Genomic DNA, 144,179 nt, shown 5'->3' with positions numbered 1-144,179 from the left:
TTTCAATTATGTAATCCAGAATGTCTGCTGCTTAAGTTTTCCCAAGTCTTTCTGCCTTGGGGGGATTCAGTATGCTCATAATTAAATTAAAAGAATTAAGACTCTAATCCACATAATAAGGAAGTCCAGAATGCCCACAAGAAGGTTTTCAGACTCTCATGGACAGTGGAATGCTCCTTATCACCTCTCATTCTGAACTTAACATTCTCATTTTTTTCTGTGGCAATAATCTTCCCTTCAATAAAAATTTTAAGTGTAATAGAAAAGCATTACAGACAGGGGTAGACCCAAGAATCATTTAATATTGAACTTGAGTATTCCTTTGCTTACAAGTTCCATGGTTGGCCTTATGACAAAGTTAATTTCTTGATAACCACCTCTTGTTGCCTCAAACCTTGCTTGTTATAAGCCTGACATATCTGGATGGCTCCTTCTGTTCCACATGGGAAAATACAAATCTCTGTTTCCTGCCATATGATGCCACCAAGGGAAGAAAGTGAATTTGCTTCTACTCACTTGAGAGCCCTCCCAATTTGGAAGCTTTCTGTTTTACTTTCTTTCCTAAAATAAATCTGGCTTAACTTAAAAAAATAAAAATAAATAAATAAATAAATAAATAAATAAATAAATAAATAAATAAAAATAAAGAAGATATATGGTCATGTTCTGCTTCCATACAGGCAAGCCAATAAGTATAATAGGGTATCACTTTTTACCTGTGTACTGAATGTCCTTGACTTATGATATGAAGCAGGAGAAAGATAAGAACTGTATCTCCTGTTCCTGGCACTGTAACCCAACTGAAGAGACCTGATATTTTCAGTGGCATTCCAGCAAGCACGACAGTGGGTGTGAGCTCTATCCTGGTGATACCCCTTCCTTCCCAGGTATTGGAAGGCTCCTACTTTGCAGATGTGTTTCTTCCCATTCTCTTTCCTCAGAAGTCCTTTCAGGAAGTGGCAAACTTTCCCTTTGTTCTACACCCATAAGGTAGTCTTGAGCTGCCATCCTGGGCTCTAAAATAAATTTCTACTTTCCATATGTTGTTCCTAAACACTAGAAGCTAATGAGAGCAGATAGTCAGTACTTGATTCCAACTAAGTTTGACTGTATATTTACCAAAAAGTCCACATGTTGTTAATCAATATGTGGAATGCTCATGCTTAAGATGCTTCTGGGAGTGTAGGAGGTGCATGGGTATGGGTATGGGCCGGGTACACTGGTATCAAGTTTGCATGGCACAACATGCATTCACAGTTCTTATATTTGCTTGATTATTGCCTGAATTACGGTTTTAAGGTAATAAAAAGCCCTCTAGGTGAGCCACTGTACTATGTGTTTGCAGATAGGTTGCATATTGGACATGCATGACTAGCCCATTAGATACCTTCCTACAGAGACAGACCAGTGACTTAAGCCACCTGACTTTCTAGATAGGCTACCAAATTCAAATTCCAGACAAACCACCTGTGCTTTTCAAAGACCTCAATTTTCTTGTGCTTTAAATATGACATAATAGGGCCTATCTGAGATGGATAATGTAAAATTTAAACATGCTAATAAATGGACAGGATTGAGACATACCTCAGGTATAGTAAATCTTTGTTGTAGTAAATCAAAATGTTTAGTTATCATACAGTGGATTCTTTATTTATATTTAAAGCACTTGTATTACATGACACAAAACTCTGTTATCAAGAAAAAAAAAATTCTTTTATCTTTCTTAACCTTCATTCTTTCATTTCACAGATATATATTGATTGTGAATATATCATGAGCCAAAGAAATGTAAGGGAAATGATACCAAACAAGACAAGCTCTCATGAGCCTTAATTCTAGAGAAAAAGAAAATAAAAACATAAATAAACAAATGATGAGAATAATATCAAGTTATAATAGAGCTATGCAAAAAATAAAATGAGAGCTTTAATAAGAAGGTATTTCAGAAGGAAGAAACATAATGGAGGAAATATATACAGAAGTGAAAAAGTCCAAGCTGAGCGACTATTAGCTGAGAGAGGAGTCAGGGTTCCAGTTGCAGAAAACAGTAAGTCTGTGGTGACCAGAAGCCAAGCATTCCAGATGAGCTCAGGGGCACAGAGAAGAACCAGGAAATTTACATCCTTGTATCTAACATGCTTAGTCAAGATCAGACTTTATCTGAAATGAGATGGGAAGCTTTTGGAAAGTTAGAGTAAGGAAGCATATCATCTAATTTCTCCTTCTAGATGGTCAGCTCAGTGGCCAGTCAGAGCAGATAATAGGAGAGGAGGATTGTAAAGCAGAAAGCTAACAGGCACCTGTAGTCAGTTGAAAGATAGACAGTAGAAATGGGCAAGTTCTGAGAGAACTGGGACTGGGTATGTGTCAGGAAACAGGGGGAGGGGTGTGTGTGAGAGAGAGAGAGAGAGTGTGTGTGTGTGTGTGTGTGTGTGAGAGAGAGAATATGAAATTACTAAATAGATAGTAATTTACTGAATTCAGAAATCATAGAGAGACATAAATTTGTAGAAGAAAACCCAACACTCTACAGCTCTTTTAAATTTGCCAACTGCATGGAAGGAAAAACATATACTTTTCTAAGTTATAAATTATAAATAAATTAAATAATAAATAAATTTTAAAAATACACCTCATTTCAGACTTCTGAAATTTTAACATAGATGAGACTAATCCCAACTGACCAGTTTTCTTTCCCTTTATCCACTTATTTTTTACTCCGTTTACATATGCATTAACACCTATAGATATTTTCTGGACAAAATTTTTCCAAATTTTATTATGACTAAATCTTCAGATGACAATTCAATTAAACATAGACAGGATAAACAAAGTAATACCATATAAAATCAGCCACACTATCTTATTTACAAATAGGCACATATCTATTTTTAAAAAAACACATTACAACAAAGGCAAGATTTACAAAAAATAAGGACAATACTTAAGGCTGGAGAGAAGGACAAAAAACTTTAAATGCATTCATAAATCCTCTTATTCAAATGATTTAAGGGTTTAAACAATATTTATTATATTGAACTTGCATGTGATAGATATCACAATAAATAGAAAATTAATCATGCTCATATGTTCTTCTGTTACTAATGGTAACAAAAGTGATTGCTAATAGCAGCCCTCTTTCATTAGATGAGGACCTCTACAAGGACAAGAGACTGTTTTAACCACTATTGTCCACCTTGGTTTCTCTCCATATTCCCTCCAAGTAACCAATCACACTGTTCCTCTTGCATCACAGTAAACACTCTGGACTGCTGCCCCCTACAGACTTGTGTTTGAGGCCAGTGATGCAAAAGATGTAAGTCTAATAACTTGAAGAATGACTTTTGTTTACTTTCCTCCATATCTTTCCCCTGAGCATGTTAGGAAACATGCACTCAAGATAAGAACTTACCAGGACCTGGACCCTGCGGGGAGGCTCATGTGTGACAGGGAGGTGCCAGTAACCTTGGCTGAGAAGGTAGCAGCATCCTAGGACAAACAAAATCTATCAAGACAAGAAAAGATAGCTGACCCCTTATCATGAGAGGAGCCACTCCCTATATATCAGCTAGGGTCCAAGTGAAACCACAGAGGAATGTGTCAGATGAGCAAGCCTCACAGCCTGCAACAGGATGATGGTAATGGACATTGAGGATACTTAAAACGCATCAAAGCAGAAATCCAGAAGTTGTTGAAAGCTCAACACAAAGGTAAACTTTCAATACATTCACCATGGTCAGGGGATTTTGCAGAAAGATTGTAAGAGCCTCAGGGTGAAAAGGATTATCCAGAGGCATTGTGGCTCCTCTCCACATTGACTGAATGCTGCTCTCACAGCACATAGTTCACAGCCCCATGGGGAACACCAATAACCCCACTAAGGAGGGCCCTCAGTGGAGTGGGGTCAGGGAGAAGGGAAATGATGGTACCCACACATGATGTATCCATGCAAAGTTTCTACTCCATAAAAAAAAACTTACCAGATTAATTTATGTCAAACTAAGCACAGAGTCTCATTTAAAGTGATATGGAATAAATGAATTTCATTGTGTTGACAGTGGCAGCAGCCAAAATAGGAGCCAAACAGAAGCTAACAGGCCTAGCCCAGGTTGTGTATAATAGTTTCACATTCTTAAATATTAAATAGTTTTCATTACAAATGAATAGTTTTCCCTTATTTCAGATTTTTGACAGAGTATAATAAGTTCTACTCTTTCTCTTGCCTGGAAAATGTGAATATGTTCCTGTACAATGGACATAGGAGGGAATAATTTGAGTACAATGCAAATTTCTTATTTGCTTATGCACCATCTCTTCCATGAAGTGTACGGGATAAATGTCACAAATGCAAATGGCTGCAGCTCAGTTGCTTGTACCCCACAGAAGGACACATGCGCCTCAAACATCTGCCAGCTACCTCTGTTCACCAACCAGAGCTATGAGCCATGCCCACCTACAACTGGTATTGGAACTTTCCATCTAATTTCAGATGACCACCACCCACCACTCCACAAGGGCTCATCAGCTGCAGTCCTTCTAATGTCCACTCACATTACCTAACTAAGGGAAGTCTCATGTTTATTATAGTATTTATATATTTTACAATCATCATTAAATGTATGCAAAATAGTACTGCAATTTCCATTAGATTTCAATTTTTGTGTCACTGATAAAGCATGAAGTGTTGTGTGCTATGGCCCTCATACCAAAGCTCTACCATACATATGGCACAGTACAAGAATATTGACTATTCATATTTAAAAAGAAAATTCACCAGTCTTTCTAGGTTTCTAAAACCAAGCAATTATCTGAGTCAATAGGAAATATCTCTTTAAAGTTCTTCAAAATGATACATGTCATTAACTATGATGATTACAACGGGAAGGATTTTGTGAACAAGAAAAGCACAAATTTGTGGTGATATTCTATTCACAAATGTTGTCATTGCTTAGTTATTTTCCTATTTTATACATCACAATTGTAAAATATACATCCAATAGCAAAAGAGAAGTTCTGCTCAGTTTTAAAAGAAATAGCTAATTTTGTGAAGTGTGTATTTTTTAATTTGGGAAAGAGTTACAAGCACAACCTAAATTCATCCTAAAAAGACAGTACAAATATTACCTAAAAGTTGGATATATAATTAAAGAGAAAAGAGAATGACAGTAGAGATATTTCATCCATTAAAAAATCAATAAAAGTCACTGCATGAAAAACAGAGTGTAGAGAAGTCTTAATATTCATTAAAATAGTCTAGCTTTTATAAGCCAGGCATGCAATTCAGTCAGATTTTTGTGCAAAATTAAGAAGAAAAAAATATTGCCATCAAGTCTTAAATGAGATGGCTTCAAAAGTGGGATCTCTGTAGCCGTGCCTGGCTAGCAAGCTTAGTGTGTGGGCATGTACCAGAAACTGCTGTCCACTAGGGGCTAGACTTTCACCAATAAGCTGATTTTAACTATAACAGATAACTGGCCTACAGACGAAAAACTATTTCTATTAATTTCCTGAAATGTAATTTTTATCATGAAAGATCATTTTTAAATAAGCAGCTCAGTTTAATAGTTCAAACTGAACTGACTCAAAGACATTAAGTACATTCTCACAATCTACTGTTGGAGGCTTTTATTGTGACAGTAAAGTAGTTTGTCATAGAAACATTTTCTTTTATCCATAACTTGACTTCCAGCTTTGTGAGGGCAAGAGCTTGAATTTCCATGCACTAATTATGTTTCACCATCATCACACTCCAGTTATACAAACATAATTGCAGCAATATAAGATTGTAGATGTTTTTGTTTTTTTGAAATTCAATCATTTATCAAACATATAAAGTGAAAGTAAACTTTGGGAGTGGCATATTCTTTTCACATGTCTATTTTTCTACAACAAGGAGGTATTGTCTTCATAATTATAAAGAAGATGACTTTTTTAGATTTAAAATTCATTTCTTTGGGATGGGAAGATGGCTTAGCAGTTCAGGCACTTGCCTGCAAAGCCAAAGGATCTCGGTTCCATTCCCCTGGACCCATGCAAGCCAAAGTCACAAGGTGGTGCATGCGTCTGCTGTTCATTTGCACTGGCTGGAGCACTTGCTCTTGCTCTCACTCTCTGTCTGCCTCTCTCTGTCTCTCTCAAATAATAAACAAATATAAAAAATAGTTTTTTTTTTCTTTTTAAAAAGTTTTTAGGGCTGGAGAGATGGCTTAGCAGTTAAGCACTTGCCTGTGCAGCCTAAGGACCACGGTTCAAGGCTCGATTCCCCAGGACCCACATTAGCCAGGTGCACAAGGAATTGCACACATCTGGAGTTAGTTTGCAGTGGCTGAAGGCCGTGGCGTGCCCATTCTCTCTCTCTCTCTCTGCCTCTTTCTCTCTCTGTCTGTCGCTCTCAAATAAATAACAATAAACAAAAAAAAATTTTTAAGTTTTTAAAAATAATTTCTAGCCACACAATGAGGAACAAACCAGGAGCCCCAGCTCAATCAAGTCAGCCTCCTTAAAACAAGAGACAAACAAGACAAGGCCCCCCACTGACTGTCCCTATAGAATATGTAAAGGGCTATGTTAGTGTATAACACAGCCAAGAATATAACATTTAAAGAAATGTCTTTGGAAAGAGCAATGATCTAGATCATGGCTCTTTTGTAATATTCTCTGCATATTTTTAGTACTCTGCCTCCATTTCCTATAGGTGAATTTGGGGTGGGTATTCCTCCCTCACAGGACTGAGTGAAAAAGTGCACGTGAAGCTCTTACTACAGTGCCTGACAACACTAAGTACTTATAACAAAACCTCAGGAAAGCATGCAACAGTAGTGAGAACTGCAGTCATGAATGCATGATGGACACAGTCACTGGCTCTTCATCACCCAAGTCACCTGCCATAGATGTTGCACTACAGTTGATTGTTACCATGAGGTGGACAGTTAGTCATGCATTCATACTTTTGAAGTCAGCATTGATTCTGAAACCCTAAAGCCAATAAAACTCTCTCAGGAGCAATGAGGAGTTAGACAAGTTCTGCCCAAGGAAGTTCTCACAAGAGGGCATTGTAAAATATTTGTATTCCTCAGAACTTAACTTGAAAAATGTTCCCACTAAAGCCCAATGGGAGTTTTATGGGAGTAAAGGATAGAATTAGGTCTTGTGTATTTTTAAAGGGTCATTCAAAGAGGCAAAGTCTAAATTTTTTACAGATGGCAGAGTAAGGACTGATGCAGTTGGCCAAAACTGAACTTTTATATTTTCCAAAAGCAACTGTTTACTGAAAGAGACTCTACTATACTACCAATGGAAAAGAAAAATCCTGGATGCTTACATTGGACAACCCATGACACAGCCACTGCCAAACACATTTATAAAAATCAATAGGAATATTTTCCATGGTACCTGTTTTCAACCTTTCCCAAGATTTTGCCCTGTACTTGCTTTTTCTTAAAGACAAATATGCTTCTGAGCAAAAATAACATTTTAGATGAGAATAGACTTTTGGACACATATGCATTTTAGGAATTTTACTGTTACCTTCACAGCCCATCCCTGCCACAGGCAAAGACTAGCATGAGAGATTTTGCCAAGTCTTGTGAATTCAAAACTGAGGTTAACTTCTTCCAGAATGGATCTCCTTTTCAATTTCTTTTGGGCAAGGAAAATGATGCCAGGAATTTCTATGTTGTTTTGAACAAACTTTTTTAAAAATCCAGAAGTTGATGAGTTCAGAAAGAGAAAAGAAGTATAAAATCCACCAAACATGAGTGAGAAAAGCTAAAGGAGCTTACAAAAATATGTAATAGACTTGAACTTTAAAATTCCAGGGGGAACAATGGGTTCAAATTTTCAGTAGGATTCAATCATGCTCATAGTACCTACAGTTTAGAACTTTCTTATCTTCTCATTTACTTGGTGAATACAGTTGCCCTTTTGATAATAGATTTAAAAAAAAAATGATGTTCTACAACTTATCTCCAGGAAACTAGAACTATTCCACTTTTGCTGCTGAGGAGAAAATAAACATAATAGTTACTTATAGAACATTTAACTAGCTGTTATATATGGAATGAATGTAGTATCTAATAGATATTCTGAACTAAAGACTGTAGAATGTGTCCTTTAAAAAAACTATTAATAAATGGACAATGTGATATATAAAATAGCACAGTCTGTTTGGAAAACAAATAATGTATTGTAATGAAAGTAAGGAACATTTATTATTTAATGTGCAAATTGTACCCCAACATATTTATCAAAACCTTTAAGAAATCAAACACACACATACACACACACACTAATACTAGAATGTTCCTAATAGTCATATAATAGTCATCAATAGGAAGAAAAAAAAAAACCTGAAAACTCAGTGCAAAGTGAAATTTTAGTGAAATTTAGCAGCAAAATCATATACTCCTGGGTCTTTGTTTGGAAATTTTTTTACTAGTTCAATGTCATAATTTGTTGTTACCCTTTATTGGTTTTCTATATTCCCATGGTCCAAATTTGCAGGTCATATGTATCTATATACATAGCCATGTCCTCTAGACATGTCTGTGGCCACATGAAGGCTGGGCTACATAGCGGGCTGGAGCAGGGTACTGGTCAGTGTCTGACAGCCGAGGGCCACCCATTAGAGTGCTGTCTCTCTACCTTCTCTTTGGGCTAGTGGTAATTAAATAGGATAGAGCTTTTAAATCTCAGAGCCCCTGTGGTTGACCCTTCCAGGTATGACTTGCTCTGCTACTTACTGGATCCACAGAAGGGTGACCAGAGCCATTTGTTTGGTTCCTGGAGGCTCTAATGGACATTTCACCTAGGAAAGCTCGGCTACTTGCTGGAGCTGTGGGGAGAAGAACAAGGGTGTGCATCTGTTTCTCAGGGCCTCTGAGGGACATACTGCTCTAGATAATCTACCTGACCATTTCCAGCGTTGGTGGTGGTCAAGCAGGACTATGTGGTTGCTTCCTCTGAGCCTCACATGGCTGAGCTACTCAGGCACAGAGGCCTGATGCTTCCGGAGCCTGAGTGTCTGTAGGAATACATTTTTTAAAACTTTGAGTATACTCTACAGACAAATCAAAGGGAGCATGGCTCTTCTACTTGCCTTGGTGGGTTTTTTAACTTAGCTGGTTCTAACACCTCAACAAGCATACTTGATTCTGCAACTATGAATCATTTTTCTCACTGGTCTATTTTCCAGAAGGCAGGAGCTTGCCTTTCTTTTTTTTTTCAAATTTAAATTGTTTGTAATACAGCACATAAATTGCCATTAAACATGGCAATGCAATGAGAACCTCTAGAAGGAACAGGTGGGACCACTTCCCATTTTTTTCTTGACTTTGAGAATAAATCTCCCCCAAATGACACCTTTCTCCTTCACACACTTCAGTTGTATATTTTATAACTTTTACATATGTCATTTTTACATGACAGTCACAGCTCCCACCTGGAGTTTTGCAACACTGTCCGCATGTTACTTTTTTTTTAGAATATGCATGTTTTATTCTGAATAATTTTGCATAATAAAAAAGAAAGAACAAAATAATTAAGACAAAATAGTTTAACAAGCTGAAATAAATTTTGAGGGGAAAAGAGGCAAAAATGTAATCTGTAGCAGTCTGTCATATTAAAAAAAGTTCAAAACAGCCGGGCATGGTGAATAATGCCTTTAAATCCAGCCCTCAGGAGGATGATCACTGTGAGTGCAAGGCCACCCTCAGACAACGCAGTGAATTCCAGGTCAGCCTAACTATAATGAAACCCTACCTCAAGAATAAAAGCAAAATCAAAAATGGAGTTCAAAACATCCTTCCATTATCTCTAAGGGAGAGAATTAAAGACCAATATCTAAATCTTAACAAGTCTTCAAGAATATACTGTACCCTAAATAGATAATTTATATTGATGTTAAGAATAGTCAGATTCAACAAGTAAAATTTTATAAATGTGACTGAAGAAGTTAAGAAAAACTTCAAGAATCTTGAGATCCCTTGTAAATATTTCACAATAAGATTATAATATTTCCTTACTTCTTGTTTATTTATTCATTGGTAAGTTTGTTAATTCTATCAGCAAGCGGTTTTGTTTTTATTTTTTTGGATATCAGTTCAAGACGAAAATGTTCTAAGAGCTTTAAATTAATATCTGAAAGTCACAACTTTCAAGGTGAGACAGATTGTTTCATATATATACATATATATATATATGCACACATACATGCGTACATATATATGTTCATGCGTATATATACACATATATATATGTATGCATTATTCAGCTGAAAAAGTAGAGAAAAGAATATGATATAAGTGGTAGAAATTATAGCTTTTAATTAGGTGAAAGATAGCCTGGAATCCCTGCTGTCTAGTTTTCATAGTGCTCGAAGCTGCTATACAGGCAGCGGGAGGGGCTCTGCAAGCTACGTAACTGACCAGGCAAGATGTGCCCACTGGTTCAACAGTGGAACAACTATCATGAGGGTAACCAGCTGCTCTCTGATTGAATTTGAGCCCCACTCCATGGGAGGGAATTCATTCCTGGTACTGAAAACCTAGTGAAAAGCCTATGACTGGGAAGGTCATAGACCCTTAGAGGGAAGCTACTCTTATTCTTCGGCAAAATGGGTATGTGTACGTCAAACTGCCCGCTCAATATTATGTCTGCACCCACAGACTAGTGCTGCTCTCACCTTGAGTCAGAGAAGCTTCTTTTTGCAGTTGAGGTGACTAATAGGGAGACTGAAAACTCGTCAAAGTGCTGAAAATAAGTGAATGTTGGGTGTCCAAGCCTTCACTGAGACACATGCTGTCTAAGGCTGAGGAAATACTGTACTGCAGAAGAGGACACGTAAAGAACCAAAGAGCTGCTGTCCAGATGGGGTCCACCTAACCAGGGCTCACCTCACCTGGAAGGAAAGGCAAGATCTCTGTGGTTATTTGGGGTTTGGGGGGGGTTGCAGATCCTCCAGCGGGGGGGTCTGGAGGAGTAAAGGAGGGAATCTGCTGATTCCCACGCTCTAGGGTAGCCCCCAAGCCCCTCAAGCAGCTGCCCCAGCCAGTCCCAGCCTCTGCACCGCCAGGTTCCTCCTGCTCACTGCCTGCAGGCTAAGGTCAGCAGGCTACCGTTCCCCTTCCCTCCCTCCCTCCATATTTCTGCCTCTGGGGACCTCTTCCCGCAACCTCGGTGGCTGCCTTGCCAAGGACCAGGTCCTCTTGCCCTTCCTGACTGCCTGCAGGCTACTTGGACCCACACCAGCAGGCTGCCCTTCCCCATCCCTCCTTTGGTTTTCCCTGTCAATGAGGTCCTCCTGGAGACTACCAGCCCAGCCACTCCCACTGGGCGCTGACCAGGTCCTCCTGCAATTCCTGCAGGCTACTCAGACCCAGGCCAGCAAGCTAACCCATTCCCTCCCTCCTTGGGGTTTCCCCGCCACCGAGACCACTGCCCCACCCACCAGCCCACAGTGTACCTCCAGGTCCTCCTGCACTTCCTACAGGCTACTCAGACCCAGGCCAGTAAGCTATTGTCCACATGTCCCTCTCCTTTGTCTCTCTCCCTTTCCACCACTGGGACCGCCGCCCATCCCCCATGCACTTCACCTGACCCACAGCAGTCCCGTACCCAGTAGTGCCATCCACTCTCTCCCGCACAGTCCCAACAGACCTCGCCATCCCATCCCCCCACCCCTCAGCATTGCAAAACCTCCTAACCTCTGCCGCCCCACTGCAACACCACTTTGCTTTGTCCCATTCCCCCTGCCTCCTGTCCCCTCAGGCCACCTGACCACGCAGTCCCATACCCTGAACTACTGACCAACAAACCCCAGGTCCTCTGGCCCCCACCAGAGCCTTGCAGGCTGCTTCTCTCTGAGCAGACAGGCCACATCACCACCAGAAGCCTAATGGAAGCAAACTTAAAAGTGAATTATCACTGAAGACACTTCAAGGGTAGACTACAGCTTCCTCCTAAATTAAATAAGATTCCTACACTAAGATGGGCAGACCACAGTGCAAAAGGAATAATATGGAAAATCAAATGCAAGTAAATCCAACAAGGTTGCCCAGTCCCACAATGTATGTCTCTAATCAAAACATAGAAGAGACAATAGGATCAGAATCTGTACATGAAGATACAAGCTATGCAACCCTGGCCAAGCAAACAGAACTTGCAGAAAATCAACAAAGGTCCAATAATTGTATGAATGCTGTCCTCACTAGATATGCCTAATAGAAAAGAACCAGGAAGGGTTCCAAAAATAGTTAATGATCTGAAGGAGGGCAAAAACAAAGAACCTCATTAATCAGCTGGCTAAGCTCAATGAAGACAAATAAATGCAAAGATGAATTCCAAGAAGCATTAAGAAAATCAGAAAATTATGTGAAAAAAGAATTCAACAGAGGGATGTAAACTGTACAAAAAAAAAAAAAAAAAAACAAAGGCAGTAGAAAATACAAACCAAATTAAACAACCCCAAACTCTATAGAAGCTCTCAGGAATAGAGTCAGCCATGTGGAGGAGAGAAACTCAGAACCGGAAGACAAAACAGAAGAAACAGTTCATGATTCCAAAAGTTTTAATCAGTGCAAAAATTTTTGTGAGCTGAACATACTGGAACTGTGGGATACCCTTATGCATCCCAGCATGCAGATCATGAGAATATTAAAAGGGGAAAAAATTCAGACCAAAAGCATGGAGAACTTATTAAACAAAATTATTGAAGAAAACTTTCCCACCTCCTCAAAAGAAAGTCTCATCCAGCTACAAGAAGCTAACAGAACTCCAAACAGACTGGACCAAAGGAGAAATTCTCCAAGACATATTATCATTAAGACTCTAAACATCGATAACAAAGAGAAAGTCCTAAAAGCAACTAGGGAGAAACAACACATTACATTACATATAAAGGTAACCCCATCATAATCACTTTAGACTTCTCAACGGAAACCCTGAAAGCTAGAAGGGCCTGAAATGCAACACTGCAAAGTCTAAGAACTTATGGCTTCCAACCCAAACTACTCTACCAGCAAATGTATCCCTCACAAAGATGGTGAAAGAAAAACTTTCCACAATAAAAGTTAACTTAACAACTATATGAAATCAAAGCCAAACCTGCAGAAAGTACTTCAGGAAATTCTCCACACAGAAGAATCAAATAACCAACCTCAAGTGCCTACAAGAAGCAGATCACAATAGCCAAACTCAGAGAAGGCACCAAAAACTACAAAGTCCAAGAAAACACCAAAACACATAAACCACCACAATATGGCAGGGATTAAATCAAACCTCACAGTTATTACCCTAAATATTAATGGCCTTAATTTACCCATCAAGAGACATAAGGTAGCAGGGTAGATCAGAAAATTAGACCCTCAATCTTCTGTTTTCCAGAAACCCACCTCACCACTAAAGACAGTCACCCCCTCAGGGTGAAAGGATGGAAAATGATATTCCAAGCAAATGGAAATAAGAAACAAACAGGCATAGCTATACTAATACCAGATAAAATAGACTTCAAACCAAAAGTGATCAAAAAGACAAAGAAGACCACTTTTTACTTATGAAGGGAATGATCCAACAAGAGGATATCACAAGCTAGGTGTGGTGGCACACACCTTTAATCTCAGCACTCGGGAGGCAGAGGTAGGAGGATTGCCATGAGTTCGAGCCCACCCTGAGACTCCATAGTGAATTCTAGGTCATCCTGGGCTAGAGTAAGACCTTACCTCGAAAAAATAAATAAATAAATAAAGAGGATATCACAATCACAAATCTTTATACACCAAACACATGTGCACCATAATTCATAAAACAAAACCTACCTGAAAACAAAAAAGAAATGACTACCCACACCATCATAGTTGGGAATTTTAATATGCTACTATCAGCAATAGATACAATATCCAAAGAGAAAACTAACAAGGAACTGAGAGAACTCAACAAAACCATAGATCAATTAGACCTAACAGACATCTACAGAACATTCTACTCACAATCCATAGAATACACATTCTTCTCAGCAGCCATGGGACCTTCTCTAAAATAGGTCATATGCTGGGTCATAAAGCCAGCCTCCATATATTTAGGAAGATTAGCACAATTTCCTGCATGATATCAGATCACATTGCTGTATTGCTAGAAATTAACAACAAAAGATGTGCCATGAATCCCACCAGCTCCTGGAAACTGAACAACACACTTTTAACAATAAATGGGTAGTGGACAAAATAAAAAATGAGGGATGGAGGGATGGCTTAGCAGTTAAGTGCTTGCCTGTGAAGCCTAAGGACCCCAGTTCAAGGCTCCATTCCCCAGGACCCATGTTAGCCAGATGCACAAGGGGAAGCACATGTCTGGAGTGTGTTTGTAGTGGCTGGAAGCCCTGGTGCTTCTCTCTCTCTCTCTCTCTCTCTCTCTCTCTCTCTCTCTCTCTCTCTCTCTCTCCCTCTCTATCTCTATCTCTCTCTCCCTCTTTCTCTCTCTGTTGCTCTCAAATAAATAAAAATAAACAAAAAATTAAAAAATGAAATTGCAAAATGCCTAGAAATGAATGACAATGAAGAAACATTGTACCAAAATTTATGGGACACAATGAAGGCAGTCCTTAGGGGAAAATTCATAGCATTAAATGCCTTCATAACAAAGACTTAGAGATCCCAAATCAATAACCTAACCATCCTAACCATCCACCTGAAGGCACTGGAAAAACAAGAAGAATCCAACCCAAAAAGCTACAGATGGAAAGAAATAATTAAGATCAGAGCAGAAATTAATGAATTGGAAACTAAGAAAACAATCAAGAAAATTGATGGAACAAAGATATGGTTCTTGAAAAAATAAACATGATTGATAAACCCATGGCCAATTTGATCAAGCACACAAAAAAAGAGATGCTTCAGATTAATAAAATTAGAAATGAAAAAGGAGAGATCACAACAGCTATAAGTGAAATTGGGAGACTCATCATGACTTATTTCAAAAACCTCTACTCCACAAAACTAGACAATCTGAAGGAAATGGATAAATTCCTGGATACATACCACTCACCAAAGCTAAACTCAGTGCAGATTACTCTCCAAAACAAACCTATCACACCCATGGAGATTGAAAAAGTAATCAAAACCCTCCTCAAAAGAAGAGTCCAGGACCAAATGACTTCTCAGCTGAGTTTTATCAAACTTTCATGAAAGAACTGAAGTGGATTTTTCTCAAACTTTGCCACATAGTCACAGAACAGGGAAAGCTCCCCAACTCCTTTTATGAAGCTAGTATCACCCTAATAGCAAAACCAGGCAGAGATGCCACAAGAAAAGAAAATTATAGACCTATTTCCCTAATGAACTTAGAAATAAAGATACTGAACAAAATCCTCACAACCCAAATTCAATAATAAATCAAAAGCATTATCCACCTTGATCAAGTAGGCTTTATCCCAGGAATGCAGGAGTGGTTCAACATATAGAAATCTGTCAATGCAAAATCCAATATCCCTTCATGATAAAAGTCCTACAGAGACTGGGAATAGAAGGAACATATCTCAATATAATAAGGGCTATTTATGACAAGCCTATAGCCAACATATTACTAAATGGGGGAAAACAGGAAGCTTTTCCACTAAAATCAGGAACAAGACAAGGGTGTCCACTGTCCCCAATTTTATTTAATATAGTTTTGGAATGCTTAGCCATAGCAATAAGGCAAGAGACACACATAAAAGGGATACAAATTGGAAAGAAAGAGATCAAGTTATCATTATTTGCAGATGACATGACCCTATACATAAAGGACCTTAAAGACTCTACCAGCAAACTGTTAGAGCTTATCAAAACCTACAACCATGTAGCAGGATACAAAATAAATACACAGAAACCAGTAGCCTTCATATATGCTAACAACAAACACACAGAGGATGAAATCAGAGAATCACTCCCATTCACAATTGCATCAAAAATAAATAAATAAAAAAAGTACCTTGGAATAAACCTAACTAAGGAATTAAAGGATCTCTACAACGAGAACTTTAAAACACTCAAGCAAGAAATTGCAGAAGACACTAGAAAGTGGAGAAACATCCCTTGTTCCTGGATTGGAAGAATCAATATTGTGAAAATGGCAATCTTACCTAAAGCAATCTACACATTTAATGCAATTTCAAAGGCATTCTTCATGGAAATAGAAAAAACCAACCCAAAAATTCATTTGGAATCACAAAAAACCTTGAATATCTAAAATAATACTGAGCAACAAAAAGAAGGCTGGTGGTATCACCATACCTGATTTTAACCTATACTACAGAGCCATAGTGATAAAAACAGTGTGGTACTGGCACAAAAACAGACATGTAGATCAGTGGAATAGAATAGAGGACCCAGATATAAGCCTAAGTAGCTATAGCCACCTGATATTCGATAAAAATGCCCAAAATACTCATTGGAGAAAAGAAAGCCTCTTCAGCAAATGGTGTTGGGAAAACTGGATATATATCTGCAGAAGGATGAAAATAGATTCTTCTCTCTCGCCATGCACAAGAATTAAGTCCAAATGAATTAAAGAACTTAACATCAGACCTGAAACTCTGAAACTGCTAGAGGAAAAAGTAGGGGAAACCCTTCAACATATTGGTCTTGGCAAAGATTTTTGGAATACAACCCCAATTGCTCAGGCAATAAAACCACAGATTAATCACTGGGACCTCATGAAATTACAAAAATTTTGCACTGCAAAGGACACAGTGAGAAAAGCAAAGAGGCAACCTACAGACTGGGCAAAAATCTTTACCAGCTATATATCTGATAGAGGATTAATATCTAGGATATACAAAGAATTCAAAAAGTTAAATAATAAGGAATCAAACAAGCCAATCAAAAAATGGGCTATGGGGCTAAATAGAGCATTCTCAAAGGAAGAAATACGAATGGCATATAAGCATCTAAAAAAAGGTTCTACGTCACTAGTCATCAGGGAAATGCAGATTAAAACTACATTGAGATTCCATCTCACTTCTGTCAGATTGGCCACCATCATGAAAACAAATGATCATAAATGTTGGTGGGGATGTGGACAAAGAGGAACCCTTCTACACTGTTAGTGGGAATGCAATCTGGTCTAGCCATTGTGGAAATCAGTGTGGAGGCTCCTAAAACAGCTAAAGATTGATCTACCATATGACCCAGATATAACACTCCTAGGCATATGCCCGAAGGACTCATCTCATTTCCTTAGAAATATGTGCTCAACCATGTTTATTGCTGCTCAATTTATAATAGCTGGGAAATGGAACCAGCCTAGATGTTCCTCAACTGATGAGTGGATAATGAAGATGTGGCACATTTATACAATGGAGTTCTACTCAGCAGTAAAGAAAAATTAAGTTATGAAATTTGCAGAAAAATGGATGGACCTGGAAAGGAATATAGTAAGTGAGGTAACCCAGGCCGAGAAAGCTAAGCACCACATGTTCTCCCTCATATGTGGATACTAGCTACAGATGACTGGGCTTCTGTGTGAGAAGGAAAATATTTTGTAGCAGAGGCCAGTAAGTTAAAAAGGAGATATAAAGGGAAGAGGAAGGAAGGGAGAAGGGTACTTAATAGGTTGATATTGTATATATGTAAGTACAATGATTGAGATGGGGAGGTAATATGATGGAAAATGGAATTTCACAGGGGAAAGTGTCGGGGGGGAGGGAGGGAATTACCATCGGATATTTTTTTATAATCATGGAAAAGGTTAATAAAAATTAAAAAATTAAAAAAAGAAATCTGTCAATCCAATACACCACATAAATAAGCTTAAACAAACACACACACACATGATCACTTCCATAGATGCAAAAAAGGCCTCTGACAAAGTGCTACATTGTTTTATGATCAAAACATTGTAAAGAATGGGTATGGATAGTTTATATCTCAACATAAGAAAGCTCCTAAAGCCCAAATAATACCTAATGTAGATAGACTGAAGGAATTCCCATTGAGATCAGGAACAATACAGGGGTGTCCACTCTCACCTCTGCTGTTAACATAGGAAGTCTTAGCTCAAGCAATAAGACAGGAGAAAGAAATAAAAGGGATACACATTGGAAATGAATAAGTTAAGTTAGCCCTATTCACAGATGACATGATTCTATACATAACTGACCTCTGTCTCAAAACTCTTAAAGGTAGGATCTAGGCAAGCTGGTGCACACCTTTAATCCCAGCATTCCATTCAGGAGACAGAGGTAGGAGGATGTCCATGAGTTTGAGGCCACCCTGAGACTATAGGTTAGCTTGAGCCAGAGTAAGACCCTACCTCAAAAACCAGAAAACAAAAACAACAATAACAAAAAAATCTCTTAAAGGTAATTAACTCCTTCAGCAAAGTAGCAGGATACAAAATCAATGCACAAAAATTGGTAGCCTTTCTATGTAAAATACAAAGATACAGAGAAAGGAATAAGCAACATTGACCCATTTTCAATAGAAACAACAACAAAAAATACCTTGGAATAACATTAAGAAAGGATGTGAAAGACCTATATGTTGAAAACATAAAAACATTCAAGAAAGATATTGAGGAGGACTTGAGAAAATGGAAAGGCCACCCATACTCCTGTATAGGCAGAATTAACATTGTGAAAAGGGCAATCTTATCAATGGCAATATACAGACTTAATGCAATGCCAATAAAAACCCCAACAGTTTTCTGCACAGAGGTAGAAAAACAATCTCAAAATTCATGCCTCAGATATCCAAGCATATCCTCGACAAAAGAAACACCTCTGGAAGCATTGTCATACCTGATCTAAAGCTATATATCAAAGCTATAGCAAGAAAAACAACGTGGTACTGGCATGAAAACAGGATTATAGACCAATGAAACAGGATTGAGGAGCTCCCAGAATTTAGGTCAAATAACTAAAGCTATTTATATTGATATTCAACAAAGGCCCTAACAATATAGGCTGGAAAAAAGACAGCATCTTCAACAAATGGTGCTGGATAAACTGGATATCTATATGCAGGAAACCATACACACATCTCACCATGCATAAAAATCCAGTCAAAATGGATCAAAGACCTCAATTTAAGACCTGAAACTCAGCTACTACAGAAAGAAAAAATAGGAGGAACTTTCCATAATATAGGATGGGAAAAGTCTTCCTGAACAAAACCCCAGTAGCTCAGGAACTCAATCACTCAACTATTGGGATCTTGTGAAACTGAAAAGTTTTTTCACAGACAAATATACAATAAGCAGATCCAACAGATTACCCACAGAATGGAAGAAAACTTTTGCTGGCTATACAATTGATGGAAGCCTAATTTGTAGAATCTACAAAGAACAAAAAAAAAAAAAAAAAAAAAAAAAAAACCTAAGCAATAAAGCATCAAAGAACCTCCTCACAAAATGGGGCAAAGAACTGTACAGGGAGTTCTCAGAGGAAGAAATACAAATGGCAAACACACACTTCGGAAAATGTTCATCATCCTTAATCATCAGGGAAATGCAAATTAAAACAACTACAGGATTCTAACTTACCCCAGTAAGGACAGCGAACATTAAAAAATCAAATGAAAACAAATGCTGTCAAGGATGGGAAATAGGAACCCTTATTCACTGGCAGTGGTAATATAACATGGTACAACCTTTATGGAAAGCAATATGGAGACTCCTCAAAAGGTTGACCATAGAGTTACCAACAGACCCAGTTATTCCCTTACTGGGCATTTACCCTAAAAGGTCCATGTCTCAGTTCAGAGAGATTTGCTCAACCATGTTTACAGCTGCTCAATTTATAATAGCTAAGAACTGGAATCAACCCAGATGTTCATCATTAGATGAATGGATAAACAAGATGTGGTATATCTACATGATGGAATTCAACACAGCAGTAAGAAAAAATGAAACAATGAAATTCAAAGAAAAATGGTTGAATTTAGAACAGATCATCCTCAGCAAACTCACCCAATCACAAAAAGATAATCATCACACGGTCTCACTCATCTGTGGCTCCTAACTTGAATCTGCATGAGATGCTGATGTACCTAATAGGCATCTCAAGCACTGGACTATTGGGAGGATGAAGCAGGAGACGATGTAAGGGTAAGGGTGGGGGACACAAACGGGACCCAAACGGAACTGGTACCATAAATTCCTGTATCCTGAAGGACAGACTAAGTGGTTGAACCTTCATCAGTTCCTTAGAGGGAACACCTGAATCAAAGGGCCCTGGAGGGCTGGAGAGATGGTTTAGTGGTTAACTGCTTGCCTGTGAAGCCTAAGGACCCCAGTTCGAGGCTCGGTTCCCCAGGTCCCACGTTAGCCAGATGCACAAGGGGGCACATGCATCTGGAGTTCATTTGCAGAGGCTGGAAGCCCTGGCACGCTCATTCTCTCTCTCTCCCTCTATCTGTCTTTCTCTCTGTGTCTGTCACTCTCAAATAAATAAATAAATAAATAAATAAATAAATAAATAAATAAATAAATAAATATTTTTTTAAAAAAAAAGGGCCCTGGAGAGGGTATGATGAAGACTAACTTTAATTTTTTCCTATCCCCCTCCCTCTCTCTCTCTCATTTTATGTTACCTATTTATCTCTTCTTTTCCCTTGACACTGGCCTAGTACCAGGATGCAGTTAATATCCACAATGAGCTGTTGATCAGAGATACCTACAAATTTTCCCAAAGGAAAACAGATTTCTGTCAGAGCAGTTGATTACCCATCAAAGGTTAATGGTAAGACCCTACTGCCAAAGACACCATATGCTGTTGGTACAGTACATAGAGAGACTTGGCTGGAATCTGGAAGAGAGTCAGTCCCCAGACAGTTAGCTTGTCTAGTGCCAGAAGTTGCTACATGAGTGACTGGGAAAAAATGGCTAACATCTGTCCAAGCAACTCATGGTCTGTGCTACTCAGCAACAAACAACCTGATGTGATGCTCACCAAAGTGCAATAGTAGCACACAGCCATGGTGGGTAACCGACTGCACTTGAATTAGCTAATGGATCTACTCAGTGGGATGGAACCCATAGCTGGAACTGGGAAATAAGTCAGAACCATATCCAAAGAAAGAATTTGTTCACTATCAAGCTCCCACCAATCTTGGGCTTCAAGAGGGCCTATACCTATTAAATTCTCTCTAAAATAATAATGGTTATCTGATTTATCTGGTGCTGACTTCACTGTCTGATGGGGAATCTACTTCTCTTTTTCAGATGGATGCCGAACCTGAGGACAGAATCAGCCCATTGCACCTCAGCAGAGTCCCAGCTGGAACCAGAGAGTAATTGGGAAATGAGCAAGATTGCTGCTTTCTTGGTGAACCTGGCATCAGCACAATGGTGAAGGAGATAGATACAGAGAACACTCAACTCCTACCAAACCAGATATACAGAGACACAGAGGCTCCCAAGACCTCATCACTGAAGTAGACCTAAAATGAGCCCAACATGGCTCAGGGAAATTCATGGAAGAGGGGGCAGAGAGATTGTTAGAACCACAAGTTGGGAGGTTATGCACAGAGACATTTCCTCTTCCCCACAATTGATGGCTACCCCCACAGTGCACAACCCACAATACCCAACAGAGGGTCCCTTCTGAGGGAGGAAGACAGGGAGGAGGCTAACGATGATACCAGCATGGCTGTTTACACACTGAGTACCTACATAACTAATAAAAAAAAAATTAAGTTGGCCATGTGGGAGTTTTTTCTTATCATTGCTTAAAGTAGCTCATTACATTTTACTAGTAATCCTACTTCATCATTACATGTATACTACTGAGCTGTTTACACACTGAGTATGTACATAACTAATAAAGAAAAAGGATAGGGAGGGAGGAGTGTTTGGAATGTTGTCTTCCATTCTGAGGTAGCTGTGCATTCATGCCCTCGCAGAGACTATAGTTACCTGCACAAAATGTGTCCAGTATTGGACTCATCAACACTCTTATGGGTGGGGGAGGGGTGTATAAAAATAAGAGGCATCAAAGTATAAGAGGGGTTAACTAGAAAGAAGAAGGAATTCAGTGGAAGGAGGGGGGGCATGTGAGAAGGCAAGGGGATTGTGATCAAAATATATTATATTTAAGTATGAAAATTGTCAATTTAAAAAGCTTGTAAAAAATAGAATACACAAGCCTCACTTGAAAGGTGGATATTTAACAAGGAACTAAAACTTTAAAAAGAGATTTTTCAGTAGGTACCAAGATGAAAAGGAGTTGTTCTTCCTCTAAAGGGTAAAAGGGATTGATGGTAGTGCTGCGGATTTATGAGAGTTCCTTAGTAAGTCAGGATGCCTCACATATAGCCAGGCTGCGTACTGAAGACTGCTTATTTCCCTTCCCCTGTCTTCTGCAGTGGGGGTGTGGGAAGCTGATATATAACAAAATCCCATCGAAGGGTTCTGAAAACAGTTCACTCTCTTACATAGTAATACCAGTAACCCAGAGTGGGTATGGAGTGCTCCCCAGCTCAGATAACAGGAAACCTCAGAACAGACATAGGGTAGAGGCTACAGAGACCATCATCTACTCTTGAATCTGCTGAGACATACATCCCTAAATATAATCTACAGGAAAGATCACAAGGGTTTGCTTTTAGAAGCTGAAATGGCAACACTGTAAAAGAAAAAAATTGTATAGTAAAAAGAAACTTTATGGCTGGAGAGATGGCTTAGTGGTTACAATGCTTGCCTATGAAGCCTAAGGACCCAGGTTTCATTCCCCAGAACCCACATAAGCCAGATGTACGTGGTGGCAAACACATCTGGAGTTTGTTTGCAGTGGCTAGAGGCCTTGGCAAGCCCATTCTCACTCCTACAAATTAATTAATTAATTTTAAAAAGACACTTTAATACAGGCATGGCAATTTGACATATAATTGGAAGTACGTGACAGTAACAGGTAATCTTGTGACAATTTCTAATTCATCAGGCAGAGTTTGAGGTAAGAAATGTAATTCATTACTGCTAAAGAGAAAGGAATAGGTCTGCAGAATGTGGTAGCTTGCTTATCTAGCACACTCAAGGCCCTGTGTTCATTAGCCAGATGTGATGGCACGTGACAATAATCCCACCATTTAGAGGCTGAGGCAGAAGTACTGTCATGAGTTTAAGGCATGGCTGGTCTACATAACAAATTTGAGTAAGATGGTCTGAATAAACAACAAAATCAAAATCACAATAAAAAGGAACCTCATCTTTTGCCACAAAATAGATATAAGGGCCAAGGAAAGAATCTGCAAATTTGATATGTTCATCACTCACTTAATATAACACTTAAAAAGTACAATCTGATTTGATAGTAGGAATCCAGGCATGTTTCATTTAAGGAAATACAGAGGCTGAAGGACTAAGCTAGGGTGGTGGATCCAGTCATCCTAAGTCCAGGCTCTCAGCCTTTCCACACTAAAATCTTTGAGTTTACCTTATGGTACAAGAGGATTGGCGGAGCTCTAGTTATTTAGATACACACTTCAGAAAACAGAAGAAAAATATTCATGGACACAAGAATTTTCACAGATAATTGTCCTGACAAGTTCTACTAACCCTCCTTGATCACTCCTTTTAGGAGGTCAGAATGACAGTCACTTCCCAAATTCTAAAGATTAGTAATGAGGGCTGGAGGTATGGCTCAGCAGTTAAAGGTACTTGCTTTCAAAGCTTGACAGCCCAGGTTCAACTACCCAGTACCTATGTATATGTAAAGCCAGATGTACAAAGGGGCACATGTGCCTGGAGTTCATTTGTAGTGGTAGGAAGCCCTGAAAGACTGTATCTCTTTCTCTCTCTCTCTCTCTTTCTCTCTCTCTCTTTCTCTCTCTCTCTCTCTCTCTCTCTCTATATATATATATATATATATATATATATATAGAGAGAGAGAGAGAGAGAGAGAGAGAGATACATATATATATCCCTTCCTCCCTCTGTCTTTTTTTCCTCTCTCTCTGCTTGCAAATAAAAATGTATTTTTAAAAGTGCTAAATCTTCTTCTTATTATTATTATTATTATTAACAATATATTGTATATGGATAAATCTTGTGTTGGTACCCTCTTTTCCTTGGTCCCTGCCTCTATTCCATTGGGCACCCTCCTCAGTGGAGTCGCAGGTATTCCCTATGGCGTTGTGGCTTATACATTATAGAAGCAGCAGTAAGTTATTGGGGGTGGGGGATATGCCTCTGGTCATGATGTCTCAACCTAAGCTTAAATGAAATTTCTTTTTTTGTCTCTGGCCTGTAACTCCCAGTACCACAAATTGGTTGCTACCCACATAGAGCTGTTGATGGGAGAGATCTCTATGTCCCCAAATCAAGACAGTTTTCTGTCAAAGCTCTTGATTACCCACCTGAGGCAAAAGGTAAGACCCTATTGCTAAAGACAACATATGTTGCTAACACAGAGCATGGCTGGAATCTGGAAGAAAGCCAGTCCCCAGACAGCCAGTCTAGTGCTGGAAAGCACTATGTGAGCTACTGGGGGAAAGCAACAGTTTGAGCAACCAGAGGTCTAAGCTACTCAGAAGCAAACACTCTGACAGGATTTACACACCAGTGTAATAGTGGCACACAGCCTTGGAGGGTAATCAATAGCTGTCAGATTGGCTAGGAGATCCACTCAGTGTAAAGGAACCCATATCTGGAGTTAGGAACAAGATCAGAATCCTATGGAGACAAAGATTATGCTCTCCAGTGTCAAGCTCTCACTAATCTTTGGCTAAAAGAGGGGTTACATACATCAAATTCTCCCTAAGTTAATAATGTTTATCTGACTTAAACTATGCTGACTTCACTCTCTGTTGGAGAATCTGTTCTTTTTCAGAAGGCAGTGAGACCTGAGGAGATAAACCACCCCTTGCACTTCAGCCAAGCCACAGCTGAAACCACAGAGGAACTTGGGAGATGAGCAAGAGTGCTGCTTCCATGCTGAACCTGATAACCAGAGACAGAGAGTAGGAAACAGACCCTGAGGAGACTCAATACCTACCTAAGAAGAGGTCCAGAGGATCCTATGAGCTAAGCACTGAAGTAGAATTAAGAGTTTTTTTGTTTTGTTTTGGTTTGGTTTGGTTTTTTCAAGATAGGGTCTCCCTCCATACCAGGATGACCTGGAATTCACTATGTAGTCTCAGGCCGGCCTCGAATTGACAGTGACCCTCCTACCTTTGCCTCCTGAGTGTTGACATTAAAGACATGTGCTACCAAGCTAGCTAAACTTTTTTTTTTTAATGATTAAATGATTAGTAATGAAAATAGAAGGATAAACATTGAGTAGTCCATTTTATAATACCAGTGTTGGATGAAAATATTAATTGTAATTTTTGCCTAATAGAATATAAAACTATAACTGTAGCTTTTTGTTATCTCAAGCCATGATAACAACAATTAACAATCAAGTATTAACACAATAACAGTCAACATTCCAATTACTTAACAAATTTGAATTTATGTGCTCTCATAACCTTAGAAATAGATTTTATCTGTAGACAAGAAACTAAAGTACAGAAATTTTAAGAAACTAGCTTCAGAGACAGAACTGGCAAATGTCAGAGCCAGGATTTTGAGACAAGCATTTTACATGATTCTATAGAATACAGGGCTATATTATAAAAGAAATATCCCAAACAAAAAAAAATGGCTCAAAAAGGAAGAACTATGCTGAAAATTATAGCATTTTGTTAATGTTAGCCATATTTTTTTTTCTGATTGTCAACCATCTGCTACTTTCTTTAAACTTTTCAGAATGCTTCAAATTCCCCATAATACATGGGTATGCTTTTGTAACGAGAAAGAAAATGTTTGACCAAATGAGGGTGTCACTGAGATAAAAAGGGAAAGGCATTTTTCTGGTAAGCCTGGCAATGATATGAAGAGATGGAGGGAAAAGAGTACCCAAGGGAGCCCGGATGCTGACACTGATACATGCACAAGCGTGTCACTTGCTGCTCTGAAACAGAATGCTCTCTACAGGCAAACACCCTGGATTCCATTTTCTGTAAATAGTTATCAGGTTAAATGCTGGGTGTTTAAACATGCACATTAAATTCATCTCAAGTGTATACAAATTCTAATAACCATGTCTATTGGAAACAACACATTGTGATTCAACAATGCTTAAAGAATAATCCAATCATGCTGACAATGAATAATTGATAAAAAAAAAAAAGGACCAAAAGGTATAAGGGAAATGTCTATGGTCAAAATGACTAAATTTTGCTTAATGACCAACTTTATCACTTTGAATGTGATAAAAACAAAGTCTTTGTGCTAATGGAAAAGAAAAAAAAAAGTCCTGGTAACTACCAAAAGGGCGGCTGACTAAGCATTGTACAAAAATACACTTTGTTTTATAGGTCTTTTATGTACAGCTATTACAATAGAAGCAATGACAGTCGAACATTATTGAACCTAAATCTGGGTTTTGGGTCTTTTATATCATCAACAAAACAGGACCAATAAACTAAGTCATTAAAAAAAAAACTTTTTTAAAAATTGATTGTATTGCAAGACCTACTCAATTATAGAACTCCCTTAAAAGCTGAATATGATCTTAGGAACAAAACAACAACAGCAAATCTGTTCTGTCGCACTCCCATGTAATAGACCCGTGAACAAAGGGTTCTCAACCACTGAAGAAATGAATAGAAAACATTTTTACACTGGTGGGATATCAGAAGAAGACAGAGTCCTGTTATGTTAGACAGATGTAACTAGCTGAATGGTAAGACTTGAATCAAAGAAGTCTTCTAGATAATAAACAAGCCATTCTCCTCTCCCAGAAAAGCACACCAGAAAGGGATGCAAGGAGTTAAGAATGTGTAAATCTCAGAAGGCCCAGAATGCCAGTCCAGCACACCTAAGATAAAACAAAAGCCCAGATGCTTATCTGGACCTTCTGTAAACCACCTGAGTTTGCAAACTGAGCACATCCACCTGCCCACAATGTTAGCCTGGGGAGAATGTTGGACTCTACCTCTTAGCTAGGTGGGGACTATTCAAATATGAGCTCACCATGTGCCTTCTCTGGAATCCCCTCCCAGTTCATATAACTGATATCCATTTCAGTATTTTTCACTCCAAGTGATACTTACATAGCATTTTCCTTAAATTACAAAGTTTTGAATAAAATGGAGTTTATTGTATTTCACTCATGCTTGTGAAAAAAAAGAAAACAATATTCTCTTTTATTTTGTCAGATATTCTTAATAAATGTCATTGTACTGTACTTCTTGGAGAAACACTTATTTGCATCTGAAATAAATGCCATGAAATATTCTTAACTGATTATATGTGGTTTCTATGCTCTTTCCATGTTTTCTTTATGAAGAGACATAATGGAGAACTACAAATGTCTTTTCCTCACTTGTTCTCAACAAAGCCTTCATTGCTATATATATGCTTCACTTTTTGAATACCTTGAGGAGTGATTTTGATATCTTTTGATGACTGAAGACTTGCGGGCAAAAGTTGTCACATAGGAGACACAAAGAGCTATCTCTCCCAGTTGTGAAAGAATTGAGCTGAGTCTATGAATTGAGACATCATCATCATTTCATCTTTGAATTTTCAAGAATGCTTCAATTTATTCATCTTTATTTGAAGAGGAGATTGATTTGTTTTTCAGTGCTGGAGATATAACCTTGCTACACCCTCAGGCCCAAGAAAATGATTCTAACTCCTGTACATGCACATCTAAGAAGGAGAACATTATAAGTGACTTGCAAAGTTCAATATCTAGCCCTTTACTAGTGGGGAGGTTAGCAGAGGTTAGTTGTCTCTAAATATTTCTTCCTTCTCCCGCAGTAACTGGAGACTTAGTTATGCAGATGTCGTATCAAAAAGGAAGAAGACATGGCCTAGTCTCTCTTATAAAGCAAACAGTGGGCAGGGTACAAAGTTTGGCCATTGCACAATAGTAGACATTTGCTTTAACAACCTCTTGTGAACTCTGAGTAAAATAAAATTCAGGGCCTTACTCTTTTCAATTCTTCCTCTGAGCCTGAATACTAAAGTATGGTGAGGACCATCTTAGACCCCAAGAACAATAGCCCTTTTCCAGGATGATGCTGGTTCCCTGTGCATTTTATGAGGCCGATTTGCCTGCAAAATTTTTAGACTTTTGTATGGAGATAACTCTTTCCATCATCCTCCATAATATTGCCTGAACATGATAAGCATCGTAAACATCAGGCCTTCTACACTTGTCTTCTCCTGTACTGGACTTACTTCCCCTAGGATATTCTTGTTCCTTGGTCTTTTATTCATATGTCGGTTAGGTTCCTTCTCAAATGGAGTCCTTGCTTGCTCCATTTAAATCATAATCCTACCTCCATTTTTTTCTTCTCATCCTTCCTGTTTTATTTCCTTTTTAGAATTTAACACTTAATTCACCAAATGTTTTCCTGTTGATCTATTTTCTGTTTCTTCTATGAAAATGTGAAGGATATATGTGTATGTGTGTAGAGATATTACAAATATATATAGATATAGATATAGATATAGATATAGATATAGATATAGATATAGATATAGATATAGATATAGATATATGTAAGTAGTATGTAAACTAATGGCTCACATTAAATAGTTATCAAATAATTGAAATCAAAATTAATGTAAGGAAGGGGCTGGAGAGATGGCTTATCAGTTGAGGAGCTTGCCTGTGAAGCCCAAGGACCCATGTTCAGTCTCTCTCTCCAGATCCCACATAAGTCAGACACACAAAGGTGAGGCAAGTGCAAAGTTGCACATGCCCGCTAGGTGGTGCAAGCATCTGGGGATTGATTTCAGGGCTGAGGCCCTGGCATGCCAATTCTGCTCTCTCTCTCTCTATCTCTCGCTCTCACTCTTGCTTTCACTCTATCTAAAAATTTAAAAAAAGTAAAGATGAAAATCAATCATAATAAGGTGAAGTTAACTAAAAGAGATTTTCCTGGTTCATTCTGTGCCCATGTCTTTGAGCCCTTAATTTTGCCTAACATATTGTCCTTATTTGTAACATCTTACACGATCTCACAGAATCCCAACAAGAGCCTGCTTCAGTAGTCATTGATACTCAATTCTTATAGATGAGAATCTTGAAGTGCAAAAGAACATTTTGAGAAAGTTACTAATGCAAGCGAGACAAGAATTTCAGAGTCTGATGTCTGGTGATATCCATTCCACAGAAAGGAATGATACAGGTGAACTAAAAAGAGAGACAATTCACCAAGTGTCTGAAATTCAAAGCAGTCATTAAAACCAAGGCCTTGGAAGCAGCCTCTTCCTCCCTTAGTACATGGGCTAACACGTAATCAGATTGAAGGAAATTCCCATAAGCACATTTGCATGAAAATCTTAGGAAAGCAATAGCTTAGCTACTAATAAAATACACAAGGATTTTCCTTAGTAGCATGTACAGACCAGACTTCAAATCACACCAATACCACAGCTATTCTCTCCAAATCTGCACTGGTTACCAATCTGCTGAATACTATCTCCTGAGTAAAAGTAACACAAATATGAAAAAAAAAAAACAAGCAAATAAGGAAACTTTCAAATTATTTTCATATCATCACTTAGGATAACAACAGTGATGGTTAATCTTGTTAAACTTGATTGTAATGAAAGGTACCTAGGAGATTAGTAAAGTACACCACTGTGGAGGTCTTTTGGAGTATACCAGACATGATTACATCATGAGAGCTCTGACCAGATATAACTGCCTAAATTATTCCTCCAGATTGTCCCCAATTCTAAAGCTTCTGACACCGCTCACCATCATGCCATAGTGACCAATCAAGCATTGATTACATGAGACTGTGGAAGACAATTCATATTCAAAACAAAACAATAGGGCCATACAACCGAAGAATTTTTTTGGGCTCTGGTTCCTTATTATCACACGTTGCTTCTCTGCTACCATGAGATGAGCAGTTCTGTTCTACTCCAACTTTTTTTTTCTGTAATATTTTGCCTCATCCTAGGCTGGGGGAAGGAGGTATGTCTGTGACATCAGAAACTGAGCCGAAATAAGTCAATACTCCCTTAAATTATCTCTCTTTGGTATTTGTTATGTCCACACACACAAAAAAAAATGTAACAACATTACAACTAAATAAATTTATTTTATTTTAACTAAAAATTCCTGAACAGGTAGGCATATGATAGAAATTGGTTTTCTCTGTTGTGCCCTTAAATATATTCTTTGTAGATACATGTTTTAGCAGACCACCTCAGGTAGCTGGGATGAACTTCCAAACTAGACACAGTTTATGGGAGGAATGGCATTTATTTGAAGCTTACAGATCCAGGGAAAGTTCCATAATGGCAAAAGAAGTTGGCCCCCTTTCACAGGCCCACGCAGAGAGAAAAGCCAAAAGCCAATACCAGCACACACAAGAACACTTCAGAAACTCCAGGCCTAGCTCAAGGACTTTGCATTTCTTTGGACTGGAATTCTGGGTCTGCCCTCAGTGACACCTCTTCCAGCCACATGGCTGGAGATCCAAATTACAAGCTTTAATAAGCTCCTGAATTAGCTGGGGGATAGCTATTCAAACCACCACACATGTGAATAAAAATATAGAACAGTCTAGGAAGATACATGCACACACACACACACACACACACACACACACACACACACACACATACATAGATGATAGATAACAGATGTATAGATAAATAGAAAGAATAAAATACCTGCCCTGTCACTTAAATCCCTCTCCAGTCAGAGTGCTCATATTAATTTTATTCCAAAACTCTACCATTGTTTTTGCATAGAAGCAGTGATTTGGTTTGATTCAGGTGGTGTCCCCCATAAATTTAGGTGCTCTGAATGCTAGGTTCCCAGCTGATGGAGATTTGGGAATTAATGCCTCCTGGAGGCAGTGTGTTGTTGGGGGTGGGCTTGTGAATGTTATAGTCAGTTTCCACTTGCCAGTGTTTAGCACACTCTCCTGATCTTGTTGTCTACTCTATGTGGGCCATGGGGTGATGTTCACCCTCTGCTCATGCCATCATTTTCCCTGCCATTCACAGAGCTTCCCCTTGAGGCTGTAAACCAAAATAAACCTCTTTTTCCCACAATCTGCTCTTGGTTGGGTAATTTCTACCAGTAGTGAGAACTGGACTGCAATAGTAAAGTAGTACTGAGGAGTGGAATTGCTGCTAGACACCTGACTGTGTGGCTTTGGCTTTTTGGAACTGATTTGCAAGAGGAATGTGGAAGGATTTGAAACTCTGGCCTAAGAGACACCTTGTCATGCTGTAAGTACAGCTTGATGGACTGTTCTGGTCAGAATAAAAAGACCTGAATGCAGTAAGAACTATGGACTGTGAAGTTGGGCTTATGAGGGTGAGAAAGAGCTTTGCTTGGACTGGGCTAGCAGCTTGTGTGAGAAGCTTGCTGTTATCCCTGTGTCCTGAGAAGTTGTACAGGGTTGCTTTGCATAGAAATGAACTGGTGTGAACAGAGGGATATGGCACAGAAAAAAAAAAAAAATCTTTGGATGAGCTGTTGCCTATTCAGCTGTAATTGAGAGATTATATAACCTTTGAGACAGGGCCAGCTGACCTGCACTGGGGCAACAGGAAGAATATAGACTCTTTTGAAGGGAGTGAATGCTCAAGGAATGTCCGGTTCTTCAAAACCTGGTTTATCTCCCCTGAATTAACAAATTGGCAATACCTGGTATTGAGGAGTATAAGAAATGTAGGAAAGAGAGGGTAATTGAGTTTGCAACACCGTCTTGTATTTTGGAAATGGCTATGGGTGGTATGAAGCTGGATTGCCTGCATGGAAATCCGATGAAGTCTTGAGAATGAACCACGTATTACAGTGGAGATGTCAGGACCACGAGATGGCTACTAAAGAAAGCTGCCTGCCCAGATGAAGTTTTATAGGACTGTGAGTAGCCTAGCTGGAGGGGCAGAATTGAAACTCCAGAGACTATTTGCTGGTTCAAATTATTGGACTTGGGACTTGTCATCAGCTAAAGTTGCTGAACTTGGAGCTAGAGAGTTTGATGTGCGCCCTGTTTAAATCTTGCATTGGTTAAATATTTCTTTGCTATGCCCAATGCCATCTTTTGCAGTGTGAGTGGTTATTCTGTGCCATTATGGGTTTTGGGGGGATTTTTTTGGTATTGTGGCTCAGTTAAAAGACTTTGAACTATGGGCATATTTGAACATCATTGGGATTGATAAAAACCATGGGGACTTTTAAGTTGGACTGAATGCATTGCATTTTACATCATGTATGGATATCAGTTTATAGGGGCCTGGGGTTGGATGTGATGGTTTGATTCCGGTTTCCCCCATAAACTTAGGTGTTCTGGATGATAGGTTCCTCAGCTGACGGCAACTGGAAATTAAAGCCTCCTGGTGGTGGTGTTGGGGGAGGGCTTAGGGATGTTATAGCTAGTTTCTCCTTGGCAGTGTTTGGCCAACTTTCCTCTTCCTGTTGTCCACTTTATGCAGGCCAGGGGGTAATATCCACCCTCTGTTCATACCATAGTTTTCCCTGACACCCTGGAGCTTCCCCTTGAGCCTATAAACCAAAATAATCCTTTTTTTGCACAAGTTGCTCTTGGTTGGGTGATTTCTACCAGCAAGGTGAACCTGACTGCAACAACCAGACTATGCAAAAGGACATCAGATGGTCGAAGAGAAGTGGAATCAAATATATAATACCAATTCTACTAGTGACATACTATGAAGAAATTATCAAACACTTTTAATCACTATCAATAATTCCCTACCAGCAATATGAGACAAATTTACATTGCAATGACTGCTAGCTACCAGGAATAGAAATAAAATCTATGTGAAATGGTTGCAGAGGGGTGTTTAACAATCCTAATAATTAGTATGATCATTCTAAAAATTAAGTGATTGGGCTGGAGAGATGGTTTAATGGCCAAAGGACCCAGATTTGATTCCCTGGGATCTACGTAAGAAAGATGTATAAGGTGGCACATGCATCTGGAGTTCGTTTGCAGTGGCTAAAGGTCCTGATGTGCCCATTTTCTCTTTCTCTCTCTCTCTTTCTTTTTCTCTCTGCCTCTTTCTCTCTCTCGCTCAAATTTATAAATAAATCATATTTAAAAGTTAAGCCATTTTACTTCTCTTCTTTCCTAGGAGGTATAATTATATTCCCTCCTCTGAAAAACCTTAAGAAAATAGAAAGAAAGCAACATAATAAATGTTTTATTATTTAGATAACATGTTCTTAGAATTGAGTCTCCTAGGGCTGGAGAGATGGCTTAGCGGTTAAGCGCTTGCTTGTGAAGCCTAAGGACCCCAGTTGGAGGCTCGGTTCCCCAGGTCCCACGTTAGCCAGATGCACAAGAGGGCACAAGCGTCTGGAGTTTGTTTGCAGTGGCTGGAAGCCCTGGCGTGCCCATTCTCTCTCTCTCCCTCTATCTGTCTTTCTCTCTGTGTCTGTTGCTCTCAAATAAATAAGTAAAAATTGAACAAAAAATAAAAAAAGAGAATTGAGTCTCCTAATTCTTCATTCAAGCCCAGTCTCAAAAAAAAATTGTCTTTTTTTTCCCTCCTGATTAAGGAATATAATCTACATATTGTAATTCTTATCAAACATTTGCTAGCAAAATATTTACTGGGAAAGGTGTGAAATTTGCAATCTTGGAATAAAACCAGATCACAGAAGACATGTTGTTTCTTCCTGGGATCATTCAAGCAACCCAAGTTGGACTCAGTGGTTAAAAAAGGATAGGTTATTTGTGGGAGGGAGGGCAAAGAGAGCCAAATTGTATAAATAAAATGAAAATATATTATCTACAGGTATGATAATGTTAAAAGTAGAAAAAGTAAATAATTTTTACAAAGAAACCCCAAGCTCAAAAAAAGAACATTTATTCCCTTTCATACTGAATAATGTTCCAGATGTTTTTGGGCAACACTCCTCCAGTGCAGCTGGTGTCTGTAGCAGTATACCTGGGATGTTCTGACACTTTAATCATTCAAAGAGATGTGCTAAATAAAATCACATGAAAGATGTGCATCTGGGCTATCAGCAAGTAGCTGATTAAAATGAAATGATTACTGGAGAAGTTGAAAAAATGGCCACTTATGCATGTATCCCTGGAACTTTGTAAAAATAACAAACAAACAGTACTTTGTATTAGTTAGAAGCTTGCCATTCAACTATCATGTGTTTGGAGAGTGCCACATAGCAAAGAAAACAGCCCAAAGGTAATTCAGTCTCTTGATGGTAAAATCACACTAGACTTGGCCTGGCCCTCAATGTTCATTCAACTAATGAGTACAAGATGAAATCATCCAAGTTTTTGTCTCAAAGTACTAAGCTAGTGAAGTCAATATGAAACTATATCATATAACCTAAATATAAAAGCTGTAATATATATTACATATATTATTATTATTAATAACAATATTATATATTGTTGTTGTCAAATGTTGGCATGACAGAGTAGTTTCCTTCTGCTATTTTCTCCACTTAGAGTATACAAAATTCTTGCCTTTATTAAAACATGACAGGCCCATCTTATCTTCTATATGTTGCTAATTTTATCATATCTATTGGCTGTTTCCAGTTTCACAAAACTCCACCATGTTATTAGAAACAACCCTTTCCTGAAACTTTGGATGCCAGGTACTCTGGTCATCTTTTGTCTTCTAAAATTTACATGCTTCAAATCAGATTAATAACATGGTACTAACATTATATCATAGTCTTTCCCAATTGGTTTGGAAAGGTATCCAAGACTTTTTCAAGGAAAGGGCTGTACTCACTTTCCCCAGGTCTTATCAAAGCTACAGAACATAGGTAGGTAGTCAAGGTCCAAAGAATTCCTTTCACTTGTTCTATTGTGAATTGTTGTTCATTCATTTCCTCTGGGAAACTCTCTTCATTTCCATGACAGTTCACCTTTCTGACTGCCACTCTTCTTCCCTGGACCTTGCCTTTCAGCCTACCTTTCAAGTGTCTAAAGTGCTGTACTTGATCCTTAGAGTTCAGTCCTTAATCCTCTGTAACCTTTCCATTCCTATGGCAAGGCTAGTGATTTCTAGACATCACTGTCAATCACTTCCCTTTCTCTGTTCCTCCTGGATTCTCTCTTCCAGAGAACATGAACACTCCTTATGTTATTCCAGTTGGGAATATAGGCTGCTCAGATTCCTTCCCTTCCCCCACACCTTACATCCAATAGCTGCCAGATTCTTGCTCTTATCTCCTCAATACCTCTTCATCCTATTTGCTTCTTCTCCTTCCTGAATTACTGCAGCAGACAAACTAATCTTTCTGTTCTAGCTTCATAACCTTTTCTTTTCATTCTGTATTATGCAAGGAGAATGGAAGAATACAAAATGTCATCGTTCTGAAACCAAGTTACTAAGATATTGAAAATGCCTCAACAGAGTCCTTTTGCCCTCATATAAATTATAAATAACTTAGTATTTTATAGTAGACCTTTAGTGATGCCACCCATGTTTAACTCCCTAGACATCACATCCCCTTTAATTTCAGATTAGAGTAATATAATTGCAGTCTCACCAGTACATCAGAGTCCCTTTCACTTCTCATTGCAATGTGTACTATTCTTGCAGCAGGAAAGTTTCCCTCCCCCACATTCATTTGCCTAATTTCTCTCTGGTGATATCACCTGTTCCGCATTCTGACCACCTCCTTGTCAAGCCTAGTTTAGATGTGTTTCTGAGAACTAGTATATCTCTGTATTGCTGAAGGTGGAAGAAATACAGAATGGGTAGTAAAAGAAGGTAGTTACAAATACCAACTGAGGCCATGTAATCAGTTATGAAAACAAGGACTATAGATGCAATGTTTCTGTCCTACCTTAAGATGGAGTGTATGTACATATCTACACCAATATTAAGATTCAATCACTAGCTGTTGTTGAATTTATATTAGGCCTATTATATTAGAGACTAAGCATTCCCCAAATAATCTTGCTTTGTATTGCAGGGGAAAGATTTTGTGTGCTAACACTGTAACTCCTTTCTTAGACTGTTGCTCTTAGCAAGACATGACTCAGGATTACCAAATATGTATGTCTCATGGAGTTATTTAAATAGTTCGCACCATGGATTATTAGTGCCCTCCTAATTTCCAGTGAAAACACTCTCCTTATCACCAAGAGGGCCTTTAGTAGTAGTGAAGTTGGAAAGCCAACCCCAGATAGCACCAAGCCCACTAGAGAAATCCATCCTTACAATTCTGTTTCTCTAGAACCACTCTTGGTACCAAAATCTGTATTAATCAGGGTTCTCTATAGGAACAGAACCTTTAGAATGAATTATATTAAAAAGGGAATTTATTGGATTAGCTTATGGTAGTGCAATAGTAGTTGCAGGCCTGAGAATCAAGAAACCCGATAGCTGTTCAGTTTACGAGGCCAGATGCCTCTGCAGTCCCAATCCAGTACTGAAGGCCTGTAGGCTTCCTGAGGAGCTACTGATTTTCAATCCACGTGGGTCTTCAGTTGACCTGGTTTTCAATCCATGCTGGAAAGCAGTAAGCAGCTCTGGCAGCCAAGTGGAGAGAAGGGGCTCTTTTCACCCAGAGTTTCCTTATATAAAGTTCCTATCTGAGAGAGCCCACCTGCTCTGGGGGAAAGACTCACTCTGGGAGAAAGACTTCCTCCTTCAGTTAATCCTTCCTAGAAGCAACCTTAGAGACCCACCCAAAAGGGATTCCTGTGGATTACTAAACTGATTGAGTTGACAACACCTTAACCATCACAGTCTCCATGTAAGCATTTGTGTCATTGTACTTTAACTTCCTGTTAGTGCCTCAGGCATACCTCTACTACATGATAAGCTGTTCTAGGCAGTGTGCAGTCCTGTGTTAACCTGCTGCACATGGTACACTGTAGATATAAAGAAGGTACTCGATAATATTCATCAGGTGTACAAACCCTTAGACCACAGGAGTTAGAAATGCAGTTCTATTAAATTTTCCCATTGCTACTGTATTGCAACTTTCCCACTAACCCAAAAGTGCCATTATACATTTTTTTTCCTTTTAACTATTTGAATACTTTAGCTCAATTCATAATTCATCTCTTCTTTGAGTCCTAAAATAAACTGTCAGAACTAAAGTAGAATAGTCTTCTAAAAGTCTATATAGTGTTTTTATCCCCTTGTCACTTCTTTCAAAAGCAATCTTAGGTGGCACATGTGTCTGGAGTTTCTTTGCAGTGGCTAAAGGCCCTTTTACCCCATTCTTCCTCTATCTGCATCTTTCTCTTAAAGAAATAATAAATAAAATATTTTAAAAAATAATCATGTAGGTTTTTATCAGAATTTTATATTGACATATAATTCATTCCTTCACATCTGAATAAGAATCTCTTCATGGATTTAATATAATTTAACTACATTGTACTTAACACTGTAGCAAACACAAACCACTTAAAATTTATGATTTTTAAAAAATTATTTAGATACTTAACTGGGTTATTTTCAGATTGCCTTTTAAGACATGAATATTCAAAGCTAAAACTTCTTGCAAAGTATTTCATCAACTATATCCCATGAGTTTTGACATGCAAAATTTTCATTTTTATGTAGAATTAAAGTGTTTTGCTAATTTTTAATTTGATTTTCATACAGACTATATTGAAATATATTTCTAAATTTAGAAGTCTATTCAGAGAAAGTGCAATATATTTTTGTTGTTTTAACTTTGAGACAGAGTCTCACTCTAGCTCATGTTGACCTGAAACTCATACTGTTGCCTAGGCTCTTCTCAAAGTCATGGTGATCCTTATACCTTAGCTTCTTGAGGGCTGGGATTAAAGGTGTGAGTCCTCTTTACAATATTTTTTTTAACCTTATTGAATTATGGTCAGTGAAAATGATGTAGAATAAATTCCTTTTATGTAGTATTTTGAGATTTTCTTTGTTGTCCAATAGCTGGTCATTTTTTATTAATTTATTTATTTGAAAGAGAGAGACAGGCAAAGGGGCAGAGAGAGAGAGAGAGAGAGCAAGTGCACGCCAGGGCCTCCAGCCACTGCAAACAAACTCCAGATGCATGCGCCCCTGTTGCATCTGGTTTATGTGGGTTCTGGAGAATTAAACCAGGATATTTTGGCTTTGCAGGAAAACGCCTTAACCACTAAGCCTTCTCTCTAGCCTTAGTTGGTCATTTTTCTAAAAAATGTTCCATAGCTTGAGAAATGACAGGCACTATTTCAATGTTTGGAATAGCTTTATAAATATAACAATTAGAGTGGGATTGTGTTGCAGTCAGGTAGAAATCACCCAACCCTTAAGAGCAGCTTGTTGGAAAAAAAAAAGGGGTGGGCTTTTTAAAAATTTTGGCTTACAGGCTCAAGGGTGAAGCTCCATGATGGCAGGGAAAACAATGGCATGAGAAGAAGGTGGACATCTGGAACATCAACATCAGGTGGACAACAGGAACAGGAGAGTGTTCCAAACACTAGCAAGGGGCCTATAACACCCATAAGCCCACCCCCAACAATACACCACCTCTAGGAGGTGCTAATTCTCAATTGCCATCAGCTGGGGAACCTAGCATTAAGAACACCTAAGTTTATGGGTGACACCTGAATCAAACCACCACAGGTTAATATGCCAATTTTTATCAATGTGATCTACTAACTTTAATCCAGATATATCCAAATCTAATCATAATTGCACATTTGTCATTTTATTCGATTTTTCAATTTTTCTTTACGCATTTCAACACTCTAGCAGCATTTTCATACAAGCTTGCTTGATGCATTGGATTTTATTCAATATTTAAGAGGCTTCTTTAGCAGTGTTTTACAATTTTAATATGTAAATTTTGGGGTACTAAGAGAACTGTACTAGCTTGCTTTTAGGCAGTTTTTAAGTGCTATAGCTATTCTCTGTCTTTGCACATTCTACTATCCTATTGTGCTAGATTTTGGTGTTTCTCATAAATAGAAGATGGTTAAATTTTGATTTGCTCTTCATATTCTGTCTGAAAAATTGTTTAAAAAAGAACATTGATTATATGTATATTGAGATTTCTGTTCTTCTAACAACCATTTCTCCAAATTTATTATTGATGTGTTATATGGACAACTTGTTTGAGGTTGGCTTTCCTCCTCTGACCCCTTTCACTTTTTTATACTAGAATTTCTGTATCCTTCCTTTTATTTCATTAATACATTTGGATGTATGATCTGCTTATTTTTCTCCAATAGCCACTCTGGATATGTAAACGTTTACATTTAACATTTAGAATGCAATGAACTCTAAAGTTAATTACCTCAACTTTGCAGTGAACAATTCAAAAACTTTATAAACACTACCTCTATTTCCTTTAATTTATGTGTACTTGCTATCTAGTGTTTATATTCTTTTGATTTTTAATCCTATACAATAGATACTATTGTTTCATACAGTCAGTTATTTTATTATATATCTTCCATTCGTTCATCATTTCTACTTGTATCATATTTTTCTTATGAAACTATTCTTTTTTCTACAAGCTCACTGTTTTAAATTTTTCTAACTAAAGGTCTATCTATAATAAATATTCTTGCTTTAATATTTTGAATTGAAATTAATCCTTCTTTGCGGTCATCCCTGAGACACTGTCTCACTGTGTACAGAACTCTAGTTTACATTCTCAGTGTTTGAAGATATTACTCCATTGGTTCTTAACTTCTATTGATGCTGCTAATATCAGTCTGTCATACAACTCCCATTCATTTATTATCTTTTCTCTGTAGCTATTTTCAAATTGTGTTCTTTATATCTACTACTATAAAGGTTTACTACAAAAACAATCTTGTGGATTTCTTTTCATTTACATAGCTTAGAATTCATTTGGCTTCCTACATGTGAGAACTTTTAACAAAAATTTGGAGAATTCTCAGACATTAGTTCTTTGAATATTGACAACCAATATTTTCTTTTGGAGGCATATAGATATATAGATCCTCTCATTCTATCATGCAACCTTCTTCATCTTAGAATACCTTCCAGGGCATTCACTCGGACTTGTCATCTAGTACTCTAATTATCTTTATTAATCATCATTATGAAATACTTGTGCAAAAAATATATAATACAGGGGCTGGAGAGATTGCTTAGCAATTAAGGCACTTGCCTGCAAAGCCAAAGAATCCAAGTTTAATTTTCCATAAGCCTAGATGCACAAGGTGGCACATGTATCTGCAGTGGCAAAATGACCTGAGCATGCCCATTCTTTCTCTCTCCATATATAGATATAGATATAAGTATAGGTAGATAGATAGATAGATGTAGATATATCTTTCTTTTTATCTATCTATCATTTATCTGTCTGTTTCTCCCTCTTCTCTTTCTCAAATAAATAAAGAAAAATAAAATATATAATACAAATGTTAAAGCTTATTCTATTAATCCTTATCTAGTATAAAAAACCGAATATTACTAATATACAAGAACATACCCCCCACATACACTTCTTTGCAAAGATAATCTCCTTGCTATTTCCTAAAGGTAAACATTCCTGTCTTTAATCTTTTACTTCTGCCTCATATTTGAACATCATGTAATTTGAATTATGAAGCATTCATTCTTTAATGTGTAGCTCATTTATACAGTCATTACATTGTGACATTTGTACATATTATTGTGGATAGCTATATTTTGTTCACTTTTGTTCTTTTGCAAGTTTATTTTTATTTATTTGAGAGAGGGAAAGAAGGAGAGAGAGAAAGCATGGGCTCACCAGGGCTCCCAGCCACTGCAAACAAACTGCAGATGCATGTTTCATCTTGTGCTCCTGGCTTAGGTGGGTACTGGGGAATCAAATTGAGGTCCTTGGCTTTGTAGGCAAGTGCCTTAATCTCTGAGCTATCTCTCAACCCCCACCCCCACCATTTTATTCTTAAAATAAAACTACCTCAGTTCCAAACATCTGTCTCATTTCTTTGGGTTTCTATACCTTTCCAAGTTTGGACCCAATAATCTTCATTTCCCTGCCAGTACCTTCAAGCAGAGATACTATGATTTTTTTCTGTTTTTGTTGCATATTAGTCTAAATTATTTGAAATGTGTGAGTCCTAACACTCCTGCTTCCACTGTGTTGTATCTATTCCATTTATTTGCAGAAGTTTGCTTTGCACAAATACAAATCTTCCTAGTTAATTCTTATATTTTCTTATTTCTTTGGAATACTTTCATTTCTCTTTTAAAAATTAATTTATTTTAAATAAATTTGTACATTTATTTGTTTTTCCTTTGTTTATTGTTTCTACTGGGTCATGAAATATATAGTCTTAGAATAGATAGTTGTCTGTATTTTAAAAACTTCATAGTTTTTGGAACGTTGTAGAAAATATTTGAATCCTGTTTAAACTGTAGTGTACTCCAGCTGGGTGTGGTGGTGTATGCCTGCAATCCCAGAATTTGGGAGGCTGAGACAAGAGAATCATGAGTTAAAGATTAGTATGTGCTGCCTAGCAAGTTTCTGTCCAGCTTGAGCTACATAGCAATACTCTGTCTCCAAATAACCAAAGAAAATTTTAGTATATTTTTTAAAAGCTGTGTTTCTTCTACCATGTGTATAATCTCAGACATTTTTTAGCTCAAATTTTACAAGAATACAAATATATGATCCAACTCTTATATGAGAATATTCACAGAAGATTTCCCCCTTTATTTTTTAGAGCCACCACATCTGTTTTATTCAATGGGATATTTTTTAAATCCATGTTTCATTTCTGTGAGATTCTTAAATGATCCAAACTATTTGAGGCTATCTCGTATCCACCTCATATATTCACACAGTCTATAAAACTACATTAAATTGCCAGGAATGCCGGATTCTCCTAGGTCGAGTGCCAGTTCTATGATCCACTAATTTTTTTGATTTATGTTTATGTATGGTTTCTGACCTCAGAACATTTTCTTCTTTCCCTGTCAGGTTGACTATTATTATATTGTTGTGTATTTCAGCATTGTAATGATTCTGTATTATATGGGTATTAAGTAATTCATAATAATGGGGAAACAAGCATATACAAAAACATTTTCACCATGGGCATGGATTTCTGTTGATTGAATGACACTTCCTACCTGCAGTGCCTTTGCAAGATGATTATCTAGATGTTAAAGGAACATTTGTATCTGTGGAACAGAGATGTGTTCTATAAGAAGTCAATTTGTCCATATGTTCTCAGCCCCACTGGAAAGAGCCTTATACAATGTGGAATCTCTACAATGTTGGGTTAACATTCTATTAACCACTTGGAGCTTTAAGTGACAAATCAAATACATTTCATATTATTGTAATAAATTATTAGCTTTCTGCAAGGAACAGCATCAAGTCCCTGAAACATTGTTTTGTTTTGTTTTGTTTTTATAATGTAAGCACTTACAATATGAGGTATCATGAGTACTATTTCTTTGTAGCTGATTAGAACTTGTCTCAACCACAATGAAAGAAAATGGAGCAACTCTGTTGCTAGGGCAGGTGAAGCAGAAACACAGAAGGTAAACATCTTGGGGACTATTTTCAGAAGGTGATACTTTCTTGCAGTGACACCAAGACTGTGGAGGAATATACAGCAACTGACTTCTTGGCACAATATTTGAAATTTTCAGTGCATTCTAATTTTTGCTTCAAGCATATTAAAGGGGTTATATGACAATTTTTCAGCTATATGCTGAACTTTTCATGATGGCTCAGTTAAGTAATTTAATTATTTTTGTTTTTGTTCATGTAGTTTTACTACAATTCATTTCTCTGAAAATAATTTGTCTACTGAAAAAATTTAGAGATGTTCAAATCACCTAGATTATACTCAAAAATTCATAGTATTTTCACTACAGCTTTCTACATAAGTTTTTTCAATAGTTGTATTTCTTGACCAAATCAGTCTAAATCTTGCCATCAGATTACTTACTATTCATACCTTATTTCACAATATTTATTAAGAAACCTCTTAGATACTGTAACATTTCTATTAATTTCTTTTAGTTGTACAAATATTTTAGAAAAATTTGCAATAATATAACCTATGCAATGTAAAAATAGCAGAGAAATGAAAATAATAATTATTCAAATGTATACCACCCTGACATTTTCTTCATTTTTCATATTTATGTTTATTTACTCTAAAGTTGTTTTGCATTCCAGTCATGCTACATATATTGTTTTATGTCTAGTTTTCTTCACATTAAAATTACCCCAGTGTTCTTATTCTGTAATTTGATAATTTTCCCCATGAGAAATGCCACAGATATATTTAACTGGCCATTTTCATTGTTATTCACATTATTTTCCAGTTTAAATTATAGGTTATGTTGCAGTAAAATTACTAATCTTTGTTGTTATTCAACATTATTTCTGAAAGTGAGTTTTTAAAATTTTAATGACTTGATCAAAAATACCATTTCCCTGAAATACTATCAAAATAATTATATACATAAATATCAATACATATTTTAAGCAAAAATAAGTTATCCCCTGATGCTCCATAAAGTTAGAAGGAATCATGGGCAAAATATTTCTTCTTGTTTTTTTAATCTTAGTAAGTACCTTGAGACTTTTTGCCACCTTGTTCTCAACCCCTTTTATATATTTACTTCATACACAAATTATATTACTTCCAGAGATCTCCCTGTGGAGGACTTGAAATGGAAACTCTCTTATTTACCAGTCTCAGAACCAAAGCACTTTTCATGATCACTTTTCATCAAATTATGGCAGGAAGCATGCAATGAAGGCTATTACCCTATAACTAGTCAATATTAATATACAAAAAGCTTGGCTACCCAGCTCAAACTCAATGATAAGAATGCTCAAATTATATATTATATATTGCAAATACAAGATATGAACAGTAATGATATTTTTGTTCAAAATGAATATATATATATATATATATATATATGAATGAGTATATATATGTCATATATAATATATATTATAGATATTATATATATATAATAGCTTTTCCCCCTTGAACTCTTCATTAATTAAAACCAATTTAATTTAATTAATTAAAATTATTTTTTTCTCCATGTGAGTGTCATAATATAACTCTTCAACCACATTATCTTTAAAGGATTTTTTGAGGAATTGGAAAGGATGCATACTAATCAATACACACATTTCAGGTATGTTATCAGTTACTTTGTACCTCCCTTGTACATAATTCATCAATCCATTTCACAGCAGTAAATCTAAAAATAAGGTATGGGGAAGCTATACACATAGACTGGGGAAATGGTTCAGTGGTTAAATGTACTTGATTGTAAGTCTGCCAGCCAGAGTTTAATTCTAATGCACCCACTTAAAGCCAGATACAAAATGGTACACATGTTCATAATCTCAACATACCTATGGAAATGGGGGAAGAGCCAAGAGAATAGAGAAGCTTGTGGGACAGACAGACTGGCCTATCTAGCTGAAAAGAACAATAACAAGGGGGAGAGGGTGCTGGAGAGATGACTTAGCAGTTAAGGTGCTTGCCTGCAAGGCCAAAGTGCCCAGGATCAATGCCCCAGGACCCATGTAAGCCAGATCCACAAGGTGATGCGTGCATCTGGAGTTTGCTTGCACTGGCTGAAGGCCCTGGTACATGCTCTCTCTCTCTCTCAAATAAATAAAAATAAGTAAATAAAAATAAACAACAAGAGAGAACCTGTCTCAAAAAGAAGACCTGGGGCTCAGGGAACACTGAGGGGTAGCTCGTGGAGGGAGTGTTAGCACCGGTCTCACCACTCACCAGACAAGTTCCTTTAACGGAGTTGACTGAATGCAGGAGCGCCTCAGAACTCATCCAAGTGCTGAAAACAAAAAAGTTCAGTACCACATGTAACATCCCTATCATACCACACAATGCAAAGGGAATGTGGTTTTTTTTTTGAATGTATGCCTCCCACAGATTCAGGTGATTTATTAAAGTTGAGTTTGCAGCTTCAGTCCTTAGCAGACAGGCTCCTGCTAGGGATGGGGCATGATATATCCCTAGGGGTGGGTTTGAATCCAACCTAAAGATAGGCAGAGAAGTTTTGAACTCTAGCTGTGCTTGCTTGTGGTGCTATTTGATGATGTCTCTCTGCTTGGATTTATGAATGGGAGCCAGCATCTTCTGCCATTTGATGGAACTTCCCCTAGATCTATAAACTTGAAATAATTCCCTTCCTCCCATAAACTGTATCTGGTTTGGATGTGCATCCCAGCACCATGGAACTGGCTACAACAAGGGACTACATGGGAAGAGGAGTGGGGTCACTAGAATTGAAGTTGGGGAGCAGGAACTAACGAAGGTAAAGAGAAGGGATTTTGGTCAATTTATAGTATGTTCATATATTAAAATTCGCAACTACAAAAGAGAACCAAAGATAAAAATAAAAAAGAACAACACAGAATTGACAGCCTCCACATGTACAGCATGGCACGCCACACCTACACACACACACACACACACACACACACACACACACACACACACACACTCACACAAACATGTGCATGCATGCACACACAAAAAATAAACCTTGAAAAGCTGTACACACAATCACAATAGATTTTGTCTAATCTTATCTAGGCAAATGAATATAATTTATATAGAAAAATCTTCATATCCTCACTAAAGTATCTTTGCTATTATTTTAGTGGAAATTCTAGCGATGTTAATAGCCTTATTTTCCAGGATGTTATAGACTGCATGAAGCAAAACAGAAGTTCTAAAAGAGAACCAGCATTGGGAGAGAAATGGAAAAAAAAAAAATCACTGAATGCATTTTATATTGGAGTAAGCATTCTCCCCATAGGTGAAACACACATCCCCTGGTTGAGTGAAGTAGAATGCACACATTGAGCGAAGCCATCAGAGATTATGTGATTGTACTCAGTATTTCTCATTCCAAGAGGCATAGGAGAAAGTACAATGTTTCAAAGGAATTTCATTTAAAGTGTTTGAGATGCTTTCATCCATTTAAATGTGTATCTTAAACTTTTAAGATTAATGTGGCTATTTCTGAAGTTAATATAGAGATAAGCATTATATATTCTTGTGTCAAACTCCATCAGCTTCCTTACCACTTCATGTCTAGCATTTTATTTACTTTTTTGTTGTTATTGTTAATTTTGCTGGTTGGAGTCTGTGATAGATAATCTGGTTGTCAATTTGACAGAATTTACAATCCCCATAGGGACAAATCTCTGGTCATGTCTGTGAAGACTTTTCTACATTAGATGAGTTGAAGTGGGAGGACCACTCTAACTGTGTGTGGCACCATCCCATGGTCTGGGTTCCTAGACTGCAGTAAAAGGAAAAAGCTACCTGAGCATTCAGCATTCGCCTATCTCTACTTCCTCTCTGCTGATATGACAAGGTAATGGGATGGCATGGCAGTTTCCTACTCCTATCATGCTCTCTCTATGACGATGACACTTTCCCACTGGGCATGGTGGCACATGTCTTTAATTCCACAACTATGGAAGCAGACATAGGAGTATTGTTCTGAGTTCAAGTCAGCCTGGGACCATAGAATTAGAGTGAGACCCTACCTCAAGAAAAAAGCTCCAAGAGGTTTAGGAATTCAACACATTTTACCACTCAAATTTTCTTCTAAAAGTTAAATTATTTTGAAGCCTGTTCACTATGCTTTTGAAAAGTAATGGCAGCTTATTGCTAAATTAAAAGGGAAATTAAAAGCACTTGTTAGCAAATCACTTTAAGTATTTTAAAAAAAAGTTAACCTGTAATATATTTTACATTAGTAGACATTGAACCTGGGGAATTCACATACGCTAAGCAAGCAGTCTACTATTGAACAGAACCACCAACCCAGTGTCTGTTTCAGTCATCAACAAAATGGTATGTTTTAATTAACATTCAGAAATTCTGGATATTGACCTAGTCTATAATTATATTTCTTAGATTATAGCTATTGGCTCAAATTAGTAGTTCTAAGACTTACAAAAGCTCCCATACTGGAAATACAGCACTTTAGTACTCTAATTGGTGGACACAACTTGTCTGGGTGGTCAGTGTGCTATTACCTCCCTCCACCATGACCATCTCTTTCATGTTTATGTCAGCACACTTGCTCTCATATTCTCTCTCTCTCTCTTTCAATTTCTTCTCTCTCTTCTCTGTCCTCTTCAATGACATGTCATTTCAAGAAGGAAACCTATAGGATACCGTTACTGCAGAATTAGTTATTCTTAGAATCAGAGTAGTTAGAGTAGCAGGTCTGAGCTCTGACTAGTCAAGCTCTGTGGTCTAAGAGTCTGAGAATCTGGCCAGGAGAAGAGCAGTGCTCACCTGTCCTTAGCAGAGCCAGAGACATTGTCATCCATATCTTATTGCCAATGTTACTCAAAATTTAAATGCTTCACTTTTTCCTTGGCCCACTATGTCAAAACTTCAACAATGACTTCTTAAGAGATCTAATGGCTTGTTTTTAAAATGTTATCCTTGTTAAGTACTTTGCAACAAAACATTGCCAAAAATTCTTTCCTTGAAATTCCTTCAACCTTCATCATTCAGTCTCTCTGCACTGGCATTTTCCAAAGTGTTTTTTTTTTTTAATTTTTTTTTTCAAATCAATGGTCTAAAAAGATGAAACTCAAAAGAATATTTATGGGCAAGTAGTTTTGCCAAACACTGCTCCCCTAGAAGACTTGTAATCCTTATTAACATATTAAAGTCTCTGTGAAGTCCAACATTAAAAGAAACTTGCATAACTGTGGTAAATCCAAACTTGCCAGACTACAGTACTCATTTCCTCACACCAGCTATCTTATTTCATCATTTTAAAGGCATACATGTTTATCACATTTTAATAGGTTTGGTACTGGGTTGCTTCTTACTCAGTAGCATCCTAAAATCACTGTTAGCTAATAACGGTCACGTGGCAGTTGTCACTTCCTGTGAGAAAACAAACATGGTCATAGCTGTTAAGTTTTTCATTACAGTAACTGAGTAAGATATTTTTATTGGTATTACACATGCCAAATTTAATTTCTACTTAAAATGACTTTTAAAAAGTATACTGCAATTCAGCACTTAAATAAAAATATTAGTTGAGAGCCAAAACACATGGAAATAGAGTGGGTTATAAAATGATATTAGTAATACAAATATTTGTCATTGGAAAAACAACTAAGATGGCTTAGTTTTCTTATACAACAATCCATTGCTTTATGGGGATATAAGAAACAACCACCTACACATAGATGAACTGTGTTTTATTACTGAGATATAGATAACTCTGGCATATGATGCACTGAACATTATAACTGAATGTTGGAGAAATTGTTAAATCTCTCAAAATAAATAAAAGAAATTTTATGAAATTTGGGGGCCTTGATTAAAGAGAATTGTAAATATTTTTTTGACTAAGGACTGATGGCCTGACTTCCCAGATCTACAGGTCTGCATCTGCTAGTTGTACCTCCAGGGAACCACCTCTGGAGCATTGCCTGCCTTCTGATCCCATCAGCAAAGCAGCAAGAGATGTGTTGGCTCCCAGTAGCCTTTCTCAGTAAGGATTTGGAAAAGCACAGTAGGCCTGGGAAGAGCCCTGTTCTCCCAAAGGAGCATGATTTTTTTTAATGCATTCCTTTTAAGCTACTACATTTGTAATCTAGTCTGAAAGTTGCCAAAAAAGAGATACGCTATTGAGAATGGGATATGACCGATTTGCACCACCCCTAGAGGGCAATGCACTGCGAGAACCAAAGTTAGCTGCAGTATGCTTTTCTTAATTAGTACAGACAGGCATTTTAAATGGTGAACTCATCTGATATGCTGAGTAATGCAACCAGGCCTGAGACTACAAGTTCTCCCCTTCATTGCTATTTAAGAACTATGACGCCACAAACCATTTAAAATTCCTCCAAAATATATGAATGGATTACCTTAAAAAAAAAAAAGTGATTCAGTATGGAAATACATCAAAACAAGTATAAAGCATTTCACCATCCATGTCATTTAATTTTATTAAAATACAAGGGTTTTTGGGAAATTCCACCCAGTGTAAAGCACTCAGATTTTTATGAATAATATCTTCATAAAGAAATGACCGTGTTTGGGGGGGGGTGTTGTGGAGGAGGTCAGGGACGAGTGGCTGGGGTGCAGAGTGAAGACTTTTAAGTACAAGCTCACGGCAAAACATCTGAAGCTCATTGCCAGGACTGTGATGGTGCAGGAAGGGAACGTGGAAGGTGCATACCGGACTCTCAACAGAATCCTCACCACAGATGGGCTGGTTGAGGACATTAAGCGACGGCGGTACTACGAGAAGCCTTGCCGCCGCCGCCAGCGCGAAAGCTATGACACGTGCCGGAGGATCTACAACATGGAAATGACTCGAAAGATCAACTTTTTGATGCGAAAGAACAGGGCAGACCCATGGCAGGGCTGCTGAGGCCTGTGGATAAAAGGCCCACATCCAGCTGTCTTCACCTCTTTTCTTTATTCAGCCCTATTTTATCTTTCTCTCCAATAAACTCAAGAAGACCTGAGCAGATGGAAGCACTCTCATACAGTGGACACTTTCTTTTATTAAGTGAAAGGAAAAACGATTCCAAAAGCTGCTTAGAAGTAGTAACAGTGGTTTCCCAGGTGTAGGGTGGAAGCAATCAAGAGTTACTGTTAAACGGATGGATTTTTCCTTTATGAAGATTTGAAAAACTTCTGGAAAACCTTGGTGGGAATGATGGCACAAAGAAAGAATTAAAAACCTTTCTCTAAACTGGGCATGGTGGTGCACGCCTTTAACCCCAGCACTGGGAAGGCAGAAGTAGGAGGATTACCATGGGTTCAAGGCTACCCTGAGACTACATAGTGAATTCCAGATCAGCCTGGACTAGAGTAAAACCCTACCACGAAAAAAACAAAAAGAAAGAAAACCATTTTCTAAGCCTGAATTTTATATTTTGGGGGATATTCAAGGAAGGGTGTCACTCTAGCCCAGACTGATCTGGAATTCACTCTATAGTCCCAGGCTGGCCTTGAACTAACAGCAATCCTCCTAGCTCTGTCTCCCAAGTGCTGGGATTAAAGTATTGCTCCACCATGTCTAGCTGTTTTTTGGAAGTAAGGTCTTTCTGTAGTTCATATTGTCCTAGAACTCAGTGTTCACCCAACCTGGCCTAGAACCCACAGCAATCCTACTTCAACCTCCTGAATGCTGGGATTAAAGATGTGCACCTGGTAACACCTGGCCCTATTTATTTATGTATTTATTTGTAAGCAGAGAGAATGGGCACTCCGGGGCCTCCAGCCACTGCAGATGAAGTGTAGATGCATGCACCACTTTGTGCATGTGGCCCAACTTTTACTAAAGATTATTTTTGGCAAAAAAAAAAAAGAAATGACCAATAAATTCCAATAGCTTGATGTAAAATTGGAGCCTGGCTCAGAAAGTGTGTGAGCAGGCACAACGGACTGAAGTGAATAGGCTGATCCTGGTTTCCATGCTCCTCCAACATCCCTGGGCTAGGTTCCCTGTACTAGTCTGTGTGCTGGAAGGCTCTAGCATGAAATAGGCAAGATCCCTGTTCTCTTACTCTGCCCAATCCCCTGGTCCTGGTAGGTACCATTGTGCCTTGCTTGGTAAGGCCTGGTACCTGTATGATCTGTGGAATCAGGCCTTTTGCCCTGGTACCCTGACTGGCCACTGATTACCAATATCCCTGTTCACTAGAGTCAAAGGGTACAAGGGCCAAAGGGGGAAAATAATATTGCTTACTCCTCAATAAAATGAAGAGCATTCCTAAAATGGGTAGACAACTATGCAAAAAAAAAAAAAAAAAAAAAAGCCAACAAAAGTCTGAAAACAGAGAGATCTCCACCAAGGATGCCTAGTCCTACAATGGAAGCTTTTAATGAAATCATAGAGAAACCAACAGAAATTCATTCCCAAAATGAAAACATAACAACCAATAAGACCTTGATTTAAAAAAAAAATAATTGCTGAACTTGAAGGAAACTATCAAAGAACCAACAATCGTATCAATGAAATTGAACAGAATCATCTTCTATATTGAGCTTTTGACAGTAGCCTTAACTTGATGTAAGAAAACATTAGAACCCCTCAAAAGAGTTATGAATAAATTGAATGTAAGTCAGGAAATGGAAGATCTTAACAACTGGTTTATTAAGCTTAATGAAGACATGATCAAATGTAAGAATTAACTATAGGAAACATCAAGAAAATCAGAAATAGAATTAAAATCATACCTTAAAAAAGAGATGGACATGATGAAAAATAACACAACAGAAAATAAAAATCAAATAGAAATTATAAAAACTTCTCTAGTACCCTACACCAAGTCATGTGGAAGACAGAACCACTGACCGGGAAGATAAGACAGAAGAAATTGATTGGGAGGCCAAACACTTTGCTAAGTTGACAAAATCAAGTGAGCAGAATATGAGGGAACTGTGGGACACCCTAAAATGACCAAACATATGGATCATCGGTATACAAGAAAGAGAAATCCAGACCAGAGGCATAAAGAACATATTTAATAAAATTATTGAAGAAAAATTTCTGTATCTCTCAAAAGAAATGCCCATTCAAATACAAATACAAGAAGCCCACAAAAAATAACCCCTCACTTGTGTTCCTCTAAGTAATCCCAGTAAACTCATTGGTTTACTATGCTAAAAAAAGAAAAAGAAAGAAAAGCTGTTTCTTTAACATATTATATTTTATTACTATTCTCTATTTCAGATTTTCTGTTCTAATGTATTATTTCTTTTGTTTTACCTAATTTAAGTTTTATTTGTTTTCAGATATTTGAGATATAAAGTCAAGTTAATATTTTGAGATTTTTTTTCTCTCTCTCTCTTTTCTTTCGAGATAGGGTCTCACTCTAGCCCAGGCTGACCTGGAATTCACTATGGAGTTTCAAGGTGGTCTCAAACTCATGGCAATCCTCCTACCTCTGCCTCCTGAGTATTAGGATAACAGGTATGCAACACCATGCCCAGCAACAAGATATTTCTCTTTTTAATTTAAGCATTTTCTAATATAAGTATTCCTCTTTCTATTGCATTTTTTGTATCTCGCCATTTCTGGTATGTTTTTCCTTTGTTTTTCTTTACATCAATAATTTTTTAATATCAACTTTTCTTCTTTAACCTTTCTTCTTTGGCTGTTTAACAGTACACTGATTAATTTCCTAAAACATATGAATTTCAATGTACATTAATATTCTAATGAGACTGAGCAACTCATAGCTTAATCACTATGTATTTATTGCCTTTATAGAAGTGTCCATCCATTCTGTTGTGCACACATATTAATTCTGCTAATTTTCAGAAGTCCTGTGGGTAAATAGGTACAACCTGTAATATTTTTCAGTGTTTCATCTAATGTTGCAATTTCATTGGGATAAACCATTTAAAATACTTTTTAAAAAGAAGTAAACAGAACACCAGACAGGACTAAAGAAGAAACTCTCCAGGACGTATCATAGTTAAAACTCTAAACAACGAAAACAAAGAGAGAATGTTAAAAAGCAGCAAGGAAGAAAAAAGTCACAACATACAAAGGCAATCCCATTAGAATTACATTAGATTTCTCATTGGAAACCTGGAAAGCTAGGAGGGCTTAGAATGAAACACTTCAAAGTCTGAAAAACTTTGGCTTCCAACCCAAGCTACTCTACCCAGCAAAAGTATCCCTCATAATAGATGGTGAAAAAATTCCATGAAAAAAGTCAACTCAGTATGTCTATATGATAGAATTCTATTCTACTCAGTAGTAAGAAAAAAAAAAAATGACACATTGACATTTTTAGACAAATGGCCAAACTTGGAACAGATCACTCTAAAGGAACTCACACAAGCACAGAAAGACGACCATCACATGATCTCACTCCTCTGCAGTTCCTAACCTGGATCAGCCCAAGTTGCTTACATAACTGAATAGTATCTTGAGGCATGAACAATAGGGAAGGTAGAGCTTAGGGGAAGGGAAAGGGTATGGGGCACACAAAACTGAACCCAAATTGAACTAGTGCCATAGATTCCTATACCTGGAAGTCAGACTAAAAGGTGGAACCCTCAAGAGGACCTTAGGGAGAGCACCTGAATTGAAGGGCCCTGGAGAGAATGAGATTAAACCTAACCTGAAACTTGTCCTGTTTCTCTTTCTTCTCTTTTTCTTTTTTTTCTTTTCCCTTGATGCTGACCTATAATTTCCTGTACCAGTATGTGGTTTACATCCACAATGAGATGTTGATCACAGAGATCTAGGAGATCTCCCAAAATAAACAAGACAGATTTCTAGCAGAATGCTTAATTACCCACCAGAGGTTAATGGTAAGCCTTACTGATGAAGACCCCATATGCTGTTGGCACGGACTATGGAGAGACCTGGTTGGAATACAGAGGAGAGCCAGTTCCCATAAAATTAGCCCATCTAGTGCTGGAAGGCACTACTTGAGCTACCAGGGGAAAGTGGCCAACACTGTCCAAGCAACTCAAAGTCTAAGCAACTCACAAGCAAACAACCTGACATGATGCTCACACAAGTGCAATAGTGGCACACAGCCATGGTGGGTAACCAACTGCTCTTGGATTGGCTAACAGATCCACTCAGTGGAAAGGAAACCCTATCTGAAACTTGGAGACAAGTCAGAATCATATCTAGACAAAGATTCTGCTTTCCATTGTCAAGTTCCCACTAACCTTATATTATAAGAGGGTTTGCACCCTTTTAATTGTCTCTAAGTTAATAATGGCTATCCCATATAACTGGTGCTGACTTCATTCTCTGTTGGAAAATCTGCTTCTCATTTTCATATGTGGGCTGAAACTGAGGAGATAAATAATCCAATGTTCTGCACTCTGGCCCCAGCTGAATCCACAAGGGAATTAGGGGAAATGAACAAGAGTGCTGCTTTCTTAGTGAATCTGATATCAGCACAAGGGTGATGGAGATGAGATACAGAGGATGCTCAACATGTACCAAACCAGAGATCCAGAGGCTCCTAAGTACCCATCACTGAAGTGGACTTAAAATCCTCCTAGCATGGTTCATGGAATTTTGTGGAAGAGAGGTGGAAAGAATGTTAGAGCCACACAGGACATTGCACGGACATTGCCTCTCACCCTCCCTCCTCATCCTCCCCCCCCCAGACCGCCATAATACATGACCCACAATCCCCATGGGGTTGATTGCATCCCCAAGGAGGATAACCTCTTCAGGAAAAGAGCAAGGAGGAGAGAAAGGATGTTACAGACATGTGTTGTTTACATATTAAATATGTCCATATCTTTTAAAAAAAAAAAAAAGAAAAAAGAAGGAGCAAGCACACCACAAGGCAGAATACTAAAGTTTGGATCTCCAGCACCTACACAGAACTGGATGCAAAGAGGTGTACCTGTCTGTAATCCTAACGTGAGACCCTGTCTCAAAAATCAAAACAATAAGAAGAGAGAATGAATATAAAATATGAACCAAATTCCCATGTCATTCTTATTCAATTCAAGACATGTTCACTTTATTCTTTACAAGTGTCTTCTAACTCCTTTTTTAATTTTACAAAAGTTAAGTTATTTAATTAGGCTACTCAGCATTCCCTAGCCAATAAAATAAAATAAACCTTCAGAATAAACTGCTTTGGTTTAAAGTAAAGAAGCAGCAAATTTAAAAAAAATAACATCATATTTATACTACTTAATTCCAGAAGGTGTGCAAATACATAGCTAAAAATTTTATCTCCAGAAATTCTAGTTAGATAAAATGTCTTATGACACTCAATTAATTTTAAATATTCTTAAAGAGAAAATAATTTTCAACACATTTCTTTGCACCTATCAATACATTCAAGTTCCTTAAAGCACCATATTTTCTTTATTTTGGTTCCATGAGTATAACTACTTGCTATAAATTTAACTGTGTGTCCACAAAATTCAAATGTTGAAGCTCTAACCTCCAGGGTGATCACTTAACCTGAGACTTTGAGAAAAATTAGGTCTCAATGAATTATTAAGAATAGGACCTTATAACACATTAAAAAGAGCCATCATAGGGAATGGAGAGATGGCTTAGCAGTTAACACACTTGCCTACAAAGCCTAATGACCCAGGTTCAATTCCCCAGTACCCACATAAAACCAGATGAACAAAATGATAAGTTTTCATTTGCAGTAGATAGTGGCTCTAACATGCTCATTCCCTCCCTCCCTCCCTCCCTCCCTCTCTCTCTTTCTCTCTCCCTGTCTCTCTTCTCATCTACCCTTGTTATGACCTCTAGACATTGCCAAATGCCTCCACCCCCCACATTGAGAAGCCTCTCTTTTAAGCCATTCATAGAAATAGTATTTAAACATTGTGATATGTTCTCTACCTAGCTTATGCTTAAGTACCATATTTTTAAAGAGCATATGACCAGTTATGAACATTTATTTGAAGAATTTCTCAAATGATACTATATTTTACCATCCCTTGTATGAATATGTAAGACCCCCAAAACGAGGACCCCACGCTCTGCCCGGATATGGTGACACCCCAAATCACTCACGAGAAGCAGTCTTGATGCAAACTGCAAGAGGATTTTATTCCAAGCCTGCTGGGGCCCACAGTCGTATACCGCACAGGGGTAGAGGACTGCAGAGCCCTGAATGCAGGAACGGGACAGTTTTTATAGAGTTTCTAACAAAGCCTGTGCATTAGACCAATCATTTTTTTAATATCAGGAGCCTGCGGAGTGCGAGCCAGTCAGTTTGTGCCACTCCATAGTTTCTAAGCCAATTAGTTTAATTTGTTCAAGCTCCTCGTGGACCAATCAGTCTCTTATGACCTTGGTGGTCAGAATTTGCGCAGGTCCTTGGGTGGGAGTAGCAGAGTGTGGTATCAGTCTCCTATGACCTTGGAGGTCAGCATTTGCGCAGGTCCTTGGGTAGGGGTAGCAGAGTGTGGTATCAGTCTCCTATGACCTTGGTGGTCTGAGGCAGGCTGCTACAGCTTATGGTGCAGGCTACTAAGGCTTACAGTGTGGGCTATTAAGGCTTATGGTGCAGGCAATTTACAGAAACCAAATAAGTGGTTTACTTCATTACTCATTTCCCATCCTTGAGGGCTATCTCATGCCCTTTTTACCTAGTTTTATATTAGTAGCAGGCTCTGATATAATGAGAAGATGGATTCTTTACTTGCTTTCAACAGAGAATAAAGCCTGGAGTTTGAGGTATGCAGGGGCCCGCTTAAGCTCCCTTTGGAGCGTGATAGTATTTCTGGGCTTCTGAATTCTTGGGCCTTTCAAATACAGTGTTAATGTTTACTTACAATTTCCCTACTATCCTCACTTTTTATGCTGAGCTTCTATGAAAAACAAATAAAGAATATGAATTTTAATTATAGTTAATCACAGAATTTTATCAGGCTCTTGTATTAATACCAACAACTCCACCTTCCAAAAATGCAGCCTGGAATACTATACCATTTCTGTTAAGGTGCACTGAAGAGAGAGTCAGATACCTCCAGGGTCTAGTCTAAATTGAAGTCTTAGTGGAGCTATTAAATAAGGAGGGAAGAAAGATATTGAAAAGAATTGACTGTAGAATGAGTGATTTGTGAAGACTAGCGAGTGATAACAGTATTTTCCTATTGTCTTCAAAGTAAACAAACAAACTTTCTCTGTGAAAGTGTTTAAATTGGTGCTTATCTTCCAAAGAAAGCTGTTAGTTCTAGGGTCTTGCTACTTTCTGGCATATGTTTCTGGTTTATGTAGGGAATGAAATGAACACTTCTCACATTGTTTAAATGAACAAAAGAAATGCAAGTAGCCAGCAATTTATTTGCCAAAGAACTGATAGAACATAATTTGCTCAAAAACTCAGAGCCGGCTGAATGGGAAGCCAGAGGCAGATGACACTCTTCTCCTCCACAGTCACCACACTTCATTTGCAGATTCTGTTGCTCTGGGAAACCACAGAAGTACCTGCAAAGTCAACATCACATAGACTCTGACTTTGTGATCCTTCTGGGAAAACAAGAACTCTTCACACCTTTTAGCATCTACATCACAGAAAACAACATAATGTTGTATATTTTTAAAAAATCTTTTTTAAATAGAATATGGGGAGCCAGAGCTTTTCTCTACCTATATCAGAAACATCTTGATAGAAGTAGCTTCTGAGATAATCTCCTTTGAAAAGGTAGTATGCTCCATCTTCTTATCTGCCAAAAGGGAGAGGTTTTTTTTTTTTTTTAATTTTTATTTATTTATTTGAGAGCGACAGACACAGAGAGAAAGGCAGATAGAGGGAGAGAGAGAGAATGGGCGCGCCAGGGCTTCCAGCCTCTGCAAACGAACTCCAGACGCGTGCGCCCCCTTGTGCATCTGGCTAACGTGGGACCTGGGGAACCGAGCCTCGAACCGGGGTCCTTAGGCTTCACAGGCAAGCGCTTAACCGCTACGCCATCTCTCCAGCCCTGTTTTTGTTTTTGTTTTTGTTTTTTCCCCCCTTGGTAGATAGAATCAATCAGATCTCACAGAAAGTAGCACATAGTAGGAATCTAATTTATTTTACTCTTTCTCCTCTCTCATCCCATCACCTGTGACATAATGAGCTTCTGTTTTGTTAGAACCAACAAAAGAGTTAGAGAAAGAAAGACAGAGAATGGGGGGAGAGGGGGACAGAGCAGTGAGGACAAAGCAGAGAGAAGCTGTTCAGTCCCCAAGAAACAAAACAGAACCTACCAATATCCAACATCACCACGGATTTCTATCTGGAAAGAAAATGAAAGATAGTCATTAGGATTCTGAGAAATTGAGGAGTTCCCCTCTACTGAAAAGTAAAATTATATTCCAGATACATGGTTTTCAAAATTGACAGGTTTATTAGAAACTGGACCATTTCAACCATGATATAGCAAATGTGAAAACTACAGGACTACACCCAATTCTCCCTTAAGGCAAAGTTCTATGCCTTCCATGCCTTGCCTATCTCACCTGCCTTTCTCCCCAGTTCCTTCAGTTGTAGAGTGGTGAGCAGTCAAAATATAAAAAATAATAAGTACTAATCATATGGAGTTAGAGTTAACACAGTTCAGTCATTATTAATTGGCATGCTTTTGATTATCGACTTACAATAGACATTCCCAAAGGCTAATCTCTTACACACAGTTGAAATGTTAACCAAGAATGCTGATAGCATAAAGGATTGACCCACTTGTAAATCTTTACCTTGATTCCTGAGCTCATAAAACTGTAATATAAACTTATTTTTATCTTCATGTCTATAAAATAAAATGTACACAACTCTCTGGTAGTTTATATTTCCTGAAAGACTAATGTTTGCTTTAATTATGATCTGTATATATTATAATAATTATAAAAGGTATTTTGAATAGGTTTTGAAAAATATAAATGATGTATTTTTTCAAGGACAATTTGATATCTAGGAATTAAAATAGCTTGAATCGATATCTTTAATAAGCTATAACACAGATAAAGTGGGACTATAAAGGATTAATTTTTCCCTTATATTATCAAAGAACAGCTGTAAAAGTACAAAATCCACTGTAAAACTCATGTTTACAGTTGGTAAGGCAGATTTACAAAGTAATGTGTTAGCAACAGTTTTCCTATCATGATTTTATTATATTTTTTTTCCAATAGAATTAAAACCCTCTCTCTTTTTCAAGTCTAATGTTGAAGATTCATTGGTAACTGCTATTTTTATTGGGTTTCATTTCTTAGCTTCTATTGTCCTTTTGCTTTGCTTTTAAGTTGGAAAATATGTTTTGTTTAAAAATACAGTATAGCCAGGCACATGCCTTTAATCCCAGCATTTGGGAGGCAGATTTAGGAGGAGTGCCATGAGTTCAAGGACACCCTGATACTACATAGTGAATTCTAGGTCAGCCTGAGCTAGTGTGAAACCCTACCTCGAAAACCAAAAAAAAAAAAGTACAGAGAAGTCAACAAGTCAGTCTTGAGTGTATGGAGAAATACCAGAGAGTTCTCATGTAAAGAGATGATAAACTCTCTTAAAGTTTTGAATTAGGCCACAGTAATTGGAAAGAACTAAACAGGACTTAGTAGCTGAAATACCAGACTGAATAATTCATGTTTGGTTTTCTGTTCACTATTGTGTATTTCCTATTTTCTTTAGTTTTGTAATCCACCATTGGTTTAGAAAACTTGGATGTAAAGATGACATAGTAATTACAAGAAGGATCAACTCATCCGGAAGTGCAGCTTCTTCTTCCGTCCCTTGTGTCTGAATCGCTTGTCCATAACACACTGAGAACCGTTCTACTTCATCTCACTTCAAGAAATGCAGTGAATGTTAATGAGTCTGATTTAGAAATGCACTAAATCTTTTTTGGTATAAAATAGTATCACAGCAAATCTACATCTTAGTTAAGCAGCAATTTTTCTGCTCATAATTTTTGCCCCCTTTGCGTAGAGTTAAGTGAATTTACTGATGTCTTTATATTGACAATATCTTGTTAGAGACTTCCAGCACCCTTTCCTGAAACTGTCAGAAGATATAAAGAGTTACAAAACTGGTCAGAATTTTCTCTCTCCAAAAGATAAGTGATTTACCGGTGAGTTTCCAAGTATTTTATATGGAGGTTTTAATTGAAGGAATTTTAAACTGTTTTCACTGGTGATTTATCACCTCTGTGAAGAGAGTCAGAATTACAAACTTACTTTAAAAGTTAGAGAATGCAACAAGTGATTACTAGTAAATAACAGAACTAGAAAGAAGAAAACTAGGTAGTATGTAGACGTGAGTAGTAACTGTCATGGCCTAATTCTGAATAAACTGCACAGGAAACCTTATTTTTCAGTGCCTATAGTACATTTGCTTGGCTAAATCATATCCTAGGTCATAAGTAAAATGTTAAGAAAGTTTTAAGTAACTGAAATCATGCAAAATATATTCTGAGATGATAAAGGATTCAAACTAGAAATCAGTGATGGGAAAAAATAAACCCTCAAACACTTGCTAAATAAATACTAAGTACTTACATACTTATCCATTCATAAAAGAATAAATAAATAAAATCTTACAGGGCTAACAAAGATGAAAGTCAGGCCACATCATAAGTATCAAAAGAAGTGGGAAACAGCACAACAGGTCTAGTATATAAATACTATAAACAACTTATTCTCAAATAACTTAGAAGAAATGGGTCAATTTCTTTTAAAAACCACATACTACTGTTTCTTAGGAATGACAACATGAATAATTGGATTAGCCCTACAGTTATTAAATAAGTGAGTAATTACAAAGCACACACATACAAAAGATGTTTTAGGACAAAATGGTTCACTGGATATTTTTATTAATATTCAAAGAATGATCACAAAATTAAACAACCTCTTCCTGAAGGTAAGACAGGAATAAATGCTTCCAAATTTGATTCATGATACCAATATTACATTGATTACAAAACCAACAGCACACAAAAACATAGACCAAGACCTCCAGCAAATTGTGATGGAAAATTCTTCAGTGAATTATTAGCAAGCAGAATCCCAAAATGTATAAAAGTAATTAAGTATAAAAGCAATTAATTTCAATTCTAATGATACAATTCTTGTTCAATATTGGAAGATAAATCATTTCAATATACTATATTAACAAGCTAAATAAAAAAATCATATGATCAAATCAATTGCATAATATATTTGACAAAATTCCATACCTGTTTCATAATCACTGTCAATATCATAAGAATAGAGAGATTTCTCAATTTTATAAAAAGGTTTTCAATAAAATATCAGGATAGCATCATAGTTAATGTAAAGACTGAATATTCTCCTGTTAGTATCAAGGATAAGAAAGTATATTCATTTTTGTTATCATATATATATATATATATATATATATGTGTGTGTGTGTGTGTGTGTGTGTGTGTGTATGAGCGCCACAGACACAAAGGCAGAGGGAGGGAGAGAGAGAGAGAATGGGTGCTCCAGGGCCTCCAGCCACTGCAAACGAACTCTTGATGCGTGCGCCCCCTTGTGCAACTGACTAACTTGGGTCTTGGAGAATTGAGCCTCGAATGAGGTTCCTCAGGCTTCACAGGCAAGCACTTAACTGCTAAACCATCTCTCCAGCCCATTTTTGTTATTCTTATTGAACAATTCTACTCATTGTAATAAAGAAAGAAAATGAAACAGTTCATTTGTAATAATGGAAAAGAAGTAAAACTATATTTGTAGATGTCAAGATTGTCTACATAGAAGAGCTCAATCTATAAAACAAAAACTAGACAGAAAACTCCTAAAGCAATTCCAATTTATATTTCTTCAACAAACAAATGGAAACAAAACATTTTAAATGTAATATCATTTATAATTTCCTTGTACCTTCCATTAAATACAGAATTATTTTAAAATAAAGAAGTAAGTTAGGTTTAGGTTAATAAATAAGGGCTGGAGAGATGGCTTAGCAGTTAGGACACTTGCCTGCAAAGCCAAAGGACCCAGGTTCGATTTCTCAGGACCCACGTAAGCCAGATGCACAAGGTGGTGAGTACATCTGGAGTTTGTGTGCAATGGCTGGAGACTCTGGCAAACCCATTTTCTCTCTCTTCTTTCTCTCTCAAATAAATAACTAAAAATACATTTTTTTAATTAGCAAATAAATCACCTGGGTCTGTAAGATACATTAAATGTCAAAATAACATCTAAGATCCTCTACAGTACTATTTTACAAATGGGCATTTTTAAAGTCAGTTGACAAATCTTTTTTTTTTGTTTTTGAGATAGAGTCTTATTCTAGCTTAGTTTGACCTGGAAATCACTCAGTAGTCGAGGTTGCCTGGAATTCATAGCAATCCTCCTGAGTGCTGGGATTAAAAATCAATTCTTAGTTAATGGGCTGGAGAGATGGCTTAGCGTTTAAGCACTTGCCTGTGAAGCCTAAGGACCCCGGTTCGAGGCTCAATTCCCCAGGACCCACGTTAGCCAGATGCACAAGGGGGCACACGTGTCTGGAGTTTGTTTGCAGTGGCTGGAAGCCCTGGTGTGCCCATTCTCAATCTCTCTCTCTATGTCTCTTTCTCTCTCTCTGTCACTCTCAAATAAAAAAATAAATAATGAACAAAAAAATAATCAATTCTTAGTTAATAATGAAACAAGGAAACTAATTTATCATATAGTTATCTAAATTTATAATCATGAACTTGTCATTAAACATTTCTCCCTTTTATATGATAGATTTATATGTTGTAAAATTTTATATTTGAGTTGCTTAGTTTATATGCCTCTTCATTTCTTCAGAGAATAATCCTAGTCATGCCAGTGTCTCTAGCCACCGCAAACAAACTCCAGATACATGTGCCACCTTGTGCATCTGGCTTACGTGGGTCCTGGGGAATTGAACCTGGGTTCTTTGGCTTTGCAGGCAAGTGTCTTAACTGCTAAGCCATCTGTCCAGCCCCCAGGGATTTCTTTTTTAAAGATTTGCTTATTTTTTTTTAAAATTATTTATTTATTTATTTGAGAGCGACAGACACAGAGAGAAAGACAGCTAGAGGGAGAGAGAGAGAATGGGCGCGCCAGGGCTTCCAGCCTCTGCAAACGAACTCCAGATGCGTGCGCCGCCTTGTGCATCTGGCTAACGTGGGACCTGGGGAACCGAGCCTCGAACCGGGGTCCTTGGGCTTCACAGGCAAGCGCTTAACCGCTAGGCCATCTCTCCAGCCCAAGATTTGCTTATTTTTTGTGACTACATTTTTTTTAATCAAAAATGTTTAACTAGAAAAAGAATAATTACAGTAATGGGTCTGCTGTTTTTGAAAACTGAGAGATTTTGAAATATTAGCAAAGTGAACTTTTTGGTTCAAAAAATTTGTTTGTTTTCTACAGCTACCATGACAAACTCATAACCTTGATGTGGCCAAAAGCCCTATTGAGTAGAAGTGCCACAGACCTGAACCCAGCAGCTCCAAGAGAGGATCCATTCCAGTTTCTAATGTCTGCTGACATTCCTTGATTTATTGCCACATCACTCCAATCTCTGACTTCGTAGTCATAGGGCCACCTCCTTCTTCTTGGTATGTACAGAGCCTCCCTTCATCTCTACCCCTGTAGGGATGTTTGTGAATGCATTTAGCGGCCACCTAGCTAATCCATAATAATCTCACTGTAGCAAGATCCTTACTTCAGTCCTATCTGCAAAGATCCTCCCCCTTTAGACAGGAACACTTGTAAATTCCAAGGAGAAAGAGCTGCTTTTATTTAAGTGGTCATTTTCAGATTTACGGAAAAGTAATTAAGTACAATATAGTTTGGATTCTTTCCAGTTTCTGTGTAGTGTAATATTCAACGTATAGCTGCATGTGGGTGTATGTTGTTTCCATGACTGTATTTTAGAGTAATCCAGTACATCTTTCTTTGGCTTCTGTCTTCACAGGCCTTTTTCAACTGAAATTCTAACAAAAAATATGGATTCAACCAATACTATTTAAAATTAAGTACAATAGCTAAACTCAAGTTAGCTATTTATAGTTAAACTGTACTCCTAAAAATTACAAATAGATTTTTCTATTAAAATCCATGTGCATATGAAGAATTTCAGAAAAACGATTGTTGATAGTCTTATAAAATATTTAATTTCATTGCTAATTAAGGATATACAAATAGAATCAGTAAGATCTTTGTGTTTATTTTTTTAATAGTGAAAGAAGCAACATATATTAGTTCAGATTTGCCAAACCATAGCATGTTGTCAAGTTAGCTTTAAAATCTGTAATTCGGGCTGGAGAGATGGCATAGCGGTTAAGCGCTTGCCTGTGAAGCCTAAGGACCCCGGTTCGAGGCTCGGTTCCCCAGGTCCCACGTTAGCCAGATGCGCAAGGGGGCGCATGCGTCTGGAGTTCGTTTGCAGAGGCTGGAAGCCCTGGCGCGCCCATTCTCTCTCTCTCCCTCTATCTGTCTTTCTCTCTGTGTCTGTCGCTCTCAAATAAATAAATAAAATAAAATAAAATAAATTAAAAAAAAATCTGTAATTCTATAAGGAAAAATAAAATGTACCACAGGGTCTGGGGCAGTATCTCAGTAGAAGAGCACTTGTGTAACACTCATGATACCCTGAATTCTACCCCTAGCTCTGGAAAAAAAAAAATAAACATTCCACACATGTTATGGAAGCAACTTACAGAAGGATATCTCAATGATTTCATTCTTTTCTTCTTCCCTCACCAAAGTAAGTATCTTGAGTTAGGTAAATGATTGTTCCTCAATATGTCTTACATGCCCTTTCTATACATATGTGTACTCCTTATTTCTTAACTATTCACATGTATTTTTAAAGAATTAGAATTGTTTGCATGCTTTACATATTCATACAAATTTATACTTTATGGCCTGGAGAGATTGCTCAGTAGTTAAGGCGCTTGCCTGCAGAGTCTCACAACCCGAGTTCAATTCCCCAATACCCAGGTAAATCCAGATGCTTAAAGTGCCACAGGTATCTGGAGCTTGTTTTCAGTAGCTTGAAGCCCTGGTATGTCCATTCTTGCTGTCTCTCTTCTCTCTCTCTCCTTGCAAATAAATAAAAATATTTTTTAATTTAGTTTGTGATTATTTTGCATGTTGATACACATAGACCTACTTCATTTATTTCAACTGCTAAAGCAAGTTTTCTTGTATAGTCATGCTTGCTTTTTAATTAAAATGTTTCCATTGTTTTAATATTTTATTTATGTAATAATTAAAAATCCTTCATACTATGAAACTTGCTAGTAGGAATCAATTTAAATAGTCTTCCTAGAAAACAATTTGACAATATATACTAAGAACTTTTATCAGTCTGGTTAGCTCAGTTAATTAGAGCAAGGTGCTAATAAAAATAGATACTTACTGGGTTGGAGAAATGGCTTTGCAGTTAAGGTATTTGCCTATGAAGCCAAAGGACCCAGGTTTGATTCACCAGGACCCACATAAGCCAGATGCACAAGGGGCACATGCATCTGGAGTTTGATTGCAGTGGGTATAGGCCCTGGCATGCCCATTCTCTCTGTCTGTCTGTCTCTCTTCTCTCTCTCTCCTTGCACATGAATAAAATTATATATATATTTTATAATCTCACTTCTTTTTTAAATTTTTTTGTTTATTTATTTATTTGAAAGTGACAGAGGAAGAGGCAGAGAGAGAGAGAGAGAGAGAGAGAGAGAGAGAATGGGCGTGCCAGGGCCTCTAGCCACTGCAAACCAACTCCAGACACATGCATCCCCTTGTGCATCTGGCTAACATGGGTCCTGGTGAATCAAGCCTCGAACCAGGGTCCTTAGGTTTCACAGGCAAGCGCTTAACTGCTAAGCCATCTCTCCAGCCCTATAATCTCACTTCTAAAAATGTACAGCATTTCAATCATCCTCAAGTATGATCCTGAACAAAAAGTATGGACACAAATAAATTTCAGGGTCCCATCTCAAATTCACTCAGTCAGAGGCTTTAGGAATGGAAAGAAACACTATATATTTTAACAAGTCTACCAGGAAACTCTATACATGATAAAGTTTTTTTAAAAAAACTTACTTTCGATAAATAATAAGAAATTGTTAATAATACTCAGTGCTGAATCATTTGCATTAGCAAGAATGGAAGTGATTGCCAGTGTCCTACAAAGGAAAATGCTGTTATAAATGATGAAGCAGCATAGGTTAACACTGCTACTGGGTGTGCCTGTGCAGCGTGTGTGTGTGCGTGTGTGTATTGAGAAATGAACATAGGACCTCAAAGATGCTATGCCCTACCATCAAGCTGTACCCCGGCTTCTGCATGATTTTCCATTCTAAATACCACGATGCTTTGATGAGCTAGTAGTATTCCAACAAGGATAAAGTAAACTTAGCAAGATGTCTTATTATACATTATCTTACACAATATTCTTCTTAACATTGTTAGACATTATCTAGATAGTATAGCATGCATTCTCACATATTCAAAAGTTGACTTGTAGAAGTTCAGGGAATATTAAAACTAGGTGTGATATCCACGGAAATAGATGTAAAATCTATGTCTAGAGAAATTGCAAATCTACAAGAATAAGCTTTAAATTCTTTGGCAGCTAAATTTCTATATAAAATTGTTAGTATTCTCTGTGGCTATCAAATGCAGTTCAACCTTCATGTATACAATTCAAGCGTTATTTATTCTATTATATAAAACCTAGTTATCACAAAAATAATATTTTGCTCACATCTGATGTATATGCCATGATCAAAATTTAATTCTAATTTTCCTGAAATGGAGAATAGGTTTTGTCTGAGCTCTATAGCACTCACATTCAATTTTAACTTGTAATTCTCAATATGTTCTATTACATTCAGAGAATAATAGGGAGTATGCCTGTAGCTACTTTAATACCTTCAAATCCCTGTGGATCACAATGAAAGACCATGGTGCCCAGCATGCTTCCTATTTCAAAGGTTGTGAGCTATTAACATTGTACTTTTATTAAAATTCCTATTAATTTCTTTGCTGTCAAACTGATCGTAAAATTACTTTATCATTTCTCTACAAAATAAAAAAGTGAAGAAAATATTACTCTATTTCCAAGTACTTATCTGACCAAACATGGAGAAAGAAATCTAGAACAAGTCAACTATATCACAACCTAAGTATACACAGTTCATAAATATTTTATTGTTGAAGTGATATAATTTCACATTCATGTAGTCAATTCAACAGTGCTTAGAACTGGACATCTACTTTGTGTCAGACATAGTGATGAACACCAAGATAGAGCAATGAGCAGGACAATTAAATCACTGCCTGCAGGAAGCAATCATTTGCTTTCTTGGGAATGATGGACAATAAACAGTTCTGGGGCTGGAGAGATGGCTTAGTGGTTAAGACACTTGCCTGTGAAACCCAGGGACCTAGGTTTGATTCCCAGTACCCATGTAAACCAGATGCAAATGGTTCTCTCTTTCTCTCCCCCCTCCCCCTTATTTCTCTAATAATAAATGAATAAATTTTTTTTAAAAAATAAACAGTCCAAATAGTTATAGGATATTATTTTTTAAAAAGAAGAGCTTCAACTAACACCTAGAAAATAGCAAAATTGAACGTGATAAATAGAGGGGATATTCCAAGAATATAGCATACTGTTAAGAAAAGACCCGGAGGCAAGTATTTGCCTATGAGAAGTGCTCCAAGAAGAGAGGTGAGAGATGGAGAATTGAGTGAAAGAGGACAGGCTGGGGTCAAAGCAAGCTAGTTAAGGTTACCAGTAACCTGGTAAAGGCCAGGTTACAGAAGTCTCTGTAATCAGGAATATGTTATTCATGAAGAACATAGAAGAAACTGGTAAGCACTCTCTCAGATCAGTACTAAAATATAAAGAAATCACAGTGGACCAAGCAAGAGAAGATGGAGGGACCTAGAAAAGATGGAACGTTTCAGATTCAGGGACACAAAGGCATTCACAGTGTGCAGAAATCATTGTTGGAAAGAGAAGTAAGCCATAAGTAATCATGGGGTAGGTTGTAGAAGTCAGCCATAAATAATCATGGGGTGGGGTGTGAAAGGTGCAAAGGTGTTCCTTTCATGACTCATCGGAAAGGAGCAGAGCATTTGGTATAGTGGAAGGCATTGAAGAGGCAGACTTAGTATGTACAGCCAGGGCCAGCTAACTTTGAGGTTCTGGAGAAATATGAAAAATAAAACTATATATAATCAATCTGGCATTCAAAAAACTGGGTTAAAATTCCAAAATCCTAAATTCATTTAGGCATTTGTCTTCATCTCAGTGAGTAGGTATTTTCCCTAAGTCACAACCTATTATTATTACAGGTTACCATTTGTGATAGAGGTTAGCTGTTTCTCTCTCTCTCTAACACGTAAGAGAAACAGAAAGAATCATTTTTCCAAGACTGGGCTTTAGAAAGCAACATCCAGCAGGCCTGCACCCCAGGAAACACAGAAGAATCTGATAAAAGCCGCTCAGAAGAGGATGTGGCCCTTCTCTAATGCCTTCTTCTAAAATGCTTCGACGACAACAACAAAAAGATATGTGGGGCAATCTGCCTCCTTTGAGAGTCCACTCACTGCTGAGCATGGAGGGGGTGCACTGCTCTTAGAAAGAGACATCACCCAAGCGTTTAAAACTCTTCTCCTTCACTAGTCCACCTGCAAACCAGAAATGGAAGAAGTGTCTCAGAAACATGAAATCCTCCTCTGCCTGGTGGGATATCTTTATCCCTGAGCAATTTCTCCAAATAACACCCTTGAGTCTCTGAAAATATAAAAATTGCCTGTCGAGTCAAGGCAAATCAGTACTAAATCCATTCATTATTTCCCTTTAGATTCTCATTCACCTCTAGCTGTAGGAAGCATCACAAATGCAGCATTGATAAAAGGACAAAAACATGTTATCCAGATAGTCAAGTTGTCACAGGGAGCATTTTTTGTTGTTGTTGTTTTAGATTTCTATGTAAGCAAAGCTCAGCTGTAGAAATGTTCACATATAAATATAGATTTTTTCCTTCTGAAAGATATTTCTCATTTTAAATGATTTTTTTTTTAATTTGAATTCCAAGGAAGTGTCTGAAATTTATCTGGACTTGATCTGTTCATGGACTCTTGCTCGTATCTTCAGGACTCAGCTAGGAGAAGCAAGTCTAACTGACATGCAATGCTGGATCCTAATCTTCAATTTGTGGGCTGTCTTTGAATCTTTCAGGATAGTCAAGACTGTACTTTGGTATCAAAATTCTCAGTGACATAATGCAAAATTAACAGTCGTCAACATTGAGGAACCTTGGGAAATAGGACAGACATGATGTCAATGTTGCCGGTCAACAACAGAGTCCACTGGGGGCTCACACATAAATAGTCCAATGTTCTGACCTGGAAGTAACATTTCCATTCACCCCTGTTTGCAACCCACAGGCTAGAGCTCAACACATGGCCACCAAAATGTCAGTAAGAAAAATAAACCTAACATGTTTCTGGTGACAAAGAGGCAACAGTGAGAAATAACAATAAGGACTGTCCCAACCCATGGATTCAAATCATAACTCTCACCGCAAAGGAAGAGTTTATTCTTGAGCTAAAAGTGTGTGAGAGACCAAGGCCCAGGGAACACAGAACTAATTCAGATTGCTCCAAATAATGCATTCCAGTGTGTAAATTGTTTTCTAAGGATTTTATAGTATCATAACAAAATAAATTCATATATCAAGGCACTTTTCAAATACATTAAAAAAAACATTAGGAAGCTGGGTTATAGCAAATCTCTCCTATAGGTCTGAGATACAACATGTGAGTTGATGGAAGCTAGTGATATGTTAAATTAGTACATTCCAAAACATTTTATCCAACAGTCACAAGGATGTTAGGCAAAGCACAAAGATGAGTAATGCATGGCTTTTAAGTAGATTCAGGTATGTCTGGTTCCACAATATTCCAACTCTCCATACTCATGAAGTTCTAACCCCTGCAAAATCTTTACCATAGGTATGGCTTCCCCCACCCCTTTTCTGGGAACATTAGTTCACAAATCCTTTAAAGAAGAATTTCTTTTTCTTACAAAATTGTTTTAGGGAAACTAAGTGAAGCTTACAAGATAGCAAAGTATGTGAAAACACATGTATATTCAGATCAGCCTGGGATAGAGTGAGACCCTACCTCAGGAAAAAAAAAAAAAAAAAAAAAACACTTACAGCCAACTACTTAATGAAAGAGATATTCAACCATGTACATGCGATGTTGTTTTTTGTTGTTGTTGTTGTTGGTTTTTTTCTCTCTCTCTCTCTTTTTGGGAATAACAACAGGGGAACTATCATTTATCATTATCATTTATCACTCAATGCATTCACTTTGGGATATCTGTCACATATCTCGCTCTTCTTCAAAAAGGTTCTGAGGTATCTTACAAAGCTAAATGAAGAAAACTAGAATAATAAAATTGTAAGCTATAAGAAGGAAGAATGAGTTACAGATTTGCTGAAAAACAAAATTAGAATCTAGTATCTGTGATGAGATCTGATACACTTTCCTGGAAGTTAGTGACAAATTTGGCTGTGAATATTCCAGAAGCTACTCAAGAAGTCTAAGCAGTGAAGGATGATATAAGTAGTCTCCACAAACCAGCTGAAAGTAAACTTAAAGTAACAGCAGAGTAACGCTGACCTTGGAGTTTGACGAGGCATAAAATGAAATATGGGGTTGAGGAGAATATGCGCCACACAATGAAATGAAACACACACAAAAGGTGCGCCACAATAAGCTAAAAGGCCACATCTCATATACCTTTTACTAGTCAATATATAAAATATTATATAAATTTTATAAATACCATCTAAGTAATACAACTGGATGCAGCCTTATAGTATTTTGCTTATTGCATCATAGTTTTGTTACTATTTTCTAGCTTATTAATAATTTGGTGGGTTTTGTTGTGTTTGTCAATAGTCCACATCTTTAGGGTTATCTAGGATATGAATGGAAATAAGAAATAAAGCTTGTGTTCCAAATGAGCATGGAGACTGATGAATGTGGTCTTTAATTATTCATTTACTTCCCAGTGTTGTTTTTGAACTTGACTGAGAGTGAAGCTGAATTTGAACATCTTTAGGGTTGGAATTCATTCTCCAGTTTGGCCTTAATTTCTTACCACTTCCCACCATGGTCTAATTTATGTTCTCCATGTAGGCTCTATAGAAATTTGAGTTTGAGACCTTTGGTATGAGACTCAGTAAAATAAAATGTTTCATAAATTCTATGCCTATTCTCTGTACCAGCTGCTTTGAGGAAATATAAAACAAACAATGACTACACTCATGTTTCTCAAACAGCCAAGTCTGTTGGGGAAGATAATAGCAAAACATTTAAGAGCATATACTACTAACATAACAATAACTATTCTATATATTTTATGGTTCTTTATATTTTAGCAAGCTATTTTACATTCATCACCGCAGTTGCTTCTTCCAGGAGTCTCATGAAACAATCAAAATAGGAATTATGGTTCCCATTTCTCAGATAAAAATCCCAAGTTTCAAAACTGCTAGTTATCTTAACTTAAGGCACATAGCTAACCACAGGTTTGGCAAAACTTAAGTAGGAAAGTGTATTTTTTATAGACTCACATCCTGAACAGCATAACACACAGGAAACAATTTGTGAGAATATTTAAAATTAATATTCATGAGAACCTTTGGTCCATGCTAACTCATGATCATGGACAGTTAGAAGACACTTCTAGGTAAGAATGAGCAGAACAAGCCACAGTGCAGGCCATGTATTGTACCCAAACTCAAGGATACGATCTATGACCCTACCTTGTGGTATGGAGAAAAGATTAAAAATAGAGCAGGCAACTAGGCATGGTGGCACATGCCTTTAATCCCAGCACTTGGGAGGCAGAGGTAGGAGGATCACTGTGAGTTCGAGGCCACCCTGAGAGACTACATAGTGACTTCCAGGTCAGCCTGGGCTAGAGTGAGACTTTATCTTGATTAAGCAAATAAAAATAATGGAGCACGCCTAAAAATATTTGTGTAAATATAAGCACAAGGATTCAAGAAAAGGAATCAAAGATTACTTTCAAAGCCTAGAAAATCAGTAGGATTACTCAAATGTAGCACTCCAGTGTTTGTGACTTTAAACCAAAGCGAAGATGAAAACAAAAGAAAAACAAAGCTAAAACCACATGCATATTTATTTACTGTAATATTTTATATCATAGAAAAATTCTAGAAAATGCCTTCATGTCTATAGACAAAGGCTAATTGGACTATGGTGCATCTTGTCCTCTATAGAGTAATGATAAAGAGAGACACATGTTAAGATGGGTGACTTTTAGGAATGCTCCAAAGTGGAAAAGGAGTCAAGATCCAGGAGCACTTTTCTACATTTATATATGTACATATGAAAATATATTACATCTTTATATAATATAAAAGCTATATGTCTATATACATATACATATATAAATGTATATAGAATAAGCATATATAATATATAGAGTTAGTTGCCAGTATATACTGATTACATATATTCATGTACATATATGATATATAGATATACATAATAGATTGTATATATGTATAGAGATAAATGGCTACACATAAATATATTTAATTATACTTTAAAAGGGAAAAAAAACTGTCAGTATAAACCAAAATCTAATAAAAATAGTAACCCTGGGGTGCAAAGAATGACAGACAGTGATGGAGGCAAAACTTGTTCATATATTTTTAAAGAGGTTTGATTTTGGCCGGGCGTGGTGGCACACGCCTTTAATCCCAGCATTCGGGAGGCAGAGGTAGTAGGATTGCTGTGAGTTCGAGACCACCCTGAGACTCCATAGTGAATTCCAGGTCAGCCTGGGCTAGAGTGAGACCCTACCTCAAATACCCAAAAGAAAAAAAAAAGAGCTTTGATTTTGAAATCATAGAAATGTTTATATGTCCAAGACAAGGAAATTAAAAAGAAATCTCTAAAACTAAAAATCAGTCTGAAATAAGTAAACCTGACTGTATATCAAATTTATGGCACAAACACACACACACACAAAGATCCAAGTGATCTTAGCTCAAAAGCAAGGGTAATTTATTTCTCAAAGGAATAACTGCAGCATGATACAGTGTCACAGTGACAGAAGACCTAACTTGTTTAAAAGAGTGGTCTTGGGCTGGAGAGATGGCTTAGCGGTTAAGCGCTTGCCTGTGAAGCCTAAGGTCCGCGGTCCGAGGCTGGGTTCCCCAGGTCCCACTTTAGCCAGATGCACAAGGGGGCGCACGCGTCTGGAGTTCGTTTGCAGAAGCTGGAAGCCCTGGCGCGCCCATTCTCTCTCTCTCTCTCCCTCTATCTGTCTTTCTCTCTGTGTCTGTAAGTAAATTTTAAAAGTGTGGTTTTGTCTTGAAAATGACTGAACAAGTAGGCAGAACAGCTTCACTTAGCAAGTAAGGTCAGCAAATGGAAATGGGATTGCCAGAAAGAAAGAATCAGATGATAAAAACTTCATGGATTAGTGGTGCCTCTTCGTTATCAAGCTCCCACCAATTGTGGGCTATAAGAGGGCCTACACCTATTAAATTCTCTATAAAAATAATAATAATAAGGGTCATCCCATTTGTCTGGTGCTAACTTTACTCTCCACTGGAGAATCTGCTTCTTTTTTTCAGATAGAGGCAGATCCTAAGGAAAGAACCACCCCATCATACCTCAAAAGGGCCCCAGCTGAAACTAAGAAAAATTGGCGAAACAAGCAAGGGTGCTGTTTTCTTGGTGAACCAGGTACCAGCGCAAGGGTGAAGGAGATCAACACAGAGAAAAATCAATTCTTACCAAACCAGATATCCATAGACACAGAGACCTCCAACACCTCATCACTGAAGCAGACCCAAAATGAACCCAACATGGCTCAGGGAAGTTTTTCGGAAGAGGGGACGGAAAGAATGTCAGAGGCACACTTTGGGTCATGATATGCAGAGACATTTATCCTACCCATAACTGAGGGCTAACTCCACAATGCATGACCCATATACCTCAACAAGGAGGGCCAGTGGGAGAGGGTAGGACATGGAGGAGGCTATCAATCATACCAACCTGAATGTATTCACTGAATACAAGGCTAATTAATAAAAATATTAATTAATTAAAAAAAAACTTCATGGACATGTAAACTCCACCATTTCTCTCAAGGAGGCACAGAGAGAAGTCCCCATTATGCATACAACAAGAAGTAACTAGAACACACGGAACCATTTAGAATGCCGCTTATAATGAGAATATTTTAAAAGAAATTAAGGAAGCTGTAGAAACTAGGCTTACCACAATTTTATAAGCCCCAAAGTGATGTGAACATTATCAACTAGATATTATTAACCCAGTCATGAGTAGAAAAGAGATGGATTACAATGGAAGCAGAAGGCAATTAGATCAGACAAAAATCCTCTCTGAAAAGAAGGATCAAACACCAGAATAAGAAAATTATGGGACAACTTTGAAAAACAATATATCATTCATTTCCTAGACTAGAAACTAAAGTGAAATCAATCATTATATACTAAAACATAAAATTTTTTTTTAAGTTAAACATGTAGGGTGGGATGGGCAGAGATAATAGCATTTACAGAATACAGACTGAGGTTGAGTTTCAAGCCAAAAGTGATTAAAGATTCTCAAGTTACTTTACATTTTTTATGGTACCATTATTTGAGTAAATACACACAAAGCCAAGATGAATAAAAAGCATTATACTATTCACTTGTAAATAAGAAAATATATGCTATTATCAAATTATAGAATTTAAATAATTGGAATCTTTGCAGCAAATTATTGCAGAACAATTGGGTATACAAAATCATTGAGCATTGCAGAAGGAAAGAAGAGAGGGAGGGATAAAGGAATGTAGGGAGGGAGGAGAGGAAGGAATGAAGGGGTAAGAAGGGAATCGAGATACAAACTTCAGCCTTCACAAAACTAAAGACCCGTCAAAGGCCTATACATGTAGTATGAAGCTATGAAGTTCCCAGAAGATATCATTCGAACAAATCTAGATGATCTGAATTTTGGTAGTGATATTTTTCAGACCCAATACCAAAGGCATGACCCATGAGGGAGCTAATAATTGTTATATTTAAAATTTTCAGGTTGGAGACATGGCTTAGTAGTTAAGGTGCTTGCCTACAAAGCCAAAGGAACCAGGTTTGATTCCTGGCATGTCCATTCTCAATCTCTCTCTCTCTCTCTCTGTCTCTGAATCTTTCTCTCTCTGTCTCAAAAATAAATAAATAAAATGTAGACTTCTGCTCTGCAAATATCCAAGTCAAAAGAATGGAGTGTTAAGCACAGAATGGGAGAACATGTTTACAAAAATGTTATCTGATAATGATTATACAAAGGACTCTTAAAACTCAGCAATAAACCAGTAAAGTGCTTGCTTCTCAAGCATGAGGACTTGAGTTTGGTCCCTGGAATCCACATTTTAAAAAGCTGGGCAAGGTAGCATGCATTTATAATCCCAGTGCTGGAGAGGTAGACACAGCTAGATCCCTGGGCTCCCTGGCCAGCCTAATTGGTGAACTTCAGACCAATGACAGATCCTGTTGCAAAATAAATAAATAAATAAATAAATAAATAAATAAAGGTGGATGGCATCACTGAAGAACAATACCCAAGGTCATCTTCTGGTCTTCACATACACATGCCCACACGTACACATACAGTCACCATCACAAACATGTACTTGCATATAATAAACAAACATACTTGCCGGCATACCTGCACATACTCTGCATTTGTACACACATACACGTGAACACATTTAGAAAAGACAGGCTGGAGAGATGGGTTAATGTTTAAGGCATTTGCCTGAGAAGCCTAAGGACCCAGGTTCAGCTCCCCGGAGCCCATGTAAGGGAGATGCACAAGGTCGCTCATGTGCACAAGATGGCACACGCATCTAGTGTCCCACTGCAGTGGCTAGAGGGCCTGGTGAGCCAATTCTCTCCCTCTCTCTCTCTCTCAAAAATAAATTTAAAGGGCTGGATAGATGGCTTAGCGGTTAAGCGCTTGCCTGTGAAGCCTGAGGACCCCGGTTCAAGGCTCGGTTCCCCAAGTCCCACGTTGGCCAGATGCACGAGGGGGCGCACGCGTCTGGAGTTCGTTTGCAGAGGCTGGAAGCCCTGGAGCGCCCATTCTCTCTCTCTCCCTCTACCTGTCTTTCTCTCTGTGTCTGTCGCTCTCAAATAAATAAATAAATAAATAAAATAAATAAAAAATAAATTTAAAAAAGAGTCAAAGACAAATATTCACTATTGAATATACAAAGATAGTTAACAGGCATATGAAGATATCCACGTCATATTTCATTACAGCAAAGCTAATTAAAATAGTAATGAGGTACCACTACACACCTACCAAAATGATTCAAAGGCAATGCATTAACAACAGCCAAATGCTGCTGATACTGATATGTCCCAAAGCTTTATCAGCTGAAATAAATGTACTTTTTCTGTAGAGGTTAGTGACAATAGGAGAGGCTGAAGATGTGCATATAGGTGCAATCTCTGTACATCTCACTGATCACGGTGTGAATACAGGAATGTTCATTCATTGCTAGTGGGAATGCAAAATGATACACTTGCTTCGCAGGACAGTTTAGTAGTTTCTTATAAGATAAGACATACCGTTACTACAGGATTCAGTAATCATGATTCTTGGTACATATCCAATGGATTTACAAATTTATATCCACACAAAAATATTCACACAGATGCTTTTGGCCACTTTATTCATAATTGCCAATTTTCCAGACCATAATGATGTCCCTAAGTAGGTGAACATTAACTGTGATACATTCAAATAATGGACTATTGAGCAGCACTGGAAAGAAGTTAGTTCTCAATCCATGGTTTAAAAAAAAAAAAAAAAACACTTCATTATCCTTTATTAGGTGAAAGAAAAAAATCTAAAAAGACTAGTTCAAAAAATTCAAAATTGAAGAAAGAGCAAAAAGATGAGTGAATCGAGGGCTTAGGAGACATACAGGGATGAACAGGCATCCAGAAGAGTGGGAAAACCACTCTATGTGGTTATTATGCATTTGCTCAAATAAAGAAAATGTACAGTACTAAGAGAGAACCCTAGTGGGGGACTATGTTCTTTGGGTGCTAATGATGCCTCTCATACCAATTGTGCTGTGAATATTAAATTGATCTAGAATAAAATCAATTTCTTAATAAGTAAAAGCATGTAAGGTCAGCTTTTATTACAATAATTCAAATTAGGTACTAACAACTAATTGAACCAGGATATTTTTTATGAAAGCTTAAACTTGCTTAAATATATCATTCTAATATGTTCATTGTTATATAAGAAACAGGAATATACAGTATATGGATGGTTATGGGGACAAAATGAGCCAACTTAATATAATCTCTCTTTTTTTCTTAGCTGTTCAAGTGTCTTGTGTATGTATGAAAGAAGTCAAAACCAGGGAAACAAAGAGAACAGATAAACTCTGGTAATGACAAGGAGTGGGGATGAAATCCATAAAAATGTTTCATTCCCTAAGATCCAGGAATACATGATGTATGCATGATGTCAGATGTAAGGCAAAAATAAGAGAAAATATATATTATAATATATTTCTTCCTATAGAAGAAATATCACCAAGAATTCAAGATTAAAGAGCTTCAATTTACAGAGAAGCTGTTAAGTAAAAAGCAGCAATAGGACTTTTCACACATACTCATTCAAGGTATGCTCAATTACCAAAGTTTAACTTTATCCCTTACTCTTTCTAAAGAGAAATACATTTTTGCATCTTGTCCTGTAAGTTTAAAAGAACCTTTTAAAAGTAAATACTTAGCTTTTAAAAACAGCCACCCTGCCGGGCATGGTGGTGCACATCTTTAATCCCAGCACTCAGGAGGCAGAGGTAGGAGAATTGCCATGAGTTCAAGGCCACCCTGAGGCTACAGAGTGATTTCCAGGTCAGCCTGAGCTAGAGTGAGACGCCTCCCTCAAAAAAGAAAAAAAAATAGCCACCCAATTCTAACAGTCAAATATCAGTAAGCAGCATTCCAATTCAGATAAACTTCAATGCAATATGAGGTTTCTAGTACTGGTGTCTAGCCTAAGATAGAAATCAAACAGAGGTCATGTATAAACAAATGCTTTTCTCCTACACATTAAATTTCCCTTTCTCATGTACCAGGATCAAAAGTATTCTCAACCCATCTTGTGATTTTTTTTAATATGAGTTTATTAAAGACCAATGTTAAATATATGAGGTTTTGTTGCAACTTTGAGACATATCTGTATATAATTCTCAATTAAACAGACCTTATTTATAGTTCTTCATTGAGTTAATCTCCTTAAATATTCATCTTTTTTTACCTGCGTGATCTCTATCCATGGTTTCTACATGATGCCAAATAACTAAAGATATGTTTTCACGAATGTCATCCTGCTTATGTATTTAAATGTCTGCAGTGAGGTAGTTATAAAACCAACCTTTTAAAAGTAATGTGTTCAGTCACAAAGAGAGTTTAATAGCTACTATAGAATATGTCAAAAAGGCATATAAAATTCACTTGATAAAATATCACAAAGTTACACAAGGAAAGAGACAAAATAAAATAAATTCCCCTAATGTACCACAAATATCAACCACCACACACTACCTACAAGCCATATGTTTTTTCCATCTGTTCTGTTATCTTCAACTAAATTTATAGTATTTGGGCTATCAGAAGGATTGTCAAACATGAGCTGGGCATGATTTTAAAACCTAGGTGTTACTGTTACTTATGAGGGTTTTTCTTTCTTTCTTTCTTTATAAAAGATGTGCCCTTCTTGCCATTGATGACATTTTCAGGGGCTCAAATTAAGATTTCTCCAGTATCTCTGAGGAATGTTATTCAGTCTTCAGGAGGCTTAGATTGATCTTGGAGCCACTAATTGATCAATCATTGACTGTTATAACAACTTGAGGGTTACTATTCACAGAGGCCAGGATTTCTGAAGGTAAATAGGATTAACACACAAGCAGAATGGTTGAGTTTATAGCTTTTGATTCAGAGATGGTATGTGGCAAGCAGACTCCTAAGATGATCTGAAGTGAACTACCACTTGTCACTGTGTATGGCAAAAGTGAGGAAATTCTTGTTACTCCCTTGGTTATAATACAATGTGATGGAAAGTTTTCCTGGGTTTCTGCTCATTACCTCAGATTCCAGTGCAGCAGCTTGAAGTGAGAGTTTTGTTGGCTTTGAAAAAGGAAGTTTCTATATTGTGAGAGGTGTGTGTATAGTCTGTATAGCACTGAATTGCAGGGGCCTCTAGGATCTAAGGACAGACAAGTAAGCATGATAATAGAGTCTTCAAGTCCTACAACCATAAGGAACTAAATTATGTGAATTTATTAATTTGAGAGATACCCCAGGCTCTGAAACAATCACAGTTGATGACAAGTTAATTACAGCCTATAAGACCTGGGCAGAAGACCCACTAAGGAATCAGGACTTGAGCTTCTAATCCACAAAAACAGCAAGGCAGCAGTTGCTTCTTATATCAAATGTGACAATTTTTACACATTAATAGAAAACAAATATCCTACATCTAAAAATTCCAATGGCTTGTTAAATGTAAGTGAAGCCAGGCATCTATTAGAAGCCAAGATCCTAAGATTAGTCCTAACAGGAATTCAATAAAGAGGAAAAAGTATGAAATTCTCAGACTATGATAAGATCTGAAAGTACATTCTGTGGTAGACTGCATTGTGGTTTCGCAAACATTCTCTCCCTGCCCCCTATTAGGCAAATTATATTTTCCAACTCCATTGATACTAGTTCCAGCCATATAACCTGCTTTGGCAAAGAGAATAGTTGAAGCCAGCATTACAGCCTTGAACGGGTGTGGGTCTACAACCTTCTTTCAGCCTCCAGCTTGAAAAACAGTGTCACCTGGTGTTGACTTATTTTGGTTATCTGAATGGAATAGAGTACCACCTCTTTCTTATGGACCCAAACACCCCCAGTTGACCATGACAATGAGAACTAACCTGCGTGCCACCAAGCTTCCTTGTGCACATTGCAATTGCATTGGTCTGACTGGCAAATTCTGATATCAGTCTTCCGCAATCCTATTGGTTAAATAAATATATATGCCACAAAATCAAAGACAATAAGTAATCAAACCTTTTCCACTAAGTACTAAGGAAAAGCTCTAATGTGACTATCAAACCACCCAGAAACCAGCAAAACTCTCCTTCACTCAAGAAGCCAAATCAGAGGACTTAGAACAGTGACACAGAACCACATGGACAGCTCCTCCCTTAGTTGTCGTGAACCCAAAATGCTTATGGAAGAGATTTTAAACTAACCTTTGATCTCCATTGCAAATATTTAAACATAAATACCAAAGGAAATATATCAATTGAATAAGCTGCATGAACAAGTTACCGAAATTATGGGTTATGCATAAAATAAAACATATTTAAGTTAAAATTGTCCTGACTTCAAATTCATGCATAAACTTTTCTCTGAGAACATTTCCTCTCCCCTCTCCCTCCCTTCTCTCACTTACTCACTCATTCAGCTCTTAACTAGGAAAGAAATAAAACAACTCTGAATTCAAAATACGTCATTAAACTAAGATGGTTTTCATATTCAGGTGCAAAAATGTTCCTTAAATTATCCTAGGATCAATGTTTCAGTGTTATACAATTGCATGCACTTGAATGCGTGAAAGATATATCATAACACCATATGTCAGTAATGGATGGGCTTACATTGCAGACTAATAGATAAATAACTTCAGAACCTGAATGATACTTTAAAATTACTTAAATGAAGCATGATGTGTATATGTGTATGTATATATGATATTCATGTGCATAATAAACATATATATAAAATGTATAATCTCCTGTAAGCCTGGGATTCATGGCTAAGAGAATCCCAGGTAAAAAATGAAATTACAGCTGAATAAAATGGATGGGTCTGGAAAATATTATAATAAGTGAGGTAACCCAGACTCAGAAATACAAACACCACATGTTCTTTTTCATATGTGGACCCTAGCTCTGAATTTTTATGTAAGTTGGAGTGAGAATTGGTAGAGACTAGAAAGCTAGAAAGGAGCCATGGGTGGGAGGGGGTATGGGAAAGGGGATAGTAGAACACTAGTGATATGAAGGTAGAGGGTTTGGAATACTGGGGGGAGAAAGATTTAAGTGGGGAGAGCACTGGGAGAATTGAAGGGAGGAAGAGGAGGGGGCATGGTTAACTAAAACTAAAGACATATGAAAAAGCCATATGGAAGCCTACTTCATTCTTAGCTAATTAAAGAAACATAATTTTTAAAGATTTTGAGCAGAAGCACCCTTCATAGGTAGAAGCTGATGTGTCCAGAAGCCATAGGTTGTTACAGAAAACCCTTGCTGCTGGGGATGGGATGCCTCCCAATGAGTTGCTGGCCAGGAGATCACAGAGGCCCCCCACACAATGCAGCCTATCATCAATGTTCTTCACTTCTCACCAGAACTAGATGGTAAAACCCTATTGCTGAAAGCACCATGTGCTTCAGTTTTATAACACTGAAAAATCAAGCTGAAACTGAGCTCAAGGCTTCTTCCTTGCCGGCTAGCTATCGTAGTGCTGGAAGGTGATATGCAGTTGCTGGGGGAGAAAAGTCATCAATGCTATTAACCAGCAGTGAACTCTGCAAGCTACACAACCAACCTACCAGGAAAGATATTTCCATGGGTGCAATTATGGCATGACTGGTATGGGGATAACCAACTGCTCTCTGTTGAATTTGAAGCCCCTTCTACAGGAGGAATCCCTGCCTGGTATTGAAAGCCTAGTCAAGGACCTATGTCTGAGGAGGTTATAGGCCCTAGAAGACAAGCTACTACTGGTTTGATTGTCTTATTTTTTTTGGGGGGGGGTAAATGAACATGTTGTACCCATTAAATTGCCCTCAAAATATTCATGTTGATGCCCATAGACTAATTCTGTTTCTGCCTTTTGTTAGAGAACCTTCTTCAGTGACTACAGAAAACACGCAAAACTCATCAAAGTGCTCAGTATAAGTGATTTAGTTATGCACAGTGCTAAATAAGACATCTATATCACTTCCTTCAAGGCTCAGGAAACATTGTGGAAGAGGGGTCAGAATGTAAGAGCCAGAGGATGGAGAGGAGTGTTGAGGAATGGGGTCAGCGGGACATGACGTGGCAATCATAGTCTTATAGTGGTTAATGTTACCTGCACAATATCAAGCCCTTCCCATCAACATTCTGCCAAGGATAGTGGAGAAGGGCAGAAAAAGGCATCAAAGCAGAAGAGGAGTAAGTTGGAGAAAAGAAAGGGTACAATGGAAGGAGGACAGGGAGGGTGAACTAGAGAAGGTAATAGGAGGGAATTATGATCAAAATATATTATATACAAGCATGAAAATTGTCAAAAAGTTTAAATGGGGCTGGAGAGATGGTTTAATGTTTAAAGGCACTTGCTTACAAACCCCTTTGGCCCAGGTTCGATTCCCCAGTACCCATGTCAATTGAGATGCATGAAGTGGCGCATGTGTCTGGAGTTTGTTTACAGTGGCAGGAGGCCTGGTAGCACCCACACTCATGCTCTCTCTCTCTTTCTCTTTCTCTCTCTCTCTTTGCCTTTTTCTCTTAAATAAGTAACTGACTATTTTAAAAGAAAATGTTAAAATAAATTTAATATATTATTTTATTACACTGAATAATAGTAAAGAAATGAGATAAATATGTGAGTTATCTGATATGCTATAAAGAAAGCAATGATAATGCCATGGAACCAATATAGGTATCCTGACCATTTTAGATTTTATCAACTCTTTTCAAAAATATAAATTTAAATGGATTTAAATGCTAAAATAATCATAGTCATTGAACAAATCTAAATTTCACCTGATACTAAATTTTATCTGATACTAAATCATGACTTCAGAACTAATTGGTGGGAGCTTAGCAAATGAAATAGCACCATGGAAAGGATATAGTAAGCATCCTTGCCTAGTTCTTCTCCTTAAAGAAAGCAATGATCTAGACATCATCATCATTTCTTGGTTCTAAGACTGTCAAATTTCTTTCATTACAATTCTCTCAAAAGGAAATATTTCTTTGCCAAAAAGTGGGAGTATGATAACCTAGCATATATCAATGAATTCTACCTCTTATTTTAAACCACCCTGCCTGTCTTCAATAGAATACCATCTACATTTGGCTTTGAACTTACTAGAGACAATGAAGAAGTGTGTGTGTGTGTGTGTGTGTGTGTGTGTTGAAATGTGTTTGTGTGTATTTTTATTATATGTGTGTGTGATCTGTCTATGGATTTATGCACATGAGCCTATGTGTATGTGTACATACACATGGATCTTAAAAGAATTCTTACATATCCCTTATTGGTATTAAGCATGGATACGCATGGTTTGGTTAAATTACCCCTGCCAGGTTTATTATCAACTCTTTCCCCTGCTGTTAGCATGTGTAATTGTATGGTTTTAAGAACTTCAATGACTCACCATAAAGCAAGCTGAAAAAATAAGGGACAGATGTGTTTCTATGTTTTTTTTTTTTTTTTTTGAGGGTTGCTAGGATAGGAACCCTTTCTACTAATTTCAGAATCTCATCTCAGAGGTAGCTTTTGCCTCCTTAGAGTCCTTTTCCCCCCAGTCCTCACCCCCTAAACCACCAGAAGAATGGAATGCACACTCTGTAAATGCCACCCACTGACTTAAACAAGGGACAAACAACAGCGCAATACCACCCATCAGCAGGAGAAATGATTACTGCAGTCTCTTCCAGGAAGGTTAAATGAAGGGGAACCTCCCAGTACACGAAGGATGCAGTGAAGTGACTCCCTCCTGTCTTCAAGGGATGAATAATAGGGGGAAGAATAACAGATAATTTGTGGTGAGAGATCATAAACAGCACTATGACTGTCCATCAGGTCTCAAAGCTTTGGTTTTGATCCTTTAACTGCATAGAGAACCCGCCCCATGGTTGACACAACCAGTGGCAGGCAGGAGCCAAAAGTTTTAATGAGAGGTCAAGCTGGCAGCAGAAATTGAACTTTTATAGTTTCAGGGTCAAACACCTTGAAAACAGCATCCAGGTCACCACCACCTTCTACACTTTTTTAAAGGGGGTCTCACTATATGGCCCAGCGTGACCTGGAACTCTTGATCCTGTAGGCTCTACCTCCTGGCCTCAGGAAGCATTCATACAGCATATTCCCAAGTGTTCCACTAACAAAAGCTCAAGGAATTTAAGGCAAGTAAAGAGTGGCATGGAGGTGACTGTGGAAAATAGAGTTATTTTTAAATGAAAGCATCTTAGTAATGAGCTGATAAATAGAGCATGGGAGTAAACTTCCAGGGGGAAGTTTGACAGTATGGGGGTTCTTTTCCTATTTTTACAAAGTTTATATTCTTTTATGATTCTTCTCTTGCTTGCATTTTTAGGCAATTGAAAAGAATATCCTCCATTAATAGCACTTTGATAATTTTGAAAATGGTATCAGGTTACATGGTGAACTGAAGCCTGAGTCCCTCATCACTGGGAGACAACAAAAGAAATTGCAGATCCCGTGTCAACCTTCAACATTACCTAAGATCTCCTTAGGTAGACACAAGGCCCCCACCTGAAGTTAGAAGTACGCAATATACTATAAATCCATCCAGGTTGGAAGGGAGTGAGCCAGCAGCTGGTAGAACATCTGAGGGGCATTACTGGAGTAGGCATTCACTCCAACTGCGGGTACTTTGGGAAAAACATGGCCTTGATAGTCTAATCAGTGAGTTCTAGTCCAGTGAAAGATCTTATCTTAAAAATAAGTGGATGAGGGCTGGAGAGATGGCTTAGCGGTTAAGCGCTTGCCTGTGAAGCCTAAGGACCCCGGTTCGAGTCTCGGTTCCCCAGATCCCACGTTACCCAGATGCACAAGGGGGCGCACGCGTCTGGAGTTTGTTTGCAGAGGCTGGAAGCCCTGGCATGCCCATTCTCTCTCTCTCCCTCTACCTGTCTTTCTCTCTGTGTCTGTCGCTCTCAAATAAATAAATAATTTAAAAAAAATAAGTGGATGATGATGATTACACCCAGGTTGTCCTCTGGTCTCCACACATCTGCACAGGCACATACACCTGCACACACGCACACTCACACACACACATAAGGTGATTGCCTCCTTCCTATTTATATCCACATGTAGATATGTATATGAAAAAGACAAAAATGGAGCCAAAGACTCTAGAATATGGTTCTGTCACTCACCAGCAGAGAATCTCAGTGCAAATTAATTGATCATTAGGAATGCCCATTTCCTTATTTTACATACTTACTTATCCACCTGACAAATCTATTTAATTATTCAATGAAATTACATATGTAAAAAATTTGTGTTTTCCACTGTAAAATCCTATGTAAATGTTATGAATTGTTTACTTCATTTTTTATTATATATAAGAAAAATTAAAATAATGTTTAGTGAATATTTCCTATCCTATTGTCCTGTCCTACTCCAACCCCAGAGTAATCGTTATAGTGAATTAGTTACAACTTGCTCTCTCTAAGTTTGGGATGTTTTCCTATTCTTGTATATGGTATTATTTTATAAGGAGAACAACTGTGTGCTGGGCCTGGTTGTACACACCTTTAATCCCAGCACTTGGGAAGCAAAGGTAGGAGGATCATGGTAAATTCAAAGCCACCCTGAGACTACATAGTAATTCCAGGTCAGCCTGAGCTACAGTGAACCCCCACCTCAAAAACAACAAACAAACAAACAAACAAACTGTGTTGTTCTGAACTTTAGTTTTTCTTATTAAATCTGATAAAAGATCATTGTTGCTTTTCAGGTCGTTTCTGTTCACCTGTACCTTGGTCATGGCTATATAGGGCTAATTCATTTTCATGGTTATACTAGAGCACCTATAAATGGACTATAGCTATAATCTGCAATTTATACAATTAAGTGTATGTATTGAATGCTAAAAGCATTTTTATGAAGAGATTTTTTTAAAGTCCTAAAAGTAGAACTATGATATTTGAAACATATTCAATTTTAACATGATAGTTACTACCATATTCTCCTCTAAATTGTTAAATAAATTTGTAATTGAAAAAAGAAAATTGTGTATGAAGATGCCCATTTTATTATAATATTTATTATGTTTTACACTTTTATAATACTTTATTCATTTTGAGAGCATGAGAGAGAGAATGGATATTCTAGGGCCTCCTGCCACTGCAAACAAACTCCAGACTCCTGCACCATTTTGTGCATCTAACTTTACATGGGTACTGCGGGGATTGAACCCTGGCCATCAGGCTTTGCATGCAAGTACTTTTAATCAGTGAGCCATTTATCCAGGCCAGTTTTATATTTCTAATTAATATTTTGAATGAATGTATTTTTTCTCAGTATTCCTTTAGTCAAGTTTCACAAATTTGATGTGTTGTATTTTATTCTCATTCATGTCAGTATATTTTTGTGTTCCTTGAGACTTCCTTTTTTTTGTCTATGAATTGAGAGTGTGATGTTTGGTTCACAAACACTTGGAAAACTTTCTGCTATAATTATATCATTAATTTCAAATTTAATTTTCTAATTTAATCTACTTGAATCAGAGAAATTACAGCATATAGCATTAATGCTTTTAAATTTATAGCACTTATTTAATTGCTCATATGATGATCTCTCATTATCTGTCTCACATAGGACTCTTTCATCTTTGGAACACATATAGGTAAAAGTAAATATCAAATGCCAATTGACATTTTTATATTATTACTAAATGCAAGTGTTACAAATGCACATTACATGTTTACAGGCCTTTGTAGGACAAGGTAGTCTCTCAGTATAGCTTACTGTGGTTCATCACAACCAAATTTAAACCCTCAGGCACAAAAATTATCAGTGTTTCCCTTTACATCTTTGTTTTCATGTTATGCCTAGGAAAACCTTCTATATGCTTTCACAAAACTGTTTACATTTATTTAAAATTTTTATCATTGTATTTTATACTCAAAATTTGATTCACTAGAAATGTTCTTAACAGTAATAATTTATCATAACATTTCCATATATAACTAATGGAACACTTGACTTATTAATAACTCATATCTGTAGTTGAACAGAATAGTATATTTTTAGCCACTAATATAAGCAAAAAGACTAATATTTAAAGTGGACTTTATGCCAAAAATTTTCTAGAAACTTTACATTCTTTTATAGATGACATTACTCCTTATTTGTTTCAAGTTCCTCATTTTATGAAGAAAACTGAAACTTAAAGCATTAAATAACTTGCCTGACAGAAGTCACGCTCAGGATGAATTCCTGAACCTATAGGGATTTATTGCATTTTCTATTTTGGCTCTAGTCTTGACATGTAAAAGGCATTGTGAAAAGGATAAAATACTAAGATACCTTCACTACCTTCAAAGAGTAGTAAATATTAAGACTTTAAACAGTGATGTAATCTTCAAAGTACATGCATTTATAGCAGTTACTTTGTCATTGTTAGGAAAAAGCAACTTAAGGAAATAAAAGATTTATTTTGCTTTATACTTTTTTAACAGAAGTTTCTATCATGGTGGAAAGAGTATGGCAAGAGCAGATAGCCAGACATCCCATCTTCACAGGAAAGAAGGAGATTGAGCTATGTTCACTCTGTGGAACTGGATTAATAGACCTCAAAGCCCACCCCCAGTGACATACCATGCCTAGCAAGGCTTTCCTTAATAAAAGGTCCACCATTTGGGGATTAAATATGAGGCTTAATCTCAAACACATGAGGCTATGGGAGACATTTCATACTCAACCACAGCATGCATCAAATATTTACTGCTGTCATTTTTAGAGAAGATGAGTATGGATACATATGAAATATAATAATTCACTGCTCCTTTATAAGCATCACTATGTATATTTTCATATCCATGTCTTAAAATAGGGCAATAGAACAGAAGCTTCATACCATTTGAACCATCTCCCCAGCCCCTGTTGCCATCTGTTTTCTTGCAGGTAGCCATTCTGACTGGGATAAGATGGAATCTAAAAGCAGCTTTAGGGCTGGAAAGATGGCTTAGCAGTTAAGCCCTTGCCTGTGAAGCCTAAGGACCCTGGTTCGAGGCTCAATTCCCCAGGACCCACGTTAGCCAGATGCACAAGAGGGCGCACACATCTGGGAGTTTGTTTGCAGTGGCTGGAGGCCCTGGCGTGCCCATTCTCTCTCTCTCTCTATCTGCCTCTTTCTCTCTCTGTCTGTCGCTCTCAAATAAATAAATAAAATAAACAAAAAAAATTTTAAAGCAGCTTTAACTTTCGTTTGCATGGCAGACAAAGATGTTTAACACTTTTTTGCCTACTTATTGGTCATTTACAACTCTTTTGAGAACTGTCTCTTCACTTCATTAACTCATTTATTAATTGAATGATTTGGCTTCTTGACATCTAGGTTTTGAAGTACTTTTATATCCTGGATATTACTCCTCTGTGTGATATGGAATTAGCAAGCATGTTTTTCCCATTCTGTCAGCCTTTTCTCCACTCTGCTGATTGTTTCTTGTGCTACATAGATTTTTAATTTCACATAATCCTGTTTTTCAATGATTAGGCCTAATTCTCATGCTACTGGTGTCCTGGCTTGAAAAGAAAAAATAAATCCTTGCCTATGCCTATATCTTAAAGTGTTATGTCTATTCTTTCTTGTAACACTTTCAAAGTTTCAGGTCTTTCATCCATCTTGAGTTGATTTTTGTGCTTGGTGAGAGATACAGATCTAGTTTCATTCTTCTACATGTGGAAATCTAGTTTTTTCAGCACCATTTGCTAAATAAATTATTTTTTCAGTATGTTTTAACAGATTTGTCCCAAATTAATGGGCTGTAGTATATACGTTCATTTCTGGGTCCTCTATCCCATGGCATGGGTGTATGTATTTGGTTTTGTACCATTATTGTGCTAGTTATGTTAGCATTGTTCTGTAATATAATTCAAGATCAGGTATTGTGATACCTCCAGTATTGCTCTTTCTGGTAAGTGGTACTTTAGCTTTCAGGGCCTCTTATGCTTCTGTATGAATTCTAGGACTATTTCTTTCAATTATTTGAAAAATGTTCTCAGGGGTTTGACAGAAATTGCATTGAACCCACAGATTGCCTTTAATAATATAGCCATTTCCACAATATATTTTGCCAGTCCATGAGCATGGGAGTTCAGCCTTCTTATACTTTCTTCATTTATTTTTTTCCAGTACCTTAAATTAAAGTTTTCATTATAGAGAACATTCACCTCCTTGGTTAAGCTTAGTGCAAAGCATTCTATTTTGTGAAGCTCTTGTAAATGGAATTTTTTCATTCAGATTTCTTCTTGGTGCTTTTGTGATTGGTATATAGAAAAGCTATTGATTTCTGTATACTGATATTTTTATCTTGTTATTTTACTGAAAGGATTATGTATAATAGCCTTTTAAGTAGAGGATCATACATAAACAAAATAAGTTAAATATATGAAGGGGAATAACAAAGAAACAAAATGTGTTTAAAAAAATGCCTTGTAAGCTGCTGCTATTGATGCTAGCTAGTTTCATGTTCATCCATGGACCTTGAGATAGATGGCTCCAGTATTTGACCCACTTATAGCCTCAGGATCAGAGTTTTCTCAGAAATTTTCAGTTGATAATGTCTGGTCTAGTCACCTAGAGCAGGCCAATTTCCCTTTAAACACATTTTGGCCTGAGCCAACCTCCTGGCATCTGCGTTCTTTACTCAATCCATGCCCAGCTCTCCTACTCTTCACATATTCCTCTTTGATCTTTCCCTCACCTGGATGCTATGAGGCACCCAAAATATGGCTCACAACCTATGAATGTTTCCTGATCACAGCCTCCTAGGGTAGCACACTTTTAACAATAGATTCACTCTCACACGGTGCTAGGCTATTGCTTTCCAAGTCCTATAGTGTCATAAAATGAGATTTCTGTCTGCTGTAGACCCATATGCCAAGGAAATCCTGTATCACCAAAACCCACAATTGGACTTGAGGCCCTTAAGGGCTGCAGGTTTGTTCTGTCTTGCTTACTTTTAGGAAGTTGTTGATTCCTTTTCCTTACAAGGAAACTGCACAGCTGAAGCTCTGTTTAGCTTTCTTCTCTGCATGTTTCTGTACTCTTGCAATATTATTTCACTTTCTTTGTGAATTTTTGAAGCTTATCCTCTTATTTTTCATATATATGATATATATAAATGCCACATATATATAAACATTTATTTTAAATATAATCCATATGATGGATAAAGTCTATTTTTTTATTCCTGTGTCTCTCCTTCACTGTCTCTCATAGAGGCAGCCACCAGTCCACTATTACCCAAGTCTCCAAGTTATTTTAGTAAGATGTGAAATAAATGTAGAGTCTCATGTACCACCATCAAGTGTCCAAACACTTCTGTCTTCCACTAAGCTTACTTGTCCATTGCAACCTTCTGCACAGGTAGCTACTATTCTAATCTATTACAGATGAGTCATGCCTACTTTTTGCCTTTTTACAAATTTAATAAGATACTATATTCTTCTGTGTTTGGCTTTTCTCAGACAACATAATGCTCTTGTAATTCATCCACACTCTGATTCAGTAGCTCATTCCTTTTAATGTCTAAGTAGTATCTTATTTTATACAAAATATGCTACATTTATTTAGGCAAGCCCAATAGACTGGATTTTTTTAATGTGTGTGTGAAAGAGAGAGAACTGACATGCCAGGGCTTCTAGCCACTGTAATCACGCTCCAGACACTTGTGCCACCTTGTACACATGTTCCACCTTATGTGTCCCCTTGTGCCTCTGGCTTAGTAATGCCTGGAGAGTCAAACATGAGTCCTTAGGCTTTGCAGGCAAGTGCCTTAATCACTAATCCATCTCTCTAGCCCAAAATATATTGTTTTATACATTGCAGAGAATATACAGAAATGTACACCCTCTTTAAGCTAATCAACATTGGGAGATTTTTTTCTTAGGATGATAATAAATACATCTTTTGTAACAATTTAACAAAACTATGTAAGAATCTTGTAGAAGAGTAACATGAGTCTATTAATATGTGTGTTCATATCTCTTCTAGAACAGTTAAGCTATGCTTTAACTTTGTTTAAAATCTGCAAGTATTTTCTTTCATCAAGTGAGGTGCCATTTTATATGTCTACCAGAAATGGTGGACAGTTCTAGTGTTTAACTTGGCTAACATTTGGAGAACCCCTAGACAATCTAATAGATGTGAACTGCTATGTTATTGTGCCATTTTGCACTTTCTGATAATTAGTGAGGTTGCACGCAGCACTTATGGGTAATGTTTGCATCTTGTTTTAAGAGTTTACTTCTGAAAATCTAGAAGCACAGAAAGATGATATTATTGTCTCTCCATCAAAATAATTTTGTTTTTTTCTATTTTGTTTTATTGCTCATGGTAATTAATCTATAATATGAGGTGAAACTGAGTCTTGAGATGCTAACTTTTCAAAGAGGTTAAATCAAAATATTTACAACAAGTTAATCTAATGTCTAATAGAAAAGACTCTGTATTTATAAAACACATTTTAAAAAATCACTTCTAGTAGCTACAACCAAAACTTACTTGGATATACATTAGAAGAATAAAGCATGACTTCAGAAAACAATGCAAGAGGTTTTAAGAGAGCTCTTTTGTGTTCAGGAATGTACAAAGCTACTTTCACAAGATGCTGAAGAGTAGGTGGGTGAACAAGCCTATCTTAAACAAAACAAAAAAACAACAACAACAAAAAACTTTGGGAAAAGTCTAAAGTGAGATTGAAAACCAATCAAAATGGTAAAGAAAACCAGATTAAGCCTTGGGGCAAACAATTTGAGATGAATAATCACATTGCTGCTCTGGAAGAGTCACAACTTGGAATTGGGTTTAATAAATGTACTAGAAAACAGAGACCTCTTAGAACATGAAATTAAAGGAATTTTTAAAAACCTGACTAATGAAACTGATTTAAACTCTTAAGAGGTCTTAAAGATAACAGAAAACAAATGTACACTAAGTTAACAGAGCAGAATAAAGCAACTGATGCACTTAATGTTCAGAGAAGTCCCCTAACTGAAAAAGTCTAGCTGCAGTCAGATTTTTCAAAAGGAAGTAGAGATTTCAATTCCTTACAGAACTGCATTTGAAGAAACAGAATCTCACCAAATATTCAACTAATAGAAAATTTATCTTGGGGGATGGAGATATGACTCAGTAGTTAAAGGCACTTGCTTGCAATGCCTGAAGGCCCATAGTTCAAGCCCACAGTTCCCATGGAAAGCCAGAGGCACAAAGTGGTGCATCAGTCTCAAGTTTGCCTGCAGTGGTAAGAGGCCCTGGTGCACTCATTCTCTCTCTTTTAATCTGTTTCTCCTTTTCTGTCACTAAGTATTAAAAAAAAAAAAATGAGGACTGGAAAGACTGCTTAGTGGTTAAGGCACTTGTTGCAAAACAAAAAGTACCCAGGTTTGGTTCTCCAGTACCCATGTAAAGCTGGATGTACAAGGTGGCACATGCATCTAAAGTTCATTTGCAGTGACTAGAGACCCTGGGACACCCATTCTCTCTCCCCACCTCTCTCTTTCTCTCTCAAATAAGTAAAAAAAAAAAAAAAAGAGAGAGAGAGAGAGAGAGAAAGTTATCCTGGAAAAGTAGAAGATAATCTTCTTAAAAAAGAGATGAAGCTTATCCATGCATATGAAAAGCTAGACACCAATAAAATGAAAGCCAAATTTGGTGGGAAGGAGTATCCTGAAGCAAGCCTCCCTCCATCGCTGGCACAGAATGACTGATGCACTCATGACCCACTGGGAACACCAAAAACTCCACTGAGAAGAGCCCTAAGTGGATGGGATCAGAGAGGAGAGAACATAAGATGATAACATGATGGGAATAGGGTCAGTGCTCAATAGGGTCATATAAGAAAATCCACCATCAATTATAGTGAGGTTCGATTTCCCAGGTAGAGTTCATTTGCTGTTGCTGGAGGTCCAGGCATTCCCATTCTCTCTCTATCTACCTGTTTAACTCCCTCTCTCTCAAATAAACAATACTAATAAATTTTAAAATACTAAAAAATAAAGTTTTAAAAAGAAAAATAGTTTAAAGAACTATTCGCAATTATCAAATCTAACTTTGTTGGTCAAGATAAATCTTGTTAACTTAGAAAATAAAAGGCTTATATTGAGCAAAAAAAGTTAAGGAAAAAATTAAATTAAGTGCTTCAAAAAAAAAAAAACATTATGTATGTGATGCTCTAAATGGGATGTTAAGCTGGAGAAGGTATGTAGGGATGCTCTGGGTAAGAAGGTACCTAAAGAAAAAGGGACATCAGGCCAAGATAGGACACAGGGTTCAGTGCCTGAATCATCCAGGATACATCATCCCAGAGCCAGGGTCACAGTATCACAATCACTGTGCCAACCCCATTCTGGCATCTCTGCAAGTCGTTTCGGCACTCTTCACACTGATGGACACTTGGCGCAGTCTTCAGCAGCAATCCATACATAAGCATACATACATCTGAAGAGGGCCCTATACCTCAGGGCTGCCTCCCTCCTATCAAATGGATCCCAAGTGGGGGTTTCTGGGAAGAGGGGCATGAAGACAAACTTCCCAGGAGTGACTTCCAAGACAGACCTCACTGGCCTAGTACATATCCCGCCAGTAGCAATAAATGCCTCCACAGAGGCTAGATTTGGTCTTCTGACGTGAAATCTGGAAATCGGCATAGGCCATCCTTTGATTTGAACCTGTCTTCTAACGAGTATACTCATTCTACTACTTGTGGAAATTCAGAACAACCAAAACATGCCCTGCTTTGCTTCTTCTTTGTAATTTCTTTCAGCTTTATTGCTAATAGCAATTAAGTAAAAACACAATGGCTCAAATGGAAAACATTACAATTTCTTAGAATACCATTCTGTAACTATAAATTACCTTAACTGTTCCTTAAGTTAATTCTTTCCTTTTCATTCCAATTGTAGGTGTTATAATTAACATATGCATTGTTATTGACATGTTTACTGATATATTCCAGAAACACAGAAAAATGTATTTTAAAATAATTTTGAAATTTTTTTGCTTTTGCTTCATTATTCTGATTTTAGAATTATGCAATGTTTCAAGTGGAATGTGGCAGAATTATAATTCATGGAACAGTGCTTTATGTTTATACATTATATAAATGTGAGTCGTATTAGTAAATTGTTTCTGCCTTATTCAGTTTCTAGATAGTGAGTAACTCTCTTCTATTCATCTCCAAACAAGGCCTAGAGAAATAGATTAGTGGTAGAGTGCTTACATATTCACTTAGAAACATACACATAATTCCCCTTCTTCTCAAGAGGTTTGAATTTTCTCTGTAGCTTTATTACTATACTTAAGTGAGTATATATTTTATAAATAAATAAGTAAAATATCCAGCTGATGGAATGCCTAGTCGAGAAATTTATTGCAAGATCAAGTGTCAGGTATCAGTACAATCACAACTGAAAATAACCATTCAAACTACTGCTTATCACAAAAGACTTTGTTATATAACTTTAGAATACTTATGTAACTTTTTTATGGTAGGGTCTCACTCTAGCCCAGGTTGACATGGAACTCACTCTGAAGTTCCAGGATGGCCTTGAATTCACCATAACCTTCCTACCTCTACCTCCCAAGTGCTGGGATTAAAGACATGCACCACCATATCTGGCTTTATGAAACTTTTTGAAGCTCATTAATCATATTCCCTTTTTTTCAGTGAGACTTGAATCCAGTGCTTTTACACACCCTACACAAGCACTCTATTACTGAGCTATATCCCAGCTCCTTTTTACTTTTCAGTTTGAGACAAGGTTTCACTGAGTTCTTTAAGCTGCTCTTGAACTCATACATGTCCCTACATAGCTAGGTTTATAGCCATGTACCACCAGTCTTGGATTATAATTCATATTTTTTACTGTATTTCTTTTACTGGGCTTTATTTTATGACTCTTTTTCCTGGATGATAAATCAAAAGAATTTTGTCTTTCACATTTTTTATGCAGGAAACCATCCTTCATTCTCCTTCTTAACTGTAAGGAACCCTTTCACATCACTAAGCTAGGAGCCCTGTCCCATCTCTCAGTCTACCTTCCATACTACAGGCCAAACTCCCTCTTAGAGTGCACTACTCGATTACAGTCCTTGAAATAGATGACTTTTAAGTGAATAACTTACATCCCAAGAAAACCCTAAAATAAAGTTTCTTATCTCCTTGTTTCCCAAGAAAGGTTAGTTTCTGACAAAGTAGGCAAGTGAAATTCAGAAGAATGTGTAATTGAATGACTCTCCCCCATACACTTCAGAGTTTACCTTGCTCATCATGTTCCTATCATGTTCTCTCACCTTAGCATTCCAATACCATGGAACAAAAGTCAGATTTTCTCTGTCTATAGTATTAGTCATGATTTTGAAACTAAAGTTATCAAAATAACTCTGCACTGAGTGATGCTGGTCAATTTGCTTAACTTCACTGAGTATTTACCTCATCATCTATGAACTAGAGATAATAATTTCCACTCCCCAACTCTTTTTTTTGTTTTGTTTTGTTTTCTAGTTTTCTGAGGTAGGGTCTCACTCTAGCTCAGGCTGACCTGGAGTTCACTATGTAGTCTCAGGGTGGCCTCAAACTCTTGGCGATCCTCCTACCTGTGCCTCCTAAATGCTGGCATTAAAGGCATGTGCCACCATGCCCCTCCCACCTATAGAACTCTTTACCCCAAATGGATTAGGAAGTGGGGCCTCTGAGAAGTCATTGTCACAAGGGAGACTTTCATGAGTGAGATTAGTACGAAAGAGACTTGAAACTACTCTCTAGCCCTCTTTTTCTTTTTAATTTAATTAATTTATTTATTTCTGAGAGAAAGAGAAAGAGAGAGAGTGAGAGAGAGAGAAAATGGGTACACAAGGGCCTTTAGTCTCTGTAAATGAACTCCAGACACATGTGCCACTTTGTGCACCTGTCTAGCCCTCTTTCTATGTGAGGCAACAGTGAAAAGCTGGCAAGCTATGATGGAGAAGTGGTCGTTCTCAGACTATGTTGACCCCTGATTTCAGATTCCTAGTCTCTACTACGGGTAAGAAATTCCAATAGTTTATAAGTCCCCAGATTTGTGGCAACTCATTGTAATAGCCCAAGATACTATAATGCTCCAGCCAAATGCAGTCATCAGCCAGTCCGAAGGGAGTTGTTAAGACTCTCCGCCTGTGGCCTGTGGTAATACTTCTCCTGTGCCTCATTGCTCCTGGTTCTGCCTCTTCCTTGGCCCAGCAAGGTCCTAATCACCCACCGAGGTCCAGCTCAAATGTACATTCCTTTGACAAATCTTACCTCACTCCCTGCAGAACAGAAGTAGCTCCCATCTCTGGGCCTCACTGCACAGAAGGTATCTCCAGCCTGTGTCACAACATGACAAGTTCCATGTCTGGACTTTTCACTGGGTTTGATTCCACAAGAATAAGGCCATTTTAGTTCCCTTTTAATCTATCACCTCTCACATTCCAGGGGTCTTCCACAGAGTTTGATACATGGTTGACATTTTCTAAGTATTTGTTAACTGGTAAGATTGTCTTTCCTCCTCCTGCCAACAGATGTCTGCATCAACCTGACTGACTGCTGACTGACAAAAGCGTAGCCCACTGTGTAGAAATCACAGCAACATGGGTACTAATTGCATCACTGTGGAGCTTCCACTTGTCGGAGTTATCAGAAAAACAGGATGCCATTTCAGTAGCATATGGGACTCTTTCCAAACCGAGAATTTTTGACAGACCCCATGGTTCCCTGTTGGATTAAGTTAACTTGCTGTTGACCCATTTGCATCTCAGCAACTAGATCCTCCCTTACTAATAATTCAGCTGCATTAATTTTTCCACATTCAGGGTGGTGAGTATTCTCTCTCTAACCTCAGGATTTGGGGTTTGTGAAATAGGATATTCATATTAAAACCAACAAGAATTTGTGGTTGCATGGCTTTCAGTATACCAGGAATGGAGTTCACATTTTAATGCTTCTCAACCCGTGTTGTTTGTATACCTCTACTTGGTCATGTCTGAAATAAATTTTCTGAAATCTAGGTATTCATCACAAGACCTTTATAAAGCAAAATAAATTAAATTATAATTTATTTCTGGGTAATAAGTAAGCTGAGGATGATGTGTTCCATCTTTTGATGGAATGCAAATTTACCATTAAAAGACAAATTCTTCACTTCCAAAGTTTGAATAGGGTGGTGCTTTAAAAAGCATTCCATCTGGTTAAATTTAGGGTGCTGAAAAAAGCCCACTATAAGAATATTCTCTGGCTCTGGACCCATAACATTTTTACTTGATTATGAACTGGATTCATTTCCAGTTACTTGAAGCACTTCCACATTGCTTTTCTCCCCCTTCTCTCTCTCCTTCTGCAACAAGGCAAAGTTGTCACCATGCATGTTGATTTTGGTAATATTGTCTTCTCTGAATAATGCATTTCAGATGCATTATCACCAGCAAAGGAAAAGCTTGTCTGTAGTGGTTGACATTTTCAAAGGATGTTTCAAAAGGGCTTGTATTTTTTTCTTTTGTCTTTTTTTGTGGGAGTGGGGTTCGAAATAGGGTCTCATTCTCACCCAGGCTCACCTGAAATTTACCATGTAGACTCTGGCTGGCCTTGAACTCTCACTAATCCTCTTTCCTCTGATTCCTGAGCACTGGTATTGCAGGCATGTGCCACCACACCTGGCTGCTCTTTTTTTTTTCTTTATTCATCAATTAATACCTTTCTTCTCCTCATTCAGCCTCATTCTCTTCTCTTTCCTATGCTGCCTTCCTACAGCAACACCTGCTATCTGAATGCTGCAATCAATGTTACACTGCTTTAATAGAACACTGAAGACTGCATCATGTATAAACAAAATAAATTTATTTAGGTTATAGCTCCAAAGGCCAAGAAGCTCAAACTTGAAAGACCATATCTGGTGATAGCCCTATTGTTTCATCATGTATACAAGTGCATCCTTTTATGGGTGAAAAAGTGAAAGAGAAAATTCCCTCCTCCTCCCATCGCCCTCCTCTTCTCTCTTCCTTCCCTCTCCTTCCTTCTCCTCTTCCTTCGTCTTTGAGTCAATGTCTCTCTATGTAGGCTAGGCTGTTCTTAAACTTGGACTAGTCTAGATTTCTGCCTCAGCCTCTCGAGAGCTGGTATTATAGATGTGTACCACCAATTACCTTATTTCCAAACTCAATAAGAGCCCCATTCTCACAGTAATGAATCCGCTCCCACAATATTCTATTCAGGAGAGCTCTGCAAAATTGTGTTTTAAAGGTCATCCTGCTCAACACTGTTCCTTGAGAATTGAGTTTCCAACTTAGAAACTCAGGGGACACCTTCAAACCACACCACCTATTGCAATTTGCTCAACAACTTTTGGTATAGTTCCTACCTCAGTTGTTAACCATATTCTTGCAGCCCAGCACTTCTGCCTTATGTACAGGTAAAATCCATGAAGAGCCGGGCATGATGGCACACACCTTTGATCCCAGCATCCAGGAGGCTGAGGTAGGAGGATCGCTGTGAGTTCAAGGCCAGCTTGAGACTAAAGAGTGAGTTTCAGATCAGCCTACACTAGAGTGAAACCATGTCTTGAAAAATATCTGTAAAGAGGGCTTGGGCCATGGTTAAGCATTTCTTAAGAGCACTTTCCACTTAAACATAGGGACATTGCCAAGTTCAACTATGCAAAGCCTATGTAAAATGATGGGTATGGCCATGTATGTCTATAACAGAGTGGATACCATAGAATAAATAGCTGGAGCTCACTGATAGATAGCAGCTCTGGGTTGAGGGAGATGTGCATGGATAAACAATAAGAGGATGTCCAATGTTCTCCTCTGGTCTTATACACTCATGTCCATGGGGCTCATATTTCTGCATACAAACACATACACATATACCACAAACCACACATACTACACTATACACATAACTCTATATACAAAACAAAGCTAAAAATACAATTCACAAATAAAGAAGAAACAAGTCAACAGACAGATCAGTAGCCCACTCCTACTTGCTGACTGCCGTGTTATGGCAGTTATTGCATTGGCCCCCTCCTCTATAGAGGTCCTCAGTGAATCTCTGGGCAGAGATCATATGTTACCATGAAGAAGAAAGATGCCAAAGGTGAAGACAGTAAAGTTATTGAAGGCCATCTTGATCCACTGGAAGTCCTTCACTAAGGCTTTGAGGAACAACCAACTGGATAGTATAAATGTGGAGATGCTCCCCTGGGCACACTTTGGAGTCAGGGGTCAGTTTGTGAAAACCGCTTTGAGAGGAGGAGCCTAGTGAGCCTGGGAAGGAAATGAGAGCAGGAGTTTAAGAGCAGAGGTTCAAGGTGGTCAGATTCGTGGGAGGGCCACACCTGGTGGTCACCAAAGCATTAAACACATGTTGGTTTGCAAGTATAAGAACGAAGAGTGCTGGAGGGATGGCTTAGCAGTTAAGGCATTTGCCTGCAAAGCCAAAGGACCCCCATTCAATTCCCCAGGAGCCACGTAAGTCAGGTGCACAAGGGGGTACATGTGTCTAAAGTACATTTATAGTGGCTGGAGGGTCTGGTGTGTCCAGTTATTCTCTCTTTCTCTCTCTCTCCCTCATCTATCTCCCTCTATCTCTCAAAGGAATAAATAAACAAAATATTTTTTAAAGAAAGAACTGAGGAAGCCATTAAAAAATTTAGGCTGGGATATTACAAAAGAAGACTGATTTTGTACAAAAGTCCATGGGTTACCATGTGAAAAAAGAGACATGTGGTTGGACAAGGCTAATCATTCCAAAGGTGGTAGTGAGGACCCATAGCATCTTTCTCATGAAGTAACGAACTGTTACATCCAAGCTTCTTTGTCTATGTCAACTAGGAATAAGCAGTCTTCTTTGAAATTTTTTCTTCTTCTTCTTCCTGTTGTAATGGGTTTTCCAAAGTCTTAAACTTATGTGCTAAGAAAGTAGTCATTTATAAGTTGAGAGGTCACTAAGGAAAATCTTCACTGGAAACTCATTTATTACTACCTTTCATAGACTGCAGTTTTGGAATCCTATTGTAGAATTTTCTTGTATTACAAGAGAGATCAGAGGGGAGAAAAAGCTCACTTCCTCCTAACTTGTTGCCTGATGCAAAATAAATAAATTAATAAATCTTGACAATAGTATGATGCTTGGAGAAGACCACACTCTACCTTCAGACCATGAAGGAAGATGCTGTGTATTCCTGAGTATTAGGAAGGTATGTACGGCAGCCTACACTGGCCATTCCTGCACTTAACAGATGAATCCAGTAGCATCACCGGTTTAAGAACATCCTGGGCTGTGTAGTAAGACCTGTCTCCGAAATGGATAGAAAGAGGAAGCTGGCAATGCAGAAGCCCCAAGGAACCCAGACCCTGTGTCATGCTGCTGAACTATAGATCAGACTTGAACCATCTGTTCCTGGATTTCTCATACTCACAGGTGTGCTAGGCGTTGGGACAGAGGCCTGAAAGCAGCAGGGTTTACTAAGAGTTAGGCAGTAGAGATGCTTCTCTTTCCTTCATTAGTAAACGTATGAATTATTTTGGGGCAAGCTTCTTTTGCTCTTCTAAAAGACTTCAGCCTCCTTCCTGGGAAGGTGGCATGATCCAAAAGGATAGCAAGCCTCAACAACTTATTCTATCATTCTATCCAGAGCTATCACTTTGCTCCCAAAGTAAGCTTAAAAAAAAAAAAAAGGAAGTGCCCTCCACCCCCCCCCCGTAGTTTAAATGGATGTTCCCCAAATAGACTCAGTTTTATCAAAGCTTCTTGGATTCCCAGCTGCCTGGCAAGAACAGGTGTCTCTGTGGGTGGATCCCAGAGTCTATCCCTAAGGTGTGTTTGGAGAGGATCTGGAATTTCCAGCCTAAGGACCACAGAGTGCTGGGGTTCCTGGAGTGTGCCTGTTTATGGTGCTGCTGGTGGTATTTCTCTCTATGTGGACCTGTGAAAGGGGACAGCTTCTTCCTCCGTTACGGAACTTCCCCCGGATCTATAAGCGTCAAACAAATTCCCTTCCTCCCATTACAGTGTCTGGACTGGAGGCTCATCCCAGCAACATGAAGCTGACTACAATACCCTCATTGCTATGAAAATTCCCCCAGATTCTCCCAGAAGGGGTTCAGACTTCAGCCCACAACCAAACGCTGCATTTCAGGAAAGAAACAGCCTGTATATTGGTAGTTTCCCACCAAACACTTTTCTCACCAATTAAAAAAAAAAAGGAGTGGGCTATGTTCTCACAATATTATAATATTCTCAAGGTTTAAGACAACACAATAAGCAATATTTTTGCAGATTTGGGATGTTGCTAGCAAATACAGTTTGGAGATCTAGCTTGTTTGTTTTATTCCCAAAGCATAAATGAACATCAATAGAATTTGACAATTTCCTTCTATAAGCGTGTTGTGAAGATTGTGGCATGTCCATGGGAATGCGATTGAGGTCAGGCATTGCAGACAGTGGCCTTGCTCTCCCGCTGCCTCTCCACCTGTCCACTGCCGGTGAGCACATCCAGCCACAGTGCTCTGTGTGGCCACCAGACGGGGCTTCCCTGCTGACCCATCCACATGCATGGTGCATCTTTATTCCAGCTGAGCACCTGTTAAGAACTGGCTCCTCAACACTTTCCTTTAAGTGCATTCTTTACTTTGGACTTTATTTCGAATAAAGGGCCTAGGAGAGAAGAACCAGTTTACCCCTATAAGAAAGCCAATGGCAAAATTCAGTTCCCATCAGAAATTATGTAACCCATAATGGGAATGACCAAAACTCAAGGTAGATTCTATATGACAACATATTGCAATTATCGCCATTAGTATTTCACACCCAAAATCTCCTTTTAAGCCATGTGATAGACAAGGTATTTATTATTTTCCTTTTAAGATGAATCCAAGGCAAACCTCATAGTTTCAGACTAGAACCTAGACTTTTATTTTTTACCTCCATCCCTAATGTTATATCATCTTCATTAAGTACAAACAAAGCGCAAAGACAAATATTAGGATTTCTTCAACAATTTTCAGGAAAAATACATATGTTTTTACCATTATAAAAAGCCAGAGAGTTATATTGAAGGAACATACCAAGATGCCCAAATACAAAAATATGAACAGGAAAAAAAAAAAAAACCACTGTGGATACACTGAGTATAAGTTCTCAGATTCATGGACACTTGAAGTCCAAAGTGACTTTCATATATTCTCTTCCTACCATGGAAATAGCTGTCTGATGCAAATTACCATTTTGTAAACCAGCAGAGTTTGGACAGAAACAATTGGTTTGCAGTCAGCCAGAAAGAAAAACAGCAGCCAGGGTGCACGGTGTTACTTTTCCCACACTGAATGAGGCATTAACTTACAAATCTCTGACCCTTAAAATCTGTGTGACAATAATTAATGTGAGAAAGATAACTAATATTTACGTTTGCACCCAAAGCCTCAACTAATAGGAACACAGGTTACGTAAGGTGACAGCAGAGCCTCCCCAGTTCTTACATTTGTTTCCGGCAGGTGAGGCATTAATCTCTTTCTTACTATGCTTGAGCTCCTACCTATTTCAGCAATGCTGTCACATGCCCAGTGGGGGAAAATGGCCCAGAGATCTGAATGGCAAACAAGGAGCAAGTGTCCAATGTTGAGGACTTATTTACTTATTAGATAGGGGCCCTAGCCTTTTGTCAGATGCAGAATCTCTTCAAGTGTACTGATACATATCTACTTAAAGCTGACCATGTTCCTAATCCTTGGCCTCTGCTACTGGCAAGTCCTCAACTCTGAGGCAACATGTTCTTAACCAAGTCACTGCTCCTCGTGGCTCAGAACTCCTCCTTTGTAAACGGTTGCAATTAACTAGAATCAAAATCCTCTGCATCAAAATCTTTGCAATAACCAAGTTCCATACTCACATCTTCCCAATTTACTGAGTTAGGAAACCAAAGTTATTTGTACTTTTAAGTAGCTTTTCATGTAAATATGATGCCAAGCCCAGGATGAGAATCACTGAGTTACTTAATACTATTATTTATTTGAACATAGACAAGCCCTATGGATTTTTGGTGACTTCTTCATTCAACAATGGAATCAGGGCCAAAGTAGAGGGCTGGAGAGATGGCTTAGCTATTTATGGTGCTTGCCTGCAAAACCTAAAGACTCATGTCTGACTCTTCAGGTCCCACATAAGCCAGATGCACAAGGTGAGGCAAGCATGCAAGGTTGCTTATGTGCACGCGATGGTGCACGCATCTGGAGTTTGATTACAGTGGCTGGAGGCCCTGGTATGCCAATTCTCCCTCTCATTCTCCCTCCCTCTCTCTCTCTCTCTCTCTCTCTCTCTCTCTCTCTCTCTCTCTCTCTTTGTTCCTCTCTCCTCTCTCTTTTGAAAATATTTTAAGAAAACAAAGAGGACCTTGCATAACTCTTAAGTCAGTCCTTTAGGTAAACTCCAAGTAAAGAGATATGAGTGTGGTATGGCTAAAAAAAAAATAGAGAGAAGATATGTGACCAGAGTTTGCAGGAAACTTGTCTGTGTCAAAAAACACCAATGCCTAACTCAAGTGAAATTTATTAGAAAAATCTATATTATTATTGTTATTTTTAAAACTGGTTTCTCTTTTTGCCTCTTTGCTTTGTTTCTGTGATTTTTTTTGTTGTCTAACTTATTCTTGTCTTTTGAGAAAGACAAATTGTAAATGAAAAAGTAATCTTTGAAATCAGTTTTGCTTTTATTTATTTATTTATTTCTTCTGATACCAGAAGGCTAACTCCTTATCTTAACTCTAATTCAGTCAGGGGCCCCATTGTCTGACCATTCATTCCCAGACAGCTCTCCACCTCTACTTTCTGCTAGAAAAATTCACTGAGTACTAACTGAGAAACTAGAGAAAGTCAGGGAAAAGCTGCCTTTCAGTGTAGTTTTGTCAAAGATTTTATACTACATATACTTGGAAGCCTTCTTCAGACCTTCAAATAGAAAGATCCACTGTTTGGGCTGGAGAGATGGCTTAGCCAGTAAAGCACTTGCCTGCAAAGCCTAACAATCCAAGTTCAAATCCCCAGTACCATATGAAGCCACATGCACATAGTGGTGCATGCATCTGGAGCTTCTTTGGAATGGCTGGAGGCCCTGGTATGCCCCTTCTATCTCTTTTTCTGACTCTCTTCTCTCTATCTCTCTCCTTACAATAAGGAACACCCATCGTTTAACCACAGTTTTTCCTAGTGCTTTCTACCCACAAGTCTAAACACTCCTAGCTGATAAAAGAGAGCACTAGAATTTGTTTCAAGCTTCAAAAAGTAGGGGAGGGGAAGCAATACAATATCTTCATTTATAAAGAATTTCTGGAACTCCTACCATGTGTCTGGCATCATGCTAAGTGCTATGGATACAACAGAGATCAAGAAAGAATTTGTAAAATTTTGGCAGCTCTACTAGAAACAAGGATGCTTTTACACAGGGCAGTTACAGCTCATAAAACATCAAAATGGCATCAGAATATCTTACACTTATATAGTGCATTAGATATTTTGCCACCATTTGACATTTACAATAACCTCAAGAAGAGCTATTGATTTTTATCTTGGTTTTAATAATGACAATTGATACTATTCACCAAATGCTTAAAGTTACAACAGTGGAGCTAGAGATATATCTTAGTTGGTAGAATGCTTATTTAGCATGCATAAAGCCGCGCTCCATCCCTAGCACCACACTGACCAGGCATGTGGTACACATCTGTAATCCCAGAACTCAGGATTGCTGGCAGCAGGTGGATCCAAAGTTCAAGGACAATATTGGAGACACACTGCATTCAAGGCCAGCCTTGGATACATGAGACCCTTTCTCAAAAGAAATTAGTATGGTAGTAATACTCACCTATTTAATGCTTTCCTCTTTAAAGTTATTGTACAAAGCATTTTAGAAAAAAATGTATACTGGTGTGGTTTTTATCCTCTTTTTATATTTAGGAAGCTGAAGCTTGGAGAAGGTCTCTTATTGAGTGATGGGACAAAGCCAAGCCTCAAGGCCATGTCTATATTCCAGGGTTAGCCTGCTTAACCAGTTTGTTGAATTGAAGGTTAAATGGCTTGACTAACATAATCCAGCCACTAGGAATCGATTTTGAGCCACAAATTCTGTTTCTTCTTCTTTTTTAAATGTTTATTTATTACAGAGAGGAAGAGGGAGATAATAGGCCAGCCAGGGTCTCTAGCCACTGCAAACAAACTAGAGATTCATGTGCCACCTTATGCATCTGGCTTCTGTGGGTTCTCAGGAGTCTAATCTGGGTCCTTAGGCTTTGTAGACAATCGCCTAAACCCTTAAACCATCTTTCCAGCCCCTGTCTCTTCTTATATTATAAATATCTTGATATATAAATGTCTGTACCAGCTACTTTATACAGAACCACTCAGCTTGTGTACAGAGGGGAAAGATTCCATCATTTTGTTTCAAATAACTCAAATGGACTTTAAAGAGTGCTGCTTGTCAGGGAGTGAGCCCAAAGTCCTACTGTGTCTGTTAATAAACTATATTAATTATTTGCAAACATGCAAAATACAAGTGAAAATATTGTATTTTTCAAAGAATTAAGAGCTCATTGACTTTCCAAGAACTTTTCATAAAACAAAGCAGAACATGACAGAAAAGGGGAAAATTAAGAAAGAAGTTCATAAAATCTGCACATTTAAAAGAAAATAGTGACTGAGTATGAAGTTATCCTCCAGATTTCTATATCTACTTCTAACATTTTATAGAGAGGATAAAAGAGAAGGACAGAGAGAGGAGAGAGAAAAGCCAAGAAATTAAAGAAAGTGCCACCAAGCAAGGTCAGTGTGATTTTGAACTAGATTATTTTGTAAATTATACCAAATATAGTTTACAAAGAAAACTGTGAGGTATACAGGTAAAAGACAAATGTTTCATTTAACATTCACAACCTTGCTAAAAGGTGTCACAATCCAATCCTTCATAAAAAAAAAAAAAAAAAAAAAAAAGGAAAAGAAAAGAAAAGGGAAAATGAGGAAAAGTAGCTAAGCAATTATTCTCCATGGGAAAGATGACTATACAGTAAGTGTGCCTCATAAATTATTTTCAGACATGTCCATATTAGAATGAAATAAGATCTTTCAGAGGATAACACACCTGTGCCATGGATAATTGCCCTCATTCACAAATAATAAGCAGTCTACCAGATGTTTAGCCCCACACAGACAGATGTAAGGCAAAGCAGTAGGAGAGGGTGTCTTAGCTCAGATCAGAGACAATCTTTTTTATCCCTTACAAGCTCTCATGCTGTGTCAGCAGCTTATCTAGTGAGGTAACCAAAAGCATAGAGGATTCCAACTGTTAAGTGCTTACATTTCATCTCAGTTATTAAACTGGAGAGATACCCATGGGGTCGTTAGAAATCTCAAATCTGAATTACATGCCCACATTCCTTTCATTTACCCTTTAATTTTAACAGATGAACTTGATAAGATTTTCTTAAATTTTAAGACTTTATCATTATGAAATGGGCATGACAAAGGTAAATGATTTTGAAATGTGGTGAGAAATAACTTTCATGAGTATTATTCAATGTCAGAGAATAAATATTCTTGTTATTTTTGTTATTCAAATAATGGCTCTATTTTTATCATTTTATGCTTTGTAATATTTACTATCAAAATTCCTATCTGTGATAAAGGACAAAATATCTATAAACACTCAGGAAATCTTTCTGGAACCTATTTGGGGCTTGGCAGCAGACTAGTTTAATCAGTAGTGAACATAGAGATTATTTATGATGCATTTTTTTGAGAATTGTGTGTTCAAATAGGTGAAATATTAAGCTTAACCATTGTGATATTGTTCATATTATATAACTTTTCAATAGTTACTACCAATAGATAAATAATAACTAAAATCCTAAACTAAATCTAACTTGCCTATCAAAAAAAACAATAATAGCTAGGGTCTAGAGACATGGTTCAGCAGTTAAGGCTTTTGCCTGGAAAGCCAAAAATCCTTGGTTTCATTCTACCCATGTAAAGTCAGATGCACAAACTGGTATGTGCATTTGGACTTCGTTTGTGGCAGCTAGAGGCCCTGGCATGTGCATTCTCTGTCTCTCTTCTCTCTGTCTCTCTGCTTGCAAATAAATAAAAAAACAAAATAATAATAACCAATTATATTCACAAGTTCACTATCATAAGTTTCTTGCAAGTAGATTTATATATTTTTAAATTATTTTTGTTTATTTTTATTTATTTATCTAAGAGCGACAGACAGAGAGAGAAAGAGACAGAGAGAATGAGAATGGGCATGCCAGGGCCTCCAGCCACTGCAAATGAAGTCAGATGCATGTTCCACCTTGTGCATCTGGCTGACGTGGGTCCTGGGGAATTGAGCCTCAAATGGAGGTCCTTAGGCTTCACAGGCAAGCACTTAACTGCTAAACTATCTCTCCAGCCCTGCAAGTAGATTTATAGCAGCATAATAAGTGAGGATTTTTCAGGAGAGTCAGTCATTAAGGCAAGTATAATGTCATTGTTAATAATATCATCTCATTAATATTATGTGGGAACTGGGTGGCCTTACATAACAACAAATTCAGAAAACTCTCCCCATGTATTCTGAGGTGACATTAACAATGATAGTATATTTGTATTGTTCATGATGCATACTTGTTCTTTCCTTCCCTCATTTGGGAGCTGCTCAGGGACACACACACATCCACATAATCCTATTGCTATACAGAGTCAACTAGTTCAGGATTGAACATCTGACTAAAGTGAGACCAGTTAGGGTCCTTGAAATCAAATCAGCCTCCTCATTTTGAGGGGCTACAAGCCAATGATGCAGAAAAGCCAAGCCTTCAGAGAAAGAGCATGGATGTGAAAGTCTGAGAGCAGCAGGGATGAGAGACAGAAGGAGTACGAAGGTGTCTGTTCTCTGATTTCAGCTGTTCTGAGGCTGAGTCCTTGTCCTCCTGTAGTATAGTTGTTCAATTTGGACTTAGCTTCTATGAAACCATAACATACTTTTTGAGCTTCAGCTAATTTGTCTCCTTTAGCATACAATCAAAGAAACCTAATAACCTCTATTAAGTGCCTGCAGCATATAAGTGAGCTTTCTTTCAAGCATGTTCTTTCAAAACTGTACTTGGCTCAGATGCAACATAAAAGTCTACCACAAGAGAAGCAAAGACTGAGCCTGGTGCATCCAGGGGCAGAATAACAATGGGTATTACCAGAATGCACAAGATTTTTTTTTTATTTGCAAGAAATAAGTCATTTTATCAAGAGTATTATCAAAGTACCAAGAATACCCAAGTATTGTTAAAGGAGTAACTGTTTCCAATATTCACCTAAGCCAGGGAGTAACCATGGTAAAAGCCATGCTTTAAGAAATTTCAGGATTAAAGACAAAGATAGCAAGTAGCCAGTGTGAAGATCTATCCATAACATGCATGCGTATGGGACTGAGAAGAAGGGGAAACAAAGGAGGTGGTGGTTACTCTTCACTGTCGACCTCAGTAGGTTTAGACACCTACAGACACCTCTGGACCATCTTTGAAGGTATTTCCAGGGAGATTTCCTTGAAGAAAAAGATTTACCCTGAATGTGAGTACCACCATCCTAAAGGCTAGGAACCTGGACTGGATAAAAGGTGTGAGGCAGGGGCAAGGGAACAGCAGAACACCAGCATTCATGTCTCTGCTTTCTGACTGTATACAGAGCCAAAATAAATCCACCTTTCCTTAAGTTGCCTCTTGTCAGGGCTTTGGTTAAAACAAAGAGAAAAGCAATTAATGCAGAGTCCATATTTGATAATAAGAATTAAGTAGTAGAAGGTAGAGACTAATATTGATTGGGCAGCGTTTTGTATCATGACTTTAAATAAATATTTCTCGTTCAAATATGTATATACATGTATACATACACAAATACACTCTTATAAACATATCTTAAATCTTCAGAACCACATTACCTGGCAATATAATCTCCACTTTAACAAAAACAACTAAGGCTTAGAGATATTACTTTAAGATTCACAAGTTTATGTATGAATATATAAAAGGAGAATGAGAGACAGAGGCAGACAGAAAGAAACAAAGCAAAGGTTCAAATCTATCTGACCTATTTTATGATACTGCTCAATTCTAATCAGACTCACAGGACGGAGCTTATGGAAACTAACAGAGAGGAAGTAGCTGGGTAAAAATGGAAACAGCCTGAAGGTAGTTGGAACGATAATCAAGTAATCTTTCTCAAATGGCAAATGACTTCAGACCAATAAAGTATGGGCTTTGGAAGCTTGTGTGCATCAGAAATGTGAAAATAACAGATGGATAACATCTCAAAGTGATTAGAACAGTTAGCTTACTGAAAATAATTTACATAATTCAATATAGTAGGAAATGGAAAAAATGTATAGCTTTATTTAAGCTTAGCAAGGTCAGGAATTAGGTCTGCTAACCCTAGGATTTGTTGTAGTGATTATCACATATTGCAATTGGTATTTTAAAATTTTTGATTTATTAAAGGGAATGGATTTGAAAAGTTTATGTAAATCCAAGGCACCTTGCAGTTGTAAATGAAAGATAATTTGATACATTTGGATGATGGTTCACTTTGCAGAGTGATGGAAGAAAGCATGGTGGAAGGTAAGAGAGCTCCTTCTCTTTTAGCTTGTGCATGGGTATGGTGTATATATGTGTGTGGTGGGTTTGATGTGTGTGTGCGTAGCGTGTGTGTGGTACACATGTATTCAGCTAAGGTGCCCAGCACGTGCGTGTGGAAGTCAGAGGAGAATGCGAGTGTCTCCCTCCATTGCTTATGGCTAGTTTTCCTTGAGAAGGAGTCCCTTTACTGATTCTGAAACTTGCCGTTTTTTGTAGCCCCAACAATTCTCTGGTCTCTGTGGTCCACAGGACTGAGCTTATAGATTTGCATGGCTACATGGAGCTATTGATGTGGATTCTGGGGATTAGGCTCTTCAGCCATCATGCTTGCACAGGAAGTGTTCTTAACTGCTGAGCCATTTCCCCAGCCCTTCTTCTTTTTATGTTGGAAAGTTCTGTATGTTAGAGAAATCTTTATGCAAAGCTGCAAGAAGCAAGTCTTCAGCTGTGGATTTTCCATACTTCTTTCACACTGGTTTCCTCCTTACATATTTGCAGTGTTACCCACTCCTGGGAACGATCTCAGCTGCTGGCTTCAGGAAGACCAGAATGGGACAAATCTTTTGTTTATTTAAGGTCTTTATTCTGTTTGTGCTTTTTTCAATGGATCATCATTTGATTAAAATTCCACAATCTGCTCAATATATGTCCTATGGAGTCTACTGTCTAGGTGTGGGACTTTGGAAATCTCTTACTGCCTCAGAGTCTTAATTTGCATGAAACAAAGAAAAGACTGAGAGGTTTGTTTGCTTCAAAGGAGAAAAGACATTTCTTATTTTTAACCCAAAAAGTCTTTGCTGTCATAGTTAAAGTTTCCCAAGACTGCAAGTTTAATGGTATGCAGGTAGACCCACAATAGAAGTCAATGAATCAGAATGCAGGAATAACCTTCGTGGATCTAACTCATAAAGCTATCAATAATATCCATGCTCTTATTTGTTTTCAGAAAAATATTTTACCTGTAACTTTCTTCAGATAATATTTTTAAAATTTATTTATTTCTTAAGTATTATACTCTTATTCCCTCTCCCCAATACCACTTAACTGGGGCCCTCCTCAGTGGGGTTATGAGATTCACTGTGGGGTCACGCAGGCCTCAGTCAGTCCCAGTGGGATAGTGGGGGACTGTGACTCAGTGTATTTCCACTGACTCTGTGGCTCTTCCAATCTTTCCATCGCCTCTTCCACAATGTTCCCTGAGCCATGGAAGGCCTGTTGGCAGTCTGATTTAGTGTTCTTTGTAGCCCCTGCATTTCTGCTTTGATAGATTGTGCTTGATCACTGTGTTGGCCACCATCACCCTGGAGCTGGTTGTCAGGTTAGCAGTAGAAGCAGTGTTCATGGTGCTGCTTACATTGCAAGTTCTCCTGGGCCCTGGCAGATGTGGTAGAGGTGACAAGTCTTGTGGTGGGCAGTCAGTTATCTTCTTGCCTTATTAATGTATTTCAATGCTCCTCTGTTTTCTCTGCCATCTGTAAAATAAAGTAGATTCTCCAACCAAGGGTGAGAGCAGCTTGTGTTAAAGAAGGTGCACAAAGTTATTTGAGAGATTTTTGGTGTGCAAGCCCACTCTTCTTCTCCAGAGAGCAGTGGGAGCTTCTCTATGAAGCATGAGTTTGTAGACTATGGGAATTTGACTTGGTTTCCAGGACCAGGTATGAGTTCTTTCCCACTGAGTGGGCCTCATGTCCACTCAGAGAATAGTTGGTTACCCACAGAAGCTTTGTGACACTACTGCTCAAGTGTGTGCTTCTTATCTGACTGATTGGATTTGTAATCTGCTCGGTCCCCTGCTTATTCATGCTGTTTGTTAGTGACTGTAGCCTTCCAATAGCTCCCATAATGCCAGCACTATGGGGGCTAGCCAGGAGAGAGCTTGTTTCCCTTTTAGTTCCAGCATGGTAATTCGGTGTCCTGTGACAGCAGTCTGTGGTGTATTCAGCACCAAATGGGATTTTACGCAACTTTTCCTCCACCCCCCCCACAAAAGTGGATAATAAATGGATACCTCCACCCCCAAAAAGCAAACAATAAATGAATAATAAAAGTCCAGCTTCCCAGACTAAGTTGAGGTTAGACAGATGGAAATAATATATCCTGCCTGACCTCCATGCATCCTTGGGTTCTTGGCAACTCAGAATCCTTAAAGTTCCTGGAACATTAAGTTCTAAATAAAAACACCAAGTAAAATGTAAAGTTCTTTACCAACTTACAGTATTAAGTCAAAATATCATTCCACTTGAACTTTTACTGGAGATCATGGTGCTATCACTTAAAGTAGTCATTCTCAACATTAGTATCAACCAAAGAGCTGGTTAAAAGGCAGACCGTCAGCATTTCTGAGGTAGATGCTGAGATTTGCACATCTAACAAGTCGACACTCCAGGAGCATGTGCTTTGAGATTTTCAGTTTTAATGACTAAACACTTATCCTAACCAGGACATAACAAATGGCAGAAAATGGCCTTCCAGCACTAGAGAAATGGCTTAGTGGTTAAGGTGCTTGCCTGCAAAGTCAAAGGACCCAGGTTCAATTCCCCAGGACCCATGTAAACTAGATGCACAAGGTGGCACATGTGTCTGGAGTTCATTTGCAGCAGCTGAAGGGTCTGATGTGCTCATTCTCTCCTCTCTCTCTTTCTCTCCCTCATAATAAAATAAAATAAAATGTTTAAGAAGAAAAAAAGAAAATGGCCTTCCAAAGATGTGATCATCTTAATTTCTGGGATTTATGAACAGCTGCTGTTATAAGGCCAAGGACAGTGATATTTGCAAGAGGAATTAAAATTTCTGAGATGGAGGCTTAACCTGAACTATCCTGGTGAGTAATCATGTAGCTACTAAGGTCCTTAAATGTGAATAGTGTGTTGGGAGGGTAAGTGTTAGATGTGATACAACTTCCAGCCACTGCTGCCTCTGGAAACAGAGGGGACCATCAGCCAAGGAATGCGGGTAGCATCTGGGAACGGTATACAGAGAGGAAACAGCTTCCTGTGGATCCTCCAAGATGAGTATAGCTCTCTTGGAACTTCAATTTTTGCCCAGTGAGGTCTATCCTTAGATTCTGATCCAGAGATAAACTGTAAGATAAACTTGTGATTTTAAGTCATTATAGTCATGGAAAGTCATTGCACAGGACTCTAGATATTATTTTTTATATTGATTTCAGAGAAAGAAGAGGGAGAGAGAGGGAGGGAGGGAGGGAGGGAGGGAGAGAGAGAGAGAGAGAGAGAGAGAGAGAGAGAGAGAGAGAGAGAGAGAATGGGGACACCAGGGCCTCCAGCCACTGCAAATGAACTCCAGACATACATACGACCTTGTGCATCTGGCTTAACACGGGTGCTGGGGAATCAAACTCAGGTCCTTAGGCTATTCAAGAAAGAGCCTTAACTGCTAAACCATATCTCCAATCCATAGATGTTGTCAGTTGATGAAGTATTCCAGAAAGAGAAGTCCTCGAGGGAAAAGTAGCATTGTCTGATTTCTGATAGCTGGGCTCGGTTTTGTTGGTTGTTTCCCTCCCAATAGGGTGGTCCTATGATACAGAAAACTATTAGCACAAATCAGATACTTAAATGTGAACTTGGTGTCTAGGATAGATCACTTAACTGTTATACTCTTGGTTTACTCGTCTACAAAGTAAGAAACATAGAACTCAATAGCCAAGGCTCTGCCTAAGCCTTTTGGAGAGGTCCCTCTCTCCATGGATGCCATTCTCAGAGGCACACCCTTGGCTAACAATGTAAACTCCTATGAACTGCTGGCTGGCTAAGGATAAGGTAATATTTGTTGTTGAAAGCTTTACTTTCAAAACTAGAAACCCTGGGAAGCAATTACTCAGATTAGCTATTGCAGACTCATTAAAAAGTCTGCTACTGTATTCACTCCAAGGTTCTTAGAGCACCTTAATAAAACAGGTTCCTAAATCGAGAAGGCAATCCTCACAATCTTAAACATTGGCATAAAAAGTAACAAAAACTCACAAACCTAGCCAAATGACAAATGGTCTATTTAAAGATGAGCAGTTTTCCCTGAAATATTATCTTTCCAACTAAAATTTATGAAGCCATACTTAGTAGTAAAGGGGATATGAATAAGTTAAGGAACTCAAAGAGTTAGAAATGAATTTAACAACATTTAAGTAGTACTTACAGAGTCAAGGTCACTTGAGATAATTACAAAAACAAATTATGCTTGAAGATTAAATATAAAATTCAAAAAAAAAGTTGAGGTGACTTTACGGCTCTTGCCTAGTTCATTTCAGTAGTCACTTTCCAAAACATTGCCTGTTAACAGTCTTTTCTGTAAATACCAGACAGAAATCGACACATGGGGACACTGTACAAAACTCTTTGAAACTATGTTGAAAAATTCACTCCCTGCTACTCAAACAAGTTGGAAAGGGTTCAGAGAAGACCTGGAAAATAAGTTAGTCAGGAAACTTAAGGAAGCTCAAATTTTTCATCCAGTAGAGATACACGTGAAAAGGTTCTTAACATGGTTTGAATGAAGAGCTCTGGTCTGAATGTGATTCACAGCAGTGAGGTAGAGGTGTCAAATGGGCTTCCTCCCAGGCCTCAGCCCTGGAGAGACTGACTCTGTGGTACTGAACTGGGCTCCAGCAACAGGACATTTTTATTAGGCACTCTGATGATGCTATTGCATGTGGTTGTTGGACCACACTTGTTGAAAAACAAGTTGAGAAATGCTTGCTAAACAAATATAAGAAGAACCTCACAGCTGTTCTGAATCTCTACCACGAAGTAAGCGAAACCCATGAAGGCTGCATGAAAGACTTGGTTCCAGGATGAAAAAACAGGCCCTCTTTGGCAGTGGGTCAGTTGTCAAAGGAGACACAGCAGTGTAATGCAGTTAGCTGTACACAGTGTGCACAGATAACTAAGTGAAGGAGAAAGAGACATCAGTGCCTGCTCTTACAGAGTTTGTGGTTTTAAGATGGCCCTTCTTAAAGTGTAGTTCTCAAACCAGCACCAGAGGATCACTTGAGAACTTAAGAATACAATTGAGGGCTAGAGATAAGGCTTAGCGATTAAGGTGTTTGTCTGCAGAGCCTGAAGACACAGGTTTGATTCCCCAGTCCCCATGTAAGCCAGGTGCACAAGGTGGCTCATGTGTCTGGAGTTCATTTGCAGTGGCTAGAGGCCCTGGCATGCCCATTTTCTCTCTATATGTGCCTCTTTCCCTTTCTCTCCAATAAATAAATAAAATATATTTGAAAAAAAATGTGATTGACTGGATCAGTAAATCAGAAACACTGAGACTGGGATCCAAAAATCTGTTTTGTCAACTTCTCACCCCAGCGGGTGACTCTGATGAGCAAAATTTGACAGCCACTGCACAAATATAAGGAAACACCCAATATCAAAGAAGTCCCACAAATAAAGTGTGTGATGTGGTGAGTTTTCTGAGATTGTGGCTTCCTTGCCCAATTGGCTGTTTCAGTCTGGGCAATCAATGAGTCATGCGGAGCACCAGTTTCTTCATCTGGGGGTTATAACTCCTTCAATTACTACATTAGAAAAATATTGAGGATCAAAAGAGACAAGATGAGTAAAAACATTATGCAATCTGAAAGCTTCAAATAAATGTAAGTTTTTAGTAAAGCTATATACACAATACCAGGAAGTAGATGTGTTAGAAAGAATCTGTCAGGCTGGAGAGATGGCTTAGTGGTTAAGGAACTTGCCTTCGAAGCCTATGGACTCAGGTTCAATTCCCCAGTACCCACATAAAAGCCAAATATACAAGGTGGAGCATGCATCTGGAGCTCATTTGCAGTGGCGAGAGGCCCTAATGCACCCATTCTCTCTCACTCTGTCTGCCTCTTTTGCTCTCAAATAAAATGAATATATTTTTTAAAAAATTAAAAAGAATCTGTCTATTCATGATGCACATAATAATGGAGCATTTACCATGTCAGGTGTGGTATCCATGGTAAGAAAACAAATAACTTCTGCAACATGCTCTGTTGTTTGGAAGCAAAAACTCTAATTGAGGAACATGGTTCCACAGTTTGTAAAGTGAAGGCAATTCACAAAGGGATTCTAGGCTCTACCCAACAGACTCTAGGTTCCTAAGGGCAGAGTGCTTGTCTTGTTCAGTGCCATATCTTAGTGCCTAGAGTAGCACTGAGCAGATGAGAGTCAACAAAATACTGTGGAAGTGAAGTTGAAGGTGGCCAGAAGTGAGGGCTGTATGTAGGAGGGAAGCCATGTAATAAAATTGAAAGGTAATAAACCAAGCACAAAGCCCATTTAGAAGCCATATTTCCACCTTGAAAGTAATGAAAAATGAAAGTAAGAAGATTAATTCCTGCCCCTTAGTTTGTATCTCTGAGGAAGAAATCTGTTATATTATTTTTAAAAAATATCAAAGAAAGAGCTAGTGAAAGTGTTCTGATCAGGTACTTTCTTAAAATTACTTCTTGTGGAGGTCCTTAACCACAAACCTGAAGAATTGGCATGTCTGAAGAATAAATGACTTCCTGAGGAGCCTTTCAATATTTAGACACTAAAATTATCCTTAGTCCTTATGTCATTAGTTCCATGTTTATTGAATAAATTAATTATTTAATTGATTCCAGTAAGAAATCCTGGCAAATTTTATTCTTGCCTTTGGAATGATAATGACATAGCAGTGGGCTGTTCTGGGCCCTTTCCACCCTGCTCAGTAATGATACAGCTTTGTTGGCAAAAGGCTCATAAAACAAAACAAACAAATAACTCTGCTTTCAATTCCTAATCAAAGTTAGTGGACCCAGATGGAAAGCTTCAAGGACAACTTTTGTTTGTTAGCTCGTCTGCAAATGTGAAGGTTTGAGAATGGCTGAAGGAATGTCACTTGTTAAGGTTCCCTTTTGCAAATAATGAAGTGTCTGTCTCTTGAGCTGATGGCTGAAAATGTTCCATCCACCAGTGACTGATTAGACACACATGTAATTAGTGATTCTCAGTCCAAAAAAAGATGAAATTCATTAATAAATCATTAAGGATTGTGAATTTATATTTTTCCCACTTCCTCTTACCACCCACATACTGGTAGCAAAATAGTCCCTTGCTATTATTTTTAACACAGACTTTGGAAGACTCTGAATCCCTCCAAATAAGCACTGAGACCTCACAACTAAGAAATTATTAATTGTGAGGACTTATATTTTTCCTCCCCAAAGTGGGGGTTGTAAGCCTGTTTTGTTAATGTTTCAAATAACTTCATTGAGAAGGCTATTTATAATTTTTTTTTATTTAAAAACTCATGTCTTATATGTTAAATTTCAATGGCTCTAAATAAGAGGTGGAGTCTTTTAATTGAAATCTGTTTCTCTAAACATCCAGCGCACTCTGGAATGGCCAGTTAATAGCACCTAAGAAATGGGTCTCAGCCTGTCTTCACAGGCCGAATCAGACCCCTGTTGACTAAGAGCAGGATGCCCACAGAGATCGGGGAACTGCCGACTGATTTCAGACCTGCTTCTCGTTCCTCTCCGCTGCCTGTCAAGCAGCCTGTCTGCGGTGCAGTGGCTGTTTCTTGCTCTCGGTGCATAGATGTTCCCTGGCCCTGTTGAATGACGCCTGTTTCTGAGGGCACACTTCCTCCGTGTTTCGCCCACTCCCCTCAACCGCCTGAGCAATCCTTCAAAGACAGAAGATGTGCTGCTGTTGCTTGAATCCAGAGTTGAGAAACCCCCCAGACTGTGAGGGGTTTTCCTTCTTTTTTTTTTTTTTTTTTTTTTTTTTTGGTGGTCTATGCCTTTATTTTGTTTTTTCTTTATTAGTTTTCTATTCTGCAAATGCATGCAGTTTGGTACCATTATTAGGCACATCCGTGACCTACCCCCTCCCCATAGGCCCCTCCTTGTTGAGGTATATGGGTCGTGCATTGTGGAGTTAGCCCACAGTTATTGGGTTTTCCTTTCTTACTATGCACATGAAGACCCAAACACTTCATCAGTCCCTGTGAGCCCTACTTTTAAAGACACCGGGATTTTTCTCTGGTCATTTTTGACTTCTACCCAATTATACATCTGTTGCTTCCCGTAAGCAGGTAGTTTCAACTTAGTCGTGCCCTTTGTATTGGAATAATTATGACAGCCAGGATTTAGCCTTACTACATTGAGAGGAAACGCAGCATCAGGGTTCAGAAAAAATGGGATGTTGAAAGAAGGGAGCTAGTTTCCCAAAAACTGTACCCCTTTGGGGGAAATTGTTGAGGTGAAAATATGCAGAACAACATGAACGAGTTACAATGCAGCCCAATGTGCCACCAGGCTTTGGCTTTGGGAGATTGGTTAGCGACGCTAATACACTGGTGGAATCGCTGGACACATTTGGATTCCGTCATCTCATGTCCAGAACACACTATTCCAAGGATTCCTAGCAAGCTGGTTTTGTTTTGTTTTGTTTTGTTTAATTTTTATTTATTTATTTGAGAGCGACAGACACAGAGAGAAAGACAGATAGAAGGAGAGAGAGAGAATGGGCGCGCCAGGGCCTCCAGCCTCTGCAAACGAACTCCAGACGTGTGCGCCCCCCTTGTGCATCTGGCTAACGTGGGACCTGGAGAACCGAGCCTCGAACCGGGGTCCTTAGGCTTCACAGGCAAGCACTTAACCGCTAAGCCATCTCTCCAGCCCTTATTTTGTTTTTGCTTGTTCCTTCTTCCTCCTCCTTCTTCCTTATTCTTTTCTTTTTCCCCACATCCCCTGTCCCCATCACCTCCTCCCTCCCCTGTCCTTCTTCCTTTTCCTCCTCCTCTTCCTCCTCTCTCTCTTCTCTCCTCCCTCTTTCTCTGTCTCTCTCTTCTCCTCCTCCTCTACCTCCTCCTTTTCCAGAAATATGGATATGTTTTATTGATTGCTCATTTGTTGCCCATTTACAACTTAATGTGAAGAAAAGACTCAATAGAGAGCTAGAGAAATGGCTCAGGGTTTCATACATACTAGCTTAGTACTCTGTTAATGGAGCTATATCACCAGCTTCAAGATGGCTGTAACTATAAATATGTTGCTAAAATTTCTTATACTGATATGGCCATTCAAAATATATTTGCCATGAAGATATTGTGAATAGGTGATGAAAAAATCCTTTTTTTTTTTTTTTTTTTTACTAAGGAAGGCACATTCTTACATCACTGCAAACCCTGTGGGAGTTTGTCCAGCTTCTCTCTCTCTCTCTCTCTCTCTCTCTCTCTCTCTCTCTCTCTATATATATATATATATATATATATATATATATATATATATATATATATATGTATATGTATATATGTATGTGTATATGTGTGTGTGTGTGTGTATGTATATATATCAAGACGTATGAGGAAAGAGAAACATAAAGAAAACTGTGTGGGTTGGGTAATGATTAGACTCATCATTTGAGACAACCTTATAGTATATTGTTCTTGAAAGAAACTTTGTACTGTCTTCATACTACCCCCATGTATATATATATATATATATATATATCTCATAGACAATTTATGTTATCATGGAAACTTTCTTCTAATTCATATGAATACTTAGTACCTCTCACTATCACAAAATTATATATATATATATATATGTGTGTGTGTGTGTGTGTGTGTGTGTGTGTGTGTGTGTGTCTACAACTTGGACTATCATGGAAACTTTCTTATAGTCCTGCTGTCTGTAGAATAACAAAACTCTAGTAAGAGCTTCTTTCATTCCATGATCCTCTTATTGAATCAATATTGTTTCTCATCCTGGATTCATCATTCTTCCCAGAAGTCACTTCTTTTCACCCATCAATTTGGGTACTTCTTCATTAACATTCCCTATACTTTCTTATGACCACTTCCAAGATTTTTGTATCTCAGGCAAGTGTGTTCTTTAAATTTTCCATGTCTGTGACATAGGGAGACTTGTTACAAATGCAGACTCAAGCAGAATGTACTAGAACCTGAATTTTTAATGTGATCTCCAATAACATATATGAACTAAAATTTGGGAAATGTTGGCCTAGATATTTATATGAATGGAATTAAGGACAGTATTATGATCACTATGGAATAAAGTATAAGCCATGGATTTCCTATGCTTGTTTCTATTATTATTGTTTTGGAAAATATTTCTGTTATTATGGGTTAAACACAAAAGATAAGATTGTTACAGCTAGAGTCACATCATTCTGTGTGTCTCTACTGACATGTTGTATGTTTATGCACACATATATTATCAATGTCCTTTGATACATTAGTCTCACATATATGGTTATACAGTTTTAAATATACATTGGTTTCACTTATTAGTATATAATAATCCTTGTTTCCTTGACCACACCACCCTAATGATTATTTAAAAATAATTTCCTAGTGTTGCAGTCAGGTCCACATTGCTGGCAGAAATCACCCAAACAAAAGCAGCTTGTGGGGAAAAAAAAAAAGAGGTATATTTTGGCTTACAGGCTAAGGAGGAAAGCTCCATGATGGCAGGGAAAATGATGACATGAGCAGAGGGTGGACATCACTCCCTGACCAACATCATGTGGACAATAGAAATAGGAGATTGTGCCAAACACTAGAAAGAGGAAACTGGCTATAACACCCATAAACTCACCCCCAACAATACACTCCCTCTAAGAGGTGTTAATTCCCAAATCTCAATCAGCTGGGAACCTAGCATTCAGAACACCTAAGTTTATGGGAGTCACCTGAATCAAACCACCACACCTAGGGTTACAAAAATAATAAAAAATAACAATAGGAGCTTCTCTTTGAGGAATGGCAGCCAAGATCCTTGTATTTCTCCTCTCTGAGATAACAAAGGGTAGTATGAAGACAGTACAAAGTTTCTTTCAAGAACAATATACCATAAGGTTGTCTCAAATGATGAGTCTAATCATTACCCAACCCACACAGTTTTCTTTATGTTTTTCTTTCCTCATGAGTCCTGCTAAATGTTTCATTCACCCCAACATTCTACTCCTAAATATGTTCTCCCACTCATTTCCACAGATAATTCATGATATAGTCTTCATTCTTTAAAATAATAAAATTATCCTTGTGACTTACAGGAGAATGGAATAACTTATTCCATATCAATTGCTTTCTTTGTCCTTAAGATGCCTTTGGTCCTAAGCAGAATTTTAAAAATAAATCATTCCATTTGTTAACATACTGATGTTTGTCTTTCATCTGTTTAAGGTTATGAATTCACAGATGTAACACAGTTAATCATTTTGTCAGTGTGGACAAATTATGTATAACAATCTACCAAGATGGTAAATTTAGGACCTTGAGGTCTGTGTGCACCCACTTGCCTGCTCTAACATGATGTGTGTTTCCTTTAAGCTTCACTTAACAGTAACCATTTTCTTTTTCTTCCAGCACTACCTATTGCTCCTTTCTCCTGATGTATGAAAACGTTCACAGCTGTATGCAAGACACATTCATATAACCAAAGAGCTTTTTCATCCCTTTAGAATTGCAGTCAGAGCAAAGAAAAAAGAAATCTGATTTTCTCTGCTCTCTTACCAGGTTAAAAATTCTACAATACCATTGTCTATTCTTGGAAAAATCAGCTAATTTATATATCTGTGAGAGCCCTTGCAAAAGCCATATATTAAAAAAATGTAGGAAAATGGTTTAAAGAGATGGTTTAGTGGTTAAGGTGCTTGTCAGCAAAGCCTAAGGACCCATGTTCAACTCTCCAGGCTCAATGTAGGCCAAACACATAAGATGACACAAGCAAGCAAGGTCACACATGCACACAAAGTGGTACACGCATCTGAAGTTTGATTACAGTGGCTGGAGGCCCTGGTGTGCCAATTCTCTTTCTCTCTCTTAAAAAAAGAGGGTCAAGATGGTGTCCTCCTAACCATGTTTCAACTCCCAGAGTAATATCAGGGAAGCTCTCTGGGGCTCCAGTTTGAGTAGGTCTTTGCAGGCCTCCAGTGGATGGGCTTAGAAGGGCACAGCAAGGAATATGCTGATTCCCACACTCTCAGGTAGCTCACTAGACCCTAACCAAGCATGTAAAAGACCTATATAATGAAAATATAAAAACACTCAAGAAAGAAGTTGAGTAGGACTTGAAAAGATAGAAAGACCACCAGTGCTCCTAGATAGGTAGAATTGATATTGTGAAAATGGCAATTCTACCAAAAGCAATACAGACTTAATGTGACACCAATAAAAATTCCAGGATCATTCTTCACAGAGAGAGAAAAAAAAATGGTCCTAAAATTCATATGGAATGACAGAAGGCCTTGTATATCCAAACATATACTCAGCAAAAGAATCACTTCTGGAGTGATCACCATACCTGATCTAAAGCTATACAACAAAGACATAGTAACCAAAACAGCCTAGTACTGGCATAGAAACAGAAATATAGACCAATAGAATATAACTGAAGACCAGGACTTTAGGTCAAGTAACTATAGCTACTTGTTCTTCTAAAAAGTTGCCAATAACATACACTGGAAAAAAGACAGCATTGTCAACAAATGGTGTTAGACAAGTTGAATAACCATATGTAGAAAAATGAAACTAGACCCACAACTCTCACCATACACAAAAGTCAAGTCCAGATGGATTAAAGACCTCAATATTAGACCTGAAACTCTTTTCCTAATGGCAGAAAAAGAAATGGGAAATAGGAGGAACTCCCCATGATACAGGAGTGGTGAAAGACTTCCTGAACAAAAGCCCAGTTGCCCAGGAAATAACACAATCTTTCAACCAATGGGATCTTATGAAGCTAAAACTTTTTCCCAAACATACCATAATCATAGGCAATAGATTACCCACAAAATGGGAGAAAATTTTGCCAGGTATACAACTGACAGAGGCCTAATATCTAGAATATACAAAGAACTCAAAAAACTAAACAAAAAAAAAAAATCAAGCTACTCACTCTTTAAATGGGGCAGAGAACTGAACAGGCAGTTCTAAAAGGAAGAAATGCAATGGATAACACATACTTAAGAAAACGTTCAGCATCCCTGGCCATCATGAAAATGCAAATTAAAACATCTATGAGATTCCACCTTACTCCAGTAAGGATGTAAAAACATTAAAAAAATCAAATGACAAAGGTTGGTGAGGATGTGGAGAAAGAAGTAGCCTCATTCACTGATGGTGGATTTGTAAGCTTATGTATCCACTATGGAAATCAATATTGAGATTCTTGAAAAGGATCAATACAGAGCTGCCAATAGACCTAGATATTCCCTTTCTGGGCTTTTATCCTAAATTATCCATGCTTCACTACAGACATATTTGCTCAACCATGTTTATAGCTGTTCAATTCATCATAGCTAAGAACTGGAATCAACCCAGGCGCCCATCATTGGCTGAATGGATAATAAAGTTGTGGTACATTTACACAATGGAATTCTACTCAGCAGTAAGAAAAAAAAAATGGCACAATGAAATTTGTAGGAAAATGGACAGACTTGGAACAGATCATACTCAGCAAGTGCCCACAATCACAGAAAGGCAATCGACACATCATCTCGTTCATCTATTGTTCCTAACTTGGATTACCTGGATTACCAGGTGATTACACACCTGGTAGGCAGCTTAAGGTCCAGATGATAGGAATGGAAGGGCTTTGAGGGATGAACATGATGGGGAGTAAACACAAAACTAAACCCAAGATGATCTGGTACCATAGAAACCTTTATCCTAAAGACAAAAGTGAAGGTTTAAAACTTCAACAGAACATGTGGGTAGTACCTGAAAAGAAGGGCCCTGGAAAGGGTGGGATGAAGCCTAACCTTAATTTTTTTTTTTTTCAGCTCTCACCTGTTAACTCCCACTTCCAGAATGTGGTTGCTACCCACAATAAGCTGTTGATCAGAGAGACCTATGAAGTCCCCTAAAGAAGACAGGCTTCTGGCAAAGCATTTGCTTATCTACCTGAGGTAAAAGGTAAGACTCCATTGCCGAAGATAGCCCATGCTACTGGCACAGAACACGGAGTGACCTGGCAGGAATCCAGAAGGGAGCCAGTCCCTGTACAGCCCATCTAGTGCTGGAAAGCACTACATGAGCAACTAGTGGAAAATGGACAAAAACAGTCTGTGCAACCAGGGGTCTAAACTACTCAGAAGCAAAAACCCTGACAATATGTACAGTGGATTTCTGATTGGCTAACAGATCTGCTCAGTGGATCGAAGCCCACATCAGGAAGTGGGATTCAGGTCAGAATCCTCTGGAGAGAAAGTTTATGTTCTCTAAGGTGAAGCTCCCACTAGTCTTTGGCTAAAAGAGGACCTACATCCATCTAAAGAGGCTTATCCCATTTAACCTGTGCTGACTTCACTCTCTGTTGGAGAATCTGTTTTTTCTTTTCAGAAGGAAGCAAGACCTAAGGAGATAAACCATCCCTTGCACTTCAGCCAAACCCAAGCTGAAAGCACAGGGGAATGGGGGAGATGAGCAAAAATATAGCTTCTATGGTAAGCCTGACAACCAGCTCCAGGGTGAGAGAGACAGATGCTGAGTATACTCAACACCCACCGAAGCAGAGAGCCAAAGGCTCCTAACAGCTCATCACTGAAGTAGACTTATAATACACCAAACATGCTCAGGGAATTTTGTGGAAGAAGACACAGAAAGATTGTAAGAGTCACAGGTTAAGACATAATGCCCAGAAGCATTGCCTTCCCCCAACAACTAATTGCAGCTCCCACAACACATAACCCACGACCCCAAGGGGAATAACTGCAGCCCCACTGAGGAGGGCCCCTACCAGAAGGAGAGCAAGGACAAGGGAAAGCATGGTATCAACTAATGATGTGTCCATACTAAATAAGCCCATAATTAATGAAATTAGAAAAAACAAAAATAGATAGAAGGGAGGAGCCGAGGATAAAGAGAATTGACAATAGAGCTGGAAAGATGGCTCAGCGATTAAGCTGTGCTTGTCTACAAAGCCTAAGGACCCATGTTTGACTCTCCAGGTGTCACATAAGCCAGATGCACACAGTGATATGAGCATGCAAGGTTATGTGCACACAAGATGGCACAGATGTCTGGAGTTCAATTACAGCGGCTAGAGGGCCTGGCATGCCAATTCTTTCTTTCTCTCTTTCTCTCTCTCTCATGCTCTCACATAAAAAAAAAGACCATTCTGTTGGGGTTGCCTAAAAAACAAACAAACAAACAAAAAGCTGATGGACAATAGATGAATTGGGATAAAAGGTACATATGAATTGCTTTTGTGAGACCAAATATAACCATTTTAAAAAAAAGGCCCAGGCCTGACTTAGATAGAGAACTAGCCGGCCACTGTGCTGACCTTTTGCTTCTGTAAACTTTGCTTTCTTAATTGCTGCCTTTCCCCCTAATGTTTCTGAGGAATCTCCACTTCAAGGACAATGCAGATGACTTCATCTGCCTGGAGTGCCCCTAGCTCCTGCCCCAACTTTGCCTGCTGAAACCCAAGCCAATCAGAACTGTTTAAATCAACCAATCATGTATCTATCCCCTACTTCTTTGTTTGAATTCCTATATGAACCCCTTCCCCCAAAAGAAAGGGGCTCTCTCCCTCACTACCACTGTGCCAGACTGTGGGGACGGAGCCCAGACCTAGGCTTGCAATAAAGAAGCCTGTTGCTTTTGCGTTCGGGTGTCTCTGCTTCTGTGGCGGTTCTCTGGGTGACTCCTGGGTGACCAGGGGTCTTGGCTCCTGATCAGGGGTCTTGGCACAACGGTTTTATGAATTGACTTTTATTTTTGCAGTTTTCTGTAACTTTGAAATTGCCTTAAAATAAACATTAATTCTCTTTTCAAAAAAGCCCAGTATGTTGAGATAACCTTAAAAAAGTTTAGAAAAATACATTCACAATTTTGTTTTGTATTTTTTTATTGACCACTTCTATACTTACAGATAATAAATCATGATAATTCCCTCTCTTTCCCCACTTTACCCTTCACAAATCCACTCTCCATCATATCCCCTCCCTCTCTCTGTTAGCCTCTCTTTTATTTTGATGTCATCATCTTTTCCTCCTATTATTAGGGCCTTGTGAAGGTAGTACTAGGCACTGTGAGGTCATGGATATTGAGGTCAGTTTCTGTCTGGATGGTTTTATCATAGGCAGTGTGGTGGTTTGAATAGATGGCCCCCAATATGTTCAGTTTTTTTATTTGTTTGTAGTTTACACCTGCAGCCACCTGGCTGGAGGCGGTGTCACTGGGTGGATTTTAAGGTGTGGTGGTGGGTTTCAAGTTTCAATCTAAAGATGTGCAAAGTATGCCTAGCAGGAGTTCCTGGAGTGTGCTGTACTGTGTGGCTTTTGGCTTGTGCTTCTTTTCTCTCTCTCTGCTTGGACCTGTGAAGGCAGGCCAGCTTCTTCTGCCATTATGGAACTTCCCCTAGATCTGTAAGCTTCAATAAATATCCCTTCCTTCGTAACTGTGCCTGGTCTGGAAGTTCATCTCAGTGAACCTGAAGCTGTCTGCTACAGGCAGTCTTACCCTTTCTTTGGATCTTTCATTCTTTCCACCACCTCTTCTGCAATGGATCCTGAGCCTTGGAAGATGTGACAGAGATGTTACAGTGCTGAACACTCCTCTGTTACTTCTTCTCAGCACTATGGTACCTTTTGGGTCATCCCAGGGGTCACCACCCTCTGAAAAGAGAAGCTTCTCTAACCAAAAGTGAGAGTAGCATTAATACGTGGATATGAACATTAGGTAAAGTGCTTACAGGACAGTTTCATAAGCATAACATATGCAGTTAGTCAGAGAAGAGCACACATTACACTCCTAATGCTCGTGAGCTCCACCACCATATGCTTTTGATTAGGTTTTCAGTATCAGGCATGTGTTTCCTCCATAGAATAGGTTTCCAGTTCAATTGGAGAGCAGTTGGTTCCCCTTATAACAGACCTGCCACTATTGCACTCATTTGGTCTTTTGGCCTGGTTGACCAAATTTGAGGCTTGCAGTGTCTGCTGTTTTTATTGTTGATGACTTTTCTCTCCCATAGGTCTGTGTGTAGTACAGATTTTTCATCTTTCTGTCCACTGGGCTACAAGGAGGAAGGTCCCAGCTTAGGCCCAGCTAGAGTTCACAGTGACCCTGCAGCTCCTGCAGGTGGAGTCTTCAGCAATAGGGTCTTACCATCTATTTCTGGAGGGAAAACAAGAGGCTTGCCAATAACCTGTAATGAATAGAGCACTGATTTTTTAAAGTACTAAATGAGGCTGGATACAGTATAATATACCTACACTTCTAGCACTTAGGAGGCTGAGGTGGAAGAATGCAAGTTCTAGGCAAGCCTGGACTTCATAGCAAGACTTGTTTCAAAAAAAAAAAAGTATCAAATTATTAATAGTTTGTTCAAATATATTTTTTGATGGCTCCGCTAATTACCTTATTTGGTGGCCATTTTCTATTAAATTGCATTAAATCACCTAAGAACTTTAGAAGAAATAGTGAAGAAAGCACTATACTTTGACAGAATTGGATCATTAATTTTATTTATTTATTTATTTTTCTTAGAGACATTGAGAAACAGAAGGAGAGAGAGAGAGGGCCTCAGCCACTACAATCGAACTCCAGACACTTGCACCACCTAGTGGGCATGTGTGACCTTGCACTTACCTCTCCTTTGTGGGTCTGGCTTATGTGGGATCTTGAGAGTTGAACATGGGTCCTGAGGCTTTGCAGGCAAGCACCTTAAACACAAAGCTATTTTTCCAGACCAGATAATATTTTTTTAAGTAGTGCAATGTTGTAAAATATGTAATCTGCTGATCTTTTCATATTAAAGATCTGAACTAAGTAGACATTCTCACAAAATACTATTTATATCTCCTAAAAATATAGTCACTTCCTGATTTCTACCAGCAATCCAAGGCCAGTAAGAGTAACAGGAATTTTCATGTTCAATCACAAATACTTACTGATTTCCTTTGTAATATTCTCTCATGGCCAGCACATAGTCACATGGTCATCATCCTCTATAGTCTTCAAACATTAGTACTCTTATGAGTGCTGGGCTTACCTTTGATATTTCTGTACACTAAGAAGATGATTTACACCTTATTGATGGTATTCATTCTAATTTAACACAACATTACTTGTTTACTACCAGGCATATATGATACTTTTTAATTTTTCTATAAGTAAAAGCTTCCTGCTCACCTCTTATTTGAAATAAATATGAAAAGATAAGAATCCTACCACTGAAAATTGGCTTAGGCAGTGAGAGATTTTATCTAAGAGGAGGATACAGCAGTGGAAAGCACTTTGAACAGAATGCATTTAACTGTGATGATGATGAAAAGCAGGGAAGGAGAAAGCTTGCCACTGAAATTCAGACATCAAATGAACTTGTTCATAGAAATTTAATCACCACCAGTGTTCTATAAAAAAAATTTAAAGAAGAAAAAGTGACAAAGATTTGAAATAACTGAAGGAACACTACTTATTCCAAGACCCCAATGACAGGACTCTAAAACTTGAAACCAGCAAGTACAACACTTACATGGGTTTAGTATTGAATTCTTTTAGCTTTTAGCTTTTGTACATTTGCAACATCTTGTTTTGCCTTGTTTTAAACAATGTTTTTGCTACTCAGAGAATACTAGATTGACAGCTTTTATTTTCTTTTATGAATTCCAAGATGTTGTTCATTGTCTTCTTGCTGGCATTGCCTCTAATGAGAAATCTGATGTCATCTCTACCTCTCTTCCTCTGTATTTAACATGCCTTTTTTCCACTAGCTATTTCTTGGGATTATCTCATTTACTGCTTGTTTTGAGAAATTTGATTATGATGTGCCTTGACGTTGTTTACTCTTGTATCTTTTGCTTGGAATTTACTTAAATTTCTTTTTTTTTTTTTAATTTTTTTTGTTCATTTTTTATTTATTTATTTTAGAGCAACAGACACAGAGAGAAAGACAGATAGAGGGAGAGAGAGAGAATGGGCGAGCCAGGGCTTCCAGCCTCTGCAAACGAACTCCAGACGCGTGCGCCCCTTGTGCATCTGGCTAACGTGGGACCTGGGGAACCGAGCCTCGAACCGGGGTCCATAGGCTTCATAGGCGAGCGCTTAACCACTAAGCCATCTCTCCAGCCCTACTTAAATTTCTTAAATGCATGAGTAGCCCTGTGTTTGATTGGTCCTCATTAAGTTTGGTTAGTTTGGGGCAATTATTTCTTCAAATATTTTTCTACCCAACACCTTTAATTTTAGGACTCAAATTACTCATATTTTAGCTCATTTAAATTTTTTCCACATAGATCTTTGATTTTTTTGATAGATTCAATTATTATGCCTTCAAGTTACTAATCATGTTTCTTATAATTATACATTATAATAAGAGCACTCAAAACAGTAAGTAGTGAGAAACCTAGGATCACCATGTTTTCTTCCTGTTTCTCAAGGAACACTTTATTTTGTTGTTAGTTATCTGAGACTTAACTGTTGTTTTCATGCATTTTGTCTGGTATTCTTGTGTGCTTCAGGAGGGAAGGTAAATGAATATTGTATCCATGTCTTGGCAAGAAGCTGAAGCCAGAATTTTGTGAAGGTACGGGCATACCTCGATCTTGGAGATGGCATTATATTAAGTTTGAAGCATTATCCTTGCAGATAGATGTAGCATATATATTAAATCAACAGCTATCATATATATCCCTCATACATAGATGAAAAGGGCATGAAAATCAAAGGGGGATAAGTAGGATTAGATACCATTGTTGGTAACCCATTAGAGAATTTGTTTTCCCATTCCTACATACCTGACCTGTGGCAGTTTAAACATGATGTACATTTCTATCAGGGTACATAGCAAAAATCTCTCAAAATTTTCAACTTCACCCCCACCACACACACACACACACACACACACACACACACACACACACATACCAGCATTCATAAAAAATATAACATGGTTCTGGTGAGAGTACATGGCCATCTTCAGGATTTTCATAAACTGGTCAGGCTATTCCTTCTACACTAGATGCAAGAAAGAATTTTCTTAGCAAATATATAATGCCCTTAGGTCATTCTTCATACTTCTCTTCCTAATTTCATAGTAAACAAAAAGAGTGTGGGTTCTTTGGTCCTCCCTCTAGGCTGGCCTCTGTCCCCCCAAAGCATCTCAGGCAACCATGGTGGTAAGCATGAGAGAATCTCTCTGGAGACAGTTTTGGTGAACAGCTCTCTACTTATTGTCAGGGAAATGGGTTTATAAGCAGTTGAGGGTCCTAAGGGTATTGGATGTACAAGTTTGCTTGCTGGTGCCTAATTAGCACATGGGGACATTCATTCCAGCACATAGGCAATGGTACAGAGGGACGGACATGGCAAGGTGCTGGCTGATACCATATAAGGAGTTTCCTAGGCAACTGGCCAAAGGCCACAGGTTATGAGAAAATCCTAAATCTTATCTGAATGTCCAGATAGCCCATGCTTGGAGAGGGAGTGGCCTTATTTCCTGCAGATCTCAGAATCCAAGATTTTGTCTGGGGGTCCAGGCTCACTGTGACCCCCAAGAATGGGGGAAAGGATCCTGGCTCACTGCAACCTCAGAGAATGGGGAAAGGAGCTCCCCTGTCTGTCAGTTCCAGGTAGATATGACTGGCGGTTCTGGCTGCTACATCTTCATAGCCTGGGGCCTTTGTCAGACAGCTTAGGTTTGCTTTAACACAGGGCCCTGCCTATGTCCAACAAAAGAGTAGTCAAGATTTTAGAAAATCAAGGTAATCATGGACTTAAGATCCATTAGGAATAAGAATATAGTTCTAATGATTTGGTGTTAAGTTGGATATGTGCTGTGAGAAAAAGATCAGATTGAGAGAAGACTACAAGATTTCTACCCTAACTAGCTAGAAGGATGGAGTTGTCATTTTCCAAATTAGAAAAGACAGGGAAAGGTAAGTCGGTTTCAGAGAGAGAGAGAACCACAAGTTTAGTTTGAGATAGCTAGTGGATAACTAAATAGATCTTTTAAGGAGACAATTGGATATGGAGTGAAGTTCAGCAGGTGGTTACAAGTAGAAGAAAATATTATTTAAAATAGACAAGGAGAGGTTTTTGAGTGCTTCTTGGGCTTTGAGAAGATAGAGCTCTCTCAAGTAGTTTAAGGCATGCCATATTTGGGAAACCAGAGCTCATCTTCTTGTGGTATCTGCCCCTGATTTGTTACATCTGCCCTCCTATTTTCCCCTTCACAACCTCTCCCTTTTCTTTCACCTCTTACCACCCTTGACTTTTCAAGAGAAATATTATAAATATTCTTTCAAGCAGTATTCTTTGCCCATTTTGGGTGTCTAAGAAGGCCTGTGGTGATGGATAAAATCCAAGGAATTTTTCTAAGAAACAGAACTTGGGCTTCCTAGGGCATAGTGTCATTCAGTGTAGAACGAAGCTCATTCAAAGGCAAAACAAAAGCCTCAAATTCTCTTCTGGTAGAATATCCTTTGTTCCTCACTATTTATTCACAGCTCTACAGATCTGATGCCATCTCTTGGAAATTCCAGTGAACTACTGGGAGGTTTCCATGTGAATCCATGGTCACCTGGTCTTTGCACACCAGTCCATTCGTGAAAAGACTGAGAGTCTGAAAGGGGTTTTAAATCCTGAGCTATAAAATAAAGCCTGGCCTAGATCATTTCCAGGGACCTTTCCAACTTTGCAATTCTATTAACTATAAAATAATTTAAATGGGTCAAGAAATTTCAATGTTAATTTGAACCAAATGCAAAACTAGGCATCGTTTATATCAAGCTCTGATTATAATCATCTAAGAACTGGATTAGCAACCAGAAGTTTCTTGGCATTCTTAGCATCACCAACAATGACCTTTTAGCTCTGGCAAGGAGTCAAAACTATAGTCTCTAAAGGAATAAGTAAGATGGCATTTACATACTTAAGGGAGTACTTTAATATACTAATTCAATTTATTAAAATGTTTGTACTTTGTTATAATTCTTGCATATTAATTGTAGATATGTATATTGCTAGGCTTCACTGTGATATTTCCATATGTGTACACATGACGTTTTAATAGCATCCATCTTCGCAGCTACCTTGTCTTATCCTCCTCTCACACCTCATCCTGCTTCCCTCCCTCTTTTCCAGTCCATCTAGTACTTTCAAGTTGTCAGCTGTTTTTAAATTCTAGTATCACTTATGAGAGAAAACATGTGACATTTATCTGTGTGCATCCAACTTACTTCACATAATATGATGACCTTTGGGTCTATCTATTTTCCTAATCATAGCATGTCTCTTCTTATTTTAACTGAATAAAAACCCATTGTGTATATATTTTTGTTCCATTACTGATTCATCTATTAATAGACAGCTGGGCTGATTCCATAGTTGCCTATTTTGAACAATGCTGTGATAAACAGGAGTATCCAGGTATCTCTGTCATATGCTGCCTTTTATCCTTCACATGTATGCACTGGAGTGAAATAGCTGGACCATATATGCTAGGTCTGTGTCTAGTTTTCTTCAGAGCTTCCATACTGTTTTCCATAGGAGCTGCTCTAATTTACATTCTCATCAACATTGCTCTTTCTGTTGGGGGAGTCTTCTCAAGATTATATTTGTTTGTTCCATTTAATTGTCTAATTCAGCAAAGCATAAGTAGAGCATCAATACTGGGAGTTATTATTTAAGCTTATGAGGTTGAATTTCCATCTGATTCACAGAAACACTTCTGGCTTTTTATTGTGAAGGACAAGCAAGGATGCCAAAAATGTCCTGACTCTGCACGGAGTTGGTTATTTAAAAAAAAATTAACATTCTATAAATATCAATCACTGAACCAACTTTTAAAAATAAACTAATTTATTCCAGCAGAGAGTGGAAATTATTTTTATTAATATTAAAATGAATCCTCTCCCATGATAATAACTGTTAATACAATATACTAAGAATAACCTCATGTTTACTTGTACATGGGAATTTCTGAGAACTATCAGAAAGAATCACTGGGAAAAGCTAGGCAAAAACAGGAACAGAGGGGGAGGAAACCATTTGACAAGGTTAGTTTTCTCATGTAGAGTTAAACTGTAAGTCTAAATAATTCCAGTGAAACTAGAAAACTTGGCAAGAATGAAGAAAAGCTCAAACTGCATATCTTGGATATTCAGCTAAATATTATAGCAGGGTGAGTTTTCTACATTATTTTTCCACACTTTCCAATGGTATAAGTGAATTTTTACACAGCTCTCATACATGAGCAGAAAGCAGAAGAGACTGGAATAGCAGGAGGCAACTATTTTTTTTTAAGTAACCATTGATACTTTCCATTCTCTGCTTCTGAATTGGGGGATAAAAACCACCTTCATTACATATCTTTATAAATAAATTTAAAAGCTAAGTTCTTAACAAGAAAAAGAGCTTTAAACCAAATTAGAACTACTCTTTTGATCACATAGCTTACCATTTAACAATCACCTTCTGAATTTCCACTAAATAAATAGGGTGTCAGTTTATTAAGAATACATGCATAGATTATATTTATGTGGAAAGGTATACATTTGACTGTGAAAATCAAAACAGAAGTAGCAGATGGTTCTGCTTCAACCCAAGAGACCTCTCACTGAGACAGCTGAGAGCAAAAATCTCTTCATCCAGCATCAATATATGATAGTTGGAATACCTGCCTCTATTCACATTTAATTCTGAGAACATAAGAAGATAAAGGGTGGATGTATACAAGTTGACAGTCAATCACCAAGATACCAACCATCTTCCATTCATTTGTGCCAAGAACAATGATATGGTCAGATGTATATTTCTCATTAGCAATAGAGACTCATTTATACCCAAAGCTATCCTTCAACCTAAGAATAAAATCTCTTGCTTTCACATTTTCAGGAAACATACACATGCCTCTTTTAAGAAAACTTTGTATTGGAATTAAAATTTAACGGTATATGATAAGAGCATTTGTTCACATTTCAAACAATATGATATAACAAAAGAAATTTGAATCATTTACTTGCAGCATAACAATTTATCATTCTATGTATAAAGGTCATATCTCAACTGACAAACTTTTTTGTCAATGACAAGACAAGTGAACTTAAAGGTGTATGTTCACCCTTCCTTTCTAGCCTTACTGGAATACCATTTTCACTTAAATCACTGTGGAACAAATAAAGATCAATTCTGCTCTTGGTTCACCAAAAACCATAGTTTCTTGTAGTGCACTTAAGGAGGCACTATTTGACCACTTAGAGAAAAACTGATATGTACCTAAATGTATTGTAAAGGTAGTTGATGTTATTAGTACTCTGAGAACTGTGGATAAAAGTGCATGCACAGCTGATGAACATTTTCTCTTCTGATAGGAATGCAACTGAGTTATATGTGAATCTTTAGTTAATATTTATAAATAGACAACAGTGGCAGATACTATCAGTGCTTTACCCACTTTCTGATTACTTCATAATGATTACCAAATAAACAGATCTGAGGCAGCTCACTAGGCCCCCAGCACACAGGGCCTGATCCCAGATGTGGGAAGATTGCCAGCCAGGGAATAAGACAGCATCAAGCGGCTCAGTTGGCTCCCAGTGCACAGGCTCCAACAGGAAAGTGGTGGATTGACCAAGAAAAATTAGACTAAGTGAGATTACTCAGGCCCAGAAAGAAAAATGTTGCATGTTCACTCTCATATGCAGATCCTAAATTGGAACAGTTTGACTTGTTTGTATGTTATAGTAAGCATCAGTACCAGTGGTCAGGAAGCTAGAATGAAGACTGGGGAGAGGAGAAAGAGGGACAGTAGACAAGCAAATACAGAAGTAGAAAAGTTTAAGTGGGGCAGAATATATCAAAGCTAAAGACAGAATGAATGAGTGCCATATAAATCTACTTCGTTAGGTAATTTAAAAGACTTTTTTTTTTCTTAATAAGAAGGAGAATGAGGAGGATAGGAGACATAGCTTGGGCAGAAATAGTCTCCTGGGGAAGAAAAATCTTTATGCTAAAGCCATGCATTGTTGCAAGAGAATCACAGTGCTATGCCAGCGATGGGTGACTCCCTCCCCAGACACACACAATGAGCTGTTGGTCAGGGAGGCTCATGAGGCCCCCAAAACAACACAGGTTATTGACAAAGCATGTGATTACCCACAAGAATAAGATGATATGACCCATCGCTGAAAAAAACACAGACTGAGGTCATAGAATACTGAGAGAAAGAAATCAATCTGTAACTGAGATGGGAAACATTTCCATGCCAGACACCTGCCATTGTACTGGAAGGTTCTATGTTAGATGCTGGGGGAATGTTGTAATTACCTTTGTGTTACTGGAATAAAACACCGAACGAAAATCAACTGATGAGAGGAAAGGCTTTATTTTGGTTTACAATCTCAAAGAAAACCCTTATGATGGCAGGGAGCAAAGACTAGACATCACTCCTGGCCACCACGGGTGGAAGAAAGCAGTACGAGAGTGAGTTAGTGTTGTTGGCTAATAAAACATAAGGCCTGCCCTCAGTGTCATCCCTCCTCCAGCAAGGCTCTATCTCCCAAATTCCCACCAGCTGGGGACCAAGTACTCCAAAGCACCTGAGTTTATGGGGGACATCTGAGTCAAATCACCATATTCCATCCATGGCCCCATAAACTCACAACCATTTCAGCATAGAATGCATTCAGTCCAACTTTAAAAGTATCCATTAGGGCTGGAGAGATGGCTTAGCAGTTAAGCGCTTGCCTGTGAAGCCTAAGGACCCCGGTTCGAGGCTCGGTTCCCCAGGTCCCACGTTAGCCAGATGCACAAGGGGGCGCACGCGTCTGGAGTTCGTTTGCAGAGGCTGGAAGCCCTGGCGTGCCCATTCTTTCTCTCTCCCTCTATCTGTCTTTCTCTCTGTGTCTGTCGCTCTCAAATAAATAAATAAATAAATAAAATTTAAAAAAATTAAAAGTATCCATTAATTTCCATCAATTTCTACAAAGCTACAATGTTGAGAAGTCCAAAGTCTCATCTAAAACCATCCCTTAACTGTAAAATCAAAACACTAGTTAAATGCACATAATGAAACAAAATAAACATTCCCGCTGAAAAGGAAGGCATATCAAGAAAATACTGGAGCAATGCAAGTAGAAAACATGCAGGGTAAACATCAAATCCTGTAGCTCCATGGCCACAAAGAGCCCACAAAAAAATCTCTATGTTTCCAATTCCTTCCCTTAGGCTGTGCTGCTTATAGCCAGGAAAATATCCAACTTGAGCCAGAAGTTCTCCTTTGCAGCTGGTCTACATGCCTAGCCCCTTCAAAATCCTCAGGTTTCCGCAGTAATGCACAGCTCATGCTATGGTCACCCATGGCCTCTATTCAAGGACTATGGCCCTGTTTGCCATTGCCTAGGGGCCATCTCCAAAAAAAAATCACATTGTAAATCCATGACCCTTTCTTTGCTGTATTTTTTATGTTCCACAGTCCCATTGGGCTACCAAATTTATTAATCTAGTAGTGAATAAAGCCAAATTTGAAGAGCAAGAGAAACCCCATCAGCATCCTTCCTACTGTTCAATACAGAACAGGTAGCCAAATCCTCACTGGTGGTAATTTCTCAAACAATTTATTTTATTTATTCTTGTGCCATATACTTCTGCTCATACCAATACATTTCTTAAAAATATAACCTTGCTCAATTTTCCACGACACAGGAAGAACATAGGCAGCCTCTCACACAAAATGCCTCTAGCCCAGTCCAGGCAATACTCTTCTTCCCATAAAAGCCCAAGCCTCAAGCATAGAAATCTGACTGCCTGGCAGCAGAGGAACCAGCCCTCCTGCAGCAGCTAAGGCCCAGGTGAAACCACAGAGGAACTGGTAAGATGAGCAAGAGTGCTGCTTTCATGGCGAGCCTGACAACCTGAACCAGAGTGATGGATTCAGACACTGAGGATACTCAACATGCACCAAAGCAGAAATCCAGAATCTTCTGACAGCTCATCACTAAAGTAGACTTAAAGCACACCCACCAAAGCTCAGGGGATTTTGTGGAAGAGGGGGTGAGAATAATGCAAGACCCATAGGGTAGGAGGAAATATCCAGAGACATTTCCCCTCCCCTCCCACAAAATGACTGATTGCTGTTCTCACAACTCATAACCCACAATTCCATGATGAATACCAGCAATCCCCCTAAGAAAGGCCCTAAGTTGGGTGTGGGGAGGGAGGAGGGAAATGATGCTACCAACATATGATATGTCTATACAAAGTTTCTACTTAGTAATGTACACCTTTTTAAAACAAGCCACAGTTCTTTCTACATTTAGGTCTTTAAACATTAGGTCTTTAAACAGAATAGTTCTTTAAGCCCTACTTACAGCACCACAGTCATATCTTAGTCCAAAGTTTTAAATCTTTCCATATTCCTCTGTAAATCAGTTCCAAAAGATCGAAAGTCACCCAGCCAGGTCTCTAGGACTAACAACCTAACTCTTCTGGTACCAATTTTCTGTTGTTACTTTCATATTGCTGGGACAAAACACCCAATGAAAAGCAGCTGGTGGGAGGAAAGAATTTTTATAGTCTCAAAGGGAAACTTTATAATTTCAAGGAAAAGTAGAGTAGAACTTAGACATCACCCCTTGCCACAGCATGTGGAAGAAAGCAGCAAGAGAATGAGCTGAGTTAGCACTGACAAGCTGGGTTGTCTAATAAACCTCAGGGTTCTCCTCTTCTCCAGCAAGGGGCCACCTCCCAAACTCCTACAAGCTGGGGATCAAACACCACCCCCCCAAAAAAACATATGAGTTTATGGAGGACATCTGATTCAAACCACCACAAGGAGAAGAGTCATTTAAAGTTTGAACAAGCAGTGAATCCTGCAAGCTAGAGATTAACCAGCCAGATGTACTCAATGTACAATAGTGGTAACCAATGGAAGTTGTGGGAGTAATCAAATGCTCTCTGACTGGATGAGACTCTGTTCAGTGGGAAGGAATTCACACCTGGTACTGAAAATCAAGTTAAAAAAACTAAACTAAAATTTAGAAGTTAATAGACCCCCTGTCCTTTGGCCAAACAGAAATGTTAAGGCCATAAAAAAGCCTTCAAAATATGTATGTTTAACCCCTTTGATTAATGATATTCACAGTTTTGGTTAAAGAACCTTCTTGGGCTGGAGGGATGGCTTAGCAGTTAAGGCATTTGCCTGCAAAGCCTGAGGACCCAGGATCAATTCCCCAGGACCCACCTTAGCCAGATGCACAAGGGGACACATGCGTCTAGAGTTTGTTGTCAGTGACTGGAGAGCCTGGTGCACCCATTCTCTCGCTTTGTCTCTCCCTCTTTCTCTGTTAAATAAATAAATAAACCCTCTTTTTATAGATTGTAGCCCAAGACTCATCAAAATTACAATAAGAGAAAGCCCAAGTCTTAGCAATGAACAAATCATCCCTGTCACACCCATCAGGACTAAGGAAACATTATTGAGGTAGTCACAGAAATAATATAAGTGCTATTCTGATTGCTAGCCAGAGAACTGTCTCTACGAAGATAGTGGTAGACACTGAGGAGACTTAAAACTCATTAAAGGAGAAAATGAGAAGCCATCACCAGCTGAAGGCTAAATAAGATGACTCTTTTGATGTCCTCCAAGGCTCAGGGGCTATTGTAGAAAAAGGGTGGAAAGAATACAAGAACCACAGGATGCATAGATGTGCTTGTGGGCACTGTCCTCCCAACATAAACTTACCAGTACACTCATTACCCCACATTGGTTACTGATACCCCCTCAACGTTTGGACATGGGGGATGAAGGAGGGCAAAAGCAACAAGACAACAAAGCAGAGTAAGGACTACTATGAAAGAGGAGAGTCCTCAGGGAGAAAGGGACAAAAAAAGAGATGAATGCATAGGAACATGATCAAATCACTATAATCATGTATGTTAGTCATATATGTTCTCAATTTTAAAAAAAAAAAAAGCTCTTCATGTGCTTTGACTACGTCACAGCCACAACCTGTGTTTCCTTGTTGCCTGGCTGCCCTACTGCCAGAATTCTTGTTTGTCTGTATGTACAAAGAGCCAGAAGTATTTGGACTCATGTCACCTCAACAATAGCACTTACATTTTGACTAATTGTGGCAGGATAATATCCTAATTTCCTTTCCCTTAATTGAACCACTTCAAAGTATACATACTGTTTGCTGAGGTTTCTGAGGAACTAAGCTAGTTATCCTCTCTGAAACTTTGCTTAATATGAGCCTACTGGTGGCATCTTTCCCTTCTTTCTCACTTGCCCCCATTCCTTTACCAGTTTTTCCTAGAAAGATTTCTTAATAATCCTCTTCTGGGTGGCTCCAACTCAGGGCCTAATTCTAGACAATGCTACCTGCAGCAGCCTATACTAGATGTGTGCATAGGAAGGAACCTTTCCAAGGAGACTCTGAAGTTGCATCATCAGCTGATCAGATGCTCACAGAAATCTCATTGTTAGAGTAATCAGGTGATCATAATCTGTGACATACTATACTATGACACTTGATAAGAGGACCTTGATCTGTGAATTGGTAGTGGGAAATGGGAAAGAAGAAGGGAAAGGAAGTCATCATAAACTGTATTCCTTCCTCCCTATGGGCTGCTAAACCCATGACTACAGTTAATGGTCACCATGGTTCAACTAAAAAGGTACAGTGTTGATATAGTATAAAGATTTGTGCCCTGTCCTCTAAATTAATCTTGAAATGCAATCACTTATGCTTATTTGTGAAAGAATGAATTACTTAGCAAAAATACTGTGTCACCTAGGTTACATGCAATGGTAGGTGCTAAGAGAATATGGAATATGGCACAGGAAAAACCTTTAGGACTCTAGTCTAAATAGAGGATGGTGGTCAAAATTCCTTTTCTTGTAATGAAGAGGCTATTGATATGGAGGTACTCTTCCATGACTCAAGACTTAAACACCTGACAGAAACCAATCTTAACACACTAATATAGTTCCTAAAAGGCTGGGAAAATTATATCACACATTAAAATAGAATTAGAGTTGATAAGCACATCGGTTTATGAACTTTTTTCTTTATTCACTGGTCTGCAATATAATAGCCATCATGGAAGAAATGACCATCTTCTAATTTCCAGTTTTTAACTTTTCCAACATTGAAAATTAGAAGCAATAGGCTAGAATGGCAGTGTTTAATATCATTTCAAAGATTTAATGAGGGCTGGAGAGATGGCTTAGTGGTTAAGGTGTTTGTCTGCAAAGCCAAAAGATCCCAGTTCAATTATCCAGGACCCACATAAGCCAGATGCACATGGTAGCACATGCATCTGGGGTTTGTTTGCAGTGGCCGAAGGCCCTGGCATGTCCACTCTCCCTCTCTCTCTCTCAAATAAATAAATAAAATATATTTTAAAAAAGATTTAATGAATTATGGAATTGGATTTTCCATAACATTCCTCCTCAAATCACCAATCAAGTACCCTCAAAGAAGATCAAGTGGGGCAGATCTTCACTGTGAAGCCTACCCACTTTTCTCAGTTCTAACTCAAAAAGTATAACTTTTTCTGTCCCCCTTTCTATCACTTGGAATACTGGCCAAAATTCTAAGCATGATTGCCAAGACACTCCAGGCTTTCTCACTGTTTCCTCAATAAAAATCATCTTTGCTTTACTTTAAAAAATGAAGCGGATCATGCTAGATGACAGGGATCACTGAAAATTTAACCAAACTGCAGTGACCATAATATATTTACTACAGCAGATCAACACTGCCTCTAGTATTTGGCATGCAGCTATGCATCTGGCTAATGAATTATTTCCAACACTCATCTATAAGAAATGCTAGAAGCAGTTTTCATTCACTTGGAATAAACAACAGTGTACATTCATGATCTTATCCTGAGACTGTTAATTTTCTTGCACACTAATGAGTAGCCCTGAAAGACTGAGTAAAGGCAACACTTTCCATTAGAACAGACTCTGGACAGCTTATCTGGTCATCCACTTTGGGGGAAGAAAGAAGTCTAAGGCAAATCTATACATAAGCTCCTGTCCAGTGGAAAATAAGTTAAGTAGTTGACTCTGAACCATGAAGGAGAAGATCAATGCAGAGGAAAAGAAATCCAAATAAAAGTCATGTGGATATACACATATGCATATGGGAGTAGACAACATGTGTTCCACACAAATGTACCCACAAGAGACATCCCATGTAGGGTATTCACAACATAATGAATAAGAAAGATTACCATGGGATTTTTTTTTATAATCATGGAAAATGTTAATAAAAATTTAAAAATTTAAAAAAAAATCTAAACAAAAAAAAGAAAGATTCATCTGGAACATGTTAAGTAACCTCTGCTCAAGAGAAGAGAAGAGAAAGGAAGGGAAGGGAGGGAAAGGGAGGTGAGGGAGGGAGAGAGGGACGGAAGGGAAGGGAAGGGAAGGGAAGGGAAGAGGGGAATGGAGGAGAGGAGAATAGAGAAAAGGGAAGAGGAAGAGAGAGAAGGAAGAGGAAAGGAGAGAAGAGGGAAGGGAAGGAGAGAAGAATAGAAAATGTGGAGATTCTTCATGAACCTAATAGCGAGGACTCCTCTCACAAGAATGACCTAGCTACAGCAACTGCTCAGAGTGCATCCTGTCACACAATGGGAATGGAATGAGCCTTGGATATTGTGTCATCCTTTAGAGACCAACAAGCCTTTTGGTGGAAAATTCCTTAATCTGGTCCCTTCTACTACAGAAAGAACAATATAATAATTTTTCCTGACCAGGTATGATTTTCACTGCCATGGTGACTATTTGGGAGAAACAACTTAAAGCTTAATGAAAGACTTATTTCTAGCTTACAGTTTTACAAGTTTTAGTCCAGGATTAACTGTACACATCACTTCAGGCTTAAGGCAAAGCATCCAGTTATGGCAGAAGAGCATGGCGGGACAAAGTTGTTCCCGTCAGGAGGTCAGGAAATAGAGGTAGTAAGAGTCCAGGACAAGGAATATCTTTCCAGGTCACACTCTTGGTAACCTAACCATTCCAACCAGGTCCCATGCCTCAGGGGTGCCATTAACTTATGAATCTATTGAGAATTAATCTATCAGTTAGGCCAGAGCCCTCATGATTCATTCTTCTCCCAATGACTGAACCACCAGCTGTGGATGAAACCACATGAGCTTTCAAGAGGACGTGTATCCAAACCATAGACCACATTTTTGGGAAAGACATGACCTTCCCGTAACTTTGGACATCACTACTGTCCAAGGAGTCCAAGGGAATCTGATTTACACATCTAGAATTCCATGGGAAATCGCTTTAAATCAAAGGACAGTTTATAGCAAAAAGGTACAAAAATGGTCACTTGGTGACAAGATCCATTGATAACCATCATATAGCATATAAGCCTCAAATCATTGTTTTACAAGCTATAAGATGGATTTTTAAAATGTACAACTGTCAGGCTGGAGAGATGGATTAGTGGTTAAGGTGCTTGCCAATGAGGCCTAAGAACTTATGTTCGAATCTCTAGGTCCCACCATAGCCAGACGCACAATGATGCAAGCATGCAATCTTGCACATGCACACAAGGGGGCACATACATCTGGAGTTTCTTCACTGTGGCTGAAAGCCACACCTATTCTCTCTCTCTCTCTCTCTTTCTCTCAACAAATAATTTTAAAAAGGTAATTGTCAGGCATGGTCCTCCACATGTAATCTCAGCATTTAGGAAGGTAAGGCGGGAGAATCAAGATTTCAGAGCTAGCCTGAACTATACTGAAACACCATATTCCAACAAAACAAAGTAAAAACAGTAAAAATTGTATGAAGTTATCCTTTATCCTTTGGGTTAATCTTTATACCTTAAACAACAAGCCAATGTACAATTTTATGTCTCTAGTAAGTATGAGTCCAGGAAGCAAGAGGTGAAGGAGATATGGACCCTCTAACATTGCAGCCAATGCACTCTTGGGGAAATTTTGCCCCTATTCCTGTAGAGTGAGGTTTGTTTGCCTGGAGGCTATGGTGCCTGGTTAGGGAGTCAAGATTTGGATATTTCTATTGGGTGTAACAAGCATTCAACTCAACCCAAGACTAGAACTCAGAGGTCATTCCAAACTCTTCATGAGAAATAGAGAGGAAAGCTGAGGCATTTCCACAGTGCCAGTGCTGATGCTCCTGATTATGATAAGGCAGAGTGGCTAGAACATAGCATGCCAGAAAGAAGAGCGTTTGGAACTCACAGAGCCTCCAGCATCTCTTGGTCATCTGCCCAGTGTCAAGCATAGAAAAGTAATCCAAGCAAAGAGATAGTAATGAGGCCCAAGTCTCCCCAAGGTTGAAGATGTAGATCACCCACAAGGCAAACCAGCCGATCTTCTAACGTGCTGAACAAAGGTGAGGGCTGTCTGTAATGAGGAGCATGAAGGTGAAGTGCTCATTTTCCATCTGCATCAGGAAGAGCTTCAGCTCTATCCCAAAGACTCTGTTGAATAAGGCCCACAGGAAGAATAGGCAGAGGTATGCAGCAGAGGGATAGGACTGAAAAAGATGCCTTCGATGTTCCGCCCATCCTCCCCTTGATTCAATCACCATTTTTGTGTGTGATAACTCCTGTCATTTTCTCACTCCAACATCCAGCACCTGTGACTTTTTGTCAGTTCACTGTCCCTATGCTGAGAAACCCCACTTGGTCTTCTGACAGGTTAAGGCTTCAAAGGCCTAAGAATTTATGCTCTCCTGGGTGGTAGCTTTTAACCAAAAACTGATGGAAATGGGAGGATAAATACTTCAGCAACTTGGCCTTGCTGACTCTGATATCCTACAGTGTCTTCTTGAAACACAAAATACAATGTGATTTTAGTGATGACTTCTCTCATTATTCATAAGGACGGATGCCACTGATAAAATTCTAGATGCAAAGGAGAGAGAGAGAGCAAGTCATGACATGTAAAGGATGTCTTTAGGAACCAGTGCTTCATTCTTACTTGAAATTGTTGGGAAAAGTTTACATGAGGAAAGAGCAACACACTTCCCAGAGTAACTGAGACAAAGTAGTGCTCTGAGGGACTTGTAAGGATATGAAGTCTTGCCCTCCTTTATCCTCCCTCACTTCCTGGTCCCATTGTCTCACTCCCCTGTCAGGTGTTCCTGAGCTCAGACCCAATTTCACTTGCACAGATCTCCTTCTCTAGGTCTCCTTACAAGGAACCCAACTAGAAACATCAAGATCCTGAGTCTTGGTTGGCTGCTGGTAGAACAAGACACACAGAAGGAGCCCCTGAAGAGGCATCTGTGCTTAAGGGGAGTGTAGAATTTCCAGCAACTGGCTTAGTGAGTAGCTGGTGAAAGGGATTCTATGAGACCCTGAAGTAAATAAGAAGGAACCTGAATGAATATGGGTTAAAAAAAAAATCTAAATATAACCTAACTCAGTTTTCCAAATGCCTTCCCTCCAACTCCTCCCACAACAAAAACACATCCTATGTTTTTTTTGTTTTTTTTTTCCTAAGGTAGTGTTTCACTGTAGCCCATGCTGACCTGTGAATTCACTATGTAGTCTCAGGCTGGCCTCGACTCACTCACGGTGATCCTCCTACCTCTGCCTTCCGAGTACTGGGATTAAAGGTGTGAGCCACCATGCCTGGCTCTAAGTAAGTTTTATAAGTGTAATGATGATAACAAAATATCAGTCGTGGGTGCAATCTAGTCAATGATTCCAATAGAAAAACTTTCACCAATAGTGTAAATATCCACTTGTCAATGTTGCTCTTTTTTCCATTAAGTCACTGGATTGTTAATGTTGCAAGTTAACACTTAGTAAGAATAGATTAATAAATAACAGTGAATTAGTAAAGGAAGAAAACCTTGTTTTCTTTTAAAAGTCCTATTAACTTTTGGTTTCCTACCAGAACACTAAAACATGACAACAATTTACCTTTGAAGTATGAGGGTTGAGCATCAAGATAATGACATACTATTCATACAAAAAATGGTTTTTCTCTATGATGTGCAAAATAAACTCTGACTCTCAGGAAAGCCTT

At 38.2% G+C, this 144,179-nt stretch overlaps 1 protein-coding gene across 1 annotated transcript; it reads left to right on the top strand.

The window, feature by feature from the left end:
* The first annotated feature begins 48,598 nt into the window (after window positions 1-48,598).
* LOC123460223 (28S ribosomal protein S21, mitochondrial-like) lies at window positions 48,599-49,341 on the top strand. The gene is made up of 2 exons (XM_045148366.1): window positions 48,599-48,664; window positions 49,027-49,341. Exons 1-2 carry the CDS (start codon window positions 48,599-48,601, stop codon window positions 49,339-49,341), a joined length of 381 nt encoding a protein of 126 aa, XP_045004301.1.
* The last annotated feature ends 94,838 nt before the right edge of the window (window positions 49,342-144,179 follow it).

This window comes from Jaculus jaculus, chromosome 4, assembly GCF_020740685.1.
Source record: "Jaculus jaculus isolate mJacJac1 chromosome 4, mJacJac1.mat.Y.cur, whole genome shotgun sequence".
In the NCBI taxonomy this organism is placed as follows: domain Eukaryota; kingdom Metazoa; phylum Chordata; class Mammalia; order Rodentia; family Dipodidae; genus Jaculus; species Jaculus jaculus.
The sequence above is the reverse complement of the archived record's forward strand: the minus strand, read 5'-3'. Positions and strand labels throughout refer to the sequence as shown.

Excerpts from the sequence above, each read along its gene's own strand:
- LOC123460223 (XM_045148366.1), top strand. The coding sequence starts at position 48,599 with ATGGGATATGACCGATTTGCACCACCCCTAGAGGGCAATGCACTGCGA. Across the intron at positions 48,665-49,026 it reads GAGAACCAAAGTTAGCTGCA|GTCAGGGACGAGTGGCTGGG; the intron begins GTATGCTTTTCT and ends GTTGTGGAGGAG.